This window comes from Mya arenaria, chromosome 13 (assembly GCF_026914265.1).
Source record: "Mya arenaria isolate MELC-2E11 chromosome 13, ASM2691426v1".
Classification (NCBI taxonomy): Eukaryota; Metazoa; Mollusca; class Bivalvia; order Myida; family Myidae; genus Mya; species Mya arenaria.
The window spans coordinates 10,932,685-11,074,757 of record NC_069134.1 but is presented as its reverse complement, the minus strand read 5'-3'; the positions used below and the strand labels follow the sequence as shown (position 1 = coordinate 11,074,757).

The 142,073-nt window shown below is 34.9% G+C and overlaps 4 protein-coding genes across 16 annotated transcripts in view; 3 read left to right on the top strand and 1 right to left on the bottom strand.

Moving 5' to 3' along the window:
• The window catches only part of LOC128214927 (tyrosine-protein kinase SRK2-like), a 21,082-nt gene extending 19,274 nt beyond the window's left edge, over window positions 1-1,808 (top strand). For all 3 annotated transcript variants that reach the window (XM_052921642.1, XM_052921643.1, XM_052921644.1), the window contains one exon: window positions 455-1,808. In XM_052921642.1, coding sequence (XP_052777602.1) covers window positions 455-645 — 191 coding nt within the window. In that variant the 3' untranslated portion in view covers window positions 646-1,808. The remainder of the gene's footprint in view (window positions 1-454) is intronic.
• Window positions 1,809-23,723: 21,915 nt separating this feature from the next.
• On the top strand, window positions 23,724-50,780 carry LOC128212795 (tyrosine-protein kinase SRK2-like). Of its 5 annotated transcripts, XM_052918107.1 has the most exons (12): window positions 23,724-23,756; window positions 24,065-24,087; window positions 30,556-30,751; window positions 32,620-32,737; window positions 33,383-33,496; window positions 34,341-34,444; window positions 34,748-34,903; window positions 37,947-38,111; window positions 39,386-39,642; window positions 41,909-42,062; window positions 43,175-43,306; window positions 47,242-50,780. In XM_052918107.1, exons 3-12 carry the CDS (start codon window positions 30,589-30,591, stop codon window positions 47,430-47,432), a joined length of 1,554 nt encoding a protein of 517 aa, XP_052774067.1. In that variant the 5' UTR covers window positions 23,724-23,756; window positions 24,065-24,087; window positions 30,556-30,588; the 3' UTR covers window positions 47,433-50,780. The 5 variants fall into 5 exon arrangements, with proteins under 5 accessions (XP_052774067.1, XP_052774068.1, XP_052774070.1 ...); XM_052918108.1 differs by lacking the exon at window positions 24,065-24,087 and having other exon boundaries at window positions 23,736-23,825; XM_052918110.1 differs by lacking the exons at window positions 23,724-23,756; window positions 24,065-24,087 and adding an exon at window positions 29,052-29,093.
• Window positions 50,781-61,375: 10,595 nt separating this feature from the next.
• On the bottom strand, window positions 61,376-66,849 carry LOC128213145 (syntenin-1-like). Of its 3 annotated transcripts, XM_052918686.1 has the most exons (9): window positions 66,747-66,805; window positions 66,432-66,477; window positions 66,183-66,247; window positions 65,719-65,901; window positions 65,295-65,462; window positions 64,565-64,740; window positions 63,997-64,168; window positions 63,092-63,183; window positions 61,376-62,725 (listed from the first exon to the last, which is right to left on the bottom strand). In XM_052918686.1, exons 3-9 carry the CDS (start codon window positions 66,231-66,233, stop codon window positions 62,671-62,673), a joined length of 897 nt encoding a protein of 298 aa, XP_052774646.1. In that variant the 5' UTR covers window positions 66,234-66,247; window positions 66,432-66,477; window positions 66,747-66,805; the 3' UTR covers window positions 61,376-62,670. The 3 variants fall into 3 exon arrangements, with proteins under 3 accessions (XP_052774646.1, XP_052774644.1, XP_052774645.1); XM_052918684.1 differs by lacking the exon at window positions 66,432-66,477 and having other exon boundaries at window positions 66,747-66,849; XM_052918685.1 differs by lacking the exons at window positions 66,432-66,477; window positions 66,747-66,805 and adding an exon at window positions 66,520-66,612.
• A 2,237-nt stretch (window positions 66,850-69,086) lies between these two features.
• On the top strand, window positions 69,087-123,182 carry LOC128213143 (phosphatase and actin regulator 2-like). Of its 5 annotated transcripts, XM_052918680.1 has the most exons (16): window positions 69,100-69,224; window positions 74,258-74,314; window positions 93,529-93,702; window positions 98,760-98,939; window positions 106,031-106,186; window positions 106,647-106,700; window positions 110,284-110,462; window positions 111,050-111,233; window positions 111,830-112,151; window positions 114,100-114,263; window positions 116,109-116,265; window positions 116,726-116,781; window positions 117,242-117,303; window positions 118,678-118,815; window positions 119,169-119,245; window positions 119,662-123,182. In XM_052918680.1, exons 2-16 carry the CDS (start codon window positions 74,287-74,289, stop codon window positions 119,675-119,677), a joined length of 1,947 nt encoding a protein of 648 aa, XP_052774640.1. In that variant the 5' UTR covers window positions 69,100-69,224; window positions 74,258-74,286; the 3' UTR covers window positions 119,678-123,182. The 5 variants fall into 5 exon arrangements, with proteins under 5 accessions (XP_052774639.1, XP_052774640.1, XP_052774642.1 ...); XM_052918679.1 differs by lacking the exon at window positions 74,258-74,314 and having other exon boundaries at window positions 69,087-69,224; XM_052918682.1 differs by lacking the exons at window positions 69,100-69,224; window positions 74,258-74,314 and adding an exon at window positions 82,646-82,777.
• Window positions 123,183-142,073: the final 18,891 nt, after the last annotated feature.

The window sequence follows — 142,073 nt, the reverse complement described above, 5'->3', positions numbered from 1 at the left end:
TTTAATTTCTTTGATGACTGTTGTAAGACCCCTAAAATCAGTAGGCACTCTGAACTAATTTTAACTCATTATTAACTATGGTTATATGTAAGAAATCTAATGAAAAATGGTGAACATTATTTATTTACCTACTACTGTTGGTGGTACTTTGCCCCATTTACCGTTTAATAAAATGCTTTTCTGTCTTTTGAAATATGCATGGCCTGTGTTGTTTTCCTTTCTTTTATGCCCAGCGGCAAAAGCTTTTGTGAACTGATTCCAATATATATGCAAAAAGGTATGCGATGACTTATTTGAAGAGTTGTCATGGATAAATTAAACAATTTAATGACAAAAAGTCCCTTTACACAGTTAGAAGCTTTTTACAATGCATTTCCTAATCGTGACAAATGAAAGATTCTGAAAGCAAACCGGTTAAACAAAGATGTACAGAATTTTCCCAATCTGCATTCAGGCATGACTAACAAAGAAGTTCTACAACACATCGCCTACGGCTACCGCATGCCTAAACCGCTGGAATGCTCCGACGCCATGTACGAAATAATGCTCAAGTGCTGGGATAAACGTGAGGAAAATCGACCAACTTTTGAATTCATGGAGTGCTTCTTCGATGACTATTTTGCCAATACAGAACTCGAAATATAATAAGAAATCAGTTGAATAATCAGATATGTGACTGATATTGCTTCACACAATTTGAACAGTTATTATTAAATTTATGCAGCATGTTACGATGTAATCTCAATTTGGTTCAGTGCGTTATTTTATTGCTGGCTATTTTGACTATGCTTTTTGGAGCAAAAATAATTATTTATGTCGGGAATATTTAACATATATGAAATTATTTTTTGGGGGCCGAAAGGTAGAAATATTAGACGACCGTTCCCGCGATTTAAATTCTAACAATGAATGTGAGCGCCAAATAAAAGAAATCAAGCGTAGAATTACAGAAAAAGGATAATTAAGATTTAACAATATTTTTTGTACCTATTGTGATTACAATAGATGGATTTGCCATGAAATAAATCTCAACTCTATATTCAATGTCTTATATAGAAAAGTTTGAAATTATGTAAATAAATGTAGCATGTTTAATCTAAAATGAAGTATTTTTATCATTTTAGCCAGATTTGAAAAAAGAGGCAGGTCGGTGCAGAAAAGGGACAGGGTGCTAATGCATTGTATATTTGTGTTAAGGACTTACATATTATAAATATGACAAAATTTGTTAGAAAAGTGTTTTATTAAAGTAGTTTTAGGTTTGTTTGTATTTATAATCATATAGTTAGCTTAAAAAAACAAATGCAATATTTGGTTATCTATAGCATTTATTTCTAAGAAGCAGAAAAGTATACATGCTGGTCTCCATTGGGGAAAGGTAGTGCTACCAAAAAGGGCAGGGTGCAACACTCTTCAATAAATAATTAAGCTTAAAGACTGCATTTGCTAGGATTTAGTTGTCCATAAATTGTCTAAGAAATAGTTAGCAATGTATACAAAATAATCATGATGTTTGACAGCAGTTTTACGTTTGATTTTTGATTTACTGATAAGCAGTTATAAGTAAAAATGTTTTCATTTGCATGTGCTGTATGCTAAGGAACTTACAATGAACATTTCTAATGGATTCTTTCTCTTTCACAAAGTACCCATTACAACATGCAAGTGTTCATTTATATATTGTTGCATTTCTCTAATATTGATGCATTCCATGTTTTCAATTGTACATATAGATATACTCTTTTCTTTTTATATATCATTAACAAATCTATGCAAATCCATGTACAGTTGTATTTTATTTTAGAAAATAAAACATCAGTTATATTATTATATTATAGAATTATTTGTTTATGTATATTAATAGCTACGTATCAGTTATGATGTGTGCTATTCTAGATAGAACATGACTATTCATCTTTTTAAGCTTTATTTAATATTCTTATCGTATATATGAATTCATTTTTAGTCAGTAAGCCGGATACCTAAATTTAGCAAATCAAAATCAGGTATCGTAAGATCTACATTTTAACATTAAATGTTAAAAGAATTAATGCGCCGGGGTTACAAAATGGGACATATTGTGTTATGCGATTTAAATTAGTGTGAACAAAAATACCGCTTTTTTTAAATACGTTCTTAATATTGCAACGTTAATATAACTTTAATAGCAAGCCGAATAATCTTCAACATATCTTGGTGAGGAACAGATGGCAATAAAAAATTACGCAGAAAATGGAAATGTGTCGACAAAAAGACCCTGTCCTACTTTACCTACAACAAATAGTCAAAACGACCTGAGCCAATACTGGATTTCATTTAATTTACTTTAAACTAGAAATACATTTAACAGATTAAGGCAATGTTCATATATCCTAGCACATACAGTTATTGTTATGAAACTAGCTAATTGTATTAAAAACCCATACATTTACATTGCCTATTCATAGGTAATGACAGGTACTAATCGGTTACAGTAAAGGGCCACTCAAAATAACATAATAAACAGGATTGTTCTCACATAACCAATATGGTTTAATATTTATACATCAACATGTACATTAACAAGACGCGGATAGTATCCGCTACAAACACTGACAATTTCATGAAAATAATATGTATGTTGCGAAAGTCACAGGGCTCTGAACAAGGTCATTAACGCAGACCCGGCACACACCGGATGCATTGGAAAGACGTTAACAGCGTAATCGACGTCATCCTAGTTTTTTTCAAAATAATCGCCGTCACACTGGATGCACCGTTGGTGGCGATGAATCCATTGGTGGCGGAATATTTCTCTATACCACTCAGAGTCATATTGTTTGATAATTTGTAATGTTGCCGTGCGGAGATCTGTCAGCAAATCGAAACGATTTCCTTTTAATTGTGTTTTGATTGCCGGGAAGATGGCAAAATCAAAATGTGCCAAATCTGGGGAATATGGTGGGTGCGAAATTGTCTCGAATCCGAGGACCCCGATCTCCAAACATGTCGTCTGTGCAGTATGGGACGATGCATTGTCCATATGCAAAATGAAATTATCGAGGGGAATCCCCGGTCTCTTTTTCTGCAATGCGTGCACGAGGTCCCGACGGAGTACCTGTTCAAGTGAAAAAGACATTACGGCCCGCATATGTGATAATAAGTGTGACAAGAAACGATTCGCTATATGCAAGTTACAAAATTACGTTAGAACAAGGGCCATAATCCTGAAGAGCCTGGCTGGTTATAGAACTTTGCCAAGAATATATACCAACAAACATTTATAGTAGCAAGTTTGGTGAAATTCGGATAAAAACTGTTCAAGTTTGAGAGTAGACAAAGCTAAAATGGCCAATTTTGATAAATTCAGGGGGCCATAACTCTGGAGTGCCTAAAGCGATTAGGCTGGTTATCGAACTTGACCTAGATATTTTACCAACAAACACTTTCATGAAGTTTGGTGGAAATTGGATGAGAAATGTTCAAGTTAGAGAGCGGACAAAGCTAAAATGGACAATTTTGACAAATTCAGGGGGCCATAACTCTGGAGTGCCTAAAGCGATTTGGCTGGTTATTGAACTTGACCGAGATATTTCACCAACAAACACTTTCATGACATTTGGTGGAAATTGGATGAGAAATGATCAAGTTAGAGAGCGGACAAAGCTAAAATGGCCAATTTTGACAAATTCAGGGGGCCATAACTCTGGAGTGCCTTAAGCGATTTGGCTGGTTATCGAACTTGACCTAGATATTTCACCAACAAACACTTTCATGAAGTTTGGTGGAAATTGGATGAGAATGTTCAAGTTAGAGAGCGGACAACATTGTGGAGCCGACCGCCCGCCCGCCCGCCCAATTTTGACAAATTCAGGGGGCCATAACTCTGGAGTGCCTAGAGCGATTTGGCTGGTTATCGAACTTGACCTAGATATTTCACCAACAAACACTTTCATGAAGTTTGGTGGAAATTTTTTTTGGATGAGAAATGTTCAAGTTAGAGAGCGGACAACATTGTGGAGCCGCCCGCCGAACCGCCGCCCGCCGCCCGCCCGCCATGGGTGTTCCCATAATACGGCCATCGTAAAATGGGCGTATAAAAAAGTATGGCATCACATATTTTAAAATAACACATTTTTGTTTTCATCTAAAATAAAAAAGGGGTACATAAATTGCTTAATATGTAGCAATTAAATAGTTTTTACGTCAAACATAAGGAAATATTTGAATTACATAGTGATATTTATATCAAAACTCGAAAATTGAATAACAACTAATTATCAAGTATAAAAGAAATAATCCTACCTTGCTATAGTAATCTGCATTTACGGTCATATGGCTTGGGACGGCGTGGCTAAGAATCATCCCGTGCATGTCAGCAAACATGATGAATATGTACTTTCCGCAGCTCTTTGACACCCGGGCCTTCTTGGGAGGTGGGTATCCGCTTCGTTTCCACACGGCCGACTGCGATTTTGTCTCGGGGTCATAAAACCAAAGCCACCTCTAGTCTGTTGTTATATTCCTACTAAGAAAACCGTCTCCCTCCCGCTTATACCTTCGAAGGAAAGATCTAGAATCACGGACACGGAGTTCTTTTTCATGGTCTTTTAACAGGCATGGAACCCAGCGTGCATGAACCTGCAAGCATTATTATTTTTAAATTGAAAAATCATTTGTGAAAATAAAAAAAACGTGTATTAATTCAATTATTAATTCAACTATTAAGTTATTTAGATCCTTACACTGGGCAAGTTAGTTTGATAAATTATTTCTGATCTAATTAAAATACGTTTTTTTAACATAAAGATGCTGAATCATTTATGAGCTACTATTTTTAAGAAATAATATTTTCATATCGTATTATTAATGCACACACCTTCGACATTTGTATATCCACAGTAAGTATTCTATGAATTGTTCCATAGCCAACGTCGAACATCTCCGACAACGTCCTGACCTTTAACCGTCGGTCCTTTGCTAATGCGTCAGCGATTGACGTCACCAACGTCGCACCGTATTTCTTTTTCTTCCTCTACCCTCATCATCTTTAAGGCTCTCTCTGCCGTCGCGGAAACACCGATGCCATTCAAAAACCAGACTGCGACTGACACTGTTCTTTACACTTGTCGTCTGTATCATCTTGTAGGTTTGTGTCGGCGTTTTCCCTAATTCACTACAAAACTTTATAACTGCCCGAGCTTCAATGCGATCTGATGACGCCATTTCGTACACTCTGATCGTTGTTACTAGTTTTGAATGATACTTGTTTATTTTCGCATATAACGTTCAAATGACGTCAAACTTGCATATGACGTCACAAATACTTCAAATGACGTTTTGGCTGTTTTTCAATATTATCTGAGCTATAGTGTTGGAGGTTATTACAATTGCATTACACATATGTTAACTGTACATTTTACTGCGCAGGTTGCGCGTTACCATTGTATTAAAAGGGGCCGTTTTGAGAAAAGTGCAATACAAACATTTTCGGCAATAACATGAATCGATAGAAAATACTTAGCGGGTTCAAACGGTATATATATTGTTACACTTGAAAACTCTATGTTGTTATGAGTAGGCCAGTCGTATTTTTGGATTAGATTTTTATTGCCTGTAAACATAATTGCAAAAAAAATGTAAAAGCACGCTCGTCGCGCCTGCTGCTTTCAACCATTTCAGTGCTTTCATAAAATGTGTGATTATGCGTTTGAGTACAGATTTATTTAATATGGACCTTGAAGTGGATCTGTTTTCGAAATTTATTTTCTCCTTTTTGACTCAATGCTAATGAGTTATAAGACGTCCGTAGAAAATATATCATGCTACCATAATAGGTATTGAACGTGTGTCGCTATTAAACTTGATCTTCAAGTAGATATACAGTTTTTGACTAACTGCAAATGAGCTGTAAGACGTCCATAGAAAATATATCAATTAACCGTAATAAGAACTAAACGTCGATGAGTAGATTTCAGACAACCAGTATCAGACGAATGATCAAGTTACCTCTTTTGATTCTACACAAAACAGAACCCTTGAACACCACAGAATTTTCTTGTGTCGTGTTTAGATTTAAAAAAACAAATACAAATTAAAAACATATACAACAGCTTAGTAGTATATTCTGAATGTGTAAACTAATGATTCTAGGACAGGCGCTATGGTAACATATAGTCTCAAGTCAAGTCTAAAGTCAGACTCAAAAAAGCTCTTTTATTTCAATATTAAAGAATATTTCCATTTGTTTTACAAAAATAAATGTTAATTATTGTTCAATTTTGGATAAAAATAAAACCCAGCAAAATTCACCATCAATACTTAACTAGAAGGAAAGTTACAACTCAATGAAGATTTGCAGTTTTGCCACTTGAGTCTGGACTCAGACTTGAGACTGTTTGTAAACATGGTACCATTTGTTTTTTATCAACACAATGCAAAATATTATGAATATAAAAATATGAGCTTAAATAATATTTTCTACTGGGAGGACCTTTCTTGAGTCAGAAAATTTAATATAAAAATATACGCTATGAAATTTCTGGTAAATGTCTCTGAAACTGTATTTCATCCAGAGTTCTGATTTAAAAAGTTAAAAACATAAACATTTGATAAAACATTTGATATTTGATTAATTTGATTAAACAATACATCGCTGTAAAATACCTTTGTATTATTGTATATTCAAAACAATGTGTTTCTTTTTTGTTCAACTAAATTATTTAAAAATCGAATATTGAGTGTTTATGTTTGCTTTACATGAATATTTGATTAAATATTTGATATTTGATTGATTTGATTAAACAATACATCGCTGTTAAAATACCTCTGTATTAGTGTGTATTCCAAATAATGTGTATCTTTTTTTCAAAAAAATTGTTTAAAAATTTAATATTGAGTGTTTACGTTTGCTGTAAGTAGTGTTTTTAGACTATTAATTTGATGAAGCAAAAGTAAATCCAACAATTTTAGTGTTGGTGTGAATGTCTCTATTTTACCAATTGCACATGTACGAACTGATATATAGCCATTTTAATAAACCCAACATAAAGTGTAAAAGTAACTGAAAATAACTTAAAAAAACAGCGTCTTATCAAATACCATAATGTTAGGATATGTTTATAGTGATGTTATTCAATATTTTAAAAATAAAATAGAGAAAACGATCCAAATGAATTTCCCCACTTGTTTCCGTCAGAGTCCTTCAAAACGATTAAATCTGAGTTTGTCTGCCAATACCATTGATTGAGACATGAGCGCAAAATTAAGTTTGATTTAAAATGCACACATTTCTGGGTGATCATTAAAACTACTAATTACTAATGGCGAAAATGAAATCACCCAAAATCTGCAACAATTTTAGAACAAGCTAACTTTGTGTATCATTTTGACATTTTTGGTAAAATCACGTTTTGGGCTTTTTCATGATAAATGGTGGTAAAATGAATTGAAACATTTGTAAAGAAAACCCAACTCATCTGCTGTGTGAAATTGGATAATATTTGAAAAATATAATAACTTATACAAGCTTTTACTCTAAATAATCAGTCTGAGTTAACTAAATAAAAGTCATATGATGGAAAAATAGGGTAACTGTTCCATGTTTTCTTTCACATACTGTAGATCCAAAGTATTTTGGTAAATAAAAGATTGGTTATCAATCGAGTATCAAAACTGGCTAAAATAGGTCTATTCTGATTTCGTTTCACATGGCTGAACTGTTTGGATTTACTGCAAAAGTTTACTCAAAAGTCTCAATCAAATTCACTGATTGATAAAATGCCACGAAACTTTTAGAATATCTTAGTTAAGATATATTTTGACAATTAGTAATTGCATTTCTATTAAAAATAAATAAATTTCTAACTACTTTTCTTATTTAATTTTCGCGTAAAAACTCTATATTTTTCCGGTAATTATCCAGTATCCTTAAGAAACCTATTTTTTAAATATTTCATAAAAAATATTGAAAAATATTGTTTTAGAATCAAAGAGAATTTTAGAAATAACCATGGTTCTATAGTGTGTAAAACACTCATTTTTAAAAAAAAAATCAATTTACTTTTAAATTTAGAGTTCAACATTTATGTATTCATGTATTTCATGTATTTTTTTGTTTTCATTCCAAATTACTACACCGTGTTATTGTTGAAGTGATAACTTTACCTGTATTTTTTCAATATGAACATGTGGAATGACAATTTCATCCCCTAAAATCTTGCATATGTAGAAAAGAATACGTAATTTGTTTTTCAGTATTCATTACTTACATGTTTCTTTACTATGTATACATTTCTATAATGTTTCTGTTGTTAATAAATCTGAACATTGAAATAGTGCCTGGTAGTTTAATGATTGTTCATCCGTACCTTGAAATGTATGCCTTCTCATCAGCATCGCCTGTCCTATCATGGCTGCCTTTCTGCCACACCCTTGGTTGAAGAATAACTTGTAATACTGATGGCATTTGAGTGAAACTTAAAATGTAGACAGAGTGCAATGAGTGTGATTGTTTATTATAGTGTCACCTCTCATAGATAAGGTCCAGCCAGTTTGGCGCATTAGAAACCTACGCTCGTGAAATCTTTAACCAAATCCCTATCCCATATGCGAGGCGTCTAGCAGGAAGGCAATCGGTACCCCTCGATCGACCATGTTAGAACAAGCCCCGTGTGGCACAAAAACCATCGACCTCCCTCTCCGTAAGCGGACGCCTTAATTACTAGGCCACGGATACGGTATGAATGATCTCCCATACCACTTTTCCAGTATGCATCAATAAGGAAACGGCTTGTCCGGACAATATTTCACAAGGAGCTATTGGACTTTAACTTAACCTTGGAAAAAAGATAGATGGTAACAAGAGAAAGTGCAGTACAAAAGAGCTTTAATAAATCCTTCCATATTTACTAAATAATCTGTCCTTTCCCAGATTATACTTTTTATTTACTTTTTTAATTCAGGAGCATAACTCTGAGACATTGGCTTCAAACTTACCATACAGATATATCCTATTTACTAGGAGTACAGTGCACAGGAATCATAACTTTGTCTTTGTTATTGCCATTTCTTATTTTACACACTCACATATTGTACGGAGCCTTAATTCATATGTCTTTTACGTGTTTACTTGAAACTTCATATACAGATAAATCTTACTGAGGAACCAAGTACCAAGAAACATAACAATGTCTTGGGAAATTTAAGAGTTATTGCCCTTCGTTTAGTTTATTCATTTTTTCGTTCAGAGCGTAACTCCAGAACGACTCCAAACCTCATTCAAAAATAATTCTTAGTGATAAGATACAATTACAATAACTGTTTTCTTAGTTATAGTAATTGTCGTTTGTTTATTGCTATTTTGAGTCTGGGGCATATTCTGACGTCCTCCGCTTGTTTTGTCAAACATTAAGATATCTTTTTACTTAATTCCGCGATTGTCTGTGATTGATTCTTTTCCAATGTGCACTCTTCCAAATTGTTGGTGTTTGCTCTCTTAATCCGTACCGAATTATTTCAAAATGCCTAGACACAAATCCTCTCACCATTAAACTAAAGTGATGATGATTGTTTTCTTCTGTTAACCACCAACTCTCTGCCATATGTATGTGGGTTGGGTATAAAAGACTGGCCGGACCGGACCAAATCCGGACCAACGGAAATCTTCGAACTGATTTCGTTAGGAATTTTCCTAATTTTGTGTTGGTATAAAAACTGGCCGAACCGGACAAAATTACAATACGCATTGCTATGCTTTATAAACATTTTGTTTATTAAAATTTTATTTCATTATGTCTGTCTGTGCTCCTGTTTGTGCGCCTGTACGTGCATCTGTATGTGCGGCTGTACGTGCATCTGTATGTATGTCTGTCTGTGTATATGTCTCTCAGTATGTATGTCAGTCTGTGCCGCTGTCTGTGCGTCTGTATGAATGTCTGTCTTTATGTATGTACGTCTGCCTGTTTGTGCGTCTGTATGTACGTCTGTCTGTAGGTCTGTGTATCTGTATGTACGGCTGTATGTGCGTTTATATGTATGTATGTGAGTATATTATTCACACGGAATCATATTCTTGGATTAAATGAATGTATGTATTATTAATAGTTTTGTTATTATTATTATTATTATTATTATTATTATTATTATTATTATTATTATTATTATTAATAATAATAATAATATTATTATTATTATTATTATTATTATTATTATTATTATTATTATTATTATTATTATTATTATTATTTATATTATTATTATTATTATTATTATTATTATTATTATAACCCGACATAATAAAATATATTAATTGATAAATAAAATATCTATTAAACATAGCAATGCGTATTTTAATTTGGTCCGGAAATTAGGTAAACTTCCGAACGATTTCTGTAACAGTTCGGAGATTTCAGTTGGTCCGGATTTGGTCCGGTCCGGCCAGTCTTTTATACCCAACCTGTATGTGTTGAAGATAAGAAGAAGACTAGTGCAGCTAACACTTTTTCAAGCATTGTCGGGTGTTATAACTATTTTTTCTCAGATAGGGATAATACCTACATGATTTAACAAAACAGTTCTTTTTTTACATGTTGGTATTTTTTTCTAGTCAGTGTTATCACGTGATATTACCGAGGTAGGTGTAAAGCTAAATTATGTCACCCATTTAGAGTAAGCCTTCGTAGCTCAGTAGATACGACGCTGGACCGCAATTTTGGCGACACGGGTTCGAACCCGGTGTCCGACACAATATTTTTTTTACATTTTGGTGGGTTTTTTTTACAATTATGACATAAAAGCGTTAGATAATTGTCCTGAGATTTGTTACAGAAAGAAAACTTTTTTTTGTGCCAATCTGGTGTACAGTCCCTTTAAGTCAAATGAATCAGTTGAAAAAGATCAATCATATTTCTATTCTCACTATTGGGTATAATTTCAATGAAATATCCCAGGAGGCACTGCTCAACATAAAATCGCCAGAGAAGAATATTATTTTTGCAAAGGTTGGTGCAAAATTTTGGATTTGAAAGTGCATAAACAAATAGGACTGCCTTGCTTTTTTTTTTAAATTACTTTGGTCACTGGCACCGGATTTTTAAACTCTGTAAGTTGATGTTATAATTCCGAACTAAAAATTATAATACTGAAAATGTTTAAAAATATTGATTTGTTTTAATAAATATGCACTTTGTACTGTATAATATACTAGCGTAAGTAAAATTATAATGCAAAGATATTAAGAGAGTCAAAGAACTTGGTAATTTGGCTCTCCAATCAAGTTTTTTTTTAAACAAGTCTTACAAGTCTTTATTTTCCAAAATCCTTTGACTTATGCCTCGGTCTCATATCGGTACCACAATCATAGGCTCTGGTCACATGCCTTCGGGCCCCACACATTCATATGTAGGCTACTTTGTTGAACTGTTGAAAAGGATTATTTTTGGTTTAATACCGGCCTGAATCGTCAATGTTGCCGTGTGGAGCCTTTACGGCGAACGTAAAGCCATGTATACCTCGTGTTGACATTTGGCAAGTTCCCCGCTCGGTGTCCTAGTATTATACAGATAGTATACATAGACCGTGCTACTCCAGAAATAGTCATGCGAGAAGCGGCTAGCTCTAACAAACCTGCGGGTGTTCCGAGTCTGCATGGACATCATGCAATAGCCGTATGAGCTGCTCCCGACTTCCACAAATATCTACGAGCTTGGCGAGAAGTCGATGACACATTTTTTATCGGGTCCCTCGATTCTCTGCGAGTTAAAAACCGCTACGATGATCGCAAGGGTCAACGATGTCCATACAAACGCAGTGCAATTTTGGAAAATTTCGACTGTAAAACTACTCGTACGGAGAATTTGCATGAATGCTAATCTTTCTTTTGGAAGCTCGTGTTTAGGTTATGGTTTAGATATGCTACAACGCCAATTATTTGCAATAATTTCGCAAATTCTTTGCAATAATTTACTAGTAGCATTTTTATGTCTGAATTTTATTTTATTAGAAAAAATAAAAACAGTTTAATATCCATTTCATATTAATTTTACAATGTTCTTTTGTTTGTAACATAATTATTAACCACGTTACACGTACATGTTTAAGATATCTATCTTTAATGCTTATCGCCCTAAGCGCATTTTGTTGTCAATAGGTCTTAGTAATATATACAGTACGATTTTCTCTTCAAAAATGTCCTCTTACAGACGTAAGTTGTCGTTTCGCTAGGACGAAAACAATTTGGAAAAGGAATTGTTTTCACTGTTAATGATAATTATCACAATCAAATAAGGCACCAGTCAATTGTAACCACGCCCCCTTCCCTCACCCCACCCCCGGTCCGGGAGTATACCGGGGATAGCGGGGGAAAACCTTCAAGGCGGCCCCGCAGTGCCGAGTGAATGCGGTGGTTTTGTTTTCGCGACGAATATAGCGAGATGGGCCTTACCTTGGATGCTCCTGGAGTGCGGGGCATTTGGCGGGGATTTTACCTGGGATTGGCTCGACGGAAAGTCAATTGGACACTTTCGAAGTGAGCGTTGGACAAATTATAGCTATAACAACATTGCGTCATATCCGACTTAGAATGTGTGCGCCACCCGTGTATTCCAGACATTCCGGACATTGCTTTTACATCCGTAACACGATAGTCATGCTGTCATCAGGTATATAATACTGAATTTTATTGTACACAATCCGCAATGTTAATTTTCAAACATATTTCAAACAATAAACTTAACACACACTGCTTTAAGAATATTTTATGCATTCAAGATAATAATAATAATCAAACAGGTTTGTTTCCAGTATTGAAACAACATCAGAGTTTAAAGAAAGAAATTATTCGACCAACAATTATTTAAATTTTAGCTTCTTAATTTTCCAAAAGTCCGGTTTGAAACCATTTCCAGATTTTCCTGAGTTTCTCTCTGGGAGGTAGATGAGTTGTCCTGTCCAATATATTTGGGCAATATGACGGACATATCATATTCCTTTCCATTTTAATAAACAGCACACTTTTCATGGAGTCATCTTCGTGGTACAACTTTAGCAAAATTAGTTGCTCCAGCTGTAGGGTTTTGCAAAAACTGTCGTCGATGTAATCTTCGGATAAAATCACAAAAACCTTTTTGCTATCTTGTAAACACTTTGAGTACAAATGAAAATGTTTTGTCCCTGATGGAAATCCCTTTCTGGGAGTAGGAACTTGATAGAACAGTCGTCCTCCAAATACGTCAGAAGTTCATCAACCACAAAGGTGTATTGCTCTTCGGCATGCGAAATAAATATGCCTGGTACCTCCTGTGCCATGGCTAGGAAGTCTTGTTGCGCGTCAATAGAGCTTTGCATGTACCGTCTGACATATCCTGGTATTCTCACAAATGTCTTAAAGTAGAGTCATATTGTTAAAGAAAAAACACTTGTTGATACAAACATGTAACAAAGGAACATTAACATGGTTATTATATTTCCTATCAGCAATACATTGCTCTCATTAGCACATATACAATTTATATACATGTCCATGTAGTTTTGAATATTGTCCATGTCAGTTCCATTATTAGCCATTTCTTTCAACTGCTTATACAAGTATTAATCATTCATAAATCGTAAGTATGAAGTCTCAGTTTTGGGTAAAACTAATAACTTTTTTGGGTGTTCAAACTCGATTATCTCTGTGTTATTTTTCAGATAGTTGTATACGCTCCTTTGAATCACAACCGTATAGAGTGCAAACCCTGATTTGCACATGCAACAATTATTTGTTGACGTATAATGGGGATACTTGTGTGCTTCATTACGTCTTGTTACAGCTACAAACATCAAGGAAAAAATATCAATAGATTTCCAATCAAACATAACAGAAAAAAGAGCACCAAGTGAACAGTCGTCTATGACATGACCAGAACATACTGTGTCAAAATCTCTGCCATTAATCATTTAAAAAAGTTTACATTATCATTCATATCATTTGTGTGGTAGGTATGAATACCTAAATTAAGAACATGTCCAGGATAGCTGTAACGCAGAACCAAAAAGTCCATTATTTGTTCCAGTTCAAACACACACGCAGTAAATAAAAGTTCAAGTTTCATATTACTGTTCTAAATAGTTCCAATAGTAACCGCTTTAAATGTACCAAAGTCTGATTCTAGAACAGTACTTATATTAAGAAATGCGTATACTAAATACTTGTATTCATTATTATCACTTTCGTGGAATTCTACATCCGCCCTATACCATTCAATTGTTGACACAGGTCCGCCATCTTTAATCCAGTACACTTTTCCATTGTTTGTTTTTGATAAATATGAACATGTCATTGATAAATCCTCCATTTTTAGTTTTATTTAAGTTAATGGAAACTTTTACCCAGAATATTCCTGTTCTCTTTTGTACAAATGATATAAATTAGAGATATTGATATCTGTTATGTATTGGTTAGTCATTGTAGCAATGCCTTTGTAATCAGAACGTGCAAAAGTTACTTCGGTATTGAAATCATAAGACCTGTTTTGAGTTGATAGTTCTTCTTGAAAGTATGTTCGAACCCTTCCCTCTGTGTAAGCATAAGTTGTCATGGAAACTCTACCCAGAAGGGAAACGATGGTAAATGCATATAATGTAAGCAGTACTATGTACACACAACTTCCTTTCCAACATGTAATGTTTAGCTTCATCAAAGTATATACCATAACTAATAACTGGCATACATCATCAAAGATGCACTGAAACATCCCCTCAAAGTTGTATTACAGGAGCATGGTTTCATCAAAAACGCATTTGAATCCAGCACTTAAAAGGGGAACACTAAATGATTGACATTCAGCATATCGTCCATTAGCAAAAGTTGTTGGTAAAGTAACGTATGGTTTGAGGGAATTTGCAAATTCACAAATAAAGATTTTTTTTTATCCCCAAAACAATTTCAAACATGATGGCACGATAAAACCAAATTAAATATACAGTTGCAGTTGCATTCAAATCAAATGGTAAGCCTAACGCAGACTTGTTCTCCCAACATATTAATTGTGCATGTTTCACCAGGATTACGATACATAAACGTCACAGTACATTCAACTAGCGGCGTTTGATCAGGAAAAGTTAAATTCCTCTTTCAGACATTATTCTCACTAGAAATAAAACAATAACGAGTCGCTAGGATACATTTTATCTTAGAAAAAAAATCAGCAATTGTTAATACCCGTATAATTCATGTATAAAACCTTTAAAAAATGTAGAAACACTTACTGGTATTTTTTGTAGATAGCTAATTAGCCATTGGAACTGAACCTTTTTATCTAAAATTATTTACGAATGGACGTTTACAATAATTTCTCAAGCTCAAATTTTAAGAAAAGTTTAAAATAGTATAAAATCACATGTATTTTACCTTTAAACCTGATTCAGTAAATCCTTCAAAATTACTCAATAAATAATTAATCACACTGCGTTACATTTTATTACATGCTATCTTATTACCCTACATGCTATAACTTTAATTCACCACAAAACGTTATCTAAATTTACATAATTTGTCCTCTCATTGAAACTCCTCTGTTATCTTGCAGCTACTAGCAACCCTACCAATGAGCCAATGAGACGCACGGATAGATTGTACATATTTTTGAATATTTACAAGTCCTCCACATTGCATCGTGTATGGTGTTTTTCATAATTTCAAAATAATTACGTATTTGTGTGAATTTATATTTATTTGTTTCTGTTCACTCACTGGTATGAAGTAGCCCATATACGGAGTAAACAATGCCTCACAGTAGCAATAAATGTTTTACCTCTTTTATAGTAAATACTCCCCCAAATAAGCTAAACATTTACACAGAAACGATGCAATATATGCTTAAAATCAAAGAATACTAAATATAAATAATGTGATTAGAATATTCATAGAGCGCATGTAAATGCCACAATTATCTCCAGTACATAATAAAGACTATACTCCGTACAGTATGCGTAAAAATGTCTGTACTCAGTACATTACCACTGCGAATTTAAACGAGATATTCTCAGTTGCTCGGAAGCAGAGGAACTTGACTATCAAATAAGGAAACATAGCGATTCAGAAAATTGTTATTTATTTTAGATTAAACTTATATATTTTACAACGATTGTGAACCAAGTTATAACAAAATCATATCAATTAATCACTCTCGTTGGTATGGTTATAGATATGCGAGAGTGTCACTGTGGTCTTGTGTGTTGTTATTTGACGTTTAACAAGCCAAAATATAAAACAAGTTTTTTTTTAAACCAGCCCTTTTCCGTGAGCCACCAGTTAACTAATGTTTAAAGCCTTGCACCACAGTTGTGTTGATGTTTGTAGACCTGGACATGTCTATACTCGATATACGTATAATTGATTGTGTCGAACCACTGGTTCTGTAGGTCATACCACTTCATGTTATCATTTGAGATCTGTGCCAACTGAGCCCTGACCGTCAGTGCGCCTTGATGTATCGTTTTAAACAAACGTGTGTTCTTTTTCAAGATATTGACTAATTTGTCATGCCGTCAGTGCACATAAAATGCAAAATCTAGTCATATTTATATGAGTAATGGCCTTGCTTTACTGGAAACATATCGGCTGAAAAGGAGGTACCGAGTCGTAAACAGAGGTACAAGGGCGGCTTACACTGTCGGAAAATCGTGAAGGGAAAGCCAAACAGTCCATTTCTCAAAGTTATGCATTAAAATTGGCCCACCATAATGTAGGTTTACCCTCACGCACAAAATACGAACGCCATTCCATCTCCGACCCAGCCAAATAATGAAATATTCTGCAAGGAAGCATTGTTAATCCTGCGTGAAATGAACACTAAATAAATAGAACGAACGAACGAGAAAGTGAAAACGTTGTCGAAAAGAGTTGACAATTTGTATGCAAAAATAACACAGGAAGCGGACTTCAGTCATGATGACGAATGTGACGAAATGATGAGTATGCTCAAGAAAATAAGTGTATTTAGTGCACATAAAACAATGGTATATTTGGACAGTGTGGCAGGTCATATTCGTGTGTTAAACCTTCGAATCACACCATTGGTGAGATTACTGTGATTGTCGATGAACCGTTAAGAGAGGAGGTCACAGATCAGAATTAGTAGAAACAGACCCGACAATTGTGAGTCCCTAAAAGAAACAAATGTGAATCCAGTATGGTCTGTTTCTCGCCCCACGACTTGAATTGAAGATTTCAAAATACGTAGATATTTTACAGAATTTCATTATAAAAGCTACACGCGATATGGTCAAAATTATTTACAGTCATGCATATTTCTTAAGAATGTGAACAGGTATAGAATCCATACCAGAGGCTTACGCAATTCATAACTACTGACACTGAAATGTTGGTATTGAGTATTGGGTATATCACAATTGTTTGTATTTCAGCATCTGGCCCCAATTTCTCGAAACTTCTTAAGTCTCTTATCACTGGATTAAGCTAAACCCACTATTTTTGTCTTTCAATATTTTGCGTTTTATATACTTTTTTAATTGTTTATATACTCAAAATAAAAATTATCATTACGATTATCACAATAAACAATTTCTCCTATGTAAAAAATCACTATGAGCATGTATTTTGTCTAATTGAAATAAGCAACTTAAGCATGTGAACCTTAAGAAGTTTCGAGAAATTGGGGCCTGATGAGTTGTAATTCATGTTTATATCATGATATGTTCTGATAGACCGCAAATGTGTTATTTTCAGTCAACACATCAGACAAGTAACAGGAAACGATTGCTAAGCAATGCAATGTAATACGTTAACCACGTAAAACTGTAAATTAATATTCATGTCTATATATATATATATATATATATATATATTATGTTTTTCAAGGAACACTCTTTCGGCTAGTGTCTGTATTGCCACTGCATGGTAGCCGCTCGCTGAAATATGGGCGGCTGCTGTTGTCGAAGAGCTCAACGCTGCTGCAGATTGTCTTGTCGGGGAGACGGCCGGTCCTGTCGACTATCATGTGTGTTGCCACACATCCGTTAAAACATTGGTGGCTGGCGCTGTTTTCGTGACAGCAAATGACAAATTGCGAGTACATCGAGTACGATGGTAAAATTAAAATAACTCTAAAATGAAAACTCTAGGGACAAGCCCATTCATTTAAAATTTAGAATCATAAGCTTCAAAGTGTAACGTACCGGCTGTATGTTCAATCGATGTCGTATGGCTTACATGTATCGCTCTTATATATATTTTTTCTCCGGCTACTTTGCCTTATGATTGAAACAAATGATTGAAAAACTATTCTTATGTTTAAATCACAATCAACGAAATAATCAGGGTTCAAAGAGTACTCATTGGTTTATTTAAACATCAATCACTTTAATTATGAATGGCCTTGTTTTATGGGAGCTTGTTTTGGGCGATGCAAAATACCTGAACCTTTGTTAACACACAGATTGCAATGCTCTGTGACTTACGAAGATACCAAGTACTTGGCTCCTGGGGTTCAAAGCCACCAGCTCTGTTCACCAGACTAGACCACAATGCTCTGTGTATCTGGCTACTTGAACTGGAACACTAAGAAACACAAGATATGCCGTGTCTCTGATGCTATTCAATTCCAAATATCGCAATGCTCTGTGTTCAATACTTAACAGTCAGCAGGTCAAGAATCTTATATATAGCCTTCAAACAACGATTTCCGGGTTACTGTATGAAATTACCTCATCGGCGGACAGACACTGACTATAACGGTAGTGTGTAAGCTTATTTACACTTGCACTCGGGCCTTGCCCATTTGGCGTGTGCTCCGATAAGATTGTTAGTCATTTTCGGTTTTTGGAGCATACTGCACAGACAGAATGTAACCCTGGTTAGAGCTACCCTGGTTCTTTTATGTGCACCACTGTATAGTACTGTCACACGGGGAATCAAACCTGCATACCAGGAATGACAGTCAAGTGTGTTATCACTAGACCACGTATCCGCCACAGACTATTTCAGCTGAGAGACGCGCTAATATACTCCCCAGGCGGACGAGTAAATTAATAATATGGGTAAAACGGGTAAATTCCACTTTGCAAAAAGACACGCCCCCAAGATTCCATTCAGCCTATTGGTCTGCTAAATATAAAGGGCAATCAATACACTTAAGTATCTAATCCTAATTTCAAGTTCAAATTAAGTTGTTTATTGAATAAGACCCCTGATATGTAAAACCAACCTTTGAAAAACTCCGCCAGACATTAAAGTTTGTTAATGCAAATGGCCAATTTAGAACAAAGTGCGGTAATCGTGCAAATATGCGATTACGCAACAAAAACATAATGTACACGGAATTGAGACATTCGGAACTCCTCGGCCATTTTTTCAAGACTTTGGGTTAAAAAGAATATGTATAGTAACAACTTTGGCAACATAGTATTTCGTTTGCAAAATTCATTGTCGAAGCATTCATTCTATGAACAGCTCTTGATTAGGTTATGCTATATGAATAGAAAAATAAAGAATATTGCATACAATCTACAATGTTTATGTTCAAACATAATTCTAACAATAAACTCACACACTGGTGTAGAAATAAGTTGTGTGCTGTTGTTCCATGTTTATTGTTTGTGATTTTTTGTTTTTGTGTTCTATGTCTTTGGCGCTTACCCTGTGCCATTAAAGAGGGTTGATGTTTAAACTTTTGGCTATTGAGCTTGTTTCTGTTATTTTTCACATAAGTACTAAATTAAAAATAATAAAGTTCAAGTTCAAAGTTTATTGACAAAAATTGGCATACAAATGCATTAAACACAAAGTCGTGCTGATAATAAAATTATAACGTATATATATACAAACAAAGATTAAGTAGTACAGTAGAGAGCATATTAAATACATAAAAAAAGCCAAAAAATAATAATCAACAACACAATACCGGTAATAATTCATTCAGGTTATAAATCATTTATACTTAATTATTACAGTTTTTTTAAGAAACAGTTCCGGAGTAGATTTTCTATAGTATCCATTCCAAATTTGATAACTTTTACAGTATTTAGTTATTAACTGGTTAAGTTGCTTAGTAATACCAGATTTTAATATATTTATAGAAGGTTAGGAGGTGTTACTTACGTATGTTTGTCTCAATCTATTGTTGTTTGAACAACATAATTTAAAATGATGCTCGTCATGCATTATAGTTGAAGAACAATATTTACATTTTCTTTCAGCTCTGGCAGTACCAGAATGTACCAGTTTCAATTTAAAGGTGATGAGCTGATATTCTAAAACAGGTCATATATTTTCTGAATCTATCATTTTTAATTTGTACAAGATAATTTCCAAAAAAAAGAGTTTACATTAAGTTAACAAAAAAATGAAAGATTTGGCATATCATTTATAGAAGCATTGCAATCATGAATAAACTGGTCACTGCATTTAAGTAGAGAAAGATAATGTATATTTACATCAGATTTTTTGTCTTACAATCATAAAACCATATTAATTGGTGAATCATTTATAGAAGCATTACAATCATGAATAAACTGGTCACTGCATTTAAGTAAAGAAAGATAATGTATATTTACATCAATATTGTTTGTCTTACAATCATAAAACCATATTAATTTGTGAATTTACATTTCATAACTTATAACCAACATTTTAGGGGTTTGTTGCTTTACACCTAAAATGTATTTCAGAAATATAACATGCAGCTTGTCAACTTCCTGAAAGTTATATATCCCCATACTTCTGAACCATGCAATAAAATTGGAACAACCATAGCATCAAACAAAGATACTTGAAGTTATCTACTATGTTCACCAATTCATTGAAAATATAGAAGTGTATATTTATAGCTTACTTCCGTTTTACAAATAATCTTCGTTTCATTTACATTGATTTGTAATCCCCATTATGAGAATAAGGATAAATAGGCCATCTGGGCTTGTAAACTCGCAGGATCTGTGGTAAATAATACAATATCATCATCAAATAAAATCATATACACTAATAAAAGTTCTTATTCGTTAGCATTCAATGTTTGAAATTTAAGGTTTCCAAAGATATTATTATTAAACAATAATAATAATAATAGCCAAATAAGTCTGCTTACAGCAATGGAACAAAATTAAAGTTTTGATAAAAAAATATATTGGACCAATACATTTTTCATTTCACAGTCTTAATTTCAAAACCTATTAACTTATTTCCATAGTTTGACTCTTAAATGTATAGACGGGTTGTCCAGTCTAATACACTTGGGCAATATAATACACAGATCATAGTCCTTTTCGTTCTAATAAACAGCACACTTTTCCCGGAGTCAACATTTTGCTACAACTTAGGCAGACTCACTTTCTCCATTTGTAGATTTTGTAAAATCTGTCATCAATGTTAGCTTGGGGTAAAATTAAAATAACGTTTTTTTGCTATCTTGTATTACCTTTGAATACAAGGAAATACTATTTTGTCCCGGATGGAAATCCCTCTTTGGAATCAAGATTTTAATTTAACAGTCGGATACAAAACTTTTGTGTTTTAGATTGTCATGCTCGTCATGGTTATGCAGCGTTACAGCGTTGCGCTGTCTGAACTTCGTCCGGCGACTGACACAAGTAGTTTTCGGCAGAATCAATCAGGATTTTCATTTCATGCTTTGGCAGGTTTTCTTTGTTCAATTTCAGCTGCCTGTGCTGGGTTCGAACCCTTATAACATGCTCGCAAAATAGTTAGATTTCAGTATTGACAATCGCTACAAACTCTTCTTTAGTTTTACTGCACTCAACAACTTTTCTTCATTTTACTCCCGTTAATCTTAAAGCTGCACTCTCACATATATACTATTTTTACATTTTTTTATATTTTTTTACCTTGGAAAGAGCATTTTTGGCGTAAATATCTGCAAACTAATGATATAAGATTGTTGACAAAAAATCAGATCGAAAAATTTCATATTTCAGTTTGAAATTAATGTTTTATGGCCTAAACCGTTACTAACGCTTTAAGAAAAATGCATAAACATCATTTTGTTCACTTAAATACATGTATAAAAATCTGCGATCTATTTTTTCTCAGCAGTTTTATATAACTGGTTTCCATGGTTTTTCGCAAAAATTGGCTTGTTCCAAGACAAAAAAATAATAAAAAAGTTATCAAAACGTTTAATCTGTGAGGGTTCAATCAGAAGATTTTCTGGATTCTCACTGACGCGAATTCCTATCTTTATCATAGCCTGAACTTTAAAAGCCACTTGTTGATGCTTTAAACATTAACAGGCATTTCTGGAAACGAATTTTGCGAGCAAGATGTACTATGGTCTCAATCGACAAAATGTAGAAACGGATATTTTCAGAGACGGATTTTCAGCAATGATTTGTTGGTGTAGATTTCTGAGATAGTCAGTCTGCACACGAGTTTTTGTCACCATTTTCCTTCTTCGCATATGCGTTTCATGTCACACATTTACTTTGTTTTGGTATTCAGTTTCCGTTTCAGGTTTTATGTTTTATCTTTAAGTTGTGCGATACTTATATTAGCTTTAGCTTAAGCTCTCTTCCTGTTTTTTAAGTTCTTATATAGCATTAACAGTAGCCTTTTAAGTAGATATAAATTTATCCAAAGTATATATTATTTAGTAGTATGTTGTCATTGAACAAAAGCATAGTTACTTTAAATTCTATGGATACTTACGTTACTGCACATAACGTAAGTATTACAATTATATATTTAGTAAGCATTGCAATTCTTAATATGATTGTACATAAATTATATATCACAGATTAGAAACAACTTTCATTAATTGATCAAGCATAACGTTTATACTAAATTTCAAGCATAACATAGAATGTGTGCATGTATGTTCAAAAGGTTATACTTCACTAGTAGTGAATTGTGTTACAACATGTTGAAAATAACAAATTTTGCAGGATGTTTCACAAACCAATCGATATTTTTAATGTTGAATTGTTTGCTTTTAAATAATAAAAGGTCCTAATTATTTCAGGGGTAAATTTCTAAAAGAAACTAAATCACTGCAATTTATAATTGAATTCGTAGGTGGGTAGGTTTGAAAAATAATAATGATTATCAAAAATAATACAATGCAAAATACTGTGACAGGTCCATAAGTCGAAAAAATAAAAATAAGCCCCGTTTAGGGGCACAAGGCAAAGACCTGTAAACGTATGATTCAAGCCGGAGCAACAGTGCCTAGCTCTGAATATGTACGGTTTAGTCATTCAAAGATAACTATCACACAAACTCGCCTTCGTAAGGTTTAAACATATGTCTCTCTCTCTCTCTCTCTCTCTCTCTCTCTCTCTCTCTCTCTCTCTCTCTCTCTCTATATATATATATATATATATATATATATATATATATATATATATATCTCTCTCTCTCTCTCTCTCTCTCTCTCTCTATATATATATATATATATATATATATATATATATATATATATATATATATATATATATATATATATATATATATATATATATATGCAAGGTTTAAACATATGTCTCTATTTAATCTTATAATACTACTACTACTACTAATATATATATATATATATGTGTGTGTGCGTGCGTGCGTGCGTGCGTGCGTGCGTGCGTGCGTGCGTGTGTGTATTCTTCGAGACGTTAAAACGAAATGAATAAAGAAAATACGAACAGCCTTTAAAAAACTTGACCTGGTAGCGTAAGTGCGTAAGTGGTTGAATTACACTTGCGGTTTTGAAGTCACTGTACTGATTGTATGAGGACTAGGAGGACATAAGATTCGTCTTAAAAGCCAGTTACGAGATGTAAGAAAGTGTTTGGAATATGATACATACTGAAATTACAAAATAATGGTTTCCATATAGGTAACAACTGTAAGTGTTATTACATTGCTTCACATCTGGGGGCTGTTTCACCAAGAACCCGATGAGCGATTTTGTTCCTAGCAAACATTTTGTACGTGTGAGATATTTCGTTCCTAGGTGGTATTTTCAGCAATTTACTGCACTATAAGCTGCTCCTAGGTGTTTTGATGAAATGACCCGCAGAAGTGCAAACTATGCTTTATAAACTGTTAGAGCTTACCCTTATCAATATTGTTTTACCATTAAAGGATTGGATTACCTCATTGGGATGGTAAGTGAAACAAGATTCACTGGAACTCAAGTCTACTGGGGGCTTAAACTAGTAAGTATGGCCATACCCCACACCTGTCCCATCATCTATCAATAATTACTAAATTTGATAAAATATAGGAGCGTTATCAGAGCACGCATCCACTTGAAACAATGAAGAATAATGCAAAACAAAACATATAAACTGATAAATTAATTTTCAAGTACTCAATGAACGCATACCAATATCACCTGTAAACGAATGAATCAAGCCGGAGCAACAGTGTCTTGGGTCAAACACTGTTCATAGTAGAAAATTGAATCACGCAATTTTCATATAGTCTCTCTTCTGTCTACTTGTTCTTACAGAGACTAGACACCAGATGGTCCACAAATCGGCAAATACAGTGGCCCGGTTGTTCAAAACTCTCGTTAAGGATTTAACGTGAACTGTCATCGTTAAATGTTACGCTGTCAACGTTAAAATTAACGTTAACTTTAACGTTGACAAAAATGAGTTGTTCAAACTTAACACTTACGCTGACGGCGATAAAGTAGGCGCTAACTTAACGACACTTCTAACGTTGGTCTGGACCAACGTTAGAGTCAACGTTAAATAGTCTGTCAACGTTAAAAATGGCTGACACAGTTGGTGCTTGCCGAAGACTTTCAACGTAAGACTTAACGGTCAGAGCGGTGTCAGCACGGGAGCGAGCAAGTGTGGCTCTGAGGTGGTGAATTGATTAGATATGTCGACCATACTGTCCCTGACATTTGATACTATCCTCTGACTGGTCACTGCAAGTTAAATCACCAACCACCTGTCGCACATTTGATACAATAAGCGCAGTGTTTTTAAGTACCTGTTACTACGTTACTTACACATTTATTTACAGTACCAAACTGAATCAGTAATTGTAAACAGGCTATGAAATGATTATGGTTACCAAACAATTGCAGAATATTTACCTGCATAAATGACCCTGAGGTGAAATATCTCCATGATGACAGATTGGGCTTCCACAAATGCACTGTCAATGTGACAAGTGTGGTAGACCACTCACTTTCCTATTTCCATAGAGGAAGCCACTACAAGTACAGTTTTAAATCCAATTTTTCTAATTAAAAAATATTTTCTTCCACTGTTTACATCATCCGAAAGCTTGAAATTACGACACAGATAAGTCGGTAAATTAGAAACGGTCGGACGCTTTACCCCACTAATAAATCGCCCCTTTTATGGATCAACCTGTTTCACTTCAATTAACAGGTTAACAGGTTAACTGTTTATCTTATCAAAATACAAATAAGCATGAATATTGCATTAGAATCACCAGTTTTGAACAACATAATTGTGAAAATGCAACATGAAAGAATTGCAAAATTATATTTGAGGAGGTTCCAGTTAAAACTCCCCATACATGTACCTGTTTAATAAAGCCTAATATTTTCCATTTCTGTTGTGATCCCCATTTTTATATCATGTTCTGTTTATATATGTAAAGCATGTTTTTGCTCCAATGTTGACATATTTTACAAATTAAGTTTTTTTAAGCTGCCCTTTGTGGTATAAATATTGCACATGGGTGCACAAGTTTGGTCTTAAAGCACTGTATATCCCCTGTTTGGTCTATTCAATCGAACACCATTTAAGTGTTTATACTTATCACGCAGATTAAATTAAAGCATTAATCCACTTTACATTTGATAAGTCAATGCAAAGTTAACTAGATTCTTATACTAGTAATATAAAAAAAATCAATAATAGGACGGTATTAAAAAAGCTCAACTGATATCCTAGTTAAGGGCAAGTAGTTCAGTCAACATGAATATTTAGTGTAATGATACCTCAAATAATTTTTTCCCCTTTTTTTCGTTGTGGTTAAAACATGGCCTTGCCATTCATGAAAAAAACAACAACGGATTTTAGAAGCAGTTGTAGAATTTTGGTAATATATATAGATATACCAGTGTATATATATCATGTTATATATACCTTTACGTATAACGGTTGGTTTACAAAACAAAACGCATTCTTAATTTTTATATCATTATTCATTTAATATTGACTAAAAAATAGCAAAGTGATGAAATGAATAATGAAATACACCACTGCCTGTGACTTAGTTATACAAGTTTAACATTTTAAGTGGATTTACCCTTCAAGTGGACGGGGTAAGTTTAATTGTAATTTCGCCGTATCAGACCACAGAAATTGTAAAGGATTATGGAAATACAAACAGGAAGTGAGCTTAACGCTGGTGTTAACGCCAACACGTAAGCGTTACATCAGTGTTAGCTAACGCTTACGCCTATAGATTTTTGAACAACAGGATAACGCTGATGACGTTAGTTAACGTTAATAACGAATAATGATATAAAAATTAAGGATGCAGTTTTTTTTTGTAGACCAACCGTTATAAGTAAAGGTATCCAGTATATAAAATGATATATATACACATGTTTATCTATATATACCAAAAATCTACAACTGCTTCTAAAAATGCGTTGTTGTTTTTTCATGAATGTCAAGGCCATGTTTTAACCACAACGAAAAACTTGGGGAAAAAATGATTTGAGGTTACATGACACTAATATTCACGTTTACTGAATTACTTGCCCTTAACTAGGATATCAGCTGAGCTTTTTTAATACCGTTCAATTTTTGAAAAAATAATAATATTACTAGTATAAGAATCTAGTTTACGTTATATTCACTTATCAAATGTAATGTGGATTGATGCTTTAATTTAATATGCGTGATGAGTATAAACTCTTATATGGTGTTCGATTATATAGACCAAACAGGGGATATACATAATACAGTGCTTTAAGACCAAACTTGTGAACCCATGTGCAATATTTATGCCACAACAGGCAGTTTAAAAACTTAATTTGTAAAATATGTCAGCATTGGAGCAAAAACATATATAAACAGAACATGATATGAAAATGGGGATCACAACAGAAATGGAAAATATTAGGCTTAAAGGTATGGGGAGTTTTAACTGGAACCTCCTCAAATATAATTTTGCAATACTTTAGTGTTGCATTTTTCACAATTATATTGTTCAAAACTGGTGATTCTAATGCAATATTTATGCTTATTTTGTATTTTGAGATAAACAGTTAACCTGTTAATTGAAGTGAAACAGGTTGACCCATAAAAGGAGCGATTTATCAGTGGGGTGAAGCGTCCGACCGTTTCTGATTTACCGACTTATCTGTGTCATAATTTCAAGTGTTCAGATGATGTAAACAGTGGAAGAAAATATTATTTGATTAGATAAATTAGATTTAAAACTGTACTTGTAGTGGCTTTCCTCCGCTTATGGTAAACTACCGATATGGAAATAGGAAAGTGAGTTGGTCTCCCACACTTGTCACATTGACAGTGCATTTGTGGAAGCCCAATCTGTCATCATTTCACCTTAGGGTCATTTATGCAGGTAAATATTCTGCAATTTTTTGGTAACCATATTCATTTTATGACCTGTTTAGAATGTACTGATTACTGTTGGTACTGTAAATAAATGTGTAGGTAACATAGAAACAAGTACTATAAAACACTGCGCTTATTGTATCAAATGTTTCGACATGTGGTTGGTGATTCAACTTGCAGTGACCAGTCAGAGGATAGCATCAAATGTCAAAGGAAAAGTATAGTCGACATATCTAATCAATTCACCACCACTTGCTCACTCCCGGACTGACACAGCTTCTGACCATTATGTCTTACGTTGAAAGTCTTGGGCAAGCAGCTGTACAATTGATTCAATCCCATAGATATCAAAACAGTAGCTGAATCGCATTTCTAAGTCATTACTTTTCATGTGGATCGAAAGAAATGATTTAATCCTCTCGTTTCTTCTGTTGTTGAGAAAAGCACCAACTGCCTCAGCCATTTTTAACGTCGACTGACTATTTAACGTTGACTCTAACGTTGGTCCAGACCAACGTTAGAAGAGTCGTTAAGTTAACGCCTATTTCATCACCGTCAGGGTAAGTGTTAAGTTTGAACAACTCATTTTTGTCAACGTTAAAGTTGACGTTCATTTTAACGTTGACAGCGTTATATTTAACGATGATAGTTAACGTTAAATCCTTAACGAGAGTTTTGAACAACCGGGCCTATATGTCAATACATAGTAAAAAGGTCCTTATGCAGCTGTCACTTATCTTCTGTTTCATTTGTTTTTGGGACGGTGTGCACATATAAAGAGGAAATCTTTTTTAGCAGGCCGGTGTCGGCCAGATCACCAGATCTCTACAGGTCCCATGCAGCGAACACACGTCCCTGCATGGACCTGTACGCTGCCTTCTGGTTACGCTGCAAGCGTTGTTTTGAGACCAGACGGAAAAATATATACATATCTTAAAAATATTACAACTCACCTTCAAATATACATTCAAAAATCTTAAAAAAATATTACAGCTTACATTCAAATATCTTAAAAATATTACAACTTACCTTCAAATATAATTTCAAATAAAAAAAAGAAGTGGGGACTATTTGACCAAAATTGGGGCGTTTTGACCTAATTGGGGGCGTTTTGACCATTTTTTCCAAGTGGGGGCTATTTGACCAAAAGTGTAGGGGTTATTTGACCAAAATGGGGGCTATCTGACTTGGGAGCTATTTGACCAGGTTCCTTGTCGCCGACGTATTCCTTGCCGATCAATTGTCAATTATAATCGATCATCGGCACAACACTAGTTTATACACAGAAGCAGACACCGTCAGGAAAGGGAAGCAGCAAGAAAAATGCTTCTTTTTCGGCCGTTAAGCTGTTCGAATTCACACTGACTTCCTGTGAAATCCACAGAAATAAAACGAATGAAATCAAGATTTTAATTGATCATCATAAGCTTGAACTAGAAATCCCATTAGTAATTGTTAAGAAAGTTAAATAAAATAAAGGAGTATCGGAAACGAGTTCTTTAGATCTGTAACTGTTTAAATGTTAAATAATTTTATTTCCCCGTGAACGGTTTTTCCAGAAAAGTAGTACAGATCATCTTTTAAGGGTAAACACGCTAAAAAAACGTACACATTGTTTTTGGACTTAATTGTTTTTGGTGTAATACGTTCCTGATTTGTTTCTTTGCATTAAGACATATTATACAAAAACGTGCTAAAGTGCTGACCAATCAACTGACGATATGGACATAGATGGATACTGCTGACCATATGGACAAAGCAGGAAGTTCTTAATAACTAGTAAAATGAAAGCAGAATGAAGATTTTTATGTAGTACTATGTACATTGTACATGTAATTGGTTAAATATTAGTTTTATAATGATATGTTAATATTTTTTATATTGCATTATATCGTTTGGTTGCAAATTACAGGCAAACTGGCTTACTACCTTCAAGGTCGATCATTATAGTCTAAACGAATGTTCTCAAGAACTCAGTTCCTGTAGGTCATTTATATTGAGGCCGTACAATAAATATTATAATGCAGCTCATGGGGTTTCGGTACCTTTATAGGGGTAAAAACATTTCTGTATTGAAAAATAACACGCTTATCCAACACACTAGTCATAACACTGGTTTAGCACGGCCGACTATCTTTATTAAAGATACTTCTTGTGACATTTAAACTTAATCAACCAACTCTTAGATGACCGAATTTCTTTGTTATAACTAACAATGTGTGTACACCACGTGGTAAAATGCAGTCTACGCCGCTTTCCGAGCCCCACCTTCGGTCTTTTACCAGAGTTTGATTGAGAGTGTAGTTTCTTAAGTCACTTCGACAAACCTTTTCACAAAACAACTGTCTGACGGAGCACTGTCAAAAAATTATTTTCGAAACAGATAAGTCCAAGTGTTTGATGAAACTAATCACCTAATCAAACTCCGGTAATGAATCAAAGGTGTGACTCTTTAAGCGGCATAGACTGCCCTTTGTTTCATTTAAAATAGTGTAGTAAAAGAAAAGTTATCTTTGATTTAAGTCTTCATTTAAAACAAAATAATGCCTTCTGACGTAGCATATATGACTTAATTTATCACGTGGTTAACACACACTGACTAATCAAAATTAGAATGTTATTTTCATTAAATCATAATGTAATGATTACTTAAGTGAATAGTTTGAATCTCTTATCGTTTTATAGTGGCCTGAATATAGTTCCTTGTTTGATTGTGAGTGGCTGCATGTTAACCATAACAGTTCTTTATTATATAAGGTGCAAATAAAATTGTACGTATTTTTGCTTGTATAAAGGGAAAGGTGTTTTCATTTCTATTCCCTTGTGAGACCTTGTAAGTTCATGTCTGATGATGCATAGTTATGGTACAAAGTAGTTAAGCTAGATTTTGTGTCTTTATCTCTGTATACAAAACTTGAGTACGGCTGTATTGCAGTGCTTTTATTGTTTTCTGATTTTTTTTATCAATCCTTTATCACACCTTGCTGCTTTTTAAATTATTGTGCACTTAAGTTTTACAATGTTATACTATACGATCAATACCTACAGCATACCTGAGTGATCTAGTTCTGAAACCAAGCCATGGGGTGTGAAAAATCCAAACCCAAGATGGACACATCAGAGTCGAAGTCCTCTGATATTAAAGGAAGGAGCGAGGAAAACGGGGACAAACCACGTGAGAAAAACGACTACACCAACCCCCCAGTTAATCTACCACAGCCTGGGGAAAACTCTATTGTTGAGGGTAATACACCGCATTAGTGTTTGTAGTAGTTTGTGTCATTGGGTAACAGACAAAGCTATTGGGGACAACCTTTACTGCTGCCTAAGACTCACTAACCGTTCACGATTTAATCAGATTATTCAATAATTGAGAATAACACACTCAGAGAAATACGTTTTTTATTGTTCCTACTTTTTCCTACTTTCTTACCTCCTATTTTTATGACCCCAAAAGGACGGCATATGGAAATCGAACCATTCGTCTGTGCGTCCCCCAGTGTCCTATTAATTAACCCAAGGACCTTAAACTTGGTAGGCGTGTTGATCATGACAAGTAGATGAACCCTATTGAATATGAGGTTAGTGGGTAAAAGGCAAGGTCGTGGTAACCTAACTGAATATCTTTTTCCGATCCATATCTAAAAAAGCTTGATTCCCAGGGATCTACAACTTGGCAGGGACCGATTGCCATTACCAGCAGATGAACCCTATTAATTTTAAGGTCCGCCAGACAGTCAAAGGTCAGGGTCCTTGTGACATAACGATGAAAATCTAATTCCAATCAATAATTGAAAAAAAAGCCTCAGGGACTTCAAACTTGGTTTGCAGGTTCGTCATGATCAGTAGATGAACCCTTTTGATTTTAAGGTCAGTAGGTCATATGTAAGGTCAATAACTGATGTACGCTTGAATCTTGGCATTTCATATTTGGTAGGCAATTTTACAAACAACAGATTACCCCTATTATAATAAATACCAGGATTTCAATACGCTTATAAACATAAAGCCATTACTTACATCATTCACTTAAAAGTTATAAATAAATAGTTATTTTCTTTCTTCATTGAGGGGTTTCATTAACAAATTGAATCCTAGCATACACTCATGTCAATAATGCCCAACAATCACATTAAAAGTACAGCAGGCATGAAATGACATTTACTCCATCTTACAATGACTTAATATTTTCCTGTGTTCATTCTCTCTCTTTCAAAATGTTTGCAACCAATATTTCCAAGTTGCATGGAAAGTTTGCGATGAAAATATGCTATATACTAAAGGCTTTCTGTCAATAGGCCCAAATACTAATGGCTTTCTGGTCAATGAGGACTCTCACGGTAACTTTGTGTATTAATATGATAGTCCTTGTTTCCTTCTTTTTGTCAAATTATTTCTACTGTTGAGTGCAAAAAGAATGATTAATTGATTAGTTTTCTCTTTATTAATTTGTTTGTTTCTTGCTTTTAATATTTCAGTATCTTGTACCATATTGGGGAGTGCTTTCTTCGTCTGCACATCTACTCCTATATCAGAACTGTCACATAGTGGGCGGAACTTAACCATGCAATAAGTGGTGTGGGGGTAAATTTTAACGATATCTACTTATAAAAACCCTACTAATTGAACGTTTTCCTTGACAATATGGTACAAAACAGTAGCTACAACACCACCTCGTGATTGATGTTTTAATGAATCACACTCCGTGATTGTGTATCATTTCAATTAATGGGGTATTGTGTGCAGTAAATATTATCATCACATGTGTATTCTAATTTTCAAACATAAAAATTGATAAGTTCCTCAGTATAAGGAAGCTAATGAATAATATATATTGGGGGTATATAGGAAAGGGACTTTTTCCACGAAACATTTCAAGTGAGTGGTTGGCTTGATATTACTTGAAACAATAATTGTTCATACTTATACTTACATAGCAATGACAATATAATTGAAAAGGAAGTTATTTTCACTAGTGAGCTGAAAGTGAGACATGCTCATGTAACATTTGTACTATTATCCCCCACCCCTATCCATCCGAGAGTCTGAAAGCACATGGATGTCGAAAAGGACATATATCGTAGTCACAAAAGTCATTATGTTATATTACAGGAGGCAGTGGCGGAGGGAAACGTGTTTTTGCGCTCTATGACTATGATGCCCGAACACAAGATGACCTCACATTCCGCAAAGGCGACGTTCTCGAACTTATAGAGGGCATAACTGGAGAGTAAGATATATGATGATATACGGTATTGCCCCTTTACTTAGCGGGTATGTTTTTCAAAGGGAATTAAATAGGCAGGGTATTATTAGAGCCTTGGTGTCGATGTACAAAATATTAACCTTAGACTAGCTCGAAAACCATCACATTTTGCCACAGTAACTTAAATTGGTCTTGTCCGATCAATTACTTTAGAATCCTTTGTCCAATATTCACTAAATATGGTAAGAATGTGTATCGGAATAATATCTTGATTACGTTCGTTGACCAGCCGCATCGCGTCATCCTTTAATTACAGAAATTACCTAAAATCAATCTTGTCCGATCAATAACTTAAGGAATATTTGTGAAATTATCATCAAATTTGGTCAGAATGTGTATGGGCATACTATCTCTGTCAGGATCGATAACAAGCCGTTTTGGCTTAGTAAATCGAGAGTTATTACCCTTCAATTGGTGAAAACTGTATTAACAATGTCCGCTTTCTAAATTTGGCGTAGCGTTCAACCACTTATCACCAAACTGGTTGCCCTCAAATTAATAAGGACGTATTTTGTGACGGTATATGCTCTTCACATTTCCATTTTTCTGTGAAACCATTGCCGATCTTTTCCGTTGTTTTCATATTTAACATTCAACTGTAAATTCCAGCAATGAGGACTGGTGTTACGCGCGACATACATATACAAAATATAGCAATCTCCAGAAGGAGGGTTACGTGCCACGGAACTATGTTGCATTGGAGGAAAGTCTAGAGTCACATGAGTAAGTGAAAGCAATTGTTGGAGATAATGATGTTAACTTAAGGACATAGAATAATAAATTTATATTGCTATCATTATCAACTTATAAATATAAGAATAATTATATTGACTGCATAATATCGAGGACTGAATGGTTATGCCATAAAAACACATTCTACGGATGATCATCATATCAGATACTCTCTTTTATCATAAGAAGTTAAACCACTACTTCATTAGCAGAGCTAATATAATAAATTTGTGGTTAAAGACTCAGTGTCGACGAACACCGTATTGTTTTGAACCCTGTTCTGATTCTCCTCTGAAACCCTGTTCTGATTCAACATTAAAACCCTGCTTAGATACTCTTCTGAAACCAATGCTGTTTTTGTATTAAATCTTGTTCTGATTGTCTATTGAAACCATTTTTGGATTTTCTGTTGAAAATTTATATAAAAAGCTACAGAAACAAGCTCAGTAGCCTAAAGTTCAAACATAAACCCAATTTAATGGGACAGGGTTCTAAAGACTACCGTTCCCAGTCTCAGTGAAATTGTGTTGTGATTATAATGTAAAACCCTGTTCTGATTCTCATTTTTACCTTTTTAAATTGGCTATTGAAAGCCTGTTCTGATTTCTGCTAAAATGTGTTCTGATTCTCTATTAAAACCCAGCTCTAGATATCTATTGAAAATATGTTGTTTCTTATTGAAACTGTGTTCTGATTCATTTTTGAAACTGTGAACTGATTCTTTGTTGAAAACCCTGTTCTGATTCTCTATCGAAACTTTGTTCTGATTTTCTGATTGAAACTTGTCTGATTCTCTAATTAACTTGAGTATGATTTTCTTATTTGTCTACTGCAGCTGGTTTTTCGGACAGGTGACACGTAAGGAGGCAGAGAGAAACTTGTTGACGAAGGACAACCCTGTTGGAGCTTTCCTTGTACGGGAGAGAGAGAGTTGTCCGGGTGGGTCGATTGTGTATACAGTTATATCATATCTGTTACTAGTTCAAATCTAATTAAGTTAGCCTATAGAAGAGGCCTTATGGAAGTATCCATTCCAGTTGTTTAAACTGGAATCTCTTGGTTAATTGAGACTATAGCGAACAGTTGTCCCCAGTTTTGTGTAGCTTTTTCATGTTCTAAAACATACAGCATTCAAGCAGACACATTACATTATCACTTATGCAGCATGTTTTCATATAATTTGTATTTTGAAATTATTTTTATGTAGAATGTTTGTCATTCATATTTATTTCCCGCATTCAGGAAGCTATGCGTTGTCCATTCGAGACTATGACCAGAACAAGGCCAATCCGGATTGCGTCAAACATTACAAGCTTCGCAACATGGATGGAGGCGGAGTGTACATTGTCAAAAGACGACAGTTCAAGAGCATGATGGAACTTGTGGGCCACTATAAAGGTGATACATTAAGATTCAAGTCTCGAGTACATGAACATTTCATAATTAAAGGAAGGAAATACTTTTTTTGCAATTTGCGGCCTCTTCCTGATCATTGTGTCAACTATTTTGTTTACTTTAATCCAACATTTTTTTCTTATTTTACAAAAACAAAAACTTACAAGTATAAATATACATATACCATTGCAGAGAAAACTCATTATAGACTTTTATATTGGGTATGATATCTTATTATTTGCTTTGTTAATATAATAGCAAATTATATATTTTTTATTTCCACATAGTTTGATTTTCCTGCTTTTATTTTTGTAAAGTAAAAATACATGGCCATTTACTTTATTGCACACAGCATTCACAAGATGTCAATAAATTGTCACACAGCTTTCACAATATAAAAGTGTAATATAGGTTAATTTTACACTTGTTCTTCCATTCATGTGTACATTGTATCCAAATAGCAGTAATTCAAGCCGGTGTAACGTTGTAAACTGACCCCCATAGAATAATGACCCCCGGTCATTATTTTATATAGAATAGTGACTCTCCGGTCATAATATTATGACCGGGGTGTCATTATATTATGACTCCCCCACACGTAGAAAAATGACCCTCACATAGAATTGTGACACCCTATAGCATAACGACCCCCTAACCCAAACCCTAACCCTAGCCCATCTAAGGTACACTTACAACATAATTATCCCCACCGATAGGCATCGGAGGGGAATATGGTAATGGCATCCGTCCGTGGGTGCGTCCGTGCGTGCGTACGTGCAACATTTTTGTGACAGCAACTCTTCATTCATTATTGGACGGAATTGATTCAAACCTTTAGGGATTACTACTACCGATGCCTAGTTGTGCAGAAAGAAAAAAATGGATTTGCTCCAATTGTTCGGGAGTTATGGCCCTTAAATTCGAACCACATCTTATTGTCATTGGCGTCACATGTCCTAAAACATGGGACTTCCCCACACCCGATTTGCATATTTTATGCCTTATATTGATATAATTGTTTACTCTTTCTACTTAAAAACGCCTGAAAAGGGACACAAATACCCCAAATTCAAAGAAGGATTTCTCTTCAACAAGATACTGAATTTTGAATCATTTCCAACGACGAGGAGCGTCACAGGTAATAAAACCACTGGGCTACCCCACACCCATTTCGCCCATTTTTGGAGGTATATATGAGTGACATATAGAAGGTTAAGGGTATTTGACATCACTTTCAGTGGTGGCATAAAACATTGTGCTTTTCCACGTATGAATTGCCTTTTTTACAACCTTGCACTCCAAAAAATGAACTATTTTACCGTCAATTGCATTTTTTTCGTAATGAGCCCGCGAGCCCATGCTATTACGAAATTAGTGTAACATGTAGGATGCAATAACAAAATGATGTTTCTTCTTACATTTTGGACAAAATCACCGTTAATATAAGTTCCAGAATGCTTACACTACATTGTAAAGAAGGTAAATTAATAATTATATACATGTATGCGTAACATAATGCGATGTCACAAAGTTACGAGGCTGTTAAAGGTACTATCTCAACGAATCTTGGAAAAATCTTGGAAAAATAAAACTTAAGCCTGTTGAAATACTTAAAGCATAATACCTTTATAGGTAACAAAAATATTTAGATCTAAAACATGTTCTAAACAAAAAGTCATGCACCTTTAAAGCAAAAGTTTCGTGATCTATGTTTCAAGTATGTTTTACCGTGAACCTTGAAAGTTGCAGGGGTTTCAAGCTGCAAAAGGATTGCTTTATGTATCCCCATTCCATTAGGTAATCTGTTTCTATTTGCCATGTTGATACGGTTAAACAATATCCCTTTGGTGAGACTTATCCGCCTTTATAAGCAAGTGCGCTATCATTGCGCCACCGAGGCTCACGGTCAAGATCTTTCATGTGAGGAAGCTAACCAGCTAGCTTGCGGAACGTCGGTGGTTCTACCCAGATGCCCACCCGAGCCTGAAAATTGCCCGGAAGGCACCTGGGGTCTTCCTCCATCATGTAAAGCTGGTATGTCCACACCATAATGTCCTCGTAAAGAGGCGGGAGGGTCATAAAACTGGGAAATAACAACATCAACAACAAATATCAGCAATAGAAGCACGACAGTGACTTGAATTGATAAAGAGTATGTTAGTAACAGGTTAGTAGGGGGTCAATATTAGATAAAATTGGGGGGTCATTATTTTATAAGGGGTGTCAGTATTTTATAGAAAGGGGTCATTTTTCTATATAAAATAATGACCGGGGTCATTATTCTATGGGGATCAGTTTACAACGTTACACCGGCAGCATACTATTCTTGTTGGAAAAAAGTGTTTTTGAATCCAAACTCTTTCATTCGAGGAAAAAATGATAAGATTAATGGTTTGTCAGGCAGAAAAGAAAGAAATTTTGCTTTGACTGTACAGAAAATGACAACGTCCACAAATACTGTCCTTATGGGGTTATAAGCCACTAATGTTAAGAGAAAGGGTACACTCAGTCAGCTTGCCAAATAGAGAAGTACGTGATGCAAATGGATGATGCAATGGCGACGCCAATGAAGCATTAACGAAGCAGAATCAACGAGTACATTATAAACTCAGAGGTTGCGCTTATTAACATCGTTAAAACGTAGCAAGACGTTTCAAATGGTAGCTTTCGCAAGCATCCTGCAAAGAATTGGAACGAACCTTCCCGCCAAGAACTTGAATCAGGATGCAAAACTCACCAAATATATAGATTATATCAATCCAAACATAATTCTCAATTTCTGGAAGGCTTTTGTTATTATGAACAATACTCATTGTTTATTCATGCAATCATCATTTTCTTATTTTCAAAATGTTTACGTGATATTTGTTAGTATCACTAGGGGATTTTGACCCCTGGTAATTCATGTTTACAGGGAAATAAAAGGGAATATCGCTTGTCTTAAAAATAGAAAAAGAAAAATGGCTGTTGAAAATGGCAGACACTACACCCCATAAGATCCATAATTCTAGAAATTCATTTCCGTCTTTATTCGTCCTCTTTACAGTGCAAGCGGATTGTATATGTCGGTCATTGGCAGCACCGTGTTCTCGAGCTGTCCCGGTGATGGTCGATTTGAGTCGGGACACTCAGGACGCGTGGGAGATTGACAGGAACTCGCTCCAGCTGGCACAGAAGCTTGGAGCCGGTCATTTCGGTGAGGTCTGGAAAGGTATAAAAATCTACTTTATATGATCACGTTTGAATTAATGTGCATATTTATGGCATTATCAGGTTTCCTTCGAGACATTATTGGCATTTCGGACACACGTTGAATACCAAATCAATGGGGCAAAAAACAAAAAGAGTTTTTTGTATTAAGGTTTTCTTACTGGAAGAAGGGGCAAACTTACAGTATTATTTCATTGGCCAAATTTTGTTTTAAAATGTTTCAATGAAACTATTGAAATGGCTCAGCCATAATTGACAAAAATATAAGATGTTCTAAGTGAAAGGAGATCTGAAAGGTATAGTGTTATCCAGTCATGCAGTGTTGATCCTGAGGTGGTGGAGGTGGTATAAAGGAATATAATATAGGTGACTGCCACTAGAGAAATAGATCCTGGATTTCTTTTTGTGCTGAAGTTCTTCCTTATTGTAATCAAGTAAACAAGAACTGAATATAATCAATAGCTGTGATAACAGACGATCCGTATTTTTCAATATGTACTCAAGTTATCAGTGTTGACAGCAAAGTATGTGACACAGCTATAAATCGAGGTAGTAAAGTCAGATTGCAGTCATTCATAGGCTAAAGAGAGACAAACCATTGACATAAGTCATGTGACGTGAACTCTGTCCAAACTACTGATTATGAATTCATTCGTTGTCACATGCTTTCTTGATGAGTGGTAGCTGATTCAAATCACATACATGTACATATACTAGAACTTTATATTGTCTTCATTTTAAGATGAACATTAAAATAAACGTTAAAGTGCTTCAATACTAAAGCAATTTGTTTAAAAATTTGCATAATATCTTTTGAGCCACGGTAAGAAAAATATGAAAAAAAATGAATGAAATGTTATAAAAAGATGTTTGCTTCTAATAATGAACCCTCTTTTGAGCAGTTGTAATTGTTAACACTGTTATTTAAGCTTGTTTGTTTTAAAAAAGAAAAGTCAAGATATTGTCATAGTTTTGGCGTCTTTGTTGTCGTCATTTGGCAAAATCTTGAACCTTGGCCATAACTCAGATACCGTGCAAGGTATACGAATGAAAGTAGATAACCAAATTGCAGGAGATACTACGCATATGTATAGAAAGGAGCGCAGTATGGCTTTTATTGACGAATGCTCCTTAGAAATAAAAGAAGATGCTAGCTCTGGCTTTTGATCGGCGGCGCTCTTGTGGTTACCATTGCTTAGATAACAATCTGAAACAGCTTTCATAATAACCGTAATGTTGGATTAAAAGTTACATGAATATCATTTTTACAACAAGGAATATGGAACAACACAACAGATGTCGCTATAAAAACTCTAAAGCCAGGCACAATGAAGAAGGAGGCCTTTCTTGCCGAGGCCCAGATCATGAAGCAGTGTCGCCATGACAAACTTGTGCGTCTGTACGCCGTCTGCTCTAAGGAAGAGCCGATTTACATTGTGACTGAGCTCCTCAATGACAGTCTGCTCAACTACCTGCGGGACGGAGACGGGCAATACATAACATTCCCCGATATGGTGCACTACGCAGAACAGGTGGGTGACATATTTCAACATGTGTTATAATCATTGTAGATTATTTAGATTTGATTTTTACTATATTTTTTATTTATTTAAATATATTGTCATATTCCCAAAATATATAAGAACCTGTATTTCATGACTTCTTTGACGTTTAAACAAATAATCACGGAATAATTTTGTTACAAGAAATGGAGAAATTGTGATAATTCATTTGGGGGGGGGGGGGTTCTGATAGAATGTGTTTTACCTTCAGCCATTTAAGTGTATTACCTGCATCATGATACATTAAAAGTTATAATGTAGTTCCTTTTCAGATCACAAAATTCCTACCCGAGGTTGGTAAACAACGCAAATACCAATCTATAATAGAAAGAGAACCTAAAATTAAAAGTCAACTTCAGGCCAGTCCTTAATTATTAATTTGATATGAAAGATTGCTAATGAGATGGATGATTTTGAAAAGGAGAAATTAATTCACAGGAATACGGCGCTATAAACGTTCTCGTAGGGAACGAGAACAGTGTCAAACTGCCGGTTTTGGTCTCGCTAGGCTTATTGTGGATGACGAATTCACCCCGTGGGTTACTGAATCTGTGTAAAGCTTGCTCTGTAATATCTATATAACCTAGACGCTTTCATTGTTCAATTCTTTGACTGGTGAATAGCCGTTTGAATGTATTATACCAAAACAGTTTTATTATATTTACAATTTGATTATAGTATAAGGGTGTTTAAAAATGTTATTATTTTGTAATTAAAAAGGATTCTTAGGGTGATCAAATATTTTTAGACTATTCGGTGATATACATTTTACCCAGAACTTATATTATTATAATTATTATTTTTAGAAGTATCTTCATAAATATTATTATTGTGAGATTCAGGATGTAATAGAGTGTGTTGTTTATTTTAATTATTGTATGGCGTTACAACTATATGTTTACATAGCTTTGTATTTCATTTCCAATTGTTTAAACATATCTTATTTTTGAAAGAAACAGAAAGTATGGAACGTCATATATACAACACCAAAGTATATGAAGATGGTAAAAAAACTGATGAAATCAACTTCATTTCCATTAATTTAGCAATATCTATGAAATGTATTTCACTGAAAGTACCTAGACTTTGCACCAAGTGAGATTTATTTTTGAAAAAAAGTTTAAATATACACAGTTAATATCAATAAATATTGCTAGCGATGGCAATTATTTCTCGTGTACTCGATCGTCCGAGTACTCGAAAAATAATTCACTACTTGAATACTCGGGTGGGTGGGGACCTGATTGGTGTTTATTTACATTTCACTAATTATAGCAATATATAGAAGACTTACAGACTATGTAACAAACCGGGCGCTTTTCCAACAAGACAAAGTACGGTCTCCTACTCCTTACTACATATAAAACAAATCTATTAAAATATGAATATTCAGGAGCCAATACGTTTTGTCATCGAACAGTCATGATGTTTAAAGTATGACAGTCCCTCAAACAAAACCCTAAAGCAAACTTTAGTGTCTCTGATTGTTTAAGTTTAAAAATTATAACCATCTTCCTCTGATATAACATGTTAACATTATAATGTAGATCCTTAAATTACCCACACAGATGTGCGTCAATGTCAACATGAATATCATAATACATTATTAAATGAACCAAATAGTCAATCATGCTAGTTTGTTTATTAACCAAGCACAAGTTAGAATGGGACGAAAACTTGAAAAGGATTGCCTGATATCGCACTCTTAAACACTTTCTTCCATTAGATCTTGATAAAACGAAAAATAAAGCCAATGTTGCATAACTTGTAAAAAAAGGTTTAACACTGGTGCAGAAAATTCTATGTTTCACGTTTAGTGAATTGGCAAGTGTGATGAATGAAAACTTGCAGGTTGCGTCAGGCATGTCATTCTTGGAGCATCAGAAGCTAATCAACAGGGATCTGGCAGACAGAAATAGAAATGTCCTCGTTTGGTAGAGTAATGTCTGCAAGGTGACCGACTTTGGTCTGACCCGCGTCATTGAAGATACTGAATATACTTTCGCATGTAAATCAAGCACACTAACTCTAAAATGCTTGATGAATGCGCCATTTGAACTTGCTTATGCCAACATCAGATGGCCTTGCTCCTCAATTTCACAAATGTTACTTTCAGAGCAGTGAAAATCACAACCAGTTGAAATGCCTAGCACAACAGAAAGCGAATGAATCTACATGGCATATAGAGATTTTTATGATAAATGTGCTTATGCCGTATAGATTTAACAAATTTCAGATTGCTGCAGGAATGTCTTATCTGGAAAGGAATAAGCTTATCCATAGAGATTTAGCAGCAAGAAATGTCCTTGTTGGTGCAAATTATATTTGCAAAGTTGCCGACTTTGGTCTTGCGCGGATAATTGAGGATGACGACTACAAGTCTGCACATGGTACCACTATATCTCTCAAGTGTCCACTCAGACATACATTTACCTCTCTCTCTCTCTCTCTCTCTCTCTCTCTCTCTCTCTCTCTCTCTGTGTGTGTGTGTGTGTGTGTGTGTGTGTGTGTGTGTGTGAGGGAGAGAGAGCAAGAGATGGCAAGAAAAAATATATGTAACTGATCCAGTCAAAAGTTTATCTATAATTAGTACAGTTCTCGAAGTCGCTGGTCAAGAATGATTTAAGTTCCAATAATATATATTTCTTTCAATTTTCTCCTTTCTATATGGCCAGTTGTCACTCATATAAAAGGGAAAATCTTATCCATGGATATTTGGCAACCTGAATTCGGTGATATCGGAATAGCAAATGTCACTAGGTTTTGGCTTGCCAAAAGTATTAAAGATGATGAGTACACACCTTCGTTTGCTTGTAAATAAATGTTCATGTTAAAAAATGGTGGTTTGTTTGTAACCTTTACATAAAAGCCAACTGAATCTGATAAAGAAATGTATGATTTCACGTATTGACAATTCTTTGGTTTCATTCAAACGAGTTTATTTCTTAAATATTATGGAAAACTTTTGATTCTTTTAAGAAATGCATGAATCTAACTGCTTTCTGCATTTGTTATGATTTGTTACATACTTGTATCATTACAGACAACATTATTTCCAACATTGTTATTTTGCTCTTTATTTGATCAGTTGACTGCTTATTTTTAGATTTTAAGATTCCAGTTGTGAAAATATCTTGCTCAATATAATGTGGTTCTCTCTCTGTCACTAATAACTATTTTGAAGAATTTTATTAAAACGAAGATGACATTATATAAATATATTATTTTAATTGGCCAATTATGATAATTAGCACAAAGTAAGCCATTTCCAAACGCTGGATTTTTTGTTTTTCTTTAAATTTAGATCTATGCAATTATAAGTAAATGTTTTTTGGTAGTGTCAATGTGCAAGTGCTGCATTCGAACGTTGCCAGTTATATTTAAAAGGTGTTGATACTGTCATTGCTCTGTAGGAAAAGTTTTCAATGATTTTCAGTAAAATTCAAGAATGAGCAAGACACATTCTGAACATTAGTCTAATCACAGCATTTTCATTGTGCAGGATCTAAGTTCCCGGTCAAGTGGACGGCCCCAGAGGCGGTTAATTTCTTGCGCTTCACGATAAAGTCTGACGTGTGGTCATACGGCATTCTGCTCACGGAAATCACAACACATGGACAAGTACCATACCCAGGTAAAACAACTTTATCAAGGTTAGATAATAAAGAAGTCACTCTGAAGTGATTGGCTATATCTTGTAATAATAAAAAAACTCCTCAATTCGTTAATGCCTTTAACAAAATCCAGCAAAATGAAATCAGTTCAGTAAAATGCTTGTGTCTCCAATTAAAATGGACGATTTTATAACAAATCCTCGCAAATAAGCATCTAAACGTTTTGGTTATATATTGTTAGCTTTGAAACTGATGTTTCGCACACGCATGTTCAAACCGTTTGTAAACCTACAATTCCCTCATTGATCAGACTGGGCGAAAAGTATTTGCAAAGACAATGGAAATATATTATTTCGATTCAGATATTTGACTGTAAACTATTTCTATATCACGTTGTGACTGGGGCTATATAGGAATCACCTTGTCCCGTCCGTCCATCCATTCTGGGACATCGGGATAAGTCTACTTTTCGCCATTACTTCATGTTTTGGAGGTATTGACATCAAACTTCATACACATATCGGCTGTGTTTTGTATGGTATTTTGGGGGTCAATTCCCTTTGATTATTATACTTATTTCTTTTTAATTTTCTCCACCGGGAAATCTTTATCGTAGAATAACTTGAAAAGTCTTTGAGATATTGAGATCAAACTTCATATACAGATATATCTTATTAAAGACAAGTGCATTACTCAGATACCATACCTCTGGCTGCAGTATTTTTTAGTATTTTCCCTTTGTTAATTTTCATTAATATGTTATTGTCCAGCGCATACCTTGAAAAGTCTTTGAGGTATTTTCTTCAAACTTTATATACAGATAGATCTTATTAAGTAAAAGTGCAGTGCGAAAGAACCATATCTTTGGATGCAGGATTTGTTTAAGTTATTGCCCTTAATTAATTTTCATTCTTATTTTTGTCCGGAGCATAGCTTTATAAGTTTTTGAGGTATGTACTTTAAACTTCCTATACAGATATATCTCATTGAGGAAATGTGCTATCCACGCTAATAACAACTCTATCTGCAATATTTTTTGAGTTATTTCCCTTTGAAACTGTTCATACTTCTTTTTTGTCCGAATCATGACTTCAAAAGTCTTTGAGGTTTTTACTTTAAACTTCATATACGGATATATCTCGTTTAGTAAAGGTGCAGTGCAAACCCCATAACTCTGGGTGCAGTATTGCTAAGTAAGTTATTGCCCTTTGTTAATGTGCATTCTTATTTTTTGTCAGGAGCATAACTTGAAAAGTCTTTGTGGAATTTACTCCCAACTTCATATACAAATACAACTAATTTGGGAAAAGTGAAGTGTACAAGAACCATAACTCTCTGTGTAGTTTTTTATTACATGTAGTTATTGCCCTTTGTTAAGTTTTATACCTATTTTGTGTGCGACTCATTTAAGGTATTGAATTTTAAGAAAATGTCATTGAAGGGAAGTGCAATTCACAGGAACCATAACACTGACTGCAGTATTTTTATAACAATTGTTCTTTGTTTATTTCCATTACTTGTTTTTTTCCGCAGCATAAATCAAAATGTTTATTTACTTCAAACTTCATTTACATATATATGTCTCATTTAGAAAAAGAACAGTGAACATGGACCATAACTTTATCAGCGGTATTTTTTTATGTATTGCCCTTTGTCAACTTTCATACTTTTTTATCCGGAGAAAAACTCGAAAGTACTAGATTTTCACTTCAAACTACATAAGCAGATAGATCTCATTCAGGAGAAGTGCAGTGCACTATAGCCACAACTCTTGGTGCAGTATGTATTTAAGTTATTGTCCATTGTTTAATTGTAATCCTTTGTCGTGAGGCGAAGTTGACACTATTCTTCATTCGACCATGTCATTCTGAATGCTCTTGTTATACTGTGTATTTATTAACTCGGAATGTTTCAGCGTATGCCGTCTCTTTATTCCAATATTTTACTTATGGTTATCATTTAGACGAAGTATTTAGCAAATATATATTGTAATTTAATTTTTATAATGTTTTTATCGTATTCTTCGTTAATACAATGATGCTTTTGATGATGAAACACCACGATCACTCGGTTTTTAACCTTTTATTTATTTAGCTATACCCTGTGGAACTTTTAGCGTGTCAAGCAGTAACTGAATCATATCAATAAAAAAGTTTGCAGTAGGAACTCTGAATTTTATTCCCTCGTCTGCAGAAAGAGTTGGGATCGAAAATCATAAAAATACTTGGAGTTTACCCATTATTTCTAATTATTATTTGTTTTATTCTTAATTTTCCTCAAGTGTGAGGTTGTGCACACAAACTAGTTTAAACCACCAGTATTTTTTTATGTTCCCGACTGTCCCAAGGCGGTACCTAACACTCATTGACAAACACCCCTAGTTGTATATGTATTATATGTTGTTTGTTGTTAATGGAGTTTTGTGTCGTTGTTCCGTGTTTCTGGTGTGGCTGTTTGTGTCGCTGTTATGTGTTATTGTCGTTGACCCTGTGCCATTGCACGGGATTTATGTTTAAACTTTCGCTAACTGGACTTTTTTCTGTAATTCTTCATAAAATATTGACTTCAACTGTACAAAAGTATTTGGTCAAATCAATTCAAAACTGTGATAAGAATTTTAAAACTAAATTTCCATGCATAATGTCACAGATGTAAAATCCTTATTTCTAAATAGAAGAACCATTAACTTAAGTGATGCCTTCTCATTGACGTCATAGGGCATTCAAAGAGCATATATAACTCCAAGTGATATTTTTTATAACAAGAGGGTAGTGTAATGGGAATATTAACATCACATCCAGTGATAGCGCTTGTTTGTCTAAAATCATTTCTTGATTTGCTTTTATTATTGGCGTTGGACGCCCTTAATAAGTGCTTACTTTATTGTAATAGCCTCGGCTCTGTCTGTGTGCAAGGGTTCAAACCTTAATTATGTACACATGGTACACATGATGCTAGAGGTAATATACACATGTGTAGCAAGGACAATAACTTTGACTTAAGTAATTATAGAGTTATGGCGCTTTTCAACTAAAATAAATCAACAACAGACGAGCACTGGCATCCGCTTGTTGTGCTCTTGTTTCAGTTAGCAATAGGTTCAGAACGAACACTTAATTACATATTTTATAAAGAAACTTTTCCGGAATGGTAATCTCTTTAATTTTAACTGAAAGTGCATGATTTAAGTTAAATTTCTTAATTTACAATTTCTATTTTCATTGGTTCCTTAAGTTTAATAATTTGAATCTTGTTTTACCTATTTGATTTAATTTCTTTTTTTAAGAAGGTTTATCTTACTCTGTCATATATGTCTTTAGTCTCCTTGGATTAACAATACATGTGACCAATTCAACAATACATGGACATCACTACTCTATGTGTAGCCTGTATGCATGCCCCTTTCCTGTGAACACAGTAGAAAGTAATTTACGAATGCCCCGAGATAATCGAAATATTCTGACGCCATGGTCAAGTGCTGGAACAACCGGCCGGTGAAGAGACCTACCTTTTTAATTTCTTTGATGACTTTTGTACCCCTAGAATCAGTAGGTACTCTAAACATACTTTCTTTTGAACTCATTAACTATGGTTATGTGTAAGAAATCTAATGATAAATGGTGAACACTCATTATTTATTTACCTACTAGTGTTGGTGATACTTTGCCCCATTTTCCTTTTAATTAAATGCTTTTCTGCATGGCCTGTGTTGTTTTCCTTTTCTGTTATGCCCAGCTGCAAAGCTTTTGTGAACTGATTCCAGTATATATGTAAAATGGTATGGGATGACTTATCTGAAGTGTTGTCATGGCTAAACTGAACAATTTAATGACAAATACTCCATTTACCCAGTTAGAAGCTTTTTACAATGCATTTCCTAATCGTGACAAATGAAAGATTCTGAAAGCAAATCGATGAAACAAAGATTTACAGAATTTAACCCATCTGCATTCAGGCATGAATAACAAAGAAGTTCTACAGCAGATCGCCGACGGCTACCGCATGCCTAAACCGCTGGAATGCTCCGACGCCATGTACGAAATAATGCTCAAGTGCTGGGATAAACGTGAGGAAAATCGACCAACTTTTGAATTCATGGAGTGCTTCTTCGATGACTATTTTGCCAATACAGAACTCGAAATATAATAAGAAATCAGTTGAATAATCAGATATGTGACTGATATTGCTGCATACATTTTGAACAGTTATCATTAGATTCATGAAGCATGTTACGATGAAATCTCAATTTGGTTCAGTGCGTTATGTTATTGCTGCCTATTTTTATTATGTGTTTGGTGCAAAAATAATTAACTATGTCGGGAATATTTAAGCCACAGTTAATAAATGAAAATATTTTTTTTTATATTGGCCGAAAGGTAGAAATATTAGACGACCGTTCCCGCGACTTAAATTCTAACAATGAATGTTAGCGCCAAATAAAAGAAATCAAGCGTAGAGTTACCGAAAAGGGATTAAAGGTACCAGAGTTAACTCCCTTATAATTAGATTTAACACGATATTTGTACTTATTGTGTTTACAATAGATCGATTTGCCATGAAATAAATATCAACTCTATATTCCATGTATTATTTAGCAAAGATTGGAAATATGTAAATACATGTAAAATGTTATAATTTATCCCCAATGGATTCTTTCTCTTTCACAAAGTACCCATTACATGCAAGTGTTCATTTATATATTGTTGCATTTCCCTGTTATTGATGCATTCCATGTTTTCAATTGTACATATAGATATAATCTTTTCTTTTTATATATCATTAACAAATCCATGCAAATCCATGTACAGTTGTTTTTTCTTGAAAGTATTTATTTTAGAAAATAAAACATACGTTACTGGGTGAGTACCTAAATCGGAACAGTAACTAAATACGGAACACCCGTTATAAAAGCGTTTTTCCGATCGCGATCGGTTTATTTACGATTTTTATGAATATAGACGCTTGCCTTAGATACAAGTTCCAAAGAACACGACACTCTGGTAAGTGTTTCAAATGCTGCTATCCTTCAAAAGTTTTTCATGTTCAATGTTTATTCATAAAACGCGGGGAAATGACTTCATGCTTGCCACAAGCACAGCATAATGGTACAGTCTAAACTTAAATCGTCAAATTTTACTGACAAAAATGACCCAAAAAAAGCTGGAATTAAAATGAATTATTAATTTACTGAAGCAAAACATGTAGCAATCATTTTAGAAAGATACATAAAAATAAATTACATGTTAAAACTGTTCCATATTTAGGTACTCCGATGACAAAAATGGCAGTCCTTGACTGTGGGGTTAATAAACTACTTTTCATGCGGATTGGTTATATCTTGAAAAACACCATTTATATCAACCCATTGGTCTTAAATCCTAGTGTGCTTATGGAAATGTTTGTAGTGTCGGTATAAGTCTAACTCAAAATATTTGAAAAATAGTGCCGAAAGTGTTCCGATTTAGTTACTCATCCAGTATATTATTACATTATAGAAATATTTGCTTATGTATATAAATAATTACATATCAGTTATGATGTGTGCTATTCTAGATTGAACATGACTATACATCTTTATAAGCTGTATTTAATATTCTTATCGCATATATTAATTCATTTTTAGGCAATAAGCCGCAGACCTGGGTTTAGCAAATCGAAATCAGGTATCGTCAGATCTACTTTTTGACATTAAATGTTAAAAGAATTAATGCGCCGGGGTTACAAAATGGGACATATTGTGTTATGCGATTTAAAATAGTGTGAACAAAAATACCGCTTTTTTTAAAATACGTTCATAATATTGCAACGTTAATATGACTTTAATAGCAAACCGAATAATCTTCAACATATCTTGGTGAGGAACCTTTGGCAATAGAAAATTACGCAGAAAATGGAAATGTCCTACTTTAATGTCTACTCAAAAAAGCTCTTTTATTTCAATATTAAAGAATTATTCCATTTGTTTTACAAAAATATATGTTAATTATTGTACAATTTTGGATAAAAATGAAAAAAAGCAGCAAAATTCACCATCAATACTAGAAGGAAAGTTACAATTCAATGAAGATTTCCAGTTTTGCCACTTGAGTCTGGACTCAGACTTAAGACTGTTTGTAAACATGGTACCATTTGTTTTTATCATTACAATGCAAAATATTATGTATTTAAAAAAAATATGAGTTTGAATAATATTTTCTACTGGGAGGACCTTTCTTAAGTCAGAAAATGTAATGATTATATTCGCAATGAAATTTCTGGTAGTTTACAGAAAATGTTTTTGAAACTGTATTTTATCCAGATTTTTGATTTTAAAAGTTAAAAACATACATATTTGATTAAACATTTGATATTTCATCGATTTTTGATTAAACAATACATCTTTGTAAAAATACCTCTGTGTTATCGTTTATTCAAAACAATGTGTTTCTTTTTTTCAACTAAATTATTTAAAAATCTAATATTGAGTGTTTACGTTTGCTGTAAGTAGTGTTTTAAGACTATTAAGTTGATGAAGTAAAGGTAAATCCAACAATTTCAGTGTTGGTGTGAATGTCTCTATGCTACCAATTGCACATGTACAAACCTCTGTATAGCCATTTTAATAAGCCCAAACATAAAGTGTAAAAGTAACTGAAGATAGCTCAAAAACCAGCGTCTAATCAAATACCATAATGGTATGATATGTATATAATGATGTTATTCAATATCTTTGAAAAAAATAGAGAACACAATCTTAATTTAATTTCCCCACTTGTTTCCGTCAGAGTCCTTCAAAACGATTAAATCTGAGTTTGTCTGCCAATACCATTGATTGAGACATCAGCGCAAAATGAAAGTAGGTTTAAAAATGCACACATTTCTGGATTATTAAAAACTACTAATTACTAATGGCGAAAATAAGATCACTTAAAATCTGCAACAATTTTAGGAAAAGCTAACTTTGTGTATCATTTTGACATTTTTGGTAAAATCACGTTTTGGGCTTTTTCATGATAAATGGTGGTAAAATGAATTGAAACATTTGTAAAGAAAACCCAACTCATCTTCTGTGTGAAATTGGATAATATTTGTTAAATTGTGAATTTACTTAAGCTTAAGCTTTACCCGTTAAAATATCTGTAGTTTACCGGTTATTATGCAAGATCCATTAAGAGAGCTATTTTCTAAACATTTCATAAAAATATTGAAAAATAACCTTGGTTCTACCGTGTGTAAAACACTCATTTTTAAAAAAAAAAAATCAATTTAGCGTTAAAATAATAGTTCAACATTTATGTAATTCTTGAAATTCAGGTAATTCTTATATTTTACTCTTTTTTTTTCATTTTTATTACTACACCATGTTATTGTTGAAGTGTTAACTTTACCTGTATTATTTCAATATGAACATGTGGAATGACAATTCCATTCCCTTAATTCTTGCATATGTAGAAAAGTATACTTAAGAGATTAGTAAAATGAATTTTAGTTATTCATTACCGACATGTTTCTTTATTATGTATACTAATATATAATGTTTCTGTTGTTAATAAATCTGAACATTGAAATAGTGCCTGTTGATTTAATATCTCTATAGGGGATTATTCATCCGTAACTTGAAATGTATGCCTTCTCATCAGCATCGCCTGTCCTATCATGGCTGCCTTTCTGCCACACCCTTGGTTGGAGAATAACTTGTAATACTGATGGGATTTCAATGAAACTTAAAAATGTAGACAGAGTGCAATGAATGTGATTGTTTATTATAGTGTCACCTCTCTCAGATAAGGTCCAGCCCGTTTGGCGCATGAGAAACCTACACTCGTGAAATCTTTAACCAAATTCCTATCCCATATGCGAGGCGTCTGGCAGGAAGGCAATCGGTACCCCTCGATCTAACTAGCTGCTGTGTAGGCAACCGACCATGTCAGAATAAGCCCCGTGTGATACTCAAACCATCGACCTCCCGCTCCAAACTACTAGGCCACGGATACGGTATGAATGATCTCCCATATCACTTTTCCAGTATGCATCAATAAGGAAACGGCTTGTCCGGACCATAAATCACAAGGAACTATTGGACTTTAAATTAACCTTGGAATAAAGATTGATGGGAACAAGAAAAAGTGCAGTACAAAAGAGCTTTAATCATGCCTTCCATATTTCCTAAATAATCTGTCCTTTCCCAGATTATACTTTTTTACATCAAGAGCATAACTCTGAAATATTGGTTTCAAACTTACCATACAGATATATCCTATACACCAGGAGTGCAGTGCACAGGAACCATAACTTTGTCTTTGATATTGCCATTTGTTATTTTACACACTTAAATATTGAACGGAGCCTTAATTCAAATGTCTTTTACGTGTTTACTTGAAACTTCATATACAGATAAATCTTACTGAGGAAAGGTACCCAGAAACCATAACAATGTCGTGGTAAAATACAGAGTTATTGCCCTTCGTTTAGTTTTATATTGTTATTTTTTTGTTCAGATCGTAACTCCAGAAGCACTCCAAACCTCAAACAAAATTAATTCTTAGTGTTAAAGGCACAATAACAATAACTGTTTTCTTAGTAATAGCCCTTTGTTTATTGCTATTTTATGTTCGGAGCATATTCTGACATCCTCGGCATCCTTTTATCAAACACTAAGATATCTTTGAACTTAATTCCGCGGGGGATATGGAAGTCTGTGACTGATTCTTTTCCAATGTGCACTCTTCCAAATTGTTGGTGTTTGGTCTCCTAACCCGTACCGAATTATTTCAAAATGACTAGACACAAATCCTCTCAGCATTAAACTTAAGTGTTGATGATTGTTTTCTTCTGTTAACCACCAACTCCCTGCCATATTTATGTTCTTAAGATAATATGGAGACTAGTTCAGCTAACACCTTTTCAAGCATTGTCTGGTGTTATAACTATTTTTTCTCAGATAGTACCTGTAGATGATTTAATAATACAGTTCATACCAGTGATTGCCAACTACTGTTCAACTCGCTCATGTTCAACTTAACTTTCGTAGTGTTCAAGATAATTTTTGCATATTTAGAAAATTAGGTGTGTTTAATCCAACAAACAAAACATCCTTTGGTCAGGTCTTACTTGCCAATTCCTCGCATTTATGTCAGTAACCATGTTTGTGATTGTGTTGAACTTTCATCATAATCCTATAAGGTATCCAACAATCAAGTTGCATAACTCTTGGTAGGTGAACGTAAATTATGGCTCATTTTTAAAAGTAGCCAAACATTTGATGATGCAGTTTTTAGATGCAAAAGGTTTAAGGCCTACCAGAAACAAAGGGCGTTTTTGTTTTGGTAATAAACTAGTTTTGGTTTAACATTGGTTTCACGAACAGTGTATTTGCAGGGGCGGGTCCAGGAATTGACGTTACATAGGGCGTAACTTATGGCGCAACCTTTTGACATGCTTCCCTCTCTCATATCCGAATGTTTTATGGTTTAAAATGTTGGCAGTTTTTTAACAATTCGAGTCAGAAATTGTGCATATTTAGCGTATTTCATTACTATTATTCTCCGATATTGACATTAAAGTTAAACTTTGACGATTTTAGAGGAGGGCCTCTGAATCCGCTCGTGGCGATTTCGTCGGCTCGTTCCATCAGAAAACTAGTTCACTTATAGTAAAAACAAAATGGCGGACAGTGCTAAGACACCATTTAGTTAAAACAAACAAACGACCATCGGCGGTATCATTGTTTTGAAGATCTTTAGAACTAATGGATGGATGCAGAAGCTACGTCGTGTTTTTGAAACTGTACACAACATGCATTTGTTACCTCAAGCAAAACTTTCTAAACAGGTTTCCAAATCGCCGAAACCATTGAAACCAAAGCTTAAACTAGTTTGGTATTAACTAATACGCCCTCAACAAGAGTATATCCATGGTATACATGTTAAACTAGCCCAACTAACTGATGTCTCTTTTTCGACTTTTGCTTGCAAGTCACAGAACCAGTTACGTTTGGTTCAGTACTACTAGTTCTACTTTAATTGAAAAAATTCATTGAATCGGTCACATATCCGTACCACATAAGATTGACGAAATTGTACAATTCCACAACTTTTAAAATCAGTAGATCGCCATACAATCCTAGCTTTTGATCACATGCCTTCAGACCCGTACAATATTATAATACCCTACGTAATACCCTGCATGCCCCGTGCGTACATTTCGCAAGTTCGCCGCCCGGTGTCTGTAATATTGTACAGATAGTGTACATAGACCGTGCGACTCCCCTGCAATAGTCCTGCGGCAAGCTCTTACAAACCTGCGGGTGTTCCAAATCTGCACGGACAGCATGCAACGCCCTTTTTAGCTGCTCCCGGTTTCTACAATTTCTACGAGCTCGGCGAGAACTCCGTGAAATATTTTTTACCGGGTCCCAGAGTTATATAGGAGTTCAAAAAATCGGTCCAATGCTTGCAACAGTCAACGATGACCATACAAACTCATTCTATTTTGCAAAATTTCGGCTGAAACCCTACTCGTACGGAGTTCGTAGCATGGATGTGACAAGGCTATAAGCAGGATTTTCTTTGGGAAGCTCTCGTTTAGGTTATTGTATATGTATATAATAATAACTATTATTGCAAACGATCCACAAAGTTAATTTTTAAAAAAATATTCAAACAATGAACTTGACACAGAGTGGTGTAAGAATAGTATATGTTCTGTATTTAAAATAAAATAATGATCATCAAACACGTCTGCTTTCAGAAAATAAATAAACATCAGAGTTTTAAGATACAAAAAATGAACAATAATATCATTTTCCAGTCTTAATTTTCAAATAGTCGTCCTGTTTGAAGCCGTTTCCAGAATTTCCTTACTTTCACTCAGGAAGATGGTCGGGTTATCCAGTCCAATACATTTGAGCAAAATGGTCAGATCATATTCCAGTCCATTTTAATGAACAGGACACTTTTCCTGGACTATTCATTTTGGAACAACTTTGGCAGAAGCTTATATGAACGACAGTTTTTGCAAAGGTCTACAACTGATAAACTGTCGTTCATGTAAGCTTGGGATAAAATTACAAAAACTTATAATATTGTATACCCTTTAAATATAAGTGATAAATAATTTGTCGCTGATGAAAATCCCTCCCTGGGAGTAGGATTTTTATTGAACATTAATCCTCGGAAGAAATGTCAGAAGTTCACCAAAGGTGTATTGCTTTCAGCAGACTAAATAAATATGTCTGGTTCAGTGTCAATAGAGTTTTGCATGAACCGTCTGAATATCGAAAAGCTTATTATATTTCCGATCAACACACCTTGCTCTCATTAGCATTTACAACATGTATACACATTTCCATGTAGTTTTGAATAATGTCCATGTTATTTTTATTAGTTGCTTTCATGGCCTTGCTTTCATAACTCTTTTCGACTGTTTTGGTTACGTCACACGATAAACCCACGCATTCGCCATAATTATCGTGCATTAAACGGGCAACCGGGATTAAAAGTATCTTCCATGGCCGAGAGTGTAAGATAGGTTCATCCCGACCCTCGCGAACACCCTGCGCGAGGGTCGGGATGAACCTATCTTATACGAGCGGCTATGGTAGACGCTTTTTCTCCCACCTCAGTTAAAAAAAATTAAGTAAAAATGTATTTTTTGCTGGAACTCTTTTGTGCTTAGTGAAAATAATTGCGTATGGATATGCGATCATTCGTGGTTGTCATGGATATGCGCTCAGTGATTCAGATTATGTTAATAGTCAAATTGGTCTTTAAATAGTTCTAAGGAGAGTGAAGCATTATTTCTTGAAAGGTGCATGAAAACTGTTTTATGGTGACATTTGAAGCGAGAAATAATTAATCAGCGTTCTAAATATTGCCACAAGACAAGGTTTCCAGGATGCTACAGACGACAGTCTTCAACAAGGGAGATAATTACAGTGTGGTGACCATAATAAAAGAAGTTCCATACGGGCATTTTGTCTTCGCCCGTGGGCAAGATAAGAATTTCTAGCATGGTTTAATTATTGGAACTACTTATCTGAGATGGGATAAATTTGAATATTTCACTTGGCGCTGGTACTCGATATATATATTATAGATTATAAAAAAACAAGAGCTGCCACAGGCACATGACAACTGCCCCCAGAATCCCTCGTCGGACAGATAGCCATAAGTATGCGGGCCTGTGTGGACAAACAACCCTTAGTATTTTATGTATTTTATGATGAACTTCTCTACTTTCCCATAAAATATTAATCAGTAATAAGTGCAAATTCAGTATGCAGTTTAAAATGAGAAGTGAATGCAAGATGTAGTGGATGCCAACTTTTCTCTGGGCCTAAGCGTTCTTCAGCTTTTGAAAACGGATTTTTAGCTAAAGGCCAACATTGTCCTTTGACCCAATTACCTAAATATCAATAGAGTTTATCTGCTAGTCATTACCAACAAGCCTACCAAGTTTAAGGTATCTCGTCTGAAATGTTCTTCGGGAAATGATGATACAGCGGACTTTTAGCGCAAAGTCACAACGACTTTGACCTTCGACCCACTGACTCAAAATCAATAGTGCTTATGTGCTGGTCATTTACAACCTGTTAACCAAGTTTAAGGTCTCTGGGCCAAAGCTTTCTTTAGTTATTGATCAGAAACGGATTTCTTGTCTGCTGGTTCACTAAACTCAAAACCAATAGGGTTCATCTGCTGATCTTTACCAAACTGCCTACCAAGTATGGGGTCTTTGGGTTTAAGCGTTCTTCAGTTATTGATCGGAAACAATCTCTCAACTCGATGTCACCACGACCTTGACCTTCCACCCACTGGCCTCAAAATCAATAGGGTTCACGTGATGGTCATTACCAAACTGCCTACCAAGTATGGGGTCTTTGGGTGTAAGCGTTCTTCAGTTATTGATCGGAAACAACCTCTCAACTCGATGTCACCACGACCTTGACCTTCCACCCATTGGCCTCAAAATCAATAAGGTTCACGTGATGGTCATTACCAACCTGCCTAGCAAGTATGGGGTCTTTGGGTTTAAGCGTTCTTCAGCTATTGATCGGAAACAATATCTCAACTCCGTCGGGACTGACGGTTGGGCGAACGTGCCGACAGGCGGATAGATGCCTGATATCGACATGCCACCCTTTTTGGGCATTAATAAAATAACGCTGTTCACGTATTCGAACAAGTACCAACTCACTAAAACGGCATTCATGTCAGGCGTTTTATCCACTGTGCCATGCCAGATAACATCTTCTTGGTCAAAGGCTACAAGGCATTTAAAACGGTAAAAAATACTACTTTGTTCCAGTATATTTTTAACATAGTGTTTACAAACTATAAGTGTTTCTATAATACTAAATATCGTTGGGCCCTATACATGATTTTGGCAATATTTATGTTATCAACAATCATACATAAAACAAACAAAAAATGTCATGTACACCTTGTGACATGTATCTTCTCTTCCAGTACTCTGGAAGAACGTTCGAACTGACATGACTCTAACTTGATATAAGTGATGTCAAATACAATTTGAGGAAAATACTAGCTGATTTTATGACAAGTGACTTATCTCGGCGGGCATTTACCAATTTGATAATGACTATAGAAACTACGCGGAAAAATCAAAACAGTATTAACACCATTTATAGTGATTTGTGTGCGATAATAAAAACGAAATGCGCCTTAAACTTCCAATGATAGGCTTGACTAAAACTACTAGAAGACGCTTCAGACAGAGAAAAACCTTTTTTGGAACGAGGATCTACAGGAACTATGGAATACAATGTGTGCTAAAAATATACATTTCTTTCGGGAAGGGCGAAATATGTAAACTTGGCTGAGATGGACTATATTTGTAAAAGAAATGCGTTTGATAAACTGTTAAAACTTGCTAATCGACGTGCATTTGCGTACGAAATTGAAGAAATGTCGACAACCATACGTATCAACGATAAATTAACAGACTGATTCGACTGTGTTACTGGCGTGAAACAGGGGTGTTATTTGTCGCCAACGTTGTTCGCCTTTTTGCAAACATTGTACAGGAGGTGAATGACCTTAACCTTGGAATACAAGTGGCTGATCACAAACTCTCTATGTAATGTATGTGCCTTGACCTTGGAATACAAGTGGCTGATCACAAACTCTCTATGTAATGTATGTGCCTTGACCTTGGAATACAAGTGGCTGATCACAAACTCTCTATGCAATGTATGTGCCTTGACCTTGGAATACAAGTGGCTGATCACAAACTCTCTATGTAATGTATGTGCCTTGACCTTGGAATACAAGTGGCTGATCACAAACTCTCTATGTAATGTATGTGCCTTGACCTTGGAATACAAGTGGCTGATCACAAACTCTCTATGTAATGTATGTGCCTTGACCTTGGAATACAAGTGGCTGATCACAAACTCTCTATGTAATGTATGTGAACGATATAGCGCTCTTGAATGACACGGCAAAAAAACTACAAACTATGCTTGACACGGTGCATTGCTGGTGTAAGCGCTGCCAGGGTTTTAATTAATTGCAACAAGCCTAAGTGAATGCATTTTCGTCAAGACAGAACACAAAAGAACGATGTCGTACTAAAATTGGCAATAATATTCTTGAAACTGTCAATCGATCCAAATATCTAGGGGTCATATTTCACGAGAAACGTGACTTTTTCTACAATTGTGACGCGTTAGATAAGGCCGCAGGTGGCGCGCTAAGTGGCTTTATCAGCAGCATGTGAAAGACCTTGCATCACTTGAAAGACCTTGGTTTTAAACATATGAAAAGCTTTATAACTCGTGCGTTATCCCAATCATGGATTATTGTTTATCGATATGGACCAAGAAACCAGCCTTTCGACAAGGTACAACATAGGGCCATGAGATATTTCCTTGGTGTTCACTGTTCACTGCTTCACACCGAAACTCGCCATGGTCGGTGCCACCGGTTGGCTCCCAAGTATGTAACGGCGCTGGCACTCTTGAGTTCAGACCCTGGAACAGACTTGTGCTAATGTGAGACACGCGACTTATCAATAGTGTTTAACGCTGATATGTTCACAACAAGATCGTGTCTTATCTTTTATATTATACACATTTAACAAATATATTAATTTTCATAATAATTATAGTTTTTTAGTCAAATTAATATACATTACGTATGAGGTCCTTGAATCCATATAAACATCTAGGTAGACAAATGCTGCACTTGAATGACAATCATGTAAGACTGTGAAACAGGACATGAAACGTCAATATGAAGGGATGGTGAAAAGTACATTTACTGTTCTTCAAACTTAGTTCTTATATACATAAATAGGGTCCTTTTTATAATCATTTCTAAATTTGAGAAAAGCCCAAAAAATCTTATAAAATCATTTGCATTTTTCCTCCTTAACCATTTTAGTGAAATCTTTAAAGAATGTTACTAGATGAAGAAAAAGCTTCACTCATGTAACATGTGATCACATGTTTTCAAATCTCACCTTATAGTTACTCCAAAACCACAAACTGTTATGAATGTCATCTTAAATCACCTATGAAATGATCCGCGTGCCTGCACTGTACATGTACTTGAGCGTCTACAAGTCATGTGAACGACGTTGTGTATACATGTATTTTATAAACAAGCAAGATTCTTTAAAGCATTACCCTTGTTGGATTTTATATACCATTCATAATACAGCAAGGAGATCTTTATGTGCAGTTATCAACAGTCTATGGTTGTTAGACGGACAAAAAGTCAACATAACGTGTCTTAGTGAAATCTTTCAACTCCTAATTTTTGACAATTGATTATATCAAATTCCATCTTCTTTTCATCAAATCAACAATATGCATTTGAATTCATAATTCAGACCATTTTCTTGCATAGTTTCTTATAATTGTATAAATACATTTACATATAATTTCTTTATAAATCAGATAAGAAAAAAAACACTATTTTACTTAGTTGAAATTTAAATTTAACTTGTATTGTTCACGGCCTGTCGTATTTTCTAATTTGCCAAAAATACTACTTCACTTTTTCGATACATACCATCCTTTATAACACACACAGGCGCGTACCCAGGCATACGCCAGTACGCCAATGCGTACACTTCGTCAGAAAAAAGCGAAAAAATAAAAGTTCCAAAAATGCAATAAAAAGTAAAGGCTGGGGGGGGGGGGGGGGTATAAGAAATAATTACGTCAGAATTTTATCGTTTGTTGGTTTTTATAGTGTAATACCTAAATTTCCCAAAAAAGGTGATCACGATGTAGATCTCAACTTAAGTTATACACGCGTTATTTTCCCATAACCTGCCAAATCGGTGTGGATCTTGTTGACCTCCTGGTAAATGATCCGAATGATGTTTACAAGGCGGGACTTTTAAAAATGACTGAACAGACATTTAATCCGCCTTACGGTGGTATTTTCGGGCAAAAACTAGACGACAGTGAGAAGAATGAGCTATTAACCGCAACTTGGAACAACGTTCACCAGTATAAGTTCCCTTCCAGGTCAGTACTATATAATGTTATGATATATCTTGCATGGTTTATTAAAACATCCTTATCGAAATTCTTCTCTTAGCTTATCCACAACCGTTTGTTTACTATCTCGGCTCGTTCGTAGACCATTTGCTTGTTGATCTAGACGCACGGCTGTTGAAAGGCAATGGACGGTACAAGGCACAGTATCTGCTGCCTCCAAAGGTAGTGTAATCAAGGAATAAAACGAATAGTTTGTGATGCAATGCACCAATCATAAAACTACATTGGTAATACCATGTAGGTTTTAACCCGTTCACTGCCTTACCCCGAGTATCGTTATATATTCAAACAACTTAGATCCGAATGAGACGTCTCATTTGGATCCAAGTTGTTTGACATTTTCACAATGATATTACCAAAAGGTCGAGGGAGTGTGAGGAAACAAAATCGGAATTTGAAAAAATATCGCGCATGTACACGACTTGCCTGCCAGTGAACGGGTTAATATCTGAATACATTAATACTGTATGTGAGCTGATTCATCACGTGCGTTTTTACCAAATAATCGTGCAGCATTTATGCTAACTTATTTACATGCGCATGCATTAAAGATATTAAAATTAAATAATTATTGATCGTTTCCACAATAATAAGAAAATCCTAATGAAACAAATGAAACCCTTTAATCTAATAAGCACCGGATCATTGGCCGCATATATTTAAATGGCATAAGTGCGAAAATACAATAAAGATTTATTTGCAGGTCGACGGTCTCACCCATGCTGTAACGATAGAAATATTCCAGGAGTTCAAGTTAGACCTGCCAGATGACGAGCCGACTTTCGAGCGAGAGTGTCAACGTTGGACAGCGAAGTGGACTGTAACTTCACCTGCTCCCTACTCAACCCTGGAAAAGGCATTGGACGTAGCTACTGAGGCATCGTATCCTAACATAAGGATCTGCCTCATGGTTTTGTTGTGTATGCCAGTAGCAACGGCCACGGATGAGCGCTCATTTTCGACAATGCGTCGAGTCAAAACGTATTTGAGGAGTACCATGACAACTGAGCGAATGTCAGGCCTGGGTTTGATGAACATTTACCATGAATGTGGTTAAATATACCGGTGAGGTGCGCAAGCCTTTCTGGTCAACGCAATATCTCAATTATTCAGCGGATTGGATGTTAAATAGAGACGCCACCCATCACCCCAGATCTTTTTGTTTATTTAATTCAAATACAAGTATTGATTTTTGGAGATTTTTTTAAAAAAAATATCGGGACTAACAATGTTAATTAAGGTAAATATTCATCTATTTGTATGTTTTTATACGTGCCAAAAGGCCCCTAGATAGCACCAAATGCGATGTTGGATTTCAAAATTTTCCGGGGGGCATGCCCTCGAACCCCCCTAGACTGTGCGTATCCTAGATTTTGACCTAGGTACGCCCCTGACACACATGGAATGAACTCCGACCATACTGCTCCAGTGCAGTTGAGTCTACTGTCATACATTAATACAGACTGCAGATTTCTTTTTAATGCATTTACAGATATTGAATAAAAGAAATACTCTAAATGGATAGTTTGCTTTGATTGCATGTTTCAAAACGGACACTAATAACAACATGGAGTGATTTATCAGTAAATGACCATTTAATAACATAACAATCATCAGCAATCACTAATGAAAAGTCAAATGCACAAAGGCTACCCAGATTTCAAGAATTTTAAATCTCAACTTTCAGTACATTTTTATCATCATAGCATATAAAACATTGAGTAGAATCGGAACACATTGATTGATAACATACAAAGATTGGACAAACCCAACTTTAAATAAAGATTCTTGTATCTTGTATCTTGTACATTGAAATTTTTAATTTAGAGTGGAGTAAACATTAAATCGAAAACAATTTTTATCTTCCACAGCACATAAATGTGATTTATTAATTAAATGAAACAAAAAAGTCAGGTTTTTAACAATAAGCATTAGTTAGCGTAGCACTGCAATTCTATGGTTTCATGTTACATATCTCAATTGCATTTACAAAGCATAAGAATTATTGTAGAATAATCTGTGGTGTTTTGGATTTTATGTCTCTTCTACAACGAAATATTCTTAGAAATCGTTCAAACATGGAATGCTTGACAAATAAAAGTCATCAATTCAATCATTTGGTTTTGAAACAAACCTATCAATGGTACTGAGAAATTGTGAGTTTGTAATAAAAAGCTGGAAAAGCCAAGCTGATGAACATGAGGCTTGATGTTACATGGAGAATTATTAAAATACATAAAAACAAAGACACAAAGTACTAAAATCATAATATTATAATATAACACAAAAAAACTACCTGTACAACATTAACAATATAGGCATGCAAAAGAAACAACTAGGATACATCCACATTTTTAATGGGTTACAGAATCATTTCAAGTTATGATTTGTTTGATAATCATAGCAAGAAGAAAGTTTACATCCACTTTCATTTTCTTTGAAGAATAAGTTAAAGGGTACATACATCTATTTTAAAAAAAAATTAGTTAATGCAAAATTCTCTCATTTACTGTATGATATGTAAATAACTGCATTTTTATAATATAAGAAACCAAAACTAAATTTTGAAAATCTTATTAAGACAAGTTATTAATGACACATGAGTTCATTTAGGTTACATAAAGAACCATGAATCAAGACATATCATTTTTATGTAAGTTTAACACGAATGGTGTCCACTATAGAGTCATAATTATGCATATAAGGAGAATGCAAGTTATTGGTGTATTGTCTAAACAGATCACAGTCTGGTCTAGCTCATTCTCTGGCTTTCATACAAGAAAGGCAAAATCCAGGTCGAGAGATGTGTACGCAAGGAGCGACTACAACATCATACATCTGTACAAAAAGTGTGGCCCCTCGTTTACTTTACAGGTCCGGGATGGAGTGATCCATGAGTTTCTTCACAATACTGTTGCCCATACTGAAATTAAGGAAAGTACGAGGTTGAACAAAAATACAAGTTTAGACAAACTTAGAGCATTGCAATCACACATATATTTTTCTCAGTTGATCAATTAACATAACTAAACAAATATTCTAGCCATAGTTATCAAACTTGGTACACATGTGGCCATGATGAGCATAACTTCATAGTGTGCTTGTGAAATATGTTTTATGTAAATATAGTGAACAGTTTTCAAGTAATGATCAACATTAAACGTTAATTAAATTAAAACATTCAACAACAACCATGACAGTCAAGCTCAAACCATTATCCAAAGAAATGTCTTCATAACATGAGGAAGCAAGCCATTTAAATTCTTTCATCCCTGTTATCATAACCTACCATTTGACAATGTGTTCATAGATGACAGAAGGCATGACAGTTATGGTAACGGTCCGTGGACTGCGATCAATAATCTCGCTGGTTACCGAGTCCTAAAACATACAGAAAATCAATAATTAAACACATTATGTATAAACAAACTATCAAGTTGTATTGATATATATAAATACATTTGGTTTACATTCATATCTTTTTACATATAACTGGAATTCTGCGAATCCAATGTGTAGCCTGTCGAAAGCGCCCAAAATATTTCTAGTAAATATCAGTACACCTTTACATTTGACCTCATGACAAATGTCCACACAGATTAAAGACTCTTAACCAAGTTGTTAAAAAAATATTGCTCTGAAAGAGTGCCCCTTCTTGTTTTAGTGAAGGTCAAGACGACCTTGACATGTGACCTACTAATCACAAAATTCAATGTGGGTCATATACACCCCATTAAAAAGTTAATGATAAAGAACAAAGTGACAAGAAAAATGCTGACTACAACAGTGAACAAAGTAAACCCTATCATGTTTCTGCCGTGCTTCACATGCCACACAAAACACATGTGGAAATCAAAACTGCGGTTAGAGACCTGGGGACCGTATCAGAGTCCTAGGAGCAATTTTATACCAAGAAAAGAATTTCAACAATACAGCACTAGTAGGTATAAAATCTAGAATTCTTGATCAAACTACCCCCAGCTCCTCCAGGGCCAATTTAGAATATTTTATAGCCTAATTGTTAAAACTTGAGTAGGTAGGTGATTAACAATGAAATGGTAATTGCCTGTAAATATGCTCAACAAATATTTTTATTACTTTATTTTTTTGGTTTATATCATGTTGATTACATGTACTTTGTCTTATTGATACCAATTACTTTCTGAAAACTTAATCCAAATGCTATACTCATACCTTTACTCCGACGACATTCTGTCCATTAACCTCAATAAGGTTGTGTTCTGTCAGCACTCCATTGCGAGCGGCAGATGAATCTTTGACCAGGGACTTGATTTTGCCATCCTTGAAAACAAACCCTATATATCCATTGCTGTCCTTCTGCATGGTGATTGTTCGCTCAAATGGCCTACAAAAGAAACAAAAAGTTATGCTACAAGGTAAAACTTTTGCTATAGAATACTTCTGTTTGCAAACAAATTTATCGTTTCTGTCAATTTGTTAAACAAATCATGTTCACATTGCAATTTTTCACCAATAACAAGGTAAGGTTATACCATCCAAACAAGAGCATTGAAAGCTAGTTAAACATGATCAGATAAGAATATTTCAACAATCATAAATAACAAAACCACAGTCACAAACTGTATGTACATGTTAAACCTCTGAACAAAACTTGGCCTAAATAAACCTGAGCTATGAGTCTGATAGGAGTAAACCACTATTAACACAGACAAGTTTGTAAGCTTTGGCTAGCTATTCTCATTTAAATAATTATTACATTTAAAGATGTTTTTTCCCATACCTGTCCCGAACAGCAAAGCTAATCCTGTCCCCGCTGGCAGCCTTGAGAACCTTGTGTGCCTTGTCTGTGTCCCAGCCCGCCACACTCTGGCCATTGATCTGCAGGATTTGGTCCCCGAACCTGAGACCTGCCAGGGCCGCCGGGGAGTCCTTCTGAACCAACGCCACAAACAGACCCTGTCATAGAAGGGGGAATTGATTAATTATGTTAAATACCAAAGTCACAAAACAACATTATTTATATCAAACAGTTTGAATCAAAAGTCAGACAATTTATTTCAAGTGAATAAAACTGATATAAAAATATATTATATATTATTTTTTGTGTAAGGCCCACTGAAGTCTGCATGTAGCTGCGTGTATAAAGCACTAGGTAGACTTTACAAAGCAAATATTTAAGAGTACCAGTCTTCATGTAGAAAAACATTTCAATTCCAAGCTATAAAGTGCTGTATAATATAAGGAATAGTAGAGACAACCTTAGGCCACCTGACAAAATTGTGACCTCCCAGTCAGCCCACAAACATTGAATAGACCTCAGCCTTTGGCTCTGGTCTGTTCAATGTTTGTGGGCAGAATAGTTGGTCAGTGCAATACAAGAAGACTCTCAAATTTCAATGATCTCTATTGACTAGTATCAGTATAAATCAAAATTGTTTTACAACAGCAGCACCCTTATATATACCAATATACTACAAACCCAATATACTAGTACTGTTATATAAACTTACATTGTTGACATGTCTAATTCTCAGGCCAATCTTGCCATCTGCATCCTTACAGGCCACAACTTCTCTGAGACCCTGTTTAATCTCAGCCCTGCGGATTCCAACATCATTCCCACTCACTGGAGCCACCATCATGTTGCTGGGCTGGTTCTGGGGAATGGCCACTTGGTTCTAAAATTAAACACATTGATACTTGCATTCATCTTTTAGCCTTTATTCACGGACCTGTAATAGTAATAAATCTGAATGGTTTCTGTACTTGTCTTTAAGGAACAGAATGACACAAATAGCATTTAAGTTTGTTTACGCATTCAATAATTATTCTTAATCAATTTCAAAATTCAGAATTTATTCAAGGTCTAAATCTCATTCATTGTCTTTAAAACAGTCATAAGGATGAAACAGTAAGTCAGTATCTTATTCTTACATATTCAGGGAGATTCTGCTGCACAAACTGTGGTGTAAGTTGGAGTCCCATGTATTCATCTAGGGTTGGGTACAGACTGGGAGACGATCCCCGGGGTGCCTGCTGGGGTGCTGGGGGATAGCCAGGCTGGGCTCCCCCTTGGGCTGGGTATGTGACCTGTGGCTGCTCATATGACCGCTGAGCCTGTGGATCAGTAAAAATCAGGTTAACTCCATCATAAGGCTAAACCATTAATTTTTTTTAAATGTATTAATAAATTCTTAATATCAAAGTATTTCACAACATGATATAACTTCATATTCAAACCAAAACTAAATGTATTATTAATAAACATTAATACCTTCTTTGGCACCTTATTTTAAAACAAGGGCAAATCTATATGTCCTCCCCGCGTTAGTGGAGGCATAAAAAAGTCTCTGCACTAAAATATATGTATAACATAAACAAAAAAATTAGTGTCATACCTGAGCCATCTGGTCCACCTTCATATCTTCTAGGGATGGATAAAGAGACATCTTCTGTTGCTTTGCTGTGCAAACAAAATGTTCAATAATGAATTAAGGATCCTGGATGATATTTTCATGGTTATTCTGATTTAAATTTAAAGTTACTCAAGCCAGGAACTTATTTCTTCAAAGTAAATTATGACAAGCTGAAGTTAAATTATTAAAGCAACCACTTAATCAATGATCAAAAAATCAATCTTACAATACCTGAATAATATTTGATAGTACAGTACGTAAATGATATCCTCTTTTGCTTAAACAAAAACAAATATGAATGAATATTAAATCGTGCTACCTTTCTATATAAAATATATTTTGAAATGCGTATGTTATCTGCCAAAACAGTGGACTTGTCATACACAAATGCTCCACACAGTGACGTCAAAGTCATGTGCCTATGAGACAAGGCGTAAATAATCACTAATCTATTTTTAGAAAGAAATGGAACATCGTTTTAATTGTTGCGTGACAGTAAAACTAATTTGATTCACGCGTACACAAGTATTCAAACCTTAACGTTACCTGTGTATTGTCAAGAAGTTGTTTATATGTAAAGAAAATAGGATTCTTCTTGTGTTTTGTTTACTTCCGGGTTCTTGTGAAATGCTTATTACTATATCGACTCTAACTTGGTTTTCCATTTCGATCAAGCAACCGGTACGGCATCTTTTTCAAAATGGGTTTCGATTTATTGGTCAAAATGTAAAAAAGTTACTGATTTATAATATTCTACTTATTTCAACAGGATTCGTAAATTAAAGTTTAAACCTATAGCTGTACTTTATACTAAAACCCGGGCTGCCGTACCGCCGAATTACTAACGAGTGATGGATGCATCTTCATTTCCGCTCCAGTGCAGAAAAGTTTAACAGAGTTATATCTGGGACCTATAACAAAATCCTACTCCCAGGTTATATTTACTAACATGAGACTGAAAAAATACACAATAACTTACGGTATATTAATACTACCATATAGCTATATACAAAGGTTATACAAAGAACCAGGGACCTTCTGTTCCTTGACAAAACTAACAAGCGTGTTGCAGTGATATGGTTGTTCTTCCACTATACAAGATACATCAACTTGTTCTTGAAAGAAGGGAAGAAACACATCATCAAGTGTTCTTGAAAGAAGGGGCGAAACGCATCAAGTGTTCTTGAAAGAAGGGAAGAAACACATCATCAAGTGTTCTTGAAAGAAGGGGAGAAACGCATCAAGTGATCTTGAAAGAAGGGGAGAAACGCACCAAGTGTTCTTGAAAGAAGGGGAGAAACGCATCAAGTGATCTTGAAAGAAGGGGAGAAACGCACCAAGTGTTCTTGAAAGAAGGGGAGAAACGCATCAAGTGTTCTTGAAAGAAGGGGAGAAACGCATCAAGGGTTCTTGAAAAAAGGGGAGAAACGCATCAAGTGTTCTTGAAAGAAGGGGAGTTCTAAACGCATCAAATGTTCTTGAAAGAAGGGAAGAAACGCATCAACGATTTTATGCTCGAGTGAAGTTTTCCGGATGTATTAATCTCAGTGAAGGGTGTTTGGCTATAAAAGCAAAGAGTGATTTTTATTGTACCAGAAATTCACGGATTTATAAGTTGAATCATGAAATTATAATAATAATAATAATAATAATAATAATAATAATAATAATAATAATAATAATAATAATAATAATAATAATAATAATTATTATTAATAATAATAATAATAATAATAATAATAATAATAACTTTATTACTTTACGCACATTTGATGTATTGTTCAGCTTGAACGATGTCGTTGCATGTGAAGTTTAACTGTCTACTTTAAAGGCAATAATCGACAATTTTGTTCCAGTGCCAAAGGAAACTTTCCATTGTGAGCATAGTCTCACAGTATATTCATTGCATTTCACGATTTCCGTTTGCAAAATATTTATTTGGGATACGACACATTGACGTATTGTTGCAATGTGTCATAAGAGTAATGAACACTATACTATATCTTTATATAGTGATAACATGTAAGAATGGTCTATACAATTATTATATATTTAATTATAATGATAAATGATTTGCTCTCCAACAGTGGAGGAATACTATAGATACTGCTGCTGCTCTTTCCAAGACAAAAATTAAAAAAAGTTGTAAAAATGGTTAATCTGTGAGAGTGCAGCTTTAATGTATTTAATGCATTGCATTTTTTGTTTCTAACATATTCATGTTTCCTGTTAAACAAGCAGATCGTTTAGGACCTTAGAGCACAGTGAAGATTGAAGATTATAGTCTTATTCATTTAAATGGTTTCTCAGTACCAACATATAAACTAAATAAAAACAATTACTTGTTGTAAGGATTGAATGGGCAACAATGAGTAAGGTTAATTGTGGTTCGAATGAACTAGACATCATAATCGTCAGTATGTACTTCCGTACGTATGTATGTATTTCAGCGACCTTGCGGTCAAGGAAAACCCGTGAAAGTGCAAGCACTTATTTCCAACGGGTTCCTTGGTTTTACTGAAGGCCGTACAGCACGCGGAAGAGACAGTGGTGGGATACAAGGAAGTCGGGTTTCGATAACGGCCTTGCTCTTATTCGAAGAGATCCCTTGGGTTTTTAACGTGCTCGGTGTAAAGCACCGATACACGGGGTACACTTTTCCACTCACTACTCTTTAAATTTAATCATCATCATCATCATCATATTTTCATCATCATCATCATCATCATCATCATCATCATCATCATCATCATCATCATCATCATCATCATCATCATCATCATCATCGTCATCATCATCATCTTTTCATCACCACCATCATCATTGTCGTCTTCGTCGCCAAAAATACTACTTTTCGGACGTAAATTTAATCGATATCAATTCGATAATGAAAATAAATCCGGAAGTCATTTCAAGAAATGGCCACCAAAACAGAAACCGTTGAAGAAAACACACGAAGTTTTAACAAAAACAGTAATTTAGAAGTCTCTTCAGTAAAAGTCGGCACGCCGAAAACGCTATTCAGTAAGTATTTAAGTCCTTTGTAGGAAATATTTTAAACGCCAACCTCTAAATTAGGTTTGCTTAAACAAATAAAATCCACCGATATGATGGCTAACGCTCTTTTAGCTTAAAATTTTTTGTTTGAATCTGCCCATCTGCATTTGCATGCTTGACATTGAGTTGAAATATGCAAAGCAAATGTAAAATTATTCATGCAACTTCATTTAACCTATCTGACAAGTTATTTCTGTTACATGTTCGCTGTACTTTATGCTGTACATGGAAGGACATTGGCAAAGTTACAAAATGTTCAAACAATTAAACATGCTACAAAGAATGTTTTTTTCCCATATCATTTTGTCATACTACTAGTCTTTTCTATGTCCGCCCGAACAATTTAAATTAACCAAATCATTCCACCTTGGAAGAAAGAGATTGAATTGTGCTTTAAATTTGAAAATGGGCCACTTGTGTTTACACTATGTTGTTGGTTTAAACAGTATTTATTCATATGATTTTAATATTTCAGCATATTACAAGTAAAGGTGTGCTTATATTCTCATCATGTTTGTGTTTTATAAACCTAATGTTTTTTTTTAAATATCTCCTTGATTAAATTTTAAAGTTTACAGTTCCATGGTTTTGCCCCATGTCCGTACTATTGGCAATTTCAGATTATTTAAGTGTATAGTTTGCCATTTATGGAGAATGGACAGTGGCATGGTGAAAAGAAAAAGTAGCAGCCTGTATTTGTATAGTGCCATTGGCAAAATTGCACAAAGTCATGAGCAGTTGACCATTCCTTTTCGGTGCTTTGAAAGATATCAATGTATGATATAATGGCAACTGAAAATTGGTAACTCAAGAAAGTTTTTATGCCCCAAAAGGTGGGCATATTAAATCAAACCGTCTGTACTTCACAGAGTGCATCCATCCATTATTTTTGTGTCTGGGCTGTAACTTTTGTCATGCACTGATGTCAAGCACACAAAAGTAATAAGTCATGAACAAGACCCATATCCTTACCTAAAGGTCAAGACTAAACCAAGAGGTTAATCATTATGGGCGATTTTAAGATAACTTTGCCAAGATGTTTGGCACATAAAGACGACATGTCGCATGAAAGACCCACATCAAACGGTAAAAGTCATGGTCATTTTTCAATGGAAGCCTGCATATATGCACATACATGTAGTATAGATGGTGGTGTCAGGGCTGCTACTTGCAAGGGGAAATTACTTGTTATGCAAGGGGGGGGGGTTGAAAAACTTGTCATGGATGTTCAGCACTCAAAACCAATTTCTCGCATGCAACATTCGAGTCCCTTCTCGTTTCGTCAAATAAAATGAATGACAGGGCATGAAAATTGTTGCAGGCAATTAAATAAATGGCAACCACCTATTCAAATGCAAAAGATATTCCCAAATTGCTAACAGGTCAATATTACGTCAGTTTGTTTTGGATCTCAACTGTCCTGAATTTGGATACTCATATTCAGATACAGCTCTCAAAATACCTACATACAGTACACCATGCGGAACTACCACTTTCCTCGGTGACTCGGAGGCGTTTTAATTTATCGCGGATATCCGCCGAGTACGCAACCTTTTTCCTCGCTAAATTTCGCCGATTTGCACCGAGTCAATCGTTTTCTATGAAGCGTTTTATTGCCGGTAGCGCCGTTGATCGTATCGATTTATTGACCTAATCGCGGAACTCCGCGTTTTGTGCATAGCTACTACAGTACATTGCTTCTGTTAAAAAGTATTAAATAATTAGATAATTAATTTTTCAAAGTACAGTCAGTTTCTTTTTAAAAACAATTATTGTAAATTTTCATCAGCATCGTCAAACAACTGTTGTTTTTCACATTATGTAATTAAACGATATACCATAGCGTGCGTTTGTGTTTGTTATTGTCATCTTTCTCTTACTATATTAAGGTGTTGAGAACTTAATTAGATTGGAGTAATGAAGGTGTTGAGAACTTTGTAGGTGTGAATATTTTTCGGTCATTATTTCTTAATTTGCATTTTACCACTTATTAACACTTATTAAATTATCCGTAGTTATCAATGGTTCTAAACTTATTTATTACGCATAAAAGTGTAAATCCTTCATCAAGTTAATTAAAATCCCATTAAACACCATTTTATACATGCATTGAAATGAATAACACATTCTATCGGCTTCAGATCAAACAGTCACACTGTGTGACGTCACAAAACTCACAGTTTTACCCACGAGGATCTCATGGAGAGCTTGTATATTGTTATGCAGGATTAATGTGTCTGAGTGGTGTTTTCGAATGTAACTTAAGTATTGCATTTCCAACTTTAATTCATCACATAAATTAGTTACCTATATCATTGAATGTGTTGACTTTTATTGATGATTCAATACGTATAACTGTACATAATTGCTTCTTACAGTCTATAAGTGTGGTACAAGTTTTAAAGTTTATTGGCAGATCGTTTTACAAAAATGTCATGTCTTTGTTTTCTTAATCCCTGTATTGCCCTTGTTGTTTAATCCTCCAATAAATATTTCACACTTCCTCTTGCTACATGCAATACATCGTTTAGGATGAGTATTTACTAATTAACACTAATTGTCAACAGTGGTGTATACGGTTAGGTAGATAGAGAGATAGATAATCTTCGTCTGTGAAACTTGGTAAGTGTGAAAGTTACGATTGATGTCCTTTGGATGTCCGAAAATTAGGTACGCAAAATAAATTATTTTTATAAATAAATACGGGTGTAGCAAAAAATATTAAATAAATTAAACAAAATTAGATACAGTGGGAGATTCTTATCGGTTTTCCTCCGAGTTTCGCGGTGTTTTTACCTCCGAGTAACGCGGCGATTGTAATTATAAGGTCCACTGATCAGCCTCGGTGGGTGAACGAATAAAAACGCCAAGGAAAGAGGGTTATGATCAATTGGATGTTGTGTCCGCGATGACCAAAATCCGCCGAGGAAAACAAAAAATGGTAGTTCCGCGTGGAGTGTACTGTAAGTCATAAAGAGAGTTATTAGTATGATTTAATAAGCTGCTTAAACAACAGTCTGTCAATAAAAGTTACGTATTATAATCCTGTTTGGAACTCGCTGTTTGGTCAAGAACAGGCAAGCGTCCTGGGAGTTTGATCATAGCAGACCTATTTCTTGCTATTGAAAATTTTTCATGTAGGAAAATACAAGGGCCCCGAGAGTTTAATCTTAACGCAATAGGATTTGTCGTACATGTTTTTTTATTTAAATAAATCGGCACAAATGGTAGCTACATATAGGCAACATGTCAGGTTCAAAACACTTGTCCTTCTCTCTGGGTGTCTCCAGTGCAAGTCCCATGTTTCTACCCTTTAGTTTATCCCAAACACATGAAGTTAGAAATCATGGGGTATTGCATATGCATGAAATATTATGCTTGTAGTTTAAGTTTCTTGTAGCTCTCTGAATGTAGGCATACACTTTAGATCTGTCTGGCACTCCAGGGACATTCATAAGTTAAGTGACAACTCTGGTTATCTACCTTGGAGGAAAGGGCCCTAGCATTTCATTTTTTGAAAAATAAAGTGTATGAATTCCAGCCAGAGAATTAAATTACCGTAGAATGCTACAATGTCTTTGGGGATGTGCATGATTTTAAAGAAAATTTCGTAAGGGAAGAGACCTACTATTGGCCTCTGCTGTTTTATATATAAGTATGAGAGAAATGATATGTTGTGAGTAGAACTTTTGCAGACATGTTCAAATCCGGGAAATATTTTATAAACTATTATTGTGTTAGCTGACACTTTTGCTATTGCATATCTCAACTAGTGCATTATGCATTATACCTGTACTTAATTTAAGCATACTTGTACTTTATATTACTATGCAGTAAAATTTGATACTACATGGTTCAAGGATTCATTTCTCCAGGAACTGCCATTTTTTATTGTCCAAATCTCATCCTTTTTTTGAAGGTTAAAATATGAAATATTCCTGCATCCACAAAAACAATTCGTAGAACTACCCTAGTGAAAATATGTCCAGGTAATAAAAACATCAGAATAATCATAATTTTTGTAGAGAAATGAAATAATTGGCAAGTATTCAAATGAAAGCAAATACGAATGAACAAACTGTTTGTGTTTAAAGCAATCTTATATAATTTAACTTCCTGCCAATTAAAATCAACCATGAATGTAGGTAAAGAGACTGTTTCCTGCTTTGGGTTGCAGGTCATGTGAAAAATAATAAGAATTGTAACTTACAAAATGAGCCGCAGTACAATATTGTTCTACATTATTTGTTTAAGGGTAACATGATACATTATCATAAGTTACTGTTTTCCTGAGAACATTTGTGTTTGTCACATTAAGTTTTCCCAGCTAATGACTGATAAGTTTTCCTTGCTAATGACTTAAAGTCTATCAGTGATCAAAATAGGCACAAACTTGCAAAATATTACCAGTAATTTTATATAGCCTGGTTTGTTGCAATTTCTTCAATTTAGAAGTCATGTTAGCTTTCTGGGCTCCTGATTAGATGATTGATGTATAAAAGTGATCTGTTAAACAGTTAAGTGTATCCAATCAATAGTATCTTTTTGATAATCAGTTTTAAATGAGGATGTTTTTATTTTAGTTTAATTTCAGCTGTTGAAAAAAATAAAATTGTATACTGTTTATATAAATATAATGATAAAGACAGAGAACACATCTTATTTTTATGTTCATTTGAAAGATTGTATTCACGATCCATTTTTTGTTTGGTGAGAAAGAATAAATCAAAAGTCCGAAAACACGCATTATAACACCATCTGATATGAAATGTTTGGTGATGGTCCACTTTTATCACAAGAAATTCAAATCTATTATTGCCACAAACTGATTATAAAAACACCTAAGTATTTCCCCATTATGCATGTGCAACACTGATAAGTTATTTTGATCTTGTTTCTAGATTTGCTGCTTGCAATTCTTGGTTTGAAATGCTGTAGCCTTAGACGTTTTGTTATTCTTCACTGGAACTGATCACTGCTTGCTTTTATTTGCCTTGTAGATTTTCAGCAACAATTGCAGGTCTAGAAAATGTTCAAATTTGGAAATCATAAGTCAGGTTAGTTTTTGCAAAGCTGCATATGCAGGCTGACATGCTTAGGAAGGCTCATCTCTCTGTGCATCTTTCCTTCTCTTCTGCGAAACAGATTTTTGTAACCAAAAAATATTATGTAGAAGCTGAGTAATTCCCCTAGTATAGCAGTTGTGAAACATCACTTGTATGGGTACATGTATGTGTATGGTATGTGTGCACTAAATTGTCCAGGTATGTGTACGTAGTACATGTTTACAATGACCTGGGGAAGTGATTTATGAGAGTATCACCAAGCCTACAAGTACAAGTTTAATATGAAACTTCACAAACAACTTTGAAACCTAAGGCCAAAATTGAAAAAGGATATTGTTTTGGGTTACCTGCTTCTCAATATGCCATTCTGTAGAAAATTGATAGGAAATCAAATTGAAACCGCAAAAAAAATTGAGTCTGGCTGATTTCAGCGAGGTGCCCATAAACAAACTGTTTTTTTCTCAGGATAACCTCATTGCAACTTTCACATGCACAAGTACATGAACATAGGTTGTTTCGCGACATCTCTGATTTTTAACATGAGACATGTACGCTTATATGTAAAATGGAATTTGATGCTTCCAATATGTATATGAATTCCTGAATTGAAGAAGTTGAAAGAAATGAGTCTTCTGTGTCAGTTAAAAAGGCCAGAGTTGAAACCCAGCAGACTTTACATGTATATTCTTTAGTACTCTGCTTAATTCTCTCTGCACTTCCTTACACAGTCTCAATACTGTACTTGCATGTGTGCATGCACATGTATACTTGTAAACAGCCATATTTGCTCGAACCATCTTAATTCCCTTATAACAGGATCAAGCTAAGCATGCCATTTTTGGTTTGGTATAATTTGTTTTATATTCTCATTTTGAGGAGTTCTGAGACTTAAACAGAAAATATAACTTTGTGATATGGCCCTAAACTAAACCAAAAGAATCAAGTTAAAGTAAGTCATTGTCTAAATGAAATAAGAAACCTATGCTTGTTCATTTAAGATTTTTCTAGAAATTAGTGCCAATTAAAATTAATAACTGACTCAAGGCGCACTATGTAGGATGATTTTGATGGAAAGAAACATTTATAAAGGCTAATATTTTGTATCTGCAAACGAGTCATATATCCTGTTTTTATCATTTAAGTCAAAATAATACATTGAAATTAAATTATTAATTTTTCATCAACTTATAATAATCCTATCCCTAACCCTGTGCGCCTTGAGGCCTTCATTAGATCATGCTTGCTCTCCAATGAAATTTTCTTCTTTGTAACAATTTTAGCTTTATCTTTTTAAACTGCATGATAAAACGTTTGAAATTCAATGGGGAATCTGAGTAAAATGTGTGTGGGTGGAACTCCTCCATGTGTTTATTATCTGTACAAAATTTGAACAAGATCCTTAAGATTACATTCTGTTAAAGTTTGTGCATGCATGCATGTTGCTTTCAAATATCTTTATTTCCAACTGTATACTGGCACATAAAATAGCTAGCACAAAGAAAATATAATGCTTGTATTATAGTTAGCCGCTGAAAATTAACACTCTTTAATGTTATTATAGAACTGCTAGTTGTGTATTATTATAACTTTACCAAATCCAGACATAACTATTTGACGATAGTCTTAAATTATAACAAGAACAAATGCAGATATTTAAAAACAATAATTTTGGACCAAGCCTGACAGACACTTTACCAGTGCCATGCTTGTGGGCTCATTCTGATTTCGACCACTGTTTTTGATGACTCAGCAGTCTTTGACAACCCCTTTGTCTTGAGGGTTCCCATGAGTCAACACTATTGAGTTGTGTAAATACTTTCAATTAGAGGCTGGTTAGATGACTCCCAGCAGTTTTGCATGACTCTTGTGTGTGTTTTCTTTTTTCAATTTAACATTTTTCTTGTCTGCACAAACAGCAGTTGACCTGCTTTAATTAGATCGTTTTAGCAGCTTTTTTTGTTTCAGCCGCATTGTTAAGTTCATTTAGGAGGTCAGGAATGTTTTGCAGGTTGTTAGTGGTCAGGAAGTTATTAAGATGGACTTTGAATGCTGAGTGGGATGCAGATACTTATTGCTATTTAAGGCAATATTTCGCTTATTCTGTACTTGCTATGTGAATACTTCCAGTATGTAAGTTACTAATTGGGGTTATTATTGGATTAAAACAATGTAGGAATGCATGATTAAACAGTGAACTATGAGACAATGAAACATGAGTAAGCTCCCTGAAGGTCTAGTTTCACTTTTAAGTGTTAATGTCGAACTTGGTACCAGTTATTTTGTGAAGTATTTGTGAGCTGTATTACTGAAATGGACTTTTATACTTACCTTTCTTCAAAGCTGTCAGGTATGTTTCTTTCATGATTTGGATATAAATGGATTATTTTTGTATAATTGAACCTAAATCAAGATTACATGACAGTTTTTATATTAATTTTAATTGAAGAAAATGATAGTTAAATCTCCTTTTTCTGTTGGATGTTTTGAAAGAGATTTGTTTCCCTTGGATATTGGAATAAAGCTGATGTTCAACGTTCAGTGTATATAGTGAGGACTGAACTTTATAATGTAAGAAAAATGGTAACACTTTGACATTACTTTAAAGTTAATAAATGTAGTACAGTTCTAGGTGACATAAAGTTACTCAGCATTATTTTACTTTGTAATTTTTAAATATAAAATGCAATTCGCAGGCTTATACAATGCAACTCAGTTGTTACTTATCATAGAAAAGAAAGGTGTAACAACTGCCATGTGCTAATCCCTACAATGGGTTCATTTTTCATGAACTTGTAATTTCATTGTTTTCAGGCAATCTGCCTTGACATGGTTAAGGCATTACCTATTACTTGATACCGGGTATATTGTTTGGAACATTTCTTCCTCAGAATGAAGATATAAATGCCTAATATTTTTTTTAAACTACTGTAACCTGTCAAGATTGACAGGTTAAGAGTTCATTTTAATGTTGTTTGAGTTTGGAATGGTTGAACAGAGTATTAGAGTAAATTCAACCTATGTAATTATTTAAACTGATATGAAAAATATCCCAATTCCTGGAGTTCCCAAAATATTGAGTAAAAAACCCAAAACATGTACATGCATGTCTTACATTCAATCAATCTGATTAGATATTTGTGGCATGTGCATAAAATAGTATAATAATATTGTATTATATAATCCATTATCATACTTCCAACTAATAATATTGTATTATATAATCCATTATCATACTTCCAACTAATGCATGGAATGATATTTTTTCCATTCCCAAAATTCTGTTGTTAATTAATTAACTAACTTAACAAAAGTTGAGATGTCAACAGGACTAAACCAAATTGAAGGTTTAATTGTGTCACAATTTTTGCTTAACTGTGGCACTGTTGTTTTTCCACCCTGCAACATTTTATCGATGATGGAGAGAGACCCAGTGCTGATGGTGGAGTCGATGATGGTGATTTCTGTGTTTTGTAATCAATGAATTCATATTGCAACCCTGTCTTATGAACATTCCCTGATGAATATGGTATAATCAGGGAAAAAATCAATCTCTGGGAGTTCATTTGTCTCTGATCAATTAAGCCATGTGTCCTTGAATCAGTCTGATAAATAAACAACCGTTCTACACTTGTTAAGTAATAAAATATAAACGTAAAAATGATACAGTTGATAAACAGCTATTCGTAACACTGTTTATTAGAAATTATCGCTATTTCGAAATTATTTTTCGGTCCCGATTTTATTCTTTCTTTGATGAAATTTTTAATCTTTAATCCGAAATCGCTAATCTGAAAAAAATCTCTATTTCCGATTTGATATTTCACACCTAGGTACGTTTTTATCAATCCTTATTTCAAACTCGATCATTTCATAGTTTTTCTCACCATGCTTGGAATTCACTTGGGGTCGGCTTGAGGTGACAATGGAGCACAATAAGTGCTCTTTAAAGAATGACATTGAGCATGCGTATGTTACAAACATTGATGTCAGAAAATGAGCGATTCATTTGGGTTGTGTGTATATAATAGTTTAAGCTCGAAATTCACCTTTTATTTATACCGGCATGGGAAAACCCAGTCATTTGAATTCTGGGCTATATATACTGCTGGTAATAACACAACCTGAATCTCATTCAAAAAAAGTCAATCTCATCAGAATTGATCGCCGCATTGCTCACTCGAACCCCTACTAAACTAACCGGAGAAGGGCCCGATAACCAACTGTGCTATGTTCCGAATGCATACATGCACTGCTTTTTGTCATTTTGTTTTAAAAGATTAATGTTGTTTTAAAAAGGAAGTTTAATAACAAATTATTTGTCATTTATTAAACAATAATTTAACAAACATGTTTACAATAAATCACTTAGAAGGAATGTATCGTATAGGTAACGTGTAAACGACATTGCAATCTTCACATCATCTATAATTCGAGAACGCGAATGGTGTCATTTTCTGAAAATTGTTTATCAGAAATATTGCTATTTCAAAATAAATTTTTGGGTCGCTACGATTTCGGATTTATGGTGTTCGACTGTATTTGAAATTTTAAAAAAGATTTCTTTAACTACAGTACAGCAGTCTTTAAAAAAAGTGTTTGTTAGGAACATTATCTGGAATTTGTGAATCTTGGGTCAATTACAGGCAGTTAGTCTAGATCACCTTGTTTAGAGAGATGGAGTTGGGGAATTACGGGCAACTAGTCAACACCAGCTCTATTATCACCTTGTTTAGAGAGATGGAGTTGGGGAATTACAGGCAACTAGTCAACACCAGCTCTATATCACCTTGTTTAGAGAGATGGAGTTGGGGAATTACGGGCAAATAGTCAACACCAGCTCTATATCACCTTGTTTAGAGAGATGGAGTTGGGGAATTACGGGCAACTAGTCAACACCAGCTCTATGTCACCTTGTTTAGAGAGATGGAGTTGGGGAATTACGGGCAACTCATCAACACCTGCTCTATGTCACCTTGTTTAGAGAGATGGAGTTGGGGAATTACGGGCAACTAGTCAACACCAGCTCTATATCACCTTGTTTACAGAGATGGAGTTGGGGAATTATGGGCAACTCATCAACACCAGCTCTATATCACCTTGTTTAGAGAGATGGAGTTAGGGAATTACGGGCAACTAATCAACACCAGCTCTATATCACCTTGTTTAGAGTGGTGGAGTTGGGAAATTACGGGCAACTTATCAACACCTGCTCTATAACACCTTGTTTAGAGAGATGGAGTTGGGGAATTACGGGCAACTAGTCAACACCAGCTCTATATCACCTTGTTTAGAGAGGTGGAGTTGGGGAATTACGGGCAATTAATCAACACCAGCTCTATATCACCTTGTTTAGAGAGGTGGAGTTGGGGAATTACGGGCAACTAATCAACACCAGCTCTATAACACCTTGTTTAGAGAGATGGAGTTGGGGAATTACGGGCAACTAGTCAACACCAGCTCTATATCACCTTGTTTAGAGAGATGGAGTTGGGGAATTACGGGCAACTCATCAACACCTGCTCTATGTCACCTTGTTTAGAGAGATGGAGTTGGGGAATTACGGGCAACTAGTCAACACCAGCTCTATATCACCTTGTTTACAGAGATGGAGTTGGGGAATTACGGGCAACTAGTCAACACCAGCTCTATATCACCTTGTTTAGAGAGATGGAGTTAGGGAATACCGGGCAACTGATCAACACCAGCTCTATATCACCTTGTTTAGAGTGGTGGAGTTGGGGAATTACGGGCAACTTATCAACACCAGCTCTATAACACCTTGTTTAGAGAGATGGAGTTAGGGAATTACGGGCAATTAATCAACACCAGCTCTATATCACCTTGTTTAGAGAGGTGGAGTTGGGGAATTACGGGCAACTAATCAACACCAGCTCTATAACACCTTGTTTAGAGAGATGGAGTTGGGGAATTACGGGCAACTAATCAACACCTGCTCTATATCACCTTGTTTAGAGAGATGGAGTTAGGGAATTACGGGCAATTAATCAACACTAGGTCTATATCACCTTGTTTAGAGAGGTGGAGTTGGGGAATTACGGGCAATTAATCAACACCAGCTCTGTATCACCTTGTTTAGAGAGATGGAGTTGGGGAATTACGGGCAACTAATAAACACCTGCTCTATTATCACCTTGTTTAGAGTGATTGAGTTAGGGAATTACGGGCAATTAATCAACACCAGCTCTATATCACCTTGTTTAGAGAGGTGGAGTTGGGGAATTACGGGCAACTAATCAACATCAGCTCTATATCACCTTGTTTAGAGAGGTGGAGTTGGGGAATTACGGGCAACTAATCAACACCAGCTCTATATCACCTTGTTTAGAGTGATGGAGTTAGGGAATTACAGGCAATTAATCAACTCCAGCTCTATATCACCTTGTTTAGAGAGATGGGGTTAGGGAATTACAGGCAATTAGTTCAGACCAGCTCTTTATCACCTTGTTTAGAGAGGTGGAGTTGGGGAATTACGGGCAACTTATCAACACCAGCTCTATATCACCTTGTTTAGAGTGATGGAGTTAGGGAATTACAGGCAACTAATCAACACCAGCTCTATATCACCTTGTTTAGAGAGATGGAGTTGGGGAATTACGGGCAACTTATCAACACCAGCTCTATATCACCTTGTTTAGAGAGGTGGAGTTAGGGAATTACAGGCAACTAATCAACACCAGCTCTATATCACCTTGTTTAGAGAGATGGAGTTAGGGAATTACAGGCAACTTATCAACACCAGCTCTATATCACCTTGTTTAGAGAGGTGGAGTTAGGGAATTACAGGCAACTTATCAACACCAGCTCTATATCACCTTGTTTAGAGAGGTGGAGTTAGGGAATTACAGGCAACTTATCAACACCAGCTCTATATCACCTTGTTTAGAGAGATGGAGTTAGGGAATTACAGGCAACTAATCAACACCAGCTCTATATCACCTTGTTTAGAGAGGTGGAGTTAGGGAATTACAGGCAACTTATCAACACCAGCTCTATATCACCTTGTTTAGAGAGGTGGAGTTAGGGAATTACAGGCAACTAATCAACACCAGCTCTATATCACCTTGTTTAGAGAGGTGGAGTTAGGGAATTACAGGCAACTTATCAACACCAGCTCTATATCACCTTGTTTAGAGAGATGGAGTTAGGGAATTACAGGCAACTAATCAACACCAGCTCTATATCACCTTGTTTAGAGAGGTGGAGTTGGGGAATTACGGGCAACTAGTCAACACCAGCTCTATATCACCTTGTTTAGAGAGGTGGAGTTGGGGAATTACGGGCAACTTATCAACACCAGCTCTATATCACCTTGTTTAGAGTGATGGAGTTAGGGAATTACAGGCAACTAATCAACACCAGCTCTATATCACCTTGTTTAGAGAGATGGAGTTGGGGAATTACGGGCAACTAGTCAACACCAGCTCTAAATTATTATGGGCATTTAGTCAACACCAGCTCTTTATCATCTTGTTCAGAGAGATGGAGTTAGGAAACATGAGCATTTAGTCAACACCAGCTCTATATCACTTTGTTTAGAGAGATGGAGTTACGGAAGTAGGAGCATTTAGCCAACACCAGCTCTATATCACCTTGTTTAAAGAGGTGTTTTCTGGCCTTTAGTTTCTATCCTCTTCTTGAACTGTGTTTAATCAATGTTTTAATGTCTGCATTAATGAACAAATGGATCTGGGTTCCTGTAATGGTTATTTTAAAACATTTCTAGTTGTTTACTGCCTGTCTTTGCGGAGGAGTGCCATTGTCCGAAATTGGTTCAACCACTTAATCATGTTGATATTAGAATGAAGTTTAATACAAATATTGGTTTCATCTGTAAATAGGGGAAATTCCACAGGTATCTTTCAATTTAAAATGCGGTAAACTACCTGGCATGGTTTTAAGGACAGTGGCTAATAATGCCATGTTCACATTGATTTATAGACTTTTGACATGATTTGTGACTAGATTGAATGGACAATAGAAGCAAAACTTAAAAGTTGGCCATTTATCTTTCAACTTAAATCATGGCATGTGCAGCTGTATATTTTGGATTTATTTTAAAGCATTTATTATGATGTTACATCAGTGGTTTATTATGTTGGAAGTTTGTGAGATGTGCTAATGGGATCAATACTGTTCAGGACCCACACGGAGGTCTAGGACTCATTGTTGGATACAGTACTTTGACTATCAGGTTCCAGCTTTTACAAGATCAAAAATAAAAGAAACCATCAAGAATATCCTTGGTGGTTCTATTTTACTGTATTGTGGCTAGAATATGGTTTACATAATGTAGATGTGAATTTTGTGTTTCTAAACAGTGTTAAGTGTTTAAAAGCTGATGTGAATGGTCAGATCAGTCACATGTGCAAACTGCCTCAGGGACTTTGTATCTACATAAATATCAGGATGAATCGCCCGTCTCCAACGAGTTTGGTAAGAAAATATCAAGTTTCTGATGTTGTATTGAAATGGCAGAATTTGATATGATACTTTTCCACTTGTCTGGCTTTCAAATGGTTAGTATGGGTAAAAGTTTTGAAACTTTAAACATTCGATTGAAGAACATTTATACATCACTATGTTAAATTTATTTGTTCAGTTTAATGAAGTTTTGGTATGCATGTGTCATAGTTTTGTTCAAATTGGCTTTGTCAGTGAAATGAATGTTGACATACTATCTTGAAGGTTTAATTGATAGGTCGTTAATTATCCTCAAGTTACAGTGGTTACTGAAAGAGTTACTTTTGAGGTATTGTTAAAGTAAGGAGTACAAACTGTATTCAAATGGGTTTTTAGGCAGGTAAATAGGGAATAGTGGATGATTTGAAATACAGATGAGGAATACTTACTTGGCAAATGGTGCATCTTTCTACAAAGAAGATAACACTATAGAAACTCCAGTGTAATACTATCATCAATTTTATACTAATCTTTCAGAAATCTCTTTTCATTTCAAGGTAAAGTTTACATTGTTTGTTATTGTACTCTCAGTGTAAGTTGTGTGGATAGCTGATATGGATGTAAGCTGCATACTGAAATGTGAAAACTGTGCCTCACTTTGCTTCTAGTGAAGTTTATAGGTTGACATTTACAACTTAACATATAAAGAAAAATGACAGCCTGATGTTCAGCATATTTTAAGTTGGAATATAACTTAGGTTTTTAATGCGATTGAGGAGAAAGAAAAAAGGTAAAATCTAATTACTTTACTTCATCACCAAAGATGCTACTTTCTATAAGTGTAACATTATGTATGATGTGACATTTTCATCATTTTGACAGGACTCATATTCATGACTGCCGTTAAAGCAATTGGCCTTAGCCCTGAGGGAAGAAACATGTACAGCATGAATACAATAAATTGATAATAAATAGATATTCCTAAAATATTTTAATGACTGTGTCATCATTATAATTAGGGCTTTTATAAGCTGGCAACTTGCCAGTCAGAACCTATTTTGACCCTGTCCTATCAGTAACAGAAAATCAGTCATTGAAATAAAACTTTTGGATAAACAAGCCCAAATTCTTAAAAAATTGCTTGGCATCAAATTTGTCAACAAGCCCTGCTATATAAAATTCAGAATTTGAGCAAGCCCGAAATGTTTTTACCAGTGCAGGGCTTGCAGGCTTGTGTTAATTTTGACCACTGGAAAATGGCTAAAAAATTGGTCCGAAAATAGTTCTTTTTTTCTCAATTTAGGTCCAAAACAGTGAAGTCAGTAAAAAATGTAGAAATTGTAATATTCACACAGTGTTTGTCATTCACACATCCCCAAATACCAGGGAACATCTTGGCGATATGCTCGATAACTTCTGTGTTAAGGGTCTTTGTTTAATGACTGTTCTGTTTTAATTACATCCAAGAGATGATGAAATTGCCGTCTTTTCTCATGTAAACAATAATTATTGTCACACTTTTGGTATGAGGAGCTAAATTCATAATTCAAGGATGTCATTGTTAATCCGCGAAAGCCATAACATTTCGAATTCATTAACCTAGTCTAGGGTTTTAGCTAAAGAGTTATGGAAGGGTGCTGCAACCTGTCCTTTTTTGGTAGCACCCTTCTGCCCTGATGGAGACCAGTCGGAGCTCCCTTCTGTCTTCATATAATTAAATGCTAACGATTGTCAAGTTTTTTTTGGGTTTTTTTTATTAAAACTAACAATAAAATTATAAATGTATACATTTGTCTGTTGAAACCTAATATTAATTCAATAAAACACAATTCCTAATATTTCTGTCAAATTCATAATTTTTTTCACAGTCTGTTGCCCTTTTTCTCCGTTAGCACCCTGTCCCTTTTCTGCAGCACCTTGTTCTTTTTAAAACCTGGCTAAAACCCTATAGTTGTGCCCTTATTACAGGATATCAACAGTGACATACTTGATTAACTGCAGAGACTGCTGGCAGAGTGCGCTGCTTACACCATTTTAAGAAAATATTATGAAATGTGGCCTTTTTTTGCAAATGGCGACCATGGTGATTGCCAGTGGGAACCCTTACTCATGTAAGATATATTCATAGTAAAAGAACCATTTTGTGTCCAATTCAATGAATTTATCGTCTAACCTTTTCCTTCCGGATGTCAGTCGACCGAAGAATTATGATCATTATGAGAAACACTGCAGAAACTAAAAAAGAATCTCATTTAAAATTAATTTTGTTTGAATTGCAATATAAATCGGCTATGATGGCTCTACAAAGCATTACTTTCAAATTACCTTATAGTGCAAAACTATTCACAGAATACACATCGAGAAAATGTGTGACATAATTCTTTGTACATTTTTAAAATTCAACTTTGGAACCGGCCTGTTATACTATTTTAAAAATAAAAATGAGGTCGGGGTGGATGGGCCCTTACCGATTAAGATATTCTTTCTACTATTTTATTGTTCATTTTTGTTGTGTCTCAATGGTGAAAAACAACGCCTGATTATTATTAAGGCATCATATTTAATAATTGGAATCACACTATATAGCTGCCACTTAGTAATAGAGGTTTGGGGGAAATGGAAATGGAAGTTGGCTGACACAAAACATCTGGTGAAATGTATATAAATTAGCTGTCATTTGATGCTAACATTCTTATCCTGAGAGCAACAGATAGAACACAGTTCATGAGATACTTAAACATGGTAGAATTGGAATAATTCTCAAATTATTGGCTGTCTATATTGATTTCTGTAGTAAATTATTGACTTCCAGATCACTCTGACATCAACTGGTGGGGTAACTGCTAGAAGGATCTAAGTCCTCCTATATATTAATGTTGCTTGGTAACCTCTGGCATTAAGCACACACACAGGTGTTCAATATGTCTTATTTCCAGACAAATTTCAGAATTGTTTTTTTTTCATCATCTGCCTGAAGGTGCCTTCCAGTGTGTGTTAAAGCTTTGCTTATCAATTTCTTTCTGGAGATACTCTTTAAAGACCCTTGATGCAGGATTTTTAGGCATTCGGTGCATTAAAACTAGATAAAATAAGGTGAGTTGTTTTGATGGGAGTAGTGATGATCATTTAGAGCTGGGTAGTGGTAGTCAACTGGCGCATTGAGAGATGACAATTAGGAAGCAGGTGGTCAGATGACATGATGGAAGAGGTGATCAATTCCAGCATGGAAAGCAGGGGTCAGATGATGTTGGAATTGATGACCATTTGCAGTGTGTACAGCAGTGGTCAGCATGCATGTTGTAAGAAGTGATCAGTTGCAGCCTGGAAAGCAGTGGTCATCTGGCATGTCAGAAGAGGTGATCAGTTGCAGCCTAGAAAGCAGTGGTCAGCTGGCATGTCGGAAGTTGTGATCAGTTGCAGCGTAGAAAGCAGTGGTCAGCTGGCACGTCGGATATGGTGATCAGTAGGTACCTGGAAAGCAGTAGTCAGCTGGCATGTTGGAAAAAGGTGATCAGTTGGTGCCTGTAGCATTAGTAGTGGCGGTCATCTTGAGTATTAGTAGTGGTGGTCATCTTGAGCATTAGTAGTGGCGGTCATCTTGAGCATTAGAAGTGGCGGTCATCTTGAGCATTAGTAGTGGCGGTCATCTTGAGCATTAGTAGTGGTGGTCATCTTGAGCATTAGTAGTGGCGGTCATCTTGAGTATTGGTAGTGGTGGTCATCTTGAGCATTGGTAGTGGCAGTCATCTTGAGCATTGGTAGTGGCGGTCACCTTGAGCATTGGTAGTGGCGGTCATCTTGAGCATTGGTAGTGTTTTGGTATGCAAACGAATGGCAAAATTGATATTCGAATATTCGGTAATTCTTTCGATCGAATATTTGAATATTCGATTACCAAAATGAATCTTTAAGGAGTTGTAGTTAACTATTATTATTCGCTTTAGTTATAGACGGGGTCTTTATACCCTTCTTTTTCATAGCCGTTACTCGCGACGGATCCTGATTCTTCCCTTAATTAGCCCCTGAAATTATTATCCCAACAAAAGGAAATACATTTTGAACAATAAAAAAACAAAATCAATAATTTCAATTCCACTGTATTCATAACATTATTTGTAAATAATGCAAAATCAGACCGGCAATGACCATACATTCCCCGTTTAATGACGTTATCAGGTAACGGAGGGGTTTTCTGTATGACGCGCAGCCTCGTTCTGGGATTGACCTTTATTAAATATAATCTTGGAATAAAACAATTCGGGAACTAGTAAAATAATAAAACTCTAACAAGCGTTGATTTTGACTCAACTATTGTACACCAATACAGGAAATGAATCCTAAATGAAACATACAGTTACATTTCAAAGCATGAACGATATATTGAAACACGGAAAACAGTTTGTGAGCAGAACATCGCAGTCATATTGTCACGGCGATTTGAAATATATTGCACTCCATTGGAAGCTAAGACAACAAATTGGTGTGTAGGCCGATCCCCAATGCCCTTAATTGGCCTCGTCACTTAATTTCACCGAAAACATTTGAAACTTGTTTTATGTCACTTGTCAAATAGCCAGTTATTGTTAATTGACTGTTAAGATGAGACAAACAAATTTTATACACATCAACACAGATGTAGGCAAAAGGTTTGTTATTTTATTTATTCAAGAAAAAAACCATCGAATACTAGAATATCGATTTTGACATTTGAATACCAAAAGTTCGATCAAATATTTGAATATTCGAATATCCGTTTGCATCCTTAGTAGTGTTAGATGTTGAAGATGCGGCTCGTGCATAAGCTACCGTATATGAAGATAGATGTGATTCATGATGTACAAGGTAAGGAGATAAAGATGATGGTGATGGCGGTATAACTAATCATGCATGCCACAATTTTGATGAAACTAAGGAGAATAAGATGGTTGACGTGCTAATGCTGCTGATGAGGATAATACTGAAGCTCATGAAACTCGGTTACTGAGCGATATGTTGAGCAATTTTTAGTTTCTGCCCACTAACTAAAAATTGCTCAACATACCGCTCAGTAACCGAGTATAGTGTACATATTTCCGCTTAGCTTCGGCTAGGTTTTATAAAATTGATATGAAAATAACAAACTTACAGCGATAATCATTTCCGAATCGAGCGGTATTTTGCTTCACGTTATAACAAAATGTGACATCACAAACCACGTGGTATGTCCACACTGAAGTTGTAATTGTCAGAATCAGTTTTTTATACGCCCATCTTACGATGGCCTTATTATGGGAACACCCATGGCGGGCAGGCGGGCGGGCGGCTCCACAATGTTGTCCGCTCTCTAACTTGAACATTTCTCATCCAATTTCCACCAAACTTCATGAAAGTGTTTGTTGGTGAAATATCTAGGTTAAGTTCGATAACCAGCCAAATCGCTCTAGGCACTCCAGAGTTATGGCCCCCTGAATTTGTCTATTGGGCGGGCGGGCGGGCGGCTCCACAATGTTGTCCGCTCTCTAACTTGAACATTTCTCATCCAATTTCCACCAAACTTCATGAAAGTGTTTGTTGGTGAAATATCTAGGTCAAGTTCGATAACCAGCCAAATCGCTTTAGGCACTCCAGAGTTATGGCCCCCTGAATTTGTCAAAATTAGCCATTTTAGCTTTGTCCGCTCTCTAACTTGATAATTTCTCATCCAATTTCCACCAAACGTCATGAAAGTGTTTGTTGGTGAAATATCTCGGTCAAGTTCAATAACCAGCCAAATCGCTTTAGGCACTCCAGAGTTACGGCCCCCTGAATTTGTCAAAATTGTCCATTTTAGCTTTGTCCGCTCTCTAACTTGAACATTTCTCATCCAATTTCCACCAAACTTCATGAAAGGGTTTGTTGGTGAAATATCTAGGTCAAATTCGATAACCAGCCTAAACGCTTTAGGCACTCCAGAGTTATGGCCCCCTGAATTTATCAAAATTGGCCATTTTAGCTTTGTCTACTCTCAAACTTGAACAGTTTTTATCCGAATTTCACCAAACTTGCTACTATAAATGTTTGTTGGTATATATTCTTGGCAAAGTTCTATAACCAGCCAGGCTCTTCAGGATTATGGCCATTGAATTGGTCAAAATTTGCCATTTTTGCTTTGTCCACTGTCTAATTTGAACAGTTATCATCTGATCTTCACCAAACTTGCTGAAAATATTTGTTGGTAAAATAAATCGGTCAAGTATGATAATCAGCCAAATGCCCCAAAGCACTTCAGGATTACTGCCCTTGCCATTTAAGCTTTGTCTACTCTCTAACTTGAACAATTCTCATCTGACCTTCACCAAACTTGCTGAAAATGTTTGTTGCTATAAAATCTTTACCAAGAATGTTTGCCGGTATAAATGCTTTGCCAAGTACACACTGATTGTCTCTTGGGTACGATTAAGGATGAATCATCTCTTGGAGACGATTTTTACATGAATGTTGTTTTTCAAATCCCGAACACGTTGATCGTCTTTGGGCATGATTTGGGATTAATCGTCTATATCTATAGACACGATTTTCAGGAGCCTTTTCTGACTTTGACAGATTAAGGTACTGAATTTCGCATCACTGAATTTCGGAATTTGGATACACAGTTTACAAGGGATACTTTTTGCTTCCACCTTTTTCTAAGTGCCTATGAAAATTATAGACATTTTCGCACCTTTTGACTCGAAACCCTCGAATTATAATAATTTTTTTCTACTGTTAATGCCATATTGTGCCAAATCATTTGCTTCTTGAAAAGCTTGCTTCTCAAAGGGCCAATGTGACAGTAAGTTGTCTTAGAATCCAAGAAATTATTGATGGGCGTATTTTGTGAGTGTCACTCTTGTTTTTATTTTAAGATTTTTTTATTGGGTCGTGAAAATGGCAATGGCAACAGTTTGTAGTGTTTGGTATGTTACTCTACAGACAGATTTTTACACCTTCTACCTTCAATCCAGGCCATGTGAGCTGGGTCCCTTTGTAGTTAAAAGTAAATAAAATCTTTTTCTCCCATGTTCTCTATTTAATCATTTGGCCAAATTCTGCAGAAAAAAATAATAGAAGCATAGTACTGAAAATAGGACACTGTTGTGTATTCTGATTGAGAAGTAACAGGTTGTATGGTAATCAAGATTAGCTCATATTTCCTTGATTATTGAATTATTTAATCTTATTAATGGGCCAGTGAGTCTGCATATGGGCGGCCAAGTTATCTCATTATCATGAAATTGGTGTATGATATAATTATATTACTAAGTATTCTGAAACTTCACTTTTCCTTTGGGCAATTAACATATATTTACTTTTGATGTTAGCTCTGCTTGCCAAAAATCTTTCTTGTAAAAAGCTTTTTTTTTAAATACATATAACCTTTAAGTTTAATGAAACTTTTGGACGCTCTAACAATTTGGATTCTTTTTGGACTTGCTTTCTTTTATTGGTAAGAAAAGCCTGTTTGGTTGCTGATTTTAGATGATGTCTTGTATATACCCGTGATTATACTATTTCTGTGTTATTTTCTATCTATAAATCTTTTGAGTTTTGTAATTGTGTCGTAACATAAGTGTTCAATAGTGTGAATGCTTTAGTCTTCTTATGGGTCAATAGTTGTCCGGTCAAAGACTGATCAATGCCTATTATGTTTTCATTCTTGATCATAAGCTGGCTGTGCCTTGCTGTAAGCTGTTTATAGAGTGGTCAGTTACTTCACCTTTACATATCCAGTACAGATTCAATGAACAATTTGTAAGTTAGAACAAAGCTTTACCTGTTTGGTCTGTATATTCTGAGAGGGGTTTTCAACAAGTTTGATTATGATGAAGCTGGTACTTAAATACAACCATTGTCCAGCCTGTTGCCTGGGTACTTACAGACCAGTACTGGTTGCATGCTGAGATCATACCTTTAAATGTTTATTTTTTTTGGAGAAGAAATGTGGGGGTCAGTTGTAGATTTGTTCAAGAGTCATAGCTGGTCGTTCACAGAGGTGAGGTCTTGTGGGTTATTGTTGTTTTGTTTACTGATTACATAGCATCGGTCATTGCTATTTTGGCGGTAATGAAAGATATTGATTGTTTTCTGCCAAAAAAAACAACTGCATGTTTTACAATCTCAGAAAGAAGTTGTGATTTGCAAATAAAGTGGTATATACTTGATACTGTTCAGACGTTATTTTTCTGTTTAAAGTTTTACAAAAGTTATAATTTTGAAATGAGGACACCATTATTTCTATGGAATAGGCAAGAAGATTGTAAGTAAGATACTTAAATAAATATTAAGATAATATGACCTTGTCAGTTTTTGAAGAAAAAAAAGTTAATGGATAATGGGATTGTTTTGGTTTTGTCATTGGTATTGTAAATCCCTACTGATAACTATAACTCTAAAACTGTTTAGATACTCGCATGAAACTTATAACACATGCTGCTAGTGACATTATTTGTGCAAGGCCAATAACTCAGATTTTGAAATTTGTTGACTGATTCCCCTTGGTAGGCGCGGAAAGACAGCTCACTGGACTCTTGTTCATATAAATTATACATTCATGTAGGTTTGTATTGTATTAAGTTTACAGATTGTATGACAGGTATTCATTTACGCCTGTGAAGAAATGTGTTACAACTGCTGGTGAGGTGACATCATGAAAGTTTTATATTATTTTGATGTTTAGTTTTCATGCTTTAAAAGATGTTTGAAGTGGAGATGGAAAATGATAATAACAATTTCAAGTATTTTAGGGAAGCTTTTCCTTTAAAATAATTTTATCATTTAAGAATCTAAGTATCTTATTTTAGGGAAGCATTTCCTTTCCCTATAAAGGGGAGTGTCTCTTGATTGGGAAAAAAAGGGCAGTGTCTCTTGATTGGGAGAAAAGGGAAGTGTCTCTTGTTTGGGAGAAAAGGGGAGTGTCTTTTGATTGGGAGAAAAGGGGAGTGTCTCTTGATTGGGAGGATGGGGATTGTCTCTTGACTTGGAGAAAAAGGAAGTGTCTCTTAATTGGAAGAAAAGATTTAGTATTAATTGGGAGTAAAGGTGGAGTATTAATTGGAAGAAAAGGGGGGGGGGCATTAATTGAGAGAAAAGGGGAGTGTCTCTGAATTGGGAGAAAAGGTGGAGTATTATTTTGGAGAAAAGGGGAGTGTCTCTTAAATGGAAGAAAAGGTGGAATATTAATTGGGAGAAAAGATGGAGTATTAATGGGGAGAAAAGATTGAGTATTAATTGGGAGAAAAGGGGAGTGTCTTGTAATTGGGAGAAAAGGTGGAGTATTATTTTGGAGAAAAGGGGAGTGTGTCTCTTAATTGGGAGAAAAGGGGGAGTGTCTTTTTATTGGGAGAAATGTGATACTAAACTTGAACTTTATATTTTATGTAACACCATCATCTACTGTAACATGATCAGCCAACTTGGTTACCTGGGATAAATATAAATGTCTGTATTACCATCAACCTGAAGCATGTAATTGTGGGCTGTGACATGGTTTAATATCCATTTAACTGTGGTTACCACTTTTAATGATAGCCCAGCTATTGGAGTCATCTTTTCAACCATATAGAGGTGCATTGGCCAAACTCTCTAGCTCTAGTGTATCATCAAAAGATGAAACTTGCATAAAATTGTAAGTTTAACACTCTCACCAGTTGACTAACATGTGTACCTAACATGATTAAACAAAATTTGAAAAAAATATCCCTAGAATATATGACTGAAAAGTCTTGATCATCATCTATGATGAATATATGCATTTAAGTTATCTTAAATGGTAAAAGTATGCATTTGATTATCAACTGATTAAAGTTTATTCATGAACAGTCATTAACACAACACTGTCATGGGAGGAAAATTACCATATTTTAGCTTTGTCCATTGTTTGATTTAGAATATTTTAGTTCAGTTATTAAATCTAAACTAAGGGTGCCTAAACTGTCTTCATATTTGACATCCATAGAGGGGTATGTTGGCTATATTACATGGATATTGATATATGGTATCCAGGACAATAATAAGCTTGCTGTGGCTGATGTCAAATGTAAATGTATTGCATTATTGCATTATTAAGCATTTTTTTTTAATGTTCCCGAGGCACATTTCAGGAACAAGTTATTTTTGTATTTAAGTACAGATAGAAGTCTAAAGATCTCTTACTTGTATCCCTTGTCCTTGCCTCTATACTTAAACTCAGGGAGTATCTGTTTACATGCAATTTCAAGACAGTAAAGAGCCTATTTGTGGAGTGAACATGTTTAAAAATCATTGATCAAATTTGTCATATATGGTAAATGTAAACAAGGCGTGGACTACTAACAATGTTGAATAGAATTGCCTATTAAAGTCAATGCTTAGTTCTTTCTTTTCAACAGTTTGCATTTATAATAATATGCTTCTTTAACATTTAACTTTCAGGATTATGGAGCAAATATTTTCATAAATGGGGCTAATGGTCGGCGCTTTTAACATTCGATATAAAATGGAAATTGAGTAGCAAATTAATGAAATTGAAATGACATTCAGTAGTGGTTTAAAATATGCAATATGAAATTATCTATTATTAATCACTCCGGTGTTAGTATGAGGTTTTTGTCTTCTGTCAGTTATACTAAAAATTACTTCATGTCAAGTTACAGCCTCTGAAATATCTGAAATTGAGACCTATGCTGTGAGATTTGTTCACACTCATTTCTAAAAAGCAACAAGACATCTCTGTCAGAATTATAGCATTACAGGACATACTTTTCTGTATCACAAGCAATCAGTTATAGGGAAACTAATGTCTATTTCAGATAAAAAGAAAAATGGTGACCTGAAATCTAACGCCATGGGTAACAACAACACATCGGGGGTTGCCACACCACCGGTAGAACGAAAGTCAAAGTTCGCAGCAATAGGGAAAATATTCAAGCCCTGGAAATGGAAGCGGAAAAAGAAGAGTGAAAAGATAGAGAAAACTGCAAAAGGTGGGTCGTTGATACCTCTTTCATTTAATTAGACAGTGTTTCTTGCATTGACATACATGTGCAAGGATGTAACAAGGTAGGTAACCATTGATGTACATTAAGGGTAGTATAAGGTTTCTTTCCCTTGCTGGGTGTTGCTGGAGAGAGGTAATATTAGATATTTGATATATATGTCTTGTTCAATGTATTTCTTGAAATAAATCATGCTGAAACTAAGTGCAACAAAATAATTATCCTACCCCAAAAATGCATAAGAAGAGAGATAGTCATGTGGTTTCTGTTTTTATTAGTCCTGGTATTACTACACCATTTTGGCCTTCATGCTGCTTCCATGCTTAAAAGGTCAAGTTTACATGAGGCTAAGACTGGTGATATCATAGTTTCTGTCTAAACTGTTAAATTTGTAACCTTTTGGAAGGGCCATGTAATTTCAACATTAATTTCAACATAGAAAGAGGGTGTTACTCAAAAAGGTCATGGGCAGTACCAGTGACATGTATGCCATGTAATATTCTGTAGTGTTTATCTGACTTCTTGAACATCAGCAGGTCATCTCACATGAAAATAAATCTGCAATTTGCTAGCTGAACCAAAGGAACGCGTACTGAGAGCCTGGTCATGCAGCCTCCATTTAACCAGTCTGGCCCCTCTTTTTCTCCTTTCATGGTTATGTTGTGTTTTAGATGTCATTTGTTGTTGTTGCACACCCACCCTTTAGATTAAATTGTTCTCTGTCTAAACATATCTCACCAGCTGGTGAGGGTAAATTTCCCCTTCAAAGCTTCTGAACGTCTCTCTAACACTGCTACGAGGATGCGCGGGGTCAAGCCATAATGCAGCAAATGGGAATGGGCAGAATTTAAAACCTCTAAATTCACCAGCACTGTCCTTAAGACTAGGATTTGAAAAATATGATCTGCCTTTTATTGCTGTAATGAACTTATGTATGCACTCCCAGCTTCGATGCTCCTGAAAAAGGCAGTTTTATTATCCAGTTGGCATTTTGCAAGTATCAATTTTTAATGAGAAACAATATCTATTAGAGAGGAAATTGAGACATGATTTCCTTTACTTCTTCTCTTTACTAATTTTCTCAGAAAAACTTGAGATGTACGAAAATTAAATATTGCATTACCGGTATATCATAATATGGTTTCTTGCCTTTCTAAGATAACATCCTACTCGTGATTCCTTATAATAATTTTGAATTATTACTTAAAAAATGAATGCTCTTGTTAGGTATCGTTAGCTTGTTAAGGTATTCCACCCTCAGTGATGTCGTTAAACGTTTGTTTATTTCCGTATGTCAGGGCCCGTGTTCACTTTCTTCACTAACATCCTGAGTCTAATGGTTTGGGACTCGGGCTCAGAGAAGCAAAATTTTAATTTTGTTGTAAAAATGGTTTTACCGGAGCAAATTTGGTCAAAAATGATGTACAGTTGAACACAGCTATTCCCAACACGGTTTATCCGAAATTATCGCTATTTCGAATTTATTTTTCGGTCCCGATTTTACTCCTTCTTTGTTTAAAGTTTTGGTCTTTAACCCTTTACTTCATGTAAACCTAAGCCATTTCAGGCTGCCAGTTCATGGCTTATCAGTTCATATCAGTACCCCTACTTCATAGGAGATTATTGATATTATTGGAATTTTAACCCTAATGTATTACAAACCTATTTTCTTAGTATTTCTTTTGGTTTAATCAATAAGTCATCAATGTAAAGTTTATAGGGAATTAAATTTCCAATCCAGTCATATAAATTTTATTTTGTTATCTAAATTATTTCCGCATGATATTCATAAACAAACAGAAAAATATGTCAAATTTGATGAAAAATAATTTTTATTACACTTTTATTTATCAAACACAACACGAAATATTATATAAACAACATATTTTTATAATTCATTTAATGCAACCTGAATTGAAACAAAGATGGACAGAATTAAAAAATAGTTCACAACAAAGAAGCACGGTATATTTATATATGTGATACAGAAGAAAAAAAAAGTTGATCAACAGTCACAGTACGTATAACTTTCGGTTATTTAACACTACAATGAACAAATAAAGTTATTATTCAACTACTAAATGAGGCCTGCATGTTATTGTTTACTAAATTTATATCGTTTATTGCATGTCCATGTATTGTCATTTGGGTTTGATTTTAAAAATCCTCATTTCTCGTATCCTTGTGTGCGTGACGCCGAGGTCTGAATTCTCGACGTCGTACTCAATGTCTCAAACTCATTTTAATTGAAGCCAGAATGTTCCGATTCGTCAGACAAACACTGAAATATAAATGACATTATTCAGGAATGTTGTTTTAAACTGAAGTTAACAAGGGCAGAAATTAGCTCTACATTGCATTCTTGTGTATTCGAAAACACGTGTTTCAACAGCTGATCGATGTTAAATTGGGTCATGTCAAAGTTTAACAATAGGGATAGTCATTATTTTATAACACATTTGTACTTACTTTCAATTTGTAGAAGCAGATGCGCATTTTTATGACCGGATTAGCGAAACAGAAGTGACACATATGTCCCATATAATGATTTATGGCCTTTGTTTATACAAGCCAGATGATTTTTTGTTTATCCAACATGGCCGACATTTTGACACGTTTTCGAACCATGACCTGTGACGTCAGGCGCGTGATCAATAAAATATAGTTGTATTATTGGTAGTTAATTATAACTTGCAGTATTGTGTAAATTTCCACGAGAAAAACGAGACAGAAATGCCCACAAACCTGCGCAGTCAACGTTATACGCATCTTTGATACCAGTGACCTTATTTCGCGATTTTCGGAAATTCTTTAAATAGTAACATAGTGTTTTTTTTAGTGCATTGTATTTATCGATGTTTATACTTCATGAATATGAATTTATAGCGCATAAACAAGCATCAGGTATGAAAATAAATGCCCCTACATTACGAATACGTAGGATTACGTATCTATGAAGCTATGGATAAAACGTTAAGATCCGTATCTATGAAGCTATGGATAGATAAGTAAAATTGCGTATCTATGAAGTAAAGGGTTAATCCGAAATCACTATTCCAAAATAATCCAAGGTAAAAATTACGGTCCCAATTTGGTATTTCACACGTATTAATCAATTCTTAATTCGAATCTGATCTTGTCATAGTTTTTCACACCTTACTGCGAATGCGCTCGGGCATCGGCTTGTGGTGACAATGGAGCACAATTAGCGCTTGTTAAAGAATGACATTGAGCAAGAGTATGTTACGAACATCGATGTCAGAAAATGAGCGATTCATTTTGGTGATGTAGTATATAATTGCTGGTTAACACGATCTGAATATCACTTGAAAATGTCATCAGATTCATACATGTGCTGTCATTTTGTTTTAAATGTTTTATGTTGTTTTAATAAAGAAGTATAATAAAAAATTATTTGTCAATTATTAAACAATAAATGAAATCAACAAATATTTTTATATATACGAAAGATAACTCAAACCGAGTGTATCGTATTGGTAACGTGTAACCGACATTGCAATTTTCACGACTTAGTATTTCACGTCATCAATAATTGGCGAACGCTGTCAATTGCGGAAAATTGTTCATCCAAAACACGTTCCGCTATTCTGAAGTAATTAATTTGGTCCCTACAACTTCGGATTAACGGTGTTCAACTGTATCTGTTATTATATGTAATCTGTTCTATAATCATGCAGCACACATCTTTTGCCGAAATCAGTTATGTCATAGATATTTTAAACTTTAAAGAATTCACTTTTCTGAGCCTTAGATTTCCTGCAGCGTGCTTTGGGTGATATCTGAACACAATAGAAATTGACGTCACTTTCCTGCAATATTATATTTTAAAATTGTATATGAACAAAAAACATACCCGGTAACCAATTTCTAAATGAACAAATTATATTTTTATGAAATATATTGAAATATGTCTAAAATAGTTTAAAGTTATCATAAAGTACTATTTAGGTGTCAAATTATGTACCGGTATGTGGTCACCAATAAGTATCCGTAGCAACCTACATAGTCGGTTTACACAATGGCGTTGATTTTATAATATGGGCCGCTAAACAGAATGAGGCATTTATTTTAAATTGCATAGGCCAAGTCTGTGAAATTTGCTTACAGGATATAAAATAAGACATGCTCTCCAAAAATAAAATATAAACATTGTAGTTCTAATACATAGCCGTTATGGGTGGAATACCTTAAATTGTAGTTTTTTATGCTTTGCCTATTAAAGTATCTTAGCTTTCACGGGAAACAGGTGAGTAATAATTATGCTTACAAAACTATGTAACTTTCTCAGAATCAATGTTAGGTTTCTAAGAAGTGAAAAAGGTCAGTAGGAGTATGAATATGATGTTTGCCATATAAGGTGGGTATCTGCCTAACCATAGGAAGCGGAGTAAGACGTAAACCTTTAACTAAGGACCTGGTTTGTTCTATGCTCTACCAGACTGTCTAGGTGAGTTTCTAGGAACGCTGAGTAATTACCAATGTCAGGAAACTCTGATGCCTGACTGGCAGTGTCTGTAAGATGTCTCACTTTTCATTAAAGTTATTCTTGTTAAGTGTTTAGGTGTTTGTTATATGGCATATTTAACTTCACATAATTGTATGTAAGTATAACATTGATTGCATTTTAGGTTTTATTTATTGGTTTGTTTGCTATTGCTGTTGATCTTACAAAGTACACTTTGATGTCATCACAATATTTTAGCATCAGTTTTCACATGTATTCGGTATACTATTGTTACATAATTGGATATCCAAGAATATTTTTTAGATTTTGACTAGAATATTATTTTAATGCAGTTGATTATTCAATGTTTTTTAAGTCTACAGTTGTTTTCTATTGTTCATGTGATTTATACTTGCTTTGATTTCTCTGCTAATGTTTCATAGATAGAAGTTGAATATTTGTCATCGGCAGTTCCAGCTCTTCAACACAGTTTGTATGACAGCACCAGATCAAACAGACACTGTTTCAACATTTTTTTCTTCATATTTCTTAGCATTCTGTTGTTCTTGGTGTGTTTCAGAATTGGAACGTAACCTCTCAGTTCGCTCTACTAGGGAGGAGCTTATAGAGAAAGGTGTTCTCAAGATTCGTACGGAGGACACGATAGAGGAGGTGAATGAAAACCAGTCTGCAAACACTAGTCACAACCAGTCTGTCGCCCCTAGCAACGACCAGGCAGATGTCACTAGAGTCACCAATGGTAAGACCTCCAATTTAACATGTGCATGCCTTTCCCCCTTAAGTTAAAATATCCAGTGATAAGGAGTCTTAGTGTTTGAACTAATTGGTGTTTTACCAAAACCAAATTTCTGCGAGAAAGGTCCTTAATCAACAGATATGAGTGGGTGCATATTTCTCTGGAAAAGGTGGCTATAGGTGATTGAAATTAGATGATAATTATTGATAAAAATATTATCAGCATTTAATCCAGGTATGAAAACATAAGATTGTTATATTGAGGGAAAGTGAAGTAAAATCTTTCTTTTAGATGCTTATTGTTGTTAATAAATAGTTTAGGGCTGCATTCATAGCCAACTACCTGTTGGAAAATTATATATCCTGCGGCTCCCAAGTAGTTACACAACAATAGTTGTTTTCATAGCATCAATTTCAAACTGAAAAACTTCTAAATGAATATTACAAAACTCTTATCTCAACAAATATCAAAACATTCAACAATCCCCCATATCCTCAAGGTGCACAAAACTATCCTACCTGTTAAGTTATAGTTATCTTTTCCCCATTCATATGATTAGGAGGAGTCTGACCTGATTATAGGTTATACTACAGTAATTACCTATGAACAGCTATATGCTGTATACATGTACATCTTAAGATAGATGCGGGCTTTATTCATACATGGTACTTGTTACAATTGTGATAGTTTATCTTTGGTTTGGGATGTAGGAAGGTGATTTTCGGTAGACTCACTTGTCAGTGTTATTTTATGGGGAGCAATGTGCAAATCATGTGTGTTTTTATGGTGAAAAATAACCTCCTTCCACGCAGGAATTCACAGTGACATTTTATTATTTTCATATACATTATGTGGCTCGCTATGGTATTTAGGTATAATTAAGTAGGGAAAATAGTTTATAGCTGTAAAAGTTTTGTTCATTTTTTGTTGGGTGAGTTTGGAAGTGGAAGTATTGTTGGATGCACAGTGGGTTGAGCCATTTCATGAGGAGCTAATTAATACATTTTAAAGATTTAACAGGTGTGAGGCCAGAAATAAACCATTGTTCTTGTGAAGGAAAGAAAAAAAATATTGTGCAGTTAAAGTTGTTTTATTTTATTTTAGAGATTCAAGGACATATATGTGTTGGATATGTTCAGCTGTGTCGGATATAGTCATATGTGTTAATGAAATGAATGTCAGTTTGACAAGTGTTGTTTGCAGGCATACAAGTTATTTCCATTTATATACATAGTCTAAGAATCCAACATATTAGCATAAGGATAGTCTGTTACTACTTCTGTTCCATGAAGACTGTTACGGTATATAAATATATGAATGATGAACACAGACAGTGATCTCCTGGACTAAGTATGGTCTTTAGTTGTTTATCGTAGCAAAAAGTAATGTGACCACAAAAATTATGAGACGTGGATCAGAAGTAAAAAAATTGAAAGATGTAATACTTTTGCTGTTCTTTGAAAACTTTTGTAAATATTATGAAAGATGGACTTGATGACAGTGATATCGGGAACTAAGTGTTGTATTAAGTTGTTAGACATATAGCAAAAAGTAATGAAAGGTAGCGAGATCAAGAAAAGCTATTATTTATATATCAGAGGTATGAAATAAAGTATGTGATTGAAATCAGCAACATACAGACTTACAAATATGTTGAGTAAGGCAAAACGACGGAAGGGTCTGAATTTCGGATTTCGCTGTGCATGTCTCCCTTGTTTACGGGGAGGAGGTAAATATGTCAACTCAGATATGTTATTGGTATATTATACTCACACTAGTAGTTACTGAAATATTGCCTCTATGTGGTTGTCATAAACAGTTTCTTTTTGATATAAACGTGTGGGATGATGATTTTGATGGATTTGTGGTTTTGAAAATCACCAGTTTTATCACATTTTCAAAGATATACTCAATTAGTCTTCATCTTTGAACCTTTGTACCTGTGTGATTTGGTCCTTCTCTCAATTCAATATAATGAGAACAATTTGTTTCCTATTCTATTTTGTAGGGTAAAAAATTAGATTTCATCTTTTCGTTTTCATGAAAAAGAAGTAAATTAGAAGTATCTCCCAGGAGTTATACAAACAAGCTTGATGCTGTTACAAATCAAGTGGAGGCATAAATAGTCTACAGTGAACCTGTAGTAAGCATTTAATGAAACATCATTACAAGATACATTAACAAGAATGTATGATTGAATCCATGATTTGATAGGTATTCCTACCCACCCACCTTAAAAACTAGGGTACTGTATATCTTGTACAAGAACATCCTCTAATGTTATCTCCTATGATTGATGAGGAAGCATGTATGGCAACTGATCACTTCGGTTCCACTAAACTCTGAAGTTCAGGCAATCAACAGGTGCTTATTACTAGTTTATACTCTACTTCATCTGTTTAAGGCAATAAAAATGACCTGCCTCAATAGAAATACAGTTGGACAATACTTGATACATTTTTGGTGAGTTACGATGATGTATTCCCATAAAGTTTTAGAGAAATCATTTTATTTTATTGATAAGAAACCGGCCAGCCGAAATGATCAACTTTGAATAAATAAAAAAAATACCTGACCTAACCCGTCCATATATTTTGACCTGTTGCAGCTCTTTTGAATTGGTTTGCTTTATACTTTAAGTCTGTATGTTGCCTATTGTTGTGATCATGCATATGGACATTTTGTATTGAAGTTCTATGTGAAATGTTCACTTGAGTGGTATGGTGGATACTGATCACAGTTTTAGGTAGCTCTAGTTCACCATGGAAACAAATTTTGATAATCAGATAGTAATAAATTGTTGTGTATTGCCACTGAAGTACATTTGTTTGATAATTGTTTCATACCAATAAAATAATGCAATGCAATATACAGGCTGTCATTTTATTCCTCCTTGATTAATTAAGGCAAAACAGTTGATTAATTATGTGAATTGAAAATAATGGGCGGATTGTTACATCATCGTGAATCACCAAGTTACACTCAGAACACTGTAGAGCTATGGGCATACCAAGTATAAAATGAGGATCGGAATGTCAATACAGTTCACATTTTTATTGCTAGAAAATTGCAGAAGTAAAAAAAAAAAGATATGTTCCTGAAGGAATGCAACTTTTCAAAGATGTTCATCATTTAACCTGGTTTGAAGAATGTGAGTTTGTTAGCAGTGATAAGACAAGGTCCCAAATTCTGTGGCAATCTTTCTTGTTTTAAATTGTCATGGTGTCCTCCTTAGTAATATATTAGTGCAGTTGGGCTACAAGAATTATTGTTGTGTAATAGTTATTGTTTATTTAAAAAAAAAAAAAGTTTCTTAGTGTTGGTGTGAATGTCACTTAGCCACTTAGCATAACCAATTTATGACTAAACTGAGCATTGGTGGTTCTTTTGACAAAAACTTTGTAAGGGATTAAATCAGAGTTTGTCCTGTGATCCCATTGGCCGAGACATGAGCGTAAGCACTAAAGAGCAGCCTGTTTTTTTATTAGAAAATTGAAAACGATAGTCACATTTAGCATGTCCTGCTGTTCCATTGATCGTGGGGATCATTGATCAGAAATTCAGAGGCTGTTGCACTGCAGTACATGCATATCATTACAGAAACGGAGGAGCATTCTAAGTTTCGAGAAATGTTTCAGAGTTTTGATACGAAACAAATAAAAACATTATATCGCATATAAATTATGACAGTCTTTTAATATGATGATAACATTGGTATTGGAAAAAATGAAAAATCTGTTTTGTGTATAAAGGATTACAGCAGCAGGATTTTGTTATTGCAGCAGATCAGCCGACTGATTCATCGTTATCTGTGCTCTCTGAGGCTGGCACTCATCTTTAAGTGACGCAGATCTCATTCATTACCGGAACACGGCAGTAGATATACCTTTCTCTGCTGTCTTAATCTCACTTTTTTACCATTGTATTTTGAAGTTTCTCTGTCTTTCATTTTGCTGGAATTATCTAATAACTTGACATTGATTAAAGGTAAGCTAATTTCTATAATCATTTCACTATTTTTTCCAAAAGGTGAATTTATTGCTTGGCAAACCTATAAATGATATAAAATTTATGAAAACTGCAAGGTCTTGTATCTCGAATGCTTTGCATTAATTAGATTATAATGAGATGAATTTTAAGAAACCTGGCTTAGTGAAAAGATTAGCAAATTATAATTTTCAACTTCCTGTCAATCTTTCATTTTGTGGGAAAGGTTTCACAATGACGGTTGCAATGTATGATATTGTGCAGTATGTAGATTCGTCACATTTTCTACATGATTTTTTCAGAAGAAAACATTTTTGGCACAAACTACCTAAACTTTTGAAGTTTTATTCAACATTTTTTCTTAGCTTTTTTAATTGAAATCGCGTCTAAATGTAAAAAATCGCGTCTAAATGTAAACTGACCTATCTATAGAATACTTCACAAAAATACTCAATTTACAGAGTTGTAGCCCTTGACAATAAACTATCTATGCTAGGGTAAAACAGATAAATTTGTTTTATTTATCACTTAGCTTAGGGACTGATTTTACTATGCCCAGTAGTTGGATGTGAAGTATGGTATGGGAGGTTGTTGTGGCAGCTGTGTAGTGTTAACATTGTCAGGATATTTGTATTTCAAGTGTGTAAAACAAGCATGCTTTGCACTCTTAAGAAAACTGTTGAAATGTGTATGATATTATCGAATATGTGTCAACATCAATTGTTTTGTTTAGCACTAAAGAAAAGTGTGAAACAGAAACCATGGAAACCATTTCGTGGTTTCATAAGGCCACTATTTTGTACACACTCATATGATATGTCAGTGGTCGAAATTAGCACAAGCCCGCAAGCCCTGCACTGGTAAAATGTCTTCTGGGCTTGCTCAAATTCTGAATATTATATGGCAGGGCTTGTTTAAAAATATGATTCCATGCATTAATATAAGAATTCGGGCTTGTTCATTCAAAAGTCTAATTTCGATGCCTGATATGTGCAGCAAGGCTCACAAATCTAGCTTCAATAATTGCCCAAATATGCCCCTTAATTGTCTGAGATGAACATGCAAGCATTGGCATCCACTTACAGTGCTCCTATTATAGATTTATCAGACTGCCTCTCTTAGGAAATTCTCATGTAGTGTTAATGCACAAGTCAATTGTAACCAAGGCCCACAGGTCAGGGGAATAGCAGGGACTTCGAATTTCGGTCCAGCCAACCCTCGGTAAAATCCCCGCCCTGGGGGGACAAACTGTTAGTAAAATCCCTGCCAAAAGCCCCCGCACCCCAGGGGCATCTTAGGCTAGGCCCATTCCCTACTATTTTTGGCACGAAAAACAAAACCACCGCAGTCACTCGGCACTTTGGGGCCACCTGGAAGGTAAAAACACAGCCCATTTCCCCAGCTATTCCTCCAGGCCTGGGGGGCCGTGGTTACAATTGACTGGTGCATAATACACTTTTGCTGTAAAAATATTTGCATTTCAAATTCAATATTCTGTTGCCCTGGTTGTCATGTTTCAAATATTCAGTTATGACCATAATTCAATACCTGCATTCATATCTTGTACAAAACTTTACAAAAATGTTGGTTTTCTGATTCTGGCTTCCATTTTTATTTGAAAAATGCTATAAAAAGGAGAGTAGGTTAAAAAAAAAAATACTTTTGGACATGGTTATCGCAGAACTCCATGTAGGCTAGGTTCTGCTCTACAACACTCTTGATTAAGAAAATATTTGCAAAGATAATTTGACATTTATTGTTGAGTGTTTTGAAAATGTAAATGATTTTCATAATGACTAGTTTATGTGAACCATTATGGCTATCCTCTCACCGGATTGTATGTAATGATTAGTTCATTGAAAGTAATGGAGCTTTTCTTGATATGTCTGTATAAGAACTAAGTGAAACCCTCATGTCTCTATAAAGGTACGGAAATGCTAACATTTCTGCAATATGATAGCTCCACCGTTAAATAGTCCTATACCCAGGTGACAGATTGTTTCTCTCAATCTGTAGACTTCCTCGCCTACTCATGGATATTAAGTTGCCACAAGGGGGTAGAGATTTCTAGGAAATGGTTGTTGTGCAGAGGAGGAGGTTGACAGTGTCAGCATTTTTCCTGGAGAAAAGTGTTCACACTCATGGGCTGATTATTTACTATTAAGGCTGGCTATTTTTTCCTGCTACTTGTGATTGTAATGTTTTATCTGTAAGACGAAAAGAACTACACTGTTAGTTAACATATGGGTTATAAATGTACTGCTCTTGAGTCCATTTGCTTTTTGTTTTTTCTGAATCATACATTTAAAACATTCTGATATACATATAATCCATTCTGTGACTGGGCTCTATTTGTGTCTTCTTAACAATATGTATGTCTACTATGACAAATACCCCCGAATGGACGATCCACCAGTCCTGTCTTGAATCGTAATGCTGCACCACCCTCCATTAACCAATCATATCTTTACAGGAATTTGGCCTTTAGTATTTCAGGTTATTGTCCGCTTATAAAATTCAGTTTTTGAAATCAGACTTTGTATGAACAAGCCAAACTTCATATGCAAGTGTTTTGCATGAAAGATTTCAACAAGCCCTGCTATATAAAATCTAAAGTTTGAGCAAGCCCAGAAAACACATGACCAGTGCAAGGCCTACCAGAAAACACTTGACCAGTGCAAGGCTTACCAGAAAACACTTGACCAGTGCAAGGCTTACCAAAAAACACTTGACCAGTGCAAGGCTTACCAGAAAACATTTGACCAGTGCAAGGCTTACCAGAAAACACTTGACCAGTGCAAAGCTTACCAGAAAACATTTTGACCAGTGCAAGGCTTACCAGAAAACACTTGACCAGTGCAAGGCTTACCAGAAAACACTTGACCAGTGCAAGGCTTACCAGAAAACTCTTGACCAGTGTAAGGGTTACTGGGCTTGTGCTAATTGGGACCATTGAATATCAATATGTTTTAGGGAAAGACAAGGTAATGGATGATGCCACTGTAAAACAATATTAAAAGACTTTAAAAGTTGTGCTGTTAAAAACCACCAACAATAAAGAAATAAAATTTGGGAATGCATGAGCTCATGTTTGTTTTGTGTTTCAGGTGATGGTGTTGGTTCGAGCAGTGAAGAAGTGAGCGATGCTGTAAAGTCTGTCACAGAGAATGGTGTGGTGAACACAGCGGTGGAGACAAGTGTGTCAGACAATAATGTCATCACCACAAGGGCCGAAATAGCTTCACCCCAGAGCAACTCTATAGGTACAATCATGGGGCTAGATCTCACTGCAATTGAAACAAATAATTAAATGGCACATATTAGAAGTTGATTCTTATTTACGAAGGATATTTATAACAGATACACTTGTGCTATTGTCTTATTCAATACACAGCATCTTTGCTCTCTTCTTTTGTTTGTGAAACCTGCCATTAAATTTTACGAGCACTTGCATTTATTTTCAGGTTCACTCATTATTTTCTATACCTGAAGTTTTACATGCATGTGAAGATTTAAGAAATTGCTATATCCACAATGATTAATGCTACAAGCAATGATGCATTTACTGAATGTGATAAATGATAAATGTTTTACCTTCCCACTGCATCTAATGTTAATTATTGAACTGCAACGTGAATGTATAATTCGCCTCATATGACTACCATGATGTGAAATGTTGTGACATAGAAATTGTGGGAATAATTTTATAACTTCTGTTTCCAGACCTGCCCTGTTCGGGCCAAGGTGAGCAGCCTACAGTGTCATCCATACCAGCAAGTAAGTGCTCTGGAATACATGTAGTGTAGTTTACGAGATTAGGATAGAAACAGAAAAACCATCGTAATAGTCTAAAGAAGCTTATTTCATTACGCCAAGTCTCATAATAAATCTTGATTTTGCTAAGTTAAAAGAGTTTATCGTGATGATCAGAAGTGCATTTTTTTAAGGTCCCAAAACTTTAGAATATTAATATAGCACAATTGACACCAAAACATAGATAGTGAGATTAGCTGATCATGTTAAAAGGGACTTAAGATGTTTAGATAAATTAGGCCCAGATCAAGGCAAGGAGTAATAGTAGTTCTAAAAGGTACATTTGAGGTTTAGGAAAATATTTTCTTAATATTATGAGAATGTTTTTGATGCATTCGTTGAAACTCAAAAGATTCATATAATGAACACTCCGAATGTTATATCATCACATTTATACACCTAGAATGAGGCTAATAGAACCGTATGCCGTTCTGTAAGGAATGATGTTTCTTATTTAGATTTTTAACAGTTTTGTTGTCAAATGGACAAAAACAAATGTAACTCATAAATGAGTGCATTAATTGTGCTATTATGGCAGTATTCCTCAATTTCACAGCCGTTACAACTGTCCTAGAGACTGGGAGTATTGATCACACATGTTATAGCAAGATTTATGACTTTGATGATACCATATAGTGAGCATGCACTTGTTTGGTTGGCATTGAATACAAGCATAGCTACATTGATGAACATATCTAGGGCTTCCTGCAAGACTAGTAGAATACATAGAAGATCATCCTACAGTCTATCAGGCACCCTTCGATACGATAAGTATGCCTGTTAAAAACTTACAAGCTAAAGCTGTCAGTTTAAAAATTTACAAACTTATAAGATGAATGTTTGCTTCAATAGGCAACTCATGGCTGTAATTTTGCTAAAAAAATAATTCTAGAACACAGTGGATAATTGGCTGTCTCTCAGTGGCTGCTAAACACTTTTGTCTGGCCATATTACCATCAAACTCAGTTATTTAGGATTAAATCAGTTAGTAGTACATTCTTACCACTGTCAGTAATATGATACCTGGAGCATTGATTAGATTGTGGTATTTTGTCATTTTTTCGGCATTATTTCGATAAAGCATATCTGATTATATTTCTTGTAATCATACACTATGACAACATACGAGGGCTGTTTGTAAAGTTTGTGGACAGGCTTCTTATTTTTCAATATCAATATAGTAATGTAATGTTGAACTTAAAATTTAGAAAGTAACGTTTTTCAAATCATTTTAGACACAGATTATGAAGATATGACCATAAAGTATTTTAGTAAACATTGTTAAGGAAACTCGAATATGTCCCCTTTTGATTTTAAGGTCATTGGGTCAAAGGTCAATGTCACAGTGACCTTAAATGCAAAAAGCTTCTCGAGTGATAATTGGACTATCACTCGACAATGCCTTGACCTATTGTCCTCAAACTTAACATGGAGGTTTGATCACAGTAACCTTCAATGTGAATATCTTGTCCAAGTGATAACTAGACAATACAAAGTCCTATGGTCCTCAAACTTGACATGGAGGTTGGATATGACCAGTAGATGACCTCATTGATTTTGGGGTCATTAGGTCCAAAGGTCATGATGTCCTTGGAAATTGCAAATCTTGTCCCCTTGGATAACTTTACAATGCCTGCACCTGCAATCCTCAAACTTGACATGAAAGTTTGGTGTGACCAGTAGATGACCCCTATCATCCAATTCTGACTAAAATGCAAGAACTGTTTCTAAATGTGCCTTAGAGGGATTCCTTGAGCATTGCGCAACCACAATTTAAAAAAATCAGGAAAAAAATCCAAATAGGAGGTCCTAATAACAATGAACTGATCTTTATAGTTTCCTAATAAAGAATGATGAAGACAACTTCACTAAGATACAGCGTAGTAAATATATAAGCAGATTACAGTCTTTAAAAAAAATCATGACGCCATGAAAGTGTTAAAGTGCTCCGTGCAGAATGGGATGGCTGTTAAAAAATGCTAATAAAAAGGCTAATTATCTTTCTTTTTTTTATCAAATTTTCAATTCATTTCTCACAATATATTGCACTACATGTTGTATATGCTATATTGTTTACGAATGAATTTGCTTCTGTCCACAATCTTTATGAACAACCCTCGTATTTTAATATGACCAATTTTCATCTCAGCCAGGAAATAACAGTTTGGCTAAAAGTTGTTGATTATTTAAGTGGAGATGACACTGTGAGAGCCACTGTCTACAGAGTTGATAATGGTTTGCTCTTAAGAACTCCCAGTACATGATTATTTGATGCCTTACGTAATTTTGACTTTCTAAATAATGGATGAATATAAACCCTAATAAAACTTCCAAGATGAGATCTGTATTGTAATATATTGATAATTTCCTTCTTTCATAACAGAAACCTTTTTGCAAAGAACTTTTTTAAAGGTTTTGGAATGATGAAGAAGAATTGTAGTTGAAATTAGAACTTTTAACTTAGACATTTAACAAGAACATAATTAAAAACTTCTAAAAGTCGTATTTCACTTTTTCTCTCCTAGAAATACATGCAATTAGAGATGACCTTTTCTTGCTTGCATTCGACATTTACCTTGTTTTCTCTGGGTATTGGTAATAACCATGAGCTTGTTAAAATCAAATGCTTTAATAGCCGACCATGGCTGCACCATTGGGATGGCTTGGGGAATTTTGATTTAATTATTTAGAAAGCCTCTTACAAAGATTAGTCACTACAAAAAAAAAATCCATATCTCAATGGTCATCAATTTCCAGTATACAGTCATTTGTGTTTCAACTTAGAAATTGTTGATTTACAGATTTTTTCAGGTTTCGGTATTTTATGTTTAAATTTAACAAAATTTTAAACAGAAATTTAACAGGTATGAAATAAATTGTGATTCCTGATGGTTCTTAAAACTCTAGGCCTGATAGGAACTGGGACTTATCAACCTGTTGAAGTCAATCCTGTTTCAGTTATAACATAACCTTAATAGGAGATATTCAGCAAAGTTAACTGGAAAACAATATTTTTGTTAGTATATATGTCTCATAATCATTGTGAGAAGGCTGTAAATTTGTTGTGGTGAAAAACCTGTAAAAATTGGTGTAATTATAACAAGTTGCCTATTTATTATAGTGATGTGTATTTCCTTAAAGTACTGTACATTATTAAGTTGTAGAATTCTAAATTTAGACCACATTACCTCCAAACGTGCCTTTGTCATCACATCACCGTACTAAATAAGATCACTGTACGGTTATATACTACAAATAATTCTGAAGCTTTGAATAAGATTGCATCCTACAAAGTATGAGTTAAAAAATGGTAACCAAGTACCCAAATAAGAAAAAGATTTTGGTCATCTATTTTGCAGGAAAATTTCATTTATTGTAAATTCAGCTTAAAACGTGTACCGGATAAACATAGACAATTGTATTTTAAAAATAAAGCCTTTAAAAAGAAGTCATTTTAAATTAGATAATTCATGCACACAGGTTGTTGACAATGTACATGTAAGTGGTTTATTGCAACCGCTGGGTCACCACAACTGTTTTGTTTCAGCTTCCACATCACAGGCGCGGCCTGTGATAATCTCTGCCTTGCCAGCCACAGTCATTCCAGAGGTCAAGGTCACGGTACAGTCTCCTGAACCAACGCAAAGAGCGGAGCCCCTTGAGACACAGGCCCCGGACACACACACAAACACAGCACAGGAACCCACTTCTCAGGAACAACGTCAGGTATGGACCCTTTGCCTTAGGGCTATTCGATTTAAACATATAACCCCCGGGGGGGAGGCACTTTTTAATTATACCACCCCCTTATAGAAGCAATTTTACCCTTTTGGGGTCCAAATCAGCGAAAATAGACACCCATCTCTCTCTCGACATCTTTTATGATGAAACCTTACATCAAATAATTATAATCCATTGCTTGTCAAGGAAATTCATGACTTGGTTTTATATCTGCTGTTCAAGAAGTGTACTTTGATCTTTAGATATGTTTTGTGTTACCCTCAATATATAATTGACAATTATGTGTGTTCTTCTCAGATGTACTTTTGTCAATCATATTGTTTATCTGAGTATTTTACATCAATTCAAGTACATAAGAGCATGTATATCTTGCAATATTTCACAGAATGAAGAAGCATACCACTGCTCATTTTTACATTTTCTTGACACATAACCATAATTAAAAGATTCTTTTTCCAATTCTCCTACATATACTTCAAAATGAGGTTTTTAAGCAAATAAGTGTAAGCTAGCTTTAGCAGCTGTGTTTACCTGGAGGATTTATAAACAATGTATCTTATTCAACTTTACAGGAAGATTCATCCCCACGGGCACCTGAGGTTTCACCCCGCTCTCAGCCAGAGGTAACTCTGAGGGCTCAACCAGAGGTTACTCCCCGCCCTGTTCCAGAGGTTACCCCCAGGGTCGCAATGACCTCATTTGGTAATACGACCACAATCAGAGACACTCCTCGTTATAAGCCCAGGTTTCAGGACAGTAAGTCATCTAACTTGCAATTATTAGTGTAAATCATACAAGAAATTATGGTAATTAAAAGAGGACATTCACGTATTTGGCATTGTTCTCAATAAGAAACGGCTGCTGGCCAAAATTGACGGTTCGAACATTGGTTCAAATTTGGAAAAATAAGTCAATTTTAAGTAGAATAAGTAGTTGCTTTACTTTTCACTTTGAGGTTGCTCAACCGAAACTTATAGAGAACCCTGTTTGGGGGAAATGTTAACATCATTAAATTGAAATATGGATCTTATGTATTTTGTCACCTGCTTGGCAAGGTATACATATAGGGATTATGCTGTCTGGTGTGGTTGTCATCTTCTGCATCACACTTTCATGCCCACTCCTTTACTAAGGCATTTGTAATTCAATCTTTACCAAATTTGATCACAGTGATTACCGGCATAATATCTAAGCTGTGTTTAATCTACAGCACATATTAGTTCTCTCTCTACAGTTATGGCCCTTGATTTGTGTTATCTTCTACTTACCAATCAAAATTTCTTTACATAATTGAACTATCCTATAAAATTATCTTAAACATATAAACTGACCAATTAGAATGTGTGTTACAGGCAGTGAGGAGGATGAAAGTGATGAAGAGTATGATCATCCTCCACCCCCGACCAGCGATCCTCGAGTGTGGGAGGCGGATGCTAGTGAGCCTGACTTTACCAAAATGCCAATTAAAAGTGCTTTAAAAAAGACTCCTGTCGCATACTCTAGTGTACAAACTACGAGAAATGCTGGTGATAGTGTAAAAACAAACTTTAGCGCTCGAGTGTCGAGAGATACACCTCCCCCAGAGGGGAACAGTGTCGTACCCCAGCCCTCCCCTAAGGCTACACCTGTAAATCAGGGCCCACCAAGACCCAAACCAAGGATTACACTTCTCAGGTACTATTATATGCAAACAAATTAAGTAGAAAGGTTAAGACTATCAGACAGTTTTGTTGTATCATAACAGCTACAACAGTTTAGATTACAGACATAATGAATAAAATTGATACTAAATTTAAGGTCTAAAAAAGATAAGGAAGCGATATAGCATTTGATTAGAAATGGGTTTTATAAATTGAAGAAGTGTTGAAAACAAAAACAAACATTTTTCTTTCCAAATAGTTGTTACAGAATTGAGGATAGAGGGCCATTTCTCATGTTGGAGAGAAAATTGATTTTCTGTTGAGTACGAGAGAGCGCAGGTGTATCAGGAACATTTGTTTCCTTGAGGCCTTGCTGCAGAAGAAGCATATAGTTTACTTGTATTTCAACAGCACTGTAACTCTCCAGTGACTTTATAAAGTTTGCTATATGCTAGTAGTACATTTGGGTGACTCAGTGGTGAAATGAAGAGATCTTTGTGACTAAACAAACCTGCACATGTGAAACGTTGGTGGAAGTATTGATTGGTGCAGATGACGGGTCGGTTTTCATATTGTCAATAATTTCTCAAGTTAAGTCAGCTCTTAACATTACATGTATTGAAATCAGACAAAGTACATTTTAAAGCAGGCTGATAATGTCCAAATGTTCGCTAGATAAATCTTTTGATGAAATGCATATGATTTTTTTTTTACAATCCTTACACAATTAAACCTGAGAACCTGTACCTAACTAGTTTTAAATATCTGATCCACTTCTGTCATAGGTGTTTTAAAATTAGTCTGTAACAAACAAATGTATGTTTTAGATCTGTCTTATTTAAAGAGCAATGAATTTTTTAAAGATTCTTGAAATTTACTATAACACTCTTTGATTTCTTTGTCAGTCTGGCCCTGATGGGGATATCTTCTTTTTAGGAGTGTTGTCACCCCTCCACACACACCTGTCATTATGCTTGCACCGTCAGTAGTGATGCAGCACATGTTGACGCCCCTTGACTTTGGAAATGGGGTTATTGTCTCACACAGTCAGGTGGTGTTACATTAATCCCAATTTATTTTAGATACTTCAAATAATTATTTTCTGCCCTGCCACGTTTTGCATAACACACTTAGATAACAAGAATCAGTAGACACATCTGTAGACTCATCGTACATCATAGAGTATATGGCAACGTCTCTTATGTCGTCAATTACCTGCTGTCATACTACATCGCTCATGGTTTTGTGCATCTTGATGTCCATGTGGTGCTCATATGGCAGGGTGTTGTCAGATTTCATCGCTGGTTGGAATTTGGAGACGTTGTGGATGATCAACTTCCTGTTTTGTGCTCCTTTTCGAAAAAAAAAATAATTCATCAGTAAGCAAAAAAGCAGTTACCTTTTGTGCATCATTTTCCTTCTGTTTCTATTGTGCAGAGAGCAAACAGTGTCTGTTGGTGACCAAAATTGAATTCTACTTTTTTTGTTTTTAGGATTTTTGCACATGTTGATCTGGTACTTGACTTTTGAAGGTCAAAGACAAAATATTTACTTTCATAACAATAAATGGGCATAATTGGCTTAATTGGCACTTACCTTTTAAAAAAAGTGAATATAGTGCTTAATTACAGTATGAAAAATAACACCAATGGATTGATTATAATACATTATATCAAAGATGAACAGTCTATTCATTGAATGTCAAGTAATGTCAACCCTCCCTATTTGTGATTTGCGGATGCATTTTAGAAACATTATTGTGTATAGAGAGTATCCCCTACCTGCTAATTGTAACAAAATCATGTTCGCCACATAATTTCAGGTGCTATTGTTCTATTCAGCAATACACATTATGACCATGTAATTATCAAATCAATAAATTTACAGCGTGCTGCAGTTGTCACAGGCATGGATAATTATAGCCTCAAGTTAGAGATACTTCCAGTCTTACAGACTTAAGAAAGCTGTTTCCAATGTTTCAGGGGCATACAGGCGTGTGACTCGGACACGTTACCTGCCCCACCTGCATACCCCTCGGTACCTGAGCACCCACCCCCTCCATACAAGGCACCTGCTCCCTTGCGGGATGACGAATCTTCCTCCGATGATGAGGAAATCAACTACAGGGATGATGACGACCAGCCAAGTAAGTCAGTTCTGTAGGTTTTAGGGAAGTGAGTCCAGAATATTACTAGGTGAATTTCTTTTGAAATACCCAAAAAGAGTGATAAAACATTAGAGATAATAAACATTTATGTCTGTCCGTGTTCATAGGTTGCAGTTGTGTCAACATGACACCCCCAATGACCATTATTATTTGCGTTTATTTTTAACCACTGGTTAAACTCAATTTCTCCATGATCTTGCAGATCACTTTTACAGATTAAAAGTATCTTCAATGGCCGAGAGTGATAGATAGGTTCATTCCGACCCGAGCGTAGGGTATTTTGCAGAAACGAGGTTTACCGAGTTTCCACAAAACACCCTGTGCGAGGGTCTGGATGAATCTATCTTACTCGAGCGGCTATGGTAGATGCTTTTTCTCCCACCTCAGTTAAACAATTGTATTTTTTGCTGGAACTCTTTTGTGCTTAGTGAAAATAATCGCATATGGATATGCGATAATTCGTAGTTGTCATGGATATGCGTGCAGTGATTCAGATTATATTAATAGTCAAATCGGTCTTAGTCAAATAGTTCTAAGCATTATTTCTTGAAAGGTGCGTGAAAACTGTTTTATGGTGAGATTTGAAGCGTGAAATAATTAATTAGTGTTCTATATATTGCCACGAGACAACGTTTCCATGATACTACAGATGACAGTCTTCAACAAGGGAGGTAATTACGGAGTTCCATGCAGGCATTATTCTTTGCCCGTGGGCAAGATTATAAGTATCTTCCATGGCCGAGAGTGTAAGATAGGTTCATTCCGACCCGAGTGTAGGGTGTTTTGTGGAAACGCGGTTTACCATGTTTCTGCAAAACACCCTGCGCGAGGGCCGGGATGAACCTATCTTACTCGAGCGGCTATGGTAGATGCTTTTTCTCCCACCTCAGTTAAACAAATTTTAGTAAAAATGTATTTTTTTTGCTGAAACTCTTTTGTGCTTAGTGAAAATAATTGCGTACGGATATGCGATAATTCGTGGTTGTCATGGATATTCGCGCAGTGATTCAGGGTATGTAAATGGTCTGATCGGTCTTTAAATAGTTCTAAGAAGAGTGAAGCATTATTTCATGAAAGGTGTGTGAAAACTGTTTTCTGGTGACATTTGAAGCGAGAAATAATTAACTAGCGTTTCAAATATTGCCACAAGACAAGGTTTCCATGATGCGCTACAGACGACAGTCTTCAACAAGGGAGGTAATTACAATGTGGTGACCATTAAAAGAAGTTCCATACGGGCATTTTATCTTCGCCCATGGGCAAGATAAGAATTTCTAGCATGGTTAAATTAATGGATCTACTTATCTGAGGTGGGAGAAAAGAATTTCTAGCATAATTGGATCTACTTATCTGAGGTGGGAGAAAAAATAAGACTAATCAAAATGTTGATCTTTTTAAAGAAGAGCTAGACATATTATATTAATCTTGTTTAATGGGATCAATAGCTCATAAAATTGTCTGTAATTCCTGATAGTATACTTTATAAAAGTTACAACTGTTCTACATTTTGACCTTATATTTTCATTTTGTTGTTTGATCAGGGAGGAGGAGGGACTAAAAGTATTGTCATTGCTTCGGTGTCATCATAAAAACACTACAAAGTTAACTCGAAATATAAAACCATAAACGATTGAAATTAAAATGAAATTTGGAACACGATATGAACTCAAGATGCACATGTGCAGCACGTCCTGTAACGCTGACTGAAATATTTGTCCAGTGATGCCCCTTGATGGATAGAAAACAGGCATATGTTGGCATCCGCTTGCAATGCTCCAATTCCACCCATATATTTAATTTGTACTTTTTTTTCCTTATTTGAAGCTGGTTTGGCAGCCAAGGTGGCTCGACAGGACAGTCTTGCACGGTTCTTGAGCAACAGACCATCACGTCAGGAACTTGTGGAGAAAAACATTATTCCATACAAGTCAGATGATCAGATACATAAAGAAAGGGCGGAGATTGGCTCAAAACTCATCAGGTACGATCAACAGTCGCTACAATAATAAACTGGCCAAAATCCTTGGACGCATAATATTATCTATAGATAAGTGAACCATTTACTTGTACGGGACAAGTGATAAATATGGGTATCCTTGTCAGAAGAAACAAAAAATAATAAATCTATCTAGATTCTAGGGCATGGTATCTAAAAAAACATTTATTTTCTACATTCCAGAAAATTGATATTGTTATGTTAATGCAATTTAATGAATGTCAGTGTTCGTACTGCGTATAAATTAAAGTGGCAGAGTTTTTTCCCCATAATGTTCAAACCATGCCTCTATAAATCACGAAAATATAAACTGACAAATGTTTTTACAACTCTCTCTGACTGGAAGCCGTAGCACATTGGCCGTGCACGTGCAGAACACATGTTATGTTATAAACATTCTTCCAGAAAATAGAATTGTAGCATTTTGTTTTTCTCTTTTCACCAGGCGACTGAGTTTACGACCTTCACAGGAAGAGTTGGAACAAAAAAACATTCTTCACTGTAAGTTCTTTCTTTGTGTTGGGGACATTTTGACTTTTAATTCAGCCTTTCATGCAAGTGGTTTTCGGTTCACGTTCCACCAGAGGAACTTTCTCATGGATTTTCTAAATAAACAATGCGTGTAGTACTGGTTTTCACTCAGGAAATAGACTTGTATGCTTATTATATCAACTATAGATGCCCATCCACACAATCGGGCTTATCATTTTAGTAAATCTACACTCAACATTGCCAGTCTAAATATGATTTGTTCTCACGACATTTAATGATGTAATAAGTCAAATTTCAATGGATGAATCAGTCAAAATGTCATATATCGTACACTTGCAAACACTTTGGAAATAAATTAATAGTCTCAGTAGCATCATATTTTAAAGAAATGTATTCAATTTTTACACAATAAAACTAACTTGTTCAAACCAATGACAATGAATTAGATGAGTATTCTCATTCTTTTCAGTGCGGAGTGAGGATATCGCAAAGAGAGAAAAGGAGGAGAGAAAGAAATTGTTGATTAGAAAGGTAGAATTTTCTGTCAGATATATCACTGTGAACTTAACTTTCTAAACAAAGTCTGACATACTGTGTGATGTTGTGGCAAGTAATTCATGCTAAAATCTTTCTTATGGTACATGTATATAAAGATGGTTTGTTTCGTTCAAGACCCAATGTCCCTAATCCAAAGGTCAAGACCTAGTACATACAGGTTTATCATTAGGGAATGCTGCATATTCAGTATTATTGGTTGTGTACAGTCTGTAAATTTGACATGCACAGAGGGATTTTAATATTACATGGCACATGTGTTTGGTACATAAAGGCGATGTGTATGCAATTCCCATACCTCAAATGTCAAGGTCATACTAAGAGTTTAATCATTATGAAGTATAGTTTGGGGTGTACTGACTATAACTTAATTAGGCATGGATAGATTTAAAAATTACCTTGCACATAATTATGTTCAGTACATGAAGAGGACAAGTCGCTTGTCAATTCCACCACACTATCTCTTACTTCACCACTCCCCACACACAAGGTCAACCATTGTTGGTCTGGCATATGCTTATAGTTCATCCCTTCCAGAATGTAGGCATACTAGTAATTGCATAATCCATTGAACTGGATGGCACTTCTGGGGCTTTCATCACTTACTGTGACAACTGTTGTTTTGTGAATGGACAAAACTCCTCATATTGTTAGAGTAAGAATGTCTGATATTCTTTAATGTTGTTGCATTTCTTTCAGTTACACTACATTGGTTTAATTAAATTTGATAAACACAGCTCAATGTATAAATTTTGAAGTATTTTATGTTTATGGAACCACATGCCATGATGTCCAGTTGATGTCTGATAGGTGTGATATACACATATCTCAATCATAAATGAGTGTATTTGTTTCCTTTTATTGGCTATCATGGTCTGACTGAACATGTTGTTGACATGTTTTGACAGCTTCAAAAGCTTAAGACATGTTTTAATCAGTTCATGAAACTGTGTATATAATGTCATTGTATATTTTATGCACATCAGATATTAACTTTATTGGGACAAAAACGGAATACTGTATTGAAATGAAAGATTGGATTAGCAAAACTTTTGGATAATCTGATTTTGACCAGATTAATTTACAATTGTGTCAAAGATTTAAAGGCTGTTAAAACACATGATTTAAAGCTAGCACCAGATCCACATACCAGGTGTTTTTTGCAGAAACAAAATATACAGAAGTAGAGTGATTTAACTTTTATTGGAATTAAGTGTATAAATTTGCTGGCCCAAAGCACCAGTTAAACAGAAAAATAACTAGAAGATCAAGGTGATGTTTCTACATATGATTGTAACAGTTGTGTTTGAGTACATGCACAAAATGACCAGTTCCTACTTCCCCCCGCAGCTGAGTTTCCGACCCACGATCGAGGAGCTGAAGGAGAAGAAAATCATCAAATTTAATGATTATCTGGAGGTCACAGACGCAACAGAGTATGACCGGCGGGCAGACAAACCCTGGACACGCCTCACACCCAGGGATAAGGTACATGACATTTTACTGCGTTGGTGTCAAAAGAGCTGCTTTCGATAGAAATCTTAAGGTTGATGTTAGCCTAAGAATAATGTTTCTTTCAAACAATGATATGTAATCAGATGCAATTTTAGATTAAGAGCACAATACATGCCATTAAAAAATCTGTTTAACGTCCCAATTTTGCAGTTTTACAGTAGAATCATTATGAGACAAATTTCTTCTGATGATTCACGTAGATGTAAAAATGCTTTCTATATTTGCTTTAATGGACATGATGACTGTGTATCTTTTATATCATTAATTTTTCTTCATATAATGAGTGCTATTCTGTTGTAACAATGTGTTGTTGTTGTTTTTTTCAGGCTGCCATAAGAAAAGAGCTTAATGATTTTAAAGCTGGAGAAATGGATGTTCATGATGATAGCAGACATTTAACTAGGTAACACTTCAATCTTAATGACAACTCATTTTTTTAAATTGGGAGATTCTTTTCGGAGAGATAAGACCTAGAAGCATTGTTAAATTGCTTTGTGACGTCGAAAGACATTTGGCCAAGTATGACAATTTATTAAATGGTCATATTTTTAGACCAAGCTGATCAAATTTTGCCACAGTAATGGTCCAGCGTCTGTCAGGTCAACTTATGATTTATCAGCTTTGAAGAAAACAAATGGTTTAGTTATTGCCATGTATGCAACACTGTATGGGATTGTTGGAGATTTATTACAGTTTTAACCTTCCAGTCAAAACACTTGCTTTCTGTTAAATTACATACGTACACTAAATGAAGACTAAAAAATAAAAAACTATTTCTACCACACTCACATTAACCATAATATGATGATATGATTTCAGATTCCACAGGCCATGACATGGAGCTGTGACATAGAGCATGTTACCGATGTGTATTCACGCTAGCAGCAGGCCTGTGAAATGACCATGCCCAGCTCCCGTATGCACTGAATCCTATATCGCAGCGTTCTTACACAGCATGTGCTCGGCTTCCCAGCAACACAGACGGACATATCATCGCCAAGTGTTCACAAAACTTTAGAAATATTGAAAAACTCTGCCATGATTCATTGATAAAAACATGTCTGCTGTGAGCTAAATAGAAAAAAATCCATCTATGGATTCAATGAAGGAACACTACATCCTGCAAGTTCAAAATTATTATTAGATATTCTGTGTTTGTCAAATTGGAAGCATTTATATGCTGATATATTTAGGAAAAAACTGTGATACCCCTGGCACTGAGATATTGTGTGATTATGTGTGTAAGACCGAACAGGGATCTGGGTTTCACATGGAAGATGTCTGTGATCTCTCTACATTCAGTTTTTACTAGTGATATGATGTTTTTCGTGTTCACTATAATCCACCTTGACTGTATGCAGATATTTTTTGTGTTGTTTTGGTGTAATGAATAATTTCCATGTTCAAATTGCTTTGCTTGAAAACTGTAGGATACATTTTAACATGGGAACAGAGGTTGAAGTTGGCCAATTTTTGTTTTGTGTTAAAAGCAATGGAATTAAGAACAAAGATTTTACCTGTTGTATAAGATCGCTCTAAATATTTGTTTCTTTATTGTTGCTCATTTATTATACTCTCTGCCATGATTTAAATCTTTTCAAATAGAGATATAATTGTTTAAATACCTGTTATCAAAAGCTATTTTCATTCAAGATTTAAGCCATAAGTCATCTCAGTTGCAATTATTGATGTAACGAACATTGCTGTAATTGATTGTTACATTGCTAGTATTAATCTGATTTTATGGATATAATCCCATTCATCTTGTAATTTTAGTGAGTAATGCATGTGCCCATTGATACTTTAATACTATTGTAATTTAATTTTCATGTCGATCTATTTATAAAGCGTGTGAACTGTGATGTCAGGTTGGATATTATCCTCTCTTAGTAAAGAGCTCACAAGTGATATTCCTATACTTAACAACAGATTTTAATTTCTTAATATAATACTACCTGGTAGCTTTGTTTGCAACACGTTTATTATTTATTCCAACCATTTATGATTTAGTGAAATCATCATTACAGCACAATCATTTTTATATTAACTTCAACATATATAGGCAGAATTATTTTTATTGTGATACTTTCAAAATATGACATTTATATTTCTGTTTTTTTAAATGATCTCTGCACTGTTTCTGCCAAAAACATGCAGAATCGCATTTCTTAAATTAATATTAGGCCTAAAACAATACATATATCTGAGTTTAGGGAACAGTCTCAAAAACGCAGGTAGTTTAGAGGGAAAAGTTTGTTTTAAAGTCCAGTCAAAACAGCAAAGCAACAAAAATTAAAAATCAGGATGTTTTCACGTTCAACAACAATTAAAAATCAGAATGTTTTTTGTATCTAAGGTAACAAGAATCCTCTAGGATCATGGGGTTTTGTCAGGTACATGTATGGTCAGGTTGCCCTAAACACAGGAGATCTTTTAGGCCTATTGTCTAGTTTTCTAAGAACTTGCTTCCATGGTTTGTTTTCTTTAAAAGTGACAGTGTGGTGAGTGTATTAGTTTTATATTTTGAAGTGAGTGCATTACATTAAACTGTCATTTTAAAGCATTTAGCCACCGTACATACCATACGCATATTCTCAACCACTCTTCCTGCTAACAGCTATATTTGTACAACCATACAATATAATATTAAAATGTGCAACTGAAAAAGTATTTTTATTCTTAAAGAAGTGATATGAAGTCCATCAGAGTCCAACTATGATGGTATCACAAAGGTGGATGTGGGATCATTATCCCAGTACTTGGGGTTTCAACCCATTTTCGAGGTAACTTGTGGATGAGAATGTCCTAGTGTCTTAACAGAACTTTCAAGGTTGTGTTGTGATGTTGATAATGTACCTACTATTAGTAGTTATATTCAAGTGCTTTGTGCTGACAAACTATGTTCAAATCTTCATGAAGTGATGTTTGTACTGACATGCATTTTTATGCCAAACAGATATGATGCGTAAATTCTGCTTGTTTGTAGTCCAATTATAGAGCTATATTTCATAGTTATAAAGCAATAAATAATGATTATTGGATATTCTAATCTATGATACCCCTTTCAATAGAGCAAACTTATTTAGACCAATAAACGCACCAACTGGCCGAAACTGACTACAAAATAGTCTTGATTATTTTTAACTTTTAACATTGATTTGACAGTACAGTAAGATGCTTTTTTTACAAAATGTTTAAACAGTGTCAGCATGATAGCAAAAAAAACTTTTCTATTAGTGTCCAAATTTGAAATTTTATGTAAGCATTGTAGAAAGATAAGAACATTTTGATCTCATTTGTTTACAATTAAGTTTTTGACAGTGAATGTTTAAGTAAAGAGCATAGGAAGTTATTTAATACTTAAAATATCTATATAATTATATTCTAAAGAAAAAAACTATTCTTAATTGGATTAATATATATTCATTATTTTTCTCAAAAACCATGATTTTGATTTCATTGAAACATACACATTTTATTGTATCTATTGTATATTTTGCAAATTTTATATTTTGTATAAAGTGGTATTGTACATTAAAATGTACAGAGCTTATGAGACAAGCATTATGATGATTTGTGTTGTTGATGCATTGTAATATTGTATGTTTTTTCAGTAATCATTGATGATACTTTATTGTAATTGTATGCCTAATGGACTTGTAGAGTTTTCATCCGGTCTTTCATCACAGCAAAAATATATAAACTGGTTTAACACCACATGGTTAAATGATATAGTATATTAATTGTTCATATTTCTCTTCCATATTGTATATAAATTTCTGCATATTTTTACCAGTAGGGTATACATGCATTCCATAAATAAATGCCAGTCTTCACAAGTTGAGAAAAATGTATTGGTTTAAATAGCCATGGTTACGATTTACCTATCACCTTTTGGTTTAAAAAGTAAGGAAATTACTCATTGGCTTAATTCATATGACTGTTCTTTTAATTTGGTCATACTATATGTTCTACAATGCTTTGCCAAGTGTTCAGCAATCAACATCTGATTATTTTCACATTTGTTTTAACTGACTGACCAGTAACTTTGATAAAATACATGTCTTAACTTCAAAGGGTATCATGTAAATCAGGAGTGTTCCAATTAATGCTTGCATCTGCAATGATAAATAAAAAAAATATTAATTTTGTGAAGTGGGAAAATAGACATTATATTACTTTTACACCAAGTAACACCATTGAACTTGAACATTACCATTATGCACTTGTGTTTCATATGTTGGTTACTTGCTACTTATCACATGTATGTTAACACTGACTCTGTAATTGTTGTATACAGCTGTAAGGTATCATCTGAACAATAAATTTATTTAAATGCCTGCCAATATGTTGACTCGTATATGAGCGTAGAATTTGTCACAAGTAATCATTTGATACACAATTTTAATCAGCGAGTTGAAGGCCTGTGTATCAAGCGAGCCTCTGGCGAGCATTCTAACACATACCCAGGATGAGTGTCAGGTTTTTGTTATTTCTTCAGTAAAAAAAATAACAAAACATCCTACCTGTTCCGCTCATGAGCCAAATATGACAAAGCAATGCCATTTCCTGTGATGCATTCATTTCAGAAGTGCAGTATCCAGAAAAATTTAAAAATAGTATATTTATATTTTGCCCAGTATAGCTAGTAGAGCTTATGCAATGGCATGATGTACGTCATCTGTGCATTTGTTAACCATTGTTTGTGAATGCGATACAGTCTTCAGTTGAAACCTTGTACTGTAGCTAGATATCCACGAGAGCTCAGTTCCTTTTGAAAATCAGCCTGATCCACTAATGCATGCATGGATTATGGCCAAGTCTAGAATTACAGAGAGACAACCTGTTTTAAGATTGTGCATTTGTTTTTATGTTTTACTCTCCCTTGCCCTGGTTAAAAAGAGGTCAAAACTACAGTTTAAGAGGGTCGGTTGATTTTTGTGTCGCCTGAAAAGACGACATATAGGGGTTACTTTTTTCTTAGTTTTAAAGTTATTGCCCTTTGTTAATTTTCATGCTTAAAGTTTTCTCCAGGGCATATCTTGAAGAATATAAGAGGTATCAACTTGAAACTTCAAAGCTAGATATATCTCATTGAGGGCAAGTGCAGTGCACAATAACAGTAACTCTTGCTTTCTTAGTTTTAAAGTTATTGCCCTTTGTTAATTTTCATGCTTAAAGTTTTGTCCGGGGCATACCTTGAAGAATATAAGAGGTATCAACTTGAAACTTCATAGCTAGATAGATCTCATTGAGGGCAAGTGCAGTGCACAAGAACCGTTACTCTTGCTGCCATATTTTTAGAGTTATTGCCCTTTGTTAATTTTCTTGCTTAGGTTTTGTCCGTGTCATATCTCGTAAACTATAGGAGATTTCAACCTGAAACTTATTCCGTAGGTATATCTGATTGAAGGTTCAAATGCCACCTACACTTGAAAGTTAAATGGCAACATCATTGTCTATAAATGAATAAAATGCCAATCTAACAGCTTTAATGTCGACAGTAAATAATTCGTCAGGCGACACATCCGACTCGCGGAGTTCTAGTTAGCTCTACTGGTCAAAGGCCAAAAGAGCTTATTGGATGGCGCAGTGTCTGTCGTACGAGCTTCCATCTGAACACATTTACAATTGCTTGTGAGCATTTGTTTAAATTATGCCCTTGAGGTCATTATTGGCCCCACCCAGGGTTCACAAGTGTGGTGTATAGTATATATAGAAAAATATTTGAAAAATCTTCTTGTCTGGGCATCAAAAAAGATCTGATAGTATGTATGAGGCATCAAATAGTGGTCCTCAACAAAGATTGTTCAAATTATGCCCCTGGGGTTAAAACTGGCTCTGCCCCAGGGGTAACAAGTTTCCTAGAGACTTATATAAGAACAACTTTCAAAATCTTGTTTTAAACCACAAGGCTCATACGTTTTACATTGATATACAAGCATCATATAATGGCCCTTTACCGAGGTTGTTGAAATTATGCCCCTGTGGCCAAAGCTGACCCCACCCTTTTTGACCTTCTTTCTTAATTTTGTTGCTACAGCAATGAAATTTGGACTATGTGTACAGTTTTGAAAGTTGTGCCTGGATGACTTTGACTGTGACCTTTTGACCTATTTTTTATTTTTAAAGCTTTTTAAAGCTACATCAATGAATTATGGACCAAGACATGTGTGCATTTTGTAAAAAAAATACCAATGTTGTCCTCAGATGACCATGAATGTGACCTTTTGACCTACTTTTTTTTATTTTTGGAGCTAGCGCAATGACATTTTGACAATTCGTACAAATTGTACATTTTTGAAAACAAATATCATTGTTAAGTGTTAAAGAAATTGCTTGTAACATTACGACCTACTTTCTTATTTTTGAAGTTACAGCAATTACATCTTAAGCATGTGTTCAGTTTTGAAAATAAATATAAATGGTGTGCTTGTGTTACATTGACTGTGTCGTTTTGACATACTTTCTAACTTTTGAAGTTACAGCAATAACATTTTGACCATGTGTACAGTTTTGAAAATATATATCAATGTTGTGCTTGTATGACATTGACTGTGACCTTTAGACCTACTTTTTTATTTTAAAGCGACAGCAATGAAATTTGGACCATGTGTATAGTTTATACAAATATAAAAATTAACATTGACAAGTTTTCTTTTGACCTACTTTCTTATTTTTTAATGAAACATCAATAACAATTGGATGTGTACAGTTTTGAAAACAATTGTCAATGTTGTGCTTGGATGACATTGACAGTGACCATTTCATGATTTGATATAAATTATTAGTTTTGAAGCTACAGCAATACAATTTGGGCCGTTCCTACTTTCTTAATTTTGAAGCTACATCAATGAACTTTGGACCATGTGTTAAGTTTTGAGAACAAATATCAAGCTTAGATATTTGGTGTGTAGCATTGTCTAAGGTCCTCTATCAAGATTGTTCAAATTATGCCCCATGGTTCACAACTGGCCCGCCCTGAGGGTCATCTGTGTTACATAAAGATATAAAGGAATACACTCAGAATATTCTTGTCTGAAACAAAAAGCATCGAGCTGAGATATTTTGTGTGTAACATTGTCTAGTGATACAATGGGTTTCAACTTTCACTCAGGTGAATGATAAAGGGCCACCATGACCCTCTTGTAATTGTATTTCAATCAAACAGCATGAGCGCTCTGTTTTTCAGATTTATCAAAAGGGTCATTCCTACTGATGATCTAGCATAATTTAACTATGCATTACTGCAGTTAGAAAATGTCAGAAAATCTCGCACGGCCTAAATAGCTGATTAGCCCTTTTGATATTTTATGACATTTTTAAGGTAAGACTGCATCTGCGAAATGCCGTCCAGGTTTTTTTTAAAATGATGCTCAGCTGGACATCATAAAAACACACAGGATGGCATTTTAGAATGACTAGGTTAGGGTCTAGAAAATAATTCATATTGTTGAAGAATGCACTTTTGGCTCCAAGCAGTAACTGGTTATCTAGCTATGGTTTGCAAATTCGACTTATTAAGTAACATACTAACTGGTTAACGTAATAAGATGCGTGTTACCACTTACTTAATAAGTGAAATTCGCAAATCATAAGTAGATAACCAGCAGCCAATTGTATAAAAGTGGATAAGTACTAATATATTAATAAATAGGTGGTAACAGTGTTACCCGAATCTTATTACGTTATGATTTATCAACAAAAACTGCTAATATATGTACGTGTTCATATCGAATCATTTTTATTTACTTAGGTTTGAGCTATTCCAAGTAAAAAGCTTAAGTGAAAATCATTATATATGATTATGGTCAGGCTTCCGTAAGGCAGCGTTCGTCTGCTGTAGTTATGTCGTCATTTGAAGCTGCATTAATGTCGGCTGCATCTCTAACCTCTCCAATTGAAGTCGTCAGCTCGATATCCGACGGGGCAGAATAAATCGCCTTCTTATGCACGACATTCGGTTTTACACTGCTATTCTCATCTCGTAAGCAATAACCGTTGTCATCAAGCATCAACGTGGTGCGGTAAACGTGCTCCAAGCGTTTCAACCGTTCCAGTTTCACCTCATACACAGACGATAAGTAGTCGGCGATCTGTACATCCAACTGTTTACGATCTCGGCGTTTATAGATATGTCCAGCGATGTATGCAATAATGCCTAAACTGTAAACGCATATGGTAGCTATTACGAACAGCATTGCACCACGTTCGTCTTTCTCCCTGGGTGTTAATGATGCCATTGCCGAAATGTTAACATTGTCGTATGACGTCATGGAATGAATAGCTGTTTGATCCACGGATCTGTTAGATGCCAATATTCCGTTTACGATAACGTCACTCATTTTAGTTCTAAAATACAATCTAGTAGTCCATGTTGTCTGTTTTAAAATATTACACCGTCGGTTCGTTTTTGTAAAAAAAGTTTCTAGACTCAAAATAGAATTTGAAATACTATCAGTTCACACAAATACACGCGTACTTTTGTATAGAATACAATTTTACAAACATCACCCAAAAGCGTTTTCAATTGTTATTATGTATGCAGATATATTCCGTATGATGGTCACCTGCAACAGGTTTCTTTCCAACACGGTGTGGTTGATATTCATATCACTTGGTTTAGGTTACTACCTTGGCTGTAAGTGAAGCCATGAACAAGCAAGAATTTAAACAAACTGAGAATAATCGCCTATTGAGCAAATAATAACACTTGTCGAGGGTCAATCTGAGTGGTAACCGCCCGGAGACGTACTATTTTTATTGACATTGGGTGCAGCTTAAATGATAAGCAAACTAAGTGCCGAAAACTCACCCAGACCAAAATTATGCACACAGTTTCTGTAAAATGACATGATTGTCTAACGACAGACGAATTTTTTAATAACTCCGAAAAAGGAATATAGACTTTGAGACTCCAAAAGAATGTAGACTTAGCCCATGGGCTTTCACGTCTTATTTCCCTAGGATGACATGTGTTTTGAGCTTCCTATATATTTCTCTATGACACTACAGTTGGGAGGTAGTTGGGGATATGTGTACATGCATAAAACTTCTGTAGGGTGTGATGTGTTCACATGTATACCCTTTAATCTTAAAACAAGACAAACTCTGAATCCTTAACTATTAACCGGATTGTACCTGGATAGTCGCGAAATGGTCGAATAACCAACTGGCGAATGAACGAATAACAGTGATTTAAAACACTGTTTGTTACGATGGTACATATGTGCAAGTCAAAACAAATAAAACAACTGTTTGATTCCTTTATATGTGTGACTCCCCAACATAAAACAAGACAAAATCTGAATCCCCAACTACCAACTGGTTGGTAGTTGGATATGCACGAATAATTAACCAACTGGCAATGTTTGAATAACCTACTGCCAAATCCCCAAACAACAGAGAATATCTATTTGTGTACATGGAGTAAAATACATACATCGTATGGTGTATTCACATGATTACGTTTACCACATAATAAAGCTGCACTATAACAGATATACCATTTTTACAACTTTATTTTTGTCTTGGAAAGAGCATTTTTTTGCGAAATAGATATACAAAAAAATCAGATCGTCGATTTTCATATTTCCGTTCGAAAATTAATGTTTTATGGTTTAAACCGTTACTGACGGTTTAAGGAAGATGCATAAAACATCAATTTTTGAACTTAAATATTAAAATCTGCGATCTTTTTTTGTCAGCAGTCTTATATAGCTGATTTCCATGGATTTTCGCAAAAATTGGCTCGTTCCAAGACAAAAAAAAATAAAAATAAAATGTCAAAACGTTCAATCTGTGAGAGTGCAGCTTTAATAGACAATCTCTGGATCCCAGCTGGTTGGTAGTTGGCTATTCACGACTTACCAACTTGAAATGTTCGACTAACCGACTGGCGAATGTAGAAGAAACACTGGTAGCTGCGCAAATAACCAACTGGAAATGGTCAAAAAGCTAAATGTCAACAGCATCATTTAACTACTATGTTGTTGATAATTCGAAACCCTTACTGGAAATTAGCAGGAAGTTGAATATTCGAATAACTAACTAGTAGGTAGTTGAATATTCGAAGCCCCTACTACCAACTACCTCCCAACTTTACCGTCATCATATCTCTTCCGTTTGCGAATTCAAGCCTGAGAAAACTCCATTTATCAACACTTCCCTGACATGATATTTCTCTCCAGAAGTTTTTATATCATAAGGTGCCTTACGCGTGGGATCTAAAAATGATCATAAGTCATATTTTAAGTATGCAGTCATGACATTATATTGCTGAAACTATAGTGGCATATTAATGCCGTTAGGGGCGTAGCTAACCCTCTATTCATGTGGATTCATAATTGTGCTAGGGGATCCGGGGGCATGCCCCCTCGAATATTTTTGAAAACCATGGTGCAATCTGGGCGTTCTGAGGTGCTTTCTTTAATATTTGATTTTTTTTAATTTTTTGTCAGACTCTGTGGATTCAGCCGCGTACTCGTGTAAAAGCAGCTACGCGTCCATCCGAAAGATATTCTGGTCAAATTCGCGAATCAATTCGTGTTTTTTTTATGCGCGATTTATTTTCGGTAAGATAAATACCATCGGACTTTAAACGGGCTTAAGTGCCTAGAACTGCCCCCTTTTACCTTTTTAGCTGTACAGGACAAATATATTAACTAGTTATGGTTTGTGAATTCCACTTATTAATAAGTAGCATAATAACTGGTAAACTAGATAAGATTCGTTTTAACTTAACTATAAATACATTCCAGATTCAGGCACTAACAGGTTAACTAGTTATGGTTTGCGAATTCCTTTTAGTAAGTAACATAGCAACTGGTTGTACTAGTTAAGATTCGTGTTACCACTAAGTGAATATCGTAAATCATAAGTCGGTAACTAGGTGGATAAATATATTTATACATAAGTGACATCACTAATCATGTCTAGTTAAACAGTTATTGTGTTACCTTCGAAGGAGATTTCGCAAATCATTACTTGTTACTGCCATAAGCCAGAAAAGCAAAAAACTTAAAGTTATCGTATAATATCGTGGTCGGTTTTAGCAAAATGAAGTTGTTGTGTTTTTGCTTGTTCATTCCTTAAAGCAATCATTGCAACAATAAATCCTTAAGTTGTAATGTGAACTTACATATATAGTTTTCCCTTGGTTTAGTAGTTGATTCTGGATAAAAATGCAATTGAAACCTTTCGGAGGATACTAAATTACTACGGAAAATACTTATTTATCCATGTCCATGTTGTTTTAAATCCATAAAATTATCAGCTAAGGTTTCGGCCACAGCTCTCCCGTCTTTTCTCAATAAGCGATCTCGGCACATCTCAGCGAAGGTCCGGGCTTCAGCGGTCCAGGCGTTTCTCAATAAGCGATCCCAGCAGTTCTTATCGAAGTTCCCGGCTTCAGCGGTCCCGGCTTTTCTCAATAAGCGATCCCGGCAGTTCTCAGCAAAGGTCCGGGCTTCAGCGGTCCAGGCGTCCCTCAATAAGCAATGCAGTGATCAGAAACAATCCCGGCCACAGGTCCAGGCGTTTTCTCGATAAGCGATCCCGGCAGTTATCAGTTATGAGTATCTGTTTATTCTCGGGATATTTAGATTAATGCAGACACGTATCACAAATTTGATGCCGAACATGAATACAATTTTACTTTTAAGAATACAAAAACATAATGAATGGATATGGTTAAATGCTAAATCAATACGAAATAATCAATACGAAATAAATATCAAATCAAATACAGAATGCATGCCTAAATACTTAAAAATATAAAAGAAAACAGCAAAAATAATGTATTTAGTGAAATAATTTCTATGCTAATGATATGTTTATTTTTAGCATTTATCATTTTAAATCCTTTGTACATCAACTAAAACATAACAAATGCAGAAATAAATCCATTACCGAAAGTTGGCTGTCCCGGCAAATATTACTCCCCAAATTACATCCCCTTGTTTTAACTTTGCCGTTTGTCGTTGAAAACGTTTCTCAAATATTTTAAAAGCCATTTAATTATTTGTTTAAAATCTACCTGCTTTGTATCTATATTGTATAAAGTAGGACATGTGATGAACGATAATCGCGAATGATTAATGTATAAACATTGCAAGTCTCATTTTGTGACGTAAATTTGTCTTTTCAGTTTCGACATACATGAACATACGAAGATATTGCGCACTACACTGTTCAGTCTAAACCTTGACCTTCATTATATTTGTGCAATTTTCGCATTTTCGTCATTGCGCTTATACGTGTACTATACGAGACATAGACCCCATACAGAACATAAATACTACATTGGATTAAAAAATGACATGCTAGATAACAGCGTTCTAAATATAAAACGTATAAAAATGCTATTTCGATTGAGCCTTCAATGTTCGGGTTGCAACAAAAATAACACACGAAGCATGGACATGTTGAATACCATGATTCTTGGAGAAAAGTATGTATATGCAAAGGTGAACTGTGTTTACTTCCTTGTGTAACACACAATGGCCAATAATGATAAACCGCAATTCAGGAAGCTATAACCGAACATGATAACAGAATGACATCTGTTTGTTGATGAACTTCCGGATTAATTCGTCCTTGAAACAAGTGCAGAAATACAACAAAATTCAATAACCATGATTTTCTGTAACTGTGAACAACATAACATTTACTATGAAAGTAGTGTGGAAGCTGGAAGTTTGGATTAATTTTATCGAAACTGTAACAACTCAACTCAACTACTACTATCTTTTCCTGATAAAACAGCTCATGTGACTCAGTATCGTACACAGATAAATATATAACGTGAAATAATTGATCAGTTTTGAACCGATATCCTCTACATTTGGATATGCTCGCACAAACATGGAGGCGTATACCGTACTTGCAAAAAGTACATAATTTATACTGAGTCTCAAAATACAAAAAATAAATATGTCAAGATACCAAGAGGATCATTGTGGCAACTTTGTGCACCACTGAGGATTAATACGTCTTTTAAGTTATTTTTGCTTAGGAAGGACGCTCCCGGTAACTCATATTAACTGTAAAAATAATTATACGGATATCAACTTCGAAAACGAAAGCATATCATAGATGTTAACCCATTTCCATTAGTTCTAGTAGTCATGTATGTCAGTTTCTTTATTGAAAGTGTAAATTTAACATCAATCTTCTTCAACAACATAATTATTCACATTGTTTACGGGTTTATACATAAGTATTTATAGTATTCTTATTAACAACAAAAACATATTGGACCTTCCATTGAATACATCTGAAACTAACTGCAAGTAAGCATTATCCAGCAATTCACAAATTATACATTCTACCTACAATCCGACATTTGATAATATTGTTTCCTCTGAGAAATGCATCCACAATTTTGCAATAGAAAAGGCTAGGACCGATTCAATAGATTCTTTAGCTGACAATAATATGGAGGCGTTCACACAAGACACCGACGTCGCAGAAGACAACCCATCGCCATTGCTCACAGTAATCAATTATGCAAGTTTATACATTGCAAGTGGAATGACAACGTCCGTTTACATCATAGAAGGCTTCTTCCACAACATAAGTACAGCGATGGCGAGTATAGTTTACTTTGTAACAGCAACACTGGATTTTATATTAAGAACCCCTGTGACTGTGATTACAACTTTGCTCAACTTTATACAGAACATTTTGAATGGCACTTTATACATTATACTTGACGTGATACTTTTTTGGATTGAAGAATGCCTTGTTTTCGCCATCAGAGCAGTAATGTTCAGTCTGAGCACTTGTTCAGTTTCCATCCTTACTGTAATCTCAGTGGCACTATCTTTACTGTCTACAACATTAGTAGGCTATATAGGTATCATCGACCTTGTCGTCTTCAATATCGTCTTTCCTGTATGCGATGTACTGTTCTGGATATTAGCAGGATTATCTATCATAGTAGGCTTGTTTTACCTGCATGGAAAATTGACACAAGAAAGGGTGTGGGAAGAACGAATAGAATACATCCTTGTGTTGCCTATTTTATACGCTTCCACGTATATTTGGAGAAATGTATGTGGCGTTATTCTATCATATATTGTTCACCCATTATGTTACATTTGTATATTGGTATGTTGTACGTTTTTAACTGTGAACTTTTGCCAATTGATAGTTCACGAAGTACGCGAATTCAAGTTTAAAGAAACACTTAAAGGGAAATCATCAAAGGACGACACTATATGCAAAGAATGCGTTATATGCTTTGAAGAAAACGTGTTCGTAACGATAGTTCCATGTATGCACAGCAATATATGCCAGTCCTGCATTTCCCGTGTAATAATTGACTCTAACCTATGTCCATTATGCAGAGGAATAATTCAGGACGTCCAGATTCCACTGAGATAGAAATCAAGTTGTTGACTCAAGTCATTGTCGACGGATGCCACCGTCACTACTTTGGGGCAGAAAGGATGTGTTTGTGTATTTCAACAAATTGTACTATATTGCCTCGTGTGTTTATTTTTCATTTTAGCATCCACTCAACCTAGATAGTTTAGAACAAATCAGAAAATAGGCAGATTTATTTTTATGACTGTTTATTGTGACAATTTTGGTAAATAATGTATTAAAATCTTATATTCTATTTTATCATCAATTGAACGTTAGACCTTGCTTCCAAGAGAAAATAGGATTTTTTAATCAAATTGTTCTTCAAACGTTACTGAATTAATGCGTGCAGTGTAATAAGTTTTCCTCATATAATTTCGATAGATAAATAACTATTCCATTCAAATCATTAACGAATTATCATTAAAACAAAATGGATAGAAACACATCAGTTGCAGTAAGGTTACTAAATAAGATTAAATTGATTACAAATATTCTTTTACGAATAGAAATTGAGCAATATTATATAACGCCTGTGTAATACAAATCAACACGTGCTGGTTGTTTGAAACCGGAAACAATGATTAGCCTGTGATAAAAAATCACTTCCTCGTGATTGAAATGATTCACCCACGCCCATGTATACTTTCAATCACTCGGGTTATGGGTGCAGTGTCAATTACTTGTTGACACACATACTGCGAATTGACACAGTGAAGAAGTTACTGACTTCTTAGTTGTCAGAACTATTATTTCATCCAACACAAAATCCCTTCTGGGCCCCACAGATAACCGACTCAGCTTATCAGCACACCAAGGTGGTCATTACGAGGCTACAGCGCACCGAGAACGGTCAGCGAAATTAAGTCCTAGCAATTCTTAGAAACTAATAATATAGTGAAAATAGCGGATATTATTTATGATAGAGCAAGCATGAATGTGGAAGCAGAGGTATGTAATATTACATATTTGGCGGGTATATTAATATGCAATGCTCAAGGAATTAATTAGTTAATAATAGTTTAGTTGTTGGTTTGAGGAAAATCAATAATTGAAATAATTACTGATAGTACAGCGCCGTAGCCACACTGAGACACACCGAGGCAGCTGCCTCGGTTAAAATCTAGAGAGCAAATAAATAAAATAAATAAAAATAACTAATAAAATGAAAACTAATAAGATCGACCTTTGAATTCGTGAAACGACTACAATGTTACATATAATTATGAAAAATGCCGTAGCAACAGACACTGAGCCAAACCGAGGCACCTTCTTTGCTGTCATTTAGCACTGCCGGGACTATGTACAATGTATCAAACCCTACAGCAATGCGTTTTTGCTCGCGCATTGAGGGCACGCTCTATGTATAGAATGGCACTCCGTATTATTATTCAACTGATTCCACATGAATTTCAAATATTTTATATTTATAATAGGCTGGACAATATATACATGTTTTATCAACGAATTATTGCATGTTCCATTGTATACATGCTTAAATCTCGGCTACATGTATCAAATATATAAACATTTAATGAAATTTAATGGAATGAAAAGCTCCGGTTGCTAAGTGTAGTTTAAGGAATGTTTGACATGACAATCCCCTGCTGTGCATCCCCTGCTTATTGCACTGATGTCACAGTAGGGGTCAATTTCCTGTTTTATTTCTTTATTGGCTCTGGACCATTTAGGGTCCATTCCATTAATAAAACCTCCAAAACTGCACAGCATGATATTCAGATCAGAGATGTGATAAGACAATTAGGCAATTAGATTAAGATCAATACACAGAGGTTGTGTACAATACACGTTTTTTGTTGTTGTTGTTTGTTTGTTTTTTTTTGGGGGGGGGGATGTTCTTGTTGTTGTTTTTTTTTGTTTTTTTTTGTGTGTGAGTTTTGGTTTTTTTGTTTTTTTGTTGTGTTTTTTTTTGTTGTTGTTTTTTTTTTTTTTTTTTTTTTTTTGGGGGGGGGGGGCACTTATTTCAAGGATTAAATTTGGTCTTTAAATAAGCAAACACAGACATGTCCACATGGACATGATTTGAGTTATTATAAATCTTTCAGCACGGAGGAATAGGATAAAAGTCCAAAACCGCGAGAACGGAAATAATAACTATTTTATGAACTGAATAAGCACTTCTGATGAAAAAACTTTCCAAACCAAATATTGCGCAGTTTTTACATCGCTGCAGCCAAATACAATGGGACAAAGTCCGAACAATTCTCGAGGAAAAGTGTTTAATGGTACATCGACAGTGAGTAGTCAAATAATTGGCGTTCAGGCTCGGATTACTGACCTTTATCTAAAGTTTATGTAAAATGTGTCATGCTTTTAAGAAAGTATTGTTTAAATCAAATAGTTGTCTCATCATGCACTCAGGTTCCATCAATTTCCAATTTTATGAACACATTTTAACAACTTACTTTCTTTTTACACAACTCCGCAAAATACACATGCCATAATTATAAAAGCGCAGTGTCTGACCTTTGAGCCGACTCACCGCAGTTTGAGAAGGAAATTTTAAACCAATGTTATAAGATGGAAACACTTCGAGATCTGCGTCTCTCAAAGAAGGATTTGAAATGTGGGACGAAAACGATTTTCCCACCATTGATGCAATCTGTAAGTTAATTTTAAGATTGCCTGTGGGTTCCTGTTCGTGCGAACGCAGTTTTTGGCGCTTTCAGAAGACTCAAAACATGGAAACGATCAACCATGTTAGACGCTTGTCTTAATCGTTTGGCTTTGATATTTGTTCATAAAAACATTCCAATAGAAATTAGATGTTATATGGTGTATCTTAAATCAGTGCTTGCTTACTTTATCACTAAACCCCGCTTTTTCAGTCGAGCTCGTCCCTGGGTCCTAATACCAATATATGAATCTATGAAATTCTTTTCTTAACGCTCGCTCGCTCATTAAAACTGAAAATGTATATAAAGTGCCAAAATACGAATTTTAAGGTGGTTTTATAGGACCGAAGTGTCGTCAAACTAATAGAAGTCCCAAATAGGAGGGAGCTTGCTCCCGGACCCCTTGGAAGATGGAAGGAGTCTGCGACGGGGAAATAAATGAATGGGATGCCCTGTCAGATTTCTTCATCCAGGACATAGAAACTGGAGATCCAGTTAAAGATGAATTGGCAACGGTGGTAAAGAAATCATTAAGATCAAAAACAAAAGAGGAAAAAATGACAGATCTTCGAAACAAACACAAAAGACCAAAAAACATTGAAAATCTTGAAGTAACCAAAGTTGACGAGATACTGTGGAATCAGTTAAAACCAGAAAAAAAGGCTAACGATTATGGGCAGCAGAAATTACAAGCCGTACTTTGTCAAACTCTTGTTCCAGTTGTGAAATTAATGCAAACTATCAAAACAGACGGTAACAAGAAAAATAAAGAATTGGTTGGTGACATTTTTAAAATCCTAGCGCAGGGAGTTGTCTCATCAAACGAAAATCGGAGACAAAAGATTAAAAACAATTTATTACCGGCATACAAAATATTGTGTGACAACCCACCCTCGGCAGCAATGCTATTCGGGGACAAACTGGAAGAAGATATTAAGAAAATGAAAGAAACAAAGGCAAAACTAACACCAGATCAACCACACAAGCCTTTTTTTATCGAAAAGAGGAGGGGGCACCGACCATACAACAACAGAAAGTTCACTGCTTACCCTCCTCGCAACAATCAAGCACAGACGAACTATCAACGTCCGTGGAAACGCCAACAACAAAAGTACACAAAAACAAACCGAAAATAATATCTGTAAGTAAAGATATCAATGTACGTTTTTGCAATACAGCTGAAAATTTTCGAGTTGGCAAAACTGGGGATAATATCAATGTATGGGAAACAATTACTAGAGACAAATGGATACTTAATACTATAACAGGTTGCAGTATAGAGTTTTCCGACATTCCGCAACAAAAGTATGTTCCAAAACCGATTAAATTTTCGGACGAGGACAATACTATAATTTGCAATGAATTAAATAGTTTTTTGGAATGTAAAATAATTGAAAAGGCACCAGAAACCACAAACAATGAATTTATTTCTACCATTTTTATCAGACCGAAAAAAGATGGACGCGTACGCGTAATACTAAACCTAAAGTACTTAAATGAACATTATGTTGAATAATTACATTTTAAGATGGAATCTTTACGAGCGGCAATTAACATGGTCAGAAAAGACTGTTATCTTGCATCTGTGGATTTAACTGACGCTTACGTCTGGTTATTGGAGGTGAATGTTTGAAACAGTGATGACTAGTCCTACTTAATAGCACTAGCAGTTCTTATTAGCTTTTAACGGCTTTTATCAGGACCTGGTTATAGACTCTAAAAACGTTTGCACTATTATTGAAGAATGACGGATTGATCTCAACATACGGATTTTTGTTGTGAATATGCATGATAGTATAATGTATCAAATTATCACTTTTCAAAGACAGTATATTTGTAGACCATGTGTACCATTTTGGTAGCTAAATATTTAAAAGTATAGACATTTCTTTTTCTTTCTCGTCATCAATGGCTATATAATTAGTATAGAAAAAATAATAAATACTATATTTATATATATATATATATATATATATATATATATATATATATATATATATATATATATATATATACTTATTTATTTGCACAGCACACGAATCGTGGATGTGTTGAACACTGCAATCCTTGGAATAGAGTATTAAGCAAATGATGTGAACGGTGTTTTCTTGATTTTGTAGCCCACAATGGCCATACTACCACAATTCAGCGAACTGAACATGATAATAGAATGACTGCTTTCGGACTCATTCGTCCCTAAAACAATTGGCGGAAAACCGTTGAAATACAACAAAATTCAACAACCATGATTTGCTTAAATTGTGAACAGCACAACCTTTACTATGAAAGCAGTTTGGAAGTTTGGATTAATTATATCGAAAATGTAACCAACATAAATGGAGCGGCTAAGTCGACAACAATATCCTGATAGCCTCACATTTTCCTGATAAAACAGCTGACTAAGTATTGTACACAGAAAACGGATATAACGTGATAAGTGACCATTATGGAAGTGCTATCATCAATATATAGATCATTTTGCACAAACATGTAGTCGTATACCATCCTCGCAAGAATAATTAATGTTAGTCTCAAAACACAAAATATCTCAAATATCCAAATGATCTTTTTGGCAAGTGTGTGTTAATACATCTAAAGTTAATATTTTGGCTTAGAAAGGACGCTGCTGGCTGTACCTCATTTAATCTGTAAATATATAGTATGGATATCATCGTCGCACACAAAAGCAGCTCGTAAATGTAAGCTTATCTCCATGACTTATACATTTAAACACCATAAATCCAAAATAGTCGGGATCCTGATAAAATATCGGATTATCGGTATTTCGGATTAACATTTTATAGAGAATAAAAGTGTCCTTAAGTTTCAAGATTTTAACTACATCGTTGGCATATAATATGCACGAGAAGATGTCCCGAATTATTGGTAAGGAACGTAAAATATCAAATCGAGAAGTTTGCAATGTCGGCAACAGGTTACCAACATGTTGTTTGTGTGATCGTTTAGTATAGATGTATGTTGAATTATTGCTTAATAAATGACAAATTTTGTATTATTATATTTTTTAAATAAAATACCGTGATGCATGTAAAACAAACTGACAGCACGTGCATACATTCTAAACAAAGCACAGTTACCGATCTAGATATCTCCACGGATTGGTTAACTGGCCCTTCTCTGGATTGTTTGGTAGCGGGTCGAGTGAGTTATGTGGTTATCGAATGTGTGTTGAACAATGCTATACAAACATCACCACCCAAAATGTATCGCTTATCTTGCATCGATGTGTGTTGTTTTTTAAAAAAACGTGTGACTATTGTCATTCTTTATGAAGCTTTATTATAACCATAACCAGTTGCCCGCGTGCTATCGCGGTTTGGTGCGAAAGCAATGAGGTGACCGAGTTCGAAATAAGGATTAATAAAAAAAGTGTGAAATATCGAATCGGGACCGTATTTTGACTTCGTATAATCGATATAAAACTTCCATTAAACAAAGAAGTATAAAATCGCGACCAATATCGATATTTTCGGATAAACGGATAAACAGTCTTCGGAGTAAAGGTGTTTAAATGTAGTAGTCAAGTATGAGTGGAAAGGCTGGTACCGTTTTTATTTATTCTTTAGCTGACCTGAATATGCACAAGACATCGACGTCGCAAAAGACAGCTCATCACCATTGCTCACAGTAATCAAGTATGCAAGTTTATACACTGCAAGTGGAAAGACAACGTCCGTTATTATCATAGAAAGGATCTTTCACAACATATGATCAGCGATGTCGAGTATAGTTTCCTTTGTAAGAACATCATTTGCCTTTATATTAAGATCCCCCGTGACTGTGATTACAACTTTGCTCAGCCTTATACAGAACATTTTGAATGGCACTTTATACATTCTACTTGATGTGATACATTTCTGCATGGAAGAATGCCTTGTTTTCGCCATCAGAGCAGTTACGTACATTCTTAGTTCTCGTTTTGTTACCACCCTTCCTGTTATATCAGTGGCAATATCTTTACTGTTTACAACTTTTGTAGGCTATATAAGTATCATCGAAATTGTCGTCTTTAATATCGACTTACCTATATGCGATGTACTGATATATTGTCCGATATTGGTTTACTGTATGTTTGTAACTGTGGACTCATGCCGATTGATATTTCACGAAGTACGCAAATTCAAGTTTAAAGAAATACTTAAAGGAAAACCATCAAAGGACGACACAATATGCAAAGTATGCGTTATATGCTTTGAGGAAAACGTGATTGTTACGATAGTTCCATGTTTGCACAGTAACATATGCCAGTCCTGCATTTCCCATATAAAAATGGACTCTAACCTATGTCCATTATGCAGAGGAATAATTCCGGAAGTCCAGATACCTCTGATATAGAAATCATGACAGTTTTAAACAATTGAGAAAATAGGCAGATTTATTTTAATGAATGTTTATTGTGAAAATTGTGTATTTAAAATCTTATATTATTGTTTATTATCATTGGAATCTTTGACTTTGCTTCCAGAATGGGTCAGTTTTATATCAAATGTTCTTCAAACTTTACTAAATTAATGCGCACGATTTATTATTAAATTTTCCTCATATAAATTCGATAGATTATTAAATATTCTATTCAAATCATTAAGAAATTACCATTAAAACAAAAATAGAAAGAAACACATCAGTTGCATGAAGGTTACCAAATAAGCTATTTTTGTCCAATTAAATTGATTACAAGTATTCTTTAACGAATAGAAGTAAAGCAATAATATATAGCTCTTGTGTTATACAAATCAACACGCACTGGTTGTATTTTTATCCTGTCACCTGCATACAAATCGGTCCAATAACAAGGTGCCGTGTAAACTTTAGTTTATTAGGATAGTAGACCACGTGATGTTTATCTACAGTCAGGTGGTCATGTGACCGCGAAAACGAACTTCTTTTATATATTCTGCAATGTCAGAAGAAAAGCAGAACTGCCGTTTCAGTATCTTATCAATGGACCACTAACAGCCGACCTCAGCAATCACTCGCCCATAAAGTCCCATCATTATGCAAAATAATGACACTGGCAAAACAATCGACCTGAAATCTTCATGAGATGTGAAAATCTTACCCCACCCGCAAATGCTGGAAACTGTGAAACAGCATTCAACGATACTCGTCGATAGTTTATTCCATTTCTGTGGTGAATGACAAAATCTCACTTACAACAGAAATGAATGATCTCTTTGCCGGTGCAGTTATGATCATTCAACACTATCAACATCATTTAAATCCATTTAATATGTTGCGATTGTTTGTAAACACTCGTGATCTTGAATTTTGACGTGTGTACTGTACTCTGACTTGCGGAATAATTGTTACATCATCAGATAATGTTCAGAGAATGATCCATGCTTATGCACGTTTAAAAGTATTTTTATGTTTTGAATTGATATTGACTTATTAAAATGCAATGACTTTGAATATAAACGTACTAAAAAAGTTGAACAGTTTTACGAACTATTTTGGGGGCGATTTAAACATGGATACCGAGTGTGATGACGTCAACAGGGAAAAACAGTTGTCCCCCTTACTTTTAAAGATTCTTATTAATTTTAAGGTTTTATAGTGTTTAATTAAACAAAGTAACAGGATAAATAGAATACTAGGTTAGTGCCGTGGATGGAGAAAGTTTATCTGGCTCGGCTGCGGATTTTATCGGGTTCGCCTTCGGCTCACCCGATAAATTCCTCCGCCTTGCCAGATAAACTTCCTCCATCCACGGCACTAACCTAGTATTCTCTATATACCGAAAACATATTTAACATGTGATAAAATAGTTACTTCCTAGTGATTGAAATGATTCACTCACTTCGTGTATAATTTCAATAGTTCGGGTAATGGGTGCAGTAACAATTACTTGTTGACAAACATACTATATGACACAGTGAATTAGTCATATAATGAATTCTTAGTTCTTAGAATCATTGTTTATGATATGGTCATAATTTGTGTCCTACAATGCCTTGCGAAGTGTCACTTTGATCAAATGCATAATTGAATTTCAAGTTTATCATATGATTCAGTATTTTACTGAGCACTTGCATCAAAAGTGATACTTTAAGAAAATATTGAATTGTTAAGCTATAAAATTGACATTTACTTTGTATATAATATGTTACATTTTCACCAAGAAACACCATATTGAACTTGGATATTGACTTTATGCACTTGTGTTTCGTATGCTGATAACTTGCTATTTATTACATGTATGCT

What these genes read in the sequence shown, in the direction of transcription:
- LOC128213143 (XM_052918679.1), top strand. Translation starts at nt 69,119, where the DNA reads ATGGCCACCAAAACAGAAACCGTTGAAGAAAACACACGAAGTTTTAAC. An exon ending in CACGCCGAAAACGCTATTCA is followed by an intron (nt 69,225 to 93,528) that starts GTAAGTATTTAA and finishes TGTCTATTTCAG; the next exon opens with ATAAAAAGAAAAATGGTGAC. An exon ending in TGTCACTAGAGTCACCAATG is followed by an intron (nt 98,940 to 106,030) that starts GTAAGACCTCCA and finishes TTTGTGTTTCAG; the next exon opens with GTGATGGTGTTGGTTCGAGC.
- LOC128212795 (XM_052918107.1), top strand. Translation starts at nt 30,589, where the DNA reads ATGGGGTGTGAAAAATCCAAACCCAAGATGGACACATCAGAGTCGAAG. An exon ending in ATAGAGGGCATAACTGGAGA is followed by an intron (nt 32,738 to 33,382) that starts GTAAGATATATG and finishes TGTAAATTCCAG; the next exon opens with CAATGAGGACTGGTGTTACG. An exon ending in GAAAGTCTAGAGTCACATGA is followed by an intron (nt 33,497 to 34,340) that starts GTAAGTGAAAGC and finishes TGTCTACTGCAG; the next exon opens with CTGGTTTTTCGGACAGGTGA.
- LOC128213145 (XM_052918684.1), bottom strand. Translation starts at nt 66,233, where the DNA reads ATGTCTCTTTATCCATCCCTAGAAGATATGAAGGTGGACCAGATGGCT. An exon ending in AGCTTTGCTGTTCGGGACAG is followed by an intron (nt 64,169 to 64,564) that starts GTATGGGAAAAA and finishes TTTCTTTTGTAG; the next exon opens with GCCATTTGAGCGAACAATCA. An exon ending in AGAATGTCGTCGGAGTAAAG is followed by an intron (nt 63,184 to 63,996) that starts GTATGAGTATAG and finishes TGTATGTTTTAG; the next exon opens with GACTCGGTAACCAGCGAGAT.